The sequence below is a fragment of the Pteropus medius genome, unplaced genomic scaffold (genome assembly GCF_902729225.1).
Source record: "Pteropus medius unplaced genomic scaffold, Ma_sr-lr_union100, whole genome shotgun sequence".
NCBI classification, from domain to species: domain Eukaryota; kingdom Metazoa; phylum Chordata; class Mammalia; order Chiroptera; family Pteropodidae; genus Pteropus; species Pteropus medius.
The window spans coordinates 11210429-11314008 of NW_024354500.1; the positions used below are offsets into that span (position 1 = coordinate 11210429).

At 38.9% G+C, this 103580-nt stretch overlaps 2 protein-coding genes across 6 annotated transcripts in view; one reads left to right on the forward strand and one right to left on the reverse strand.

The window, feature by feature from the left end:
- CEP162 (centrosomal protein 162) overlaps nucleotides 1–4310 on the forward strand; it is an 87701-nt gene extending 83391 nt beyond the window's left edge. The window contains exon 28 of the mRNA XM_039853305.1: nucleotides 2951–4310. The gene's annotated coding sequence lies outside the window, so the exon portion shown is untranslated. The remainder of the gene's footprint in view (nucleotides 1–2950) is intronic.
- A 10144-nt stretch (nucleotides 4311–14454) lies between these two features.
- MRAP2 (melanocortin 2 receptor accessory protein 2) lies at nucleotides 14455–54103 on the reverse strand. Of its 5 annotated transcripts, none has more exons than XM_039853309.1 (4): nucleotides 53854–54101; nucleotides 37041–37174; nucleotides 26925–27024; nucleotides 14455–16022 (listed from the first exon to the last, which is right to left on the reverse strand). In XM_039853309.1, exons 2-4 carry the CDS (start codon nucleotides 37165–37167, stop codon nucleotides 15629–15631), a joined length of 621 nt encoding a protein of 206 aa, XP_039709243.1. In that variant the 5' UTR covers nucleotides 37168–37174; nucleotides 53854–54101; the 3' UTR covers nucleotides 14455–15628. The 5 variants fall into 5 exon arrangements, with proteins under 5 accessions (XP_039709243.1, XP_039709245.1, XP_039709244.1 ...); XM_039853311.1 differs by lacking the exon at nucleotides 53854–54101 and adding an exon at nucleotides 53802–53834; XM_039853310.1 differs by lacking the exon at nucleotides 53854–54101 and adding an exon at nucleotides 53763–53828.
- Nucleotides 54104–103580: the final 49477 nt, after the last annotated feature.

The window sequence follows — 103580 nt, forward strand, 5'->3', positions numbered from 1 at the left end:
AAAAAAGAACAAAGTTGGAAGCATCACACTTATTAAATTTGAAACTATATTACAGAGCTGTAGTAATCAAAACGGTATGGTCCTGGCATTAAAAACAGACTGTAAACCAGTGGAACAGAATCAAGAGCCCAGAAATAAATTCATGCATATACAACCAACTAGTATTTGATAAGGGAGTCAAGAATACTCAATGGAGAAATGACATTCTCAATAAATAATTCTGGGTAAATTGGATATTCACATGCAAAAGAATGAAACTAGACCCCTATCTTACACCACTCATAATGGATTTAAAGAGTTAAAATAAGACCTGAAACCATAAAACTCCTAGAAGAAAACATAGGGAAAACGCTCCTTTACCTGGGTCTTGATAATTATTTTTTGATTATGACATTTAAAGCATAAGCAACAAAATTTTAAAAAAAGTTGGACTACATCAAACTATAAAAACTACATAACTAAAGAAACAAAAAAATTAAAAGGCAGCCCTATGAAGTGGGAGAAAATATTTGGAAACCACACATCTGATAAGGGGTTAAAATCCAAAATGTACAAGAAACTCATAACTCAATGAAAAAAAAAAAAAAAAAAAAGCAAAAGGACCTGAATAGACATTTTTCCAAATAAGATATTTATAGCAATAACAGTTATGAAAATGCTCAAGATCGTTCATTATTAGAGAACCGAATCAAAAAAGCACAATGAATGTCACCTCACATCTGTTGAATGGCTGTCATCCAAAAAGACAAAAATAACAAGTGTTGGTAAGGATGCGGAGAAAAAGGAACTTGTTGGCGGAATATAAATTGGTGCAGCCACTATGGAAAACAGTATGGCAGTTCCTCAAAATATTAAAAATAGAATTACTGTGTGATCCAACAGTTCCACTTTATATATCTGAAGGAAACAAGTCACTATACCAAAGAGAGATCTACGCCCCATGTTCATTGCAACATTATTTATGATAGCCAATACATGGAAACAACATAAATGTCTATCCGTGGATGAAGGATAAGGAAAATGTGGTGTATATACATACAGTGGAATAGCATTCAGCCACAGAAAAGGAAATCCTACTGCTTGCAACAACATGGGTGGACCTTGAAGACATTTTGCTAAGTGAAGTAAATCAGACAGAGACAAATAATGTATGATCTCAGTTATATATGGATTCTAAAAAAACTCATAGAAACAGAGATCAGACTGGTAATTGCCAGAGGAGGGGTGGTATGGGGGAAATTGGTGAAGATGGTCAAAAGGTACAAACATTCAGTGTAAGTTCTGGGGATGTAATGTATAGCATGCTGGCTATAGTAACAATACTGTATTGTATATTTGAAAACTGCTAGGAAAGTAAACCTTAAATTTTCATCACAAGGAAAAAATTTTGAAGCTATGTGAGGCAGTAGATGTTAACTTATTGTAATTTTACCATAAACATATAGTAAAATGATATGTGTGTGTGTGTGTGTGTGTGTGTGTGTATTAAGTCAACTACCTTGTATACCTTAAACATACAATGTTATATGTCAGTAATATCTCAATATAACTGGAAAAAAATGTTAAATGCCAAATTAATTTCACCATATAATAGCCATCTAAAATTTAAGTATAATGTTTTACTTAAAATTAAAAATTCATATAGCATTTGATGTTCCCCTGAACTCAAGCACCTATTTACACAATATTTCTGAAATGCTTTTATGTTAGAATTAAGAAGTTAACTCTATAGTAAGGCAGGGTCATTGATAAAAATTACATTAGAGATGTTCATTCAGCATATTCAATATTTAGGAACGTTATTGGTTTTGTTGCCCTCAGTAGTCGTTTTTGTATGTCTCGCTTTCTCTGGTTTGTAATGCTTGTGACTAATGATTCCCCTGTGGTACTGGAATGGGTACCCTCACTTCATAGCTGAAAAAATTGACCCACATAAGCAAGGCAGTTTAATGTGGTGGTTAACAGCAGGGACTCTGGGGCCAGGCTGCCTGGGTGGAAATCCTGACTGCTTCAATGGATTGTGTGTGAGCCTTGACCAAAATTTTTTTTAACTTATCTGTGCCTCCATTTCCCTACCTGTTAAGTGGAGATAAATATGTAGAATTCACCTCCTAGTGTGGTGGCAGAATTAAATGAGTTAACATGGATAAAATTCTCAAAACCAAGCCTGGCACATGATAGATGCTACATGTGTGTACTTTTCTTATCATTTCTAGTGCTATAACATAATGACATGTGTTGTATATTAAAACTATCTTGATTGCATCTCAGGTGCTATTCTTAAGAGGAAGAGCTTTTTGGAGATGTTTGGAGTCATACCAAGTTATTAGAAATTTCTGATGCAATATAGTACTCATTATTCACAGCTTAAAAAAACAAACAAACTAACTAACTAAAAATCCCTATCAGAACTAGATTCTAAATGTCCCACTTTTCACCCTCTTCACCTGCAAGCCTGTTCATTGACACAGTGGAGCCGGTTGGGTAGGGCTCCCTCTCCGCCCACTCCCCTCTGATACATAGGTCACCGGTTTACTATAGCCAGCATTGTCCCCTTTAGCTCCTTGAGATTGTTTAAATGTTCTTCACCCCCACTATGAACTGTAACAGTAATATGGATTTTTATTTACAGATAATACAGCAAACACACCAAGTAGTAGAAACGGAGCAAAACAAAGAAATTGAGAAATGGAAAAGACTCGCACAGTTGAAGAATCGTGAGCTGGACAAGTTCCGCACAGAATTAGACTCAATATTAGATGTTCTCAGAGAGCTGCACCGGCAGGGGGTGGTTGTGCCAGTTTCTTTTGCAGATGAAGTGAACGCACCAGAGTATTATTAGACACTTCAGGCGTTCCCAGGAAGTGTCTAATAATACTCTGGTGCGTTCACTTGCAGATGAAGTGAACGCACCAGAGTATTATTAGACACTTCCTGGGAACGCCTGAAGATGGATGATGGCTGGGATTGTGCCACTGTCGGAAGGAAGCTTTTGATAACAAGTGTTCCAGTATTTTGCCAGAAAGCAAACAACACAAAAGCAACATTTCAGAATAAATTGCCCTTAACCAATAAGAAACAAAAAAACTTTATGGTATATTTTACTGAAAATCAGTAACCAGTCATATTTTAAATAATTCATGAACAAGTCCCTTTATGTCAGGTGATTAGTGTTAGATTTATTGTAAAAGTTCTCACATGCTAGATATGGAAGGAAAAGAAAATTGCACATATTCTGTCATTGTTGACTTAAGTGTGTATTCTCAATTCTTGGTGCAAAAAAACAGGTCCTCTTATGGAAACACAGGAAGGAATATGAGAGCACAGTGGCTTGGACAGTCACATTGACAGTCACCTTAATAGGAGAGCTTCCGCCATCATTTTGATGAGAATTGTAACTTCTGTACAAGTAGACAGTGAACTCTTGTGTTCTCCCAGATTTCTATTCCTAACTCTAGGTGCCTTATTTTTGCACTTGATACAGGTACAAAATATATTTCACAAGTGAAATAGGTGAATTTGATTTATTCACTGTTTTAATCTTTCATGCTACATGTCTTAAATGCCAGTTCTTTTTTGTAACTAAGATTTTAAAACAATATTAACATTTTTACTTTATTTAAAAAATAATTTATGTCCATTAGAAAAAACTAAAAGCATGCATAAAAGTAGCCAGATTCTTATTTTATTTTATAATTCCCATTTCCAAAAGCAGATAGTGAGTATATAAAATACTGGTAAGTTAAAGGTATAGCCAGTTTCTTTCAAATGTCCTAGCCCCGTTCTGTCCAGTACATGTACAATGTGAGCCACATGTAATTTCTGATTTTTATTGTTGCCACATTTTAAAAGATTTTTTAAAAGATGAAACTAATTTTAGTAATTTATGTAATCTAATGTAGCCAGAATGTGAAAGTTGAGTTTTACGTTTTGGTTTGGTTTTTGTTTTTTTCGTACTAAGTTTCTAAATTCTGATATATTTTACATTTATAGCACATTTCAGTTTGGACTAGACACATTCTATGTGCTCAATAACCACATGCCAATAAATGCAATTATAGAATAATAATGACAAAGTGAATACTTTATAAAGGACAGGTGAAATAGATCTTGGTGAATAGATTATGGGTAGCATAAAATAGATTATGGGTAGCAAACGTGAAATGTGGAAATTAAATTACAAGAAATACAATTAATGTCTTAATGTCCAACATTTTTAATGTCCTTTTCTTGAGAGTAGGTAAAAGCATTAATTATACTTTGCTATTTTTTTATGTAAAATTTTAAGTTATAAACTATTTTGGTTATTATTTGAGTGTACTTTGTGTATTTTTTATCTGCAAGCCTATTAATTTATAGCTACACCATCCCTTTCCTTGTCCTTTTGACTGATTCTATTAATGAACCATTCATTCAGGCACAAACACGGTTGATTCTAAAACACAAGGAAGTACAATTATAGATGGTTACTTACAGCAAAAGTACATTCTATTTGATGAGGATTCTATATTCTTTTTTGGAATAACCTGTGCACATGGCGGGTCTTCAATTCTATTTACAGTTTAAAGATCCATAAGTACTATCAGAATTATTACAACTAAAAACCTCAGGGACCATACATATTCTATTCCTTAGTCATTGCACTGAGGGTCCAGGGTAAGAACACAGAAAATAGACTATCTTGAGTAGGACGTCTTTTATGAAGATCTAAGCCCCAGAAAATATCAATCCTCTGCTACCAGTTCCATCCCCTCAGTTTCATAAGGCACCTGCATCCACAGGCCTTCTCTTCAGAACCTTATCAGAATATATGGCTTGTGGCAGACACCACTGCTTTTGTGCGGAGTGCTTTCTGATCAGATCTACTACTACTTATGAGCCCACAGCATTCTATAACTAGTATCTGCCTACCCGTCAACCCTCGGAAATCTGGGCTTTAGCATTAGGGTCCATTCCATATTGCAAAAACTCTAAATTTCTGTTAAATGCCTCTTTCCCACCCATACATAGTAAGGACTCTAGGTAGGTCCAAGACCTAAAGGCACATTAAATAACAGGTAATCTTACTCAGAATAAGATGGACACTTGGTAGTTATGTGGCCATTCAACGGCCATCATGCTTTGAAGAGCCTCTTAGCAGTGAATGGTAGGAAAAGTGAAGTTTGAATATTTTTCTAATCCTTCCAAGGTACTAATCATTCTGTTTTAGTATTTGAATCATTAACAGCCTTTCTTTTCAGTTTCTATAGAAGAGTCTTTAATGAAAAGCACATATACTCCTCAGCACCATCTGCAGCTTGATAAAGTTAGATCCTAGCCCTAATCAACCTATTTCCTCCCTTCTAGTTTAAACCGTAGCGGGTTTATTTCTCTCCAGGTTTGCTGAAAGTTTTAATCACAACCACCCAAATAGTACAAATAAGAGGAAACATATTATTCCCTACCTACACCTTCTTTATGGATTGTTGTAAAAAATAAATTTGAAAGTAGCCAGTAGAGAAGTCTGTAGGAGGTAGAGAGGTATCAAGCTTCATTACTAGAATAAAATGAGTTGTTAGTAAATTCAAGAACAAGAGGAATAGACTAGACTTTGTAGAGAAGCAGATCAAAAAAGAAAGAGGTCAAATGTACCAGGTATGCATCCTTGGAGCACAAAAGTGAAGAGGCAAGAACACAACAGGAGTCTGGCCCAGTGGAGCTAGTGTCAGAGCCTGCCCTGCACTTGAACCTCTCCAGGTCACCTGCCAGTTGGTCTCACCTTAGGGTATTTATAATACAGTGAAAAAGTTCTGATGCAGAGGACAGATATGCAGAATTGTACATGGCCTGGTTAACTTTGGAGAAAAGTTTGGAAGTGATTTGGGGGACGGGTTTGTGAAGAAGGCCAAAAGGGAAGAATATTTATAAAATGGTTAAATTGAGCCTGCTTATTAGAGAAGGCTGAGTGGAATGAAGCATTTTTGTTTGTTTTTTAACTCTCACCAGCTCCAGGCAGTGTAAATAACCATACACGTGCATGCCCTCGTCTTCTAATAGCTAGCTGTTTTGCTCATTATCATAGCCACATGCAAGGAGCCTTAATGAAAACAGCCAGGTGCTCACTCCCCTGGCTTGGGGCAGGAGCATTCACTGCAGCCCAGTCCTTCACACACACTAGGGGCTTAGTAACAAATCACCTCCTTTTGTCCCATGACCTCTATCTACAAATACAATCCTCTACTTCCTCCAATCCTGAGATTGTATCTACTCTCATACTTACGGCACAACTACCACTACCAGCAGGATAACAGGATAACGTTGGATTTGCATCTCTACCTCTCCTCTCTCCTGAGTGCCAGCCCCTATTCCCAATTCCTCATCATTCTCAAAAAAGTCAGCATGTTTGAAACCAGCTCATTTTTTCTCCCTGAAACCAGCTGCCCACTCCTCTGGGTTTCAACACTCTTTAGTCAATCAGTTCTAAACTTTGAGGCGTTCTTGCTGCTGTAACAAAATGCCATGGATTAGGTGCCTTAAAAAACATTTATTTCTCACAGTTCTGGAGGCTGGGAAGTCCAAGATCAAGATGTCTGGGTGATGGTTTGCTTCCTGGCTTGAAGATGGCTCTCCCTGTGTCCTCACATGGTGGAAAACAAAGAGACACAAACTTTCTCTTATAAAGCCATTAATCCCATTCATAAGAGCTCTGCCCCCATGACATCAGCTAATCTTAATTACTTCCCAAAGACCCCACCTCCAAATACCATCACGCTGGGGGATAAAATTTTGACACGAGTCTAACCAATGTATTGTATTCTTGAAACTAATAATAAAGTGCTTGTAAAAAAGATTTTGACATGAATTTTGAGGAGACATATTCTGTGCAAACATTAACTCTTTGTCACATGGAATCATCAAACCTATAGCCAGTTTCTTCAAAATAATGTTTATATCTGTTTCTTCCCTTTCCAATATCCACCACCAGTGAAGCCCAGTCAGCATTTTACTACTTACTTTTCTGGTAGAGGTTTAGTTGATTTTTTTCTACCCCAATGCTCTCCTCCCTTCAAATGGTCTGCAAAACAGCACTGCCACGTAGTTCTTCCTGAAACTGCTTGAAGTATATCCCTGACCCACCTCACCTGTGGTTTTTTTAGGTATAAATGTCACGATCTTTACCCTAGCCTTCAAGGCACTGCTTAGTCTAATCCCAGCCTTCCTCTCCATACTCCATTCCAGACCTCTAATCACTTAGACAAACTTCGCTGTTAATTTTCTATTACTGCTATAACAAATTGCCACAAATTTAATGGCTTAAAATGGCACAGATTGATCATCTCACGGTGCTTTAAATCAGAGATCCAACACGGTTGTCATTGGACTAAACTTGGGGTTTCGGCAGGAGACTAGGAGAGAAAGTTTCCTTGCTTTTTGCAGCTTCCAGAGGACAACGGCATTCCTGGGCGGATGCCCCACTTCCTCCATCTTCATAGCCAGCAACGCTTGTATCTTTCTGAACAGTCTTCTGTGGTCACATCTCCTTCTGACTCAATACTAAACTAGGAAAGCTGCTCTGCTTTTAAGGACCCATGTGATTAGATTGGGTGCATCTGGGTAACCCAGGACACTCTTCCCATCTTCCCATCTCAAGAACCTTAACATCTGCTAAGCCCATTTTGCCATTACAGTAATACTTTCACAGGTGGCTACCTCAGGGGGAGTGGTGGGAGCATTATTCTGCCTATCGCACTCCCCTCATTCAACCCAAATACTAATCCTCTAGCCATACCATCTATACTACCACCTTTGCTTATGCTCTCATCCTTTTCATTTGGCCATCTCACTCCCACCACTTCCTTTGTTCAGCACACCAGGTTTTCATGATCACATTCCTCTCTGGAATATATATTCTGCATCTAATATCTGATTGTTTTTCCTGTACACACAGACACACACACACACTCCATCTCTTTTCCTAAATCTAGAAGAATCAGTCCTATGATGATGACAATGATGACAATACTGACAAAGATGACAGGCCCACAGGCCTCTCAAGCACGCTAATAAAGAGGAATCACTGCAGAGCTGCCAGAGAAATAGGCTTAACGGTAAATAACTGCTATAATGTTTATGGAACCAATTAATAGTTAATTGTTTTTTAATTTTATATTACTGTATTTAAGATTGGGATGTAAATTTTCTTTAACTACTAATCAATTTTCTAAAATCTAAGAGGATTTCTATCTTCTAACAAACTGTCTATTTGCCTTTTAAACACACGATGCTTTAATAAAAATTAGTGCTGTGCTACACAAATAAATGGGAATCATACAATCTCAACAGATGTCATCAATGCATAGACTAAGGAAAATGAAAATCTTGAACCTCAAGTTGCTCACCGGAGAAACCATTACCAAGATGAATGTCACATGACTTAATGCCTAAGTGTGATAGGAGCTGATTTTCCTACTAATTTTTTGGGTGCTAAAACAATTTTCTCATTGATTTCGTTCCTAGTTAAGTATGGAACTGTTTAGACTTTACAAAAGCAGGCTAAACATATTCCCATGCTGCCAGACTACCGGGCTGAATTTCTCTCATAAGAAGGACATGATTATACTCCATACAAAAATTCTTCCTAAGAATAACAGGTTTTCAGAGGGCAAGAGCATAACTGCAGTGCTCCCCGACACAGTGGAGGGCTAGAGTAGAGCTGGAGGGCACCAGAGGAAAGGAAATCTAGTAGGTCTGAGTCAACGTACTACAGCCCTGATAGCCAAAGATATCACTGATATCTGTAAAGATATGACAGTCTCCCAAAAGTTCAATGATGAGAGAGTATGTGAACAATAAATAAGACATAGCTGCATATAATTATCATCACGAATCAATTAGAATATGTTTTGCTATTTGGAAAATAATTACCCCGTTATTCTTTAAAAGTGCAGTAACGGCAACAGAGGTAAGGCTGAGCGATCTTTGAGATTACAAAAAATATAATAAAACATTCTAAATCTGTTGAATTCCTTGACAATATGCAAGAAATAAACTAGGTGTCTTCTGCAGACCTCTCTTAATGCAGGGCTCACTCCCGCAGAATGCAAAACAAGTTTTTTCATCACACAGAGAACAAGTGAAGGTACCTGATCTCGAGAGGTTTACTGGATGGCAGGAAAGATCAAACGAGTAGATATAACCAACTATGAATAATGCAACGAGTGATAGGAAGTGCAAATGGAGCACAGAAGCAAGATTCCTTTCACCTGGGATCTGGAGAGCCTGTTTTAGAAAATGTGGCTTTGGAGATGAATCTTAAGAAATGGGTGGAATTTGGGCAAAACAAGATCTAAGGAAGGGAATTTAAAAACTGATTCTAAAATCCCTATAGAAATGCAAAGGACCCCAAACAGCCAAAACAACTTCAAACAAGAACAAAATTGGAAGACTTACACTTTCCGATTTCAAGACTTACTATAAAGCTACAGTAATCAAGAAGTATAATATTGGCATAAAATAGACAAATACAACAATGGAACAGAACATCTAGAAATAAACCAACACATATATGGACAACTGATTTTCAATAAAGGCACAAATCAGTGGAAAATTCATCTCAATAAGTAGTGCTAGAACAATTAGGTATCCATATACAAAGGTGATTCATACCTCACAAGGTACATAAAAATTAACTTGAAATGGATCATAGGAAACTTATACTATAAAACTGCTAGAAAAAAAAGAAGAAACCTTATTAATCTTGAGTTTGGCAAAGATTTCTTTGATATAGCACCAAAAGTATAATCTATTTTTTAAATGGTAAATTGAACTTTTTCACAATGAACAACTTCCATTCTTCAAAGACACTGTTAAGCAAATGAAAAGACAAGCCCTAGACTGAAAAAAAACTATTTGCAGATCATATAACTGATGTATATATCCAGAATAAAGAACTCTCAAAACTCAATAATAATAATAATAATACCCCCCAATAAAACAATGAACCAAAGCCTTGAAAACACTCTCCACCAAAGATATCCAGATGGAAGTAAAGATATAAGTAGAAGCTGAATACCATTAGTAATAAAAAGCAACTGAAAACCACAATGAGATACAACTGCATACACATAATAGAATGGATAAAATTAAAAAGGCTGACCTTTTAAAGTAGTGTTGGAAAGAAAAAAGAGCAACCAGAATTTATATACACTGTGAGAAATTTAAATGATATAACAATCGATTCTGGAAAACTGTTTAGCAGTTTTTTAAAAAGGTAAGCACTTATCTACCATGTTACTCAGACATTCCTCTTCTAGGCACTTAAGAAAATTAAAAGCATATGACCATATAAAGACTTATAAATAAATACTCATGGCAGTTTTATTATTAATAGCCAAAATTACAAATAACTCAAATGTCCATCAACAAATAAATGGATAAAGAAATAATATATCTATAAAATGAAACATTACTCAGCAAAAAGTGGAATAAACTATTGATACGATAATCTGGATGAATCTCAAAATAATTATGCTGAATGAAAGAAACCAGACAAAACACAGTAGGCACTGCATGACTGCATTCATGCAAATATCTTGTAAATACAGACCAATAAACAGTGACAGAAAATAGATCAATGGTTTTCGAGGGAAGGGATGGGGAGGGAGAGATTATAAGAAGGCATGAGAAAACTTTTGTGGGTGATGGATATGTTCATTATCTTGGGTGTGGTAATGATTCCTTGGGTGTATACATATGTCAAAATGTATTAAATTATACATTTTATGTATATGAAATTATTTTTTCAAGTATACTTCAAAGTTTTTTTTTTTTTAAATGCAATTTAGTTCTGACCCACCTCAATGTCGGACTGCAGAGAGATCAATCCCTCACCTACCTAACAGGAAGGAGAGAAGTTTGTATCATGGAAGATGACATCTTATATAATGTCGATGAATTTTTCATTCACGATGTCTGCCAAATAATAAAAAAATTTCTAGACATACAAAGTGCTCAAGACTGTATGATTGATCATGAGAATAAGAAACATTAGACAAATGCAAACTCACAGATGATCCAAGTAGTAGGATAAGCAAATAAAAATTATAATACCTTTAATATGTTCAATAAAATAGAGAAAACGATGGACAAAATAGATGAAGGGATAAAGATTTTCCCCAGAGAAATAAACTAAAATGTATTTTTAAGAAGAATTGAAAAGATACTCTAGAATTGAAGCTTTCAGTTCTGGAAACATGGTGAACTGAGCTAAGTTGGGTTCCTTTCAAAACTTTTAGTAATGCTGGATAAAACACAACAACAAAAACGATTTAGAGCTAATTATGAAGGAAAGAGAAGTTCCCAGGTGACAAAAAAGAAAACTTAGAGCCATAATGGGAAACTCATGGGCTGATGAGGGAAGAGGTTTTCACCTGCATAGTGAATGGGGTCATAATATCCATTCAGAAAAAAAAGTTCATACCAGAAGAAGAAATTCTCTTACCTTGCTGAGATCCCCCTGCATGAAAGGTATTGGAAGGGCCATATCTCTTCACAGAAAGAAAGACTCAAAGAACTCTATACACTGACACAGGAAAGGGGTAAGGAAACTGGTCCTATCAGGGCCTCTGGGAGAAAAATAGCCTCCCTTCAAAAATCTAAACTACAAGCTCATGCTTCATGTTGGACATGGGATCCAAATTTATATTCCACTTATGATGTAGGAATCCCCAAGCCAAAACAAACAAACAAAAAGAACATAATTCGCAATTGATCAGATCACTTGGTTGCTAAGAACACAAATTTGTTCTCTAGGGAAACTTTATACAAACCAGGTGCATGGGACAATCCAGGGAAAAAAATAATAGTTGCTGAAAAGAAGCTCACACTACTACTACTACTACTACTACTACTACTACAATACCACACACACACACACACACACACAAACACTTCTTCTTCTGTCTCTCTCTCTCTCTCTCTCAAGACTAAGAACAACTAAGTTGGTAATAACCATGAGTAGAAATAGCAAATACCAAAACCCCAGGATGATTAGTATTAAAGAGCCTAAAATTATGAAAGAATTTTTTTTAAAAGTATAAAATAAGTACAGGTGACTCATTTAAAAAAGTAATAGATCACAGAAAATATAATGAAATAATCAGGACATCATAAAACAGAACAGTTCAATTTTTTTAAAGAACCAAATAAACTTATGGAAACAAATATATAACTATTGATATACAAAATTCAATGGGTGGGTTAAGCAATAGACTTTAACTTTCAGTATCTATTATGTTCATTAAAATTCAAGAGCAATCTCTAAAACACTTGTTTAAAAAGAGAATAAAAACAAAGGCACTAAAATGGAGCATGTAGAATAAGCCAGTCACTATTTTAAGTGCTTTATGTATTTTATCACTTTGAGGTGGATATTATTCCTTTTTGTATATAAGGAAACTGAGACTCAAAGAGATTAGGTATCCTGGTTAAGATTGCACAAATAGAAAGTGATAGATCCAAGCCCAGACAGACTATCTCTAGACCCCACATTCTTGACCACAACTGCATAGTATAAAGCAGGGGGTGGAAAAGAGCAAAGTAAATAGAAAATCAAAGAAAAGTAAATACAAATCACAAGATTAGATGCTAGAAATGAAGCAGCATCAGGGATTACAATACATTAAGATGGAATAAATTCTCAATTTAAAAGATAGATTTATAGATTTTATATATTTACCAGAAACAAAGCAAAATTAAAACTTAAAACAGATTAAAATTTTAAAAGAACATACAGAGGTCAAAGGTTAGAGAGAGAAAAAAGATATACCAGATAAATACTAACCAATGGAAGGAATCATTCAAGCCTGCCACAGGTTCCCTTGAAAGCCAGCTTGGTCTGCCACTTACTAGCTCTGCACTTGAGCAAAATATTTAATGTCCCAGAGCCTTAGTTCTCTCACCTGTGAAACAGACACAGACACAAGGTCCTCTCATAACATCATTTTGTTCAATGTCATTTAGTCTTAACACTGATGAAAAAAAATAAATCAATTCCTGGGTAGGGCCACTGTCTCTATGGAGTTTGCATGTTCCCCCCATATCTGCATGGATTTTCTCTGGGTACTCCAGATATTTGGGAACAAATATGTTTCCTAGTTTTATAGGTCCACAGATGGAAAATTTTCCCCAAGGCAATCATACCCAGGGTCTCACTCATACCTGCCTTAGATGATTAAGATGATGAGATATGGGACTTTTGAGCTGATAAGATTTAGACTATATATTGGACTTTGAGTTGATACTGTAATAATTGAAACTTTAGAAGATATTGGGACAAGATAAGTGAATTTTACATGTGAGATAGATATAAATCTTTGGGAAACAGATTGGCCAGAAGTTAATGCACTGCCCCAATTTCCGGGAAATATGTCCATGTCCTTCTCCCCAGAACCTCTGAATGTTACTTATGTGGCAAAGGCACTTTGCCAATGTGATTAAGGATCTTGGGATGGGAGATTATACTGGGTAGTCCAACATAATCACAGTGGTCCTCCTAACAGGCAGGATGGTCAGAAACAGAGACGTAAAGTAGAAGCAGAGGTTGCTGGATACAGGGCCATGAGCAGCCTCTGGAAGCTAGAAAAGGTAAGGAAATGGATTCTTCCCTAGATCCTCCCGATGAAACACAGCCCTGATGATACCTTGATTTTAGCCCACTAAAACTGATTTTGGACTTCCGCACTCTAGAGTTCTGAGAGAACAAATCTGTTTTGCTTTAAGGTGCAAAGTTTGTGGCACTTTGTTACAGCAGCAAAAGGAAATGAATTCAGGAATCGACATGAACATAAAGCACACACTACCTGCTGTGCTGTAACGAACTTCTTTTCTCTGCCCCAAGGGTCTTCTGCCAGCACCCAGAAAGTTGTGCCAGGCTAACTTGTTAGCTTCAAGAGGGGTAAAATCCTAGATCCTTCACAGTTCTTGACATTTAGTTCATAAAAATGATATAGTCATGGGTGTTTTTCCAACTTTTAAATGTTCTTCAGTCTTGTAATAAATCTATTTCTAAATAAGATACCATTTAAATAGCTTTGAATCTTAATAAGAAATAGCTCATGGTTTATATTTGGTTAGATAAATTATGAATAATATTCATATTCGTAGAAGTTAATAAAATCAGCATTCTTCACTACTCTTGCTCTCTTTTCTGAAAATAGTCATAAAAACAGCAAGTTTTTTTTTTTTGCAAAAATGTGTTAAAGCAGCTTTAATTACAAAAAATATTTCACTCCTTGCTTTGTTTAGTGTTAGAGTCTTAAAGGATGATATTTCCCTCCAAAGACATTATAGGAAAGGGATTTCTTTTGGTGGGATAATTACTAATTATAGAAGTTAGGAGGCATTATAAACAAGGAATAATTTTAAGAAGGAAATAAAAAACGTGGATGTATAAAAACAAAGAACCAGAGGAAATTCTTGTGCAATCAAATACATTTATTTTTTAGCAAGACAAGTGGTGAACAAATTCATAATGAAATGCCACCCAGAGATTAGCAGCTGGCCGGCCATGCATGCAACTGACAGAGTGAGAAACCAACCAATTGTTTCTGATACCAGTGTGCAGGTTTAACTCTGTGTTGCACCAGGCCACCCTGAATATCTGTTGGCGGGGTATTTAGCACCCATTCACCATCTCAGCTCAAAGCCACATACTAGCCAGATGACCATCACCTACACATCTAACCAAATAAATAGGCAGCATGCAAATGCACTTTTCTTGTTCAGTAGCCAATGGCACAGCAGTGTGACCAGATGCAGATACATCAACACAGAGATACACAAAAGTCACCCCCTTCACTCAGCTGATAATCTTTCCTACATTCCTTGGGGACAGAAGTGCCATGCGATGTAACATGAATTAGGACTCCTTGAGGGCAGGGGGTAGGGCCGTCCCCAGATTTGAGCCTGGGTGGCAGAGATTCTCAGAAAAGCTGTTTCAGCACAACCAACAGAAATGTTGCCCACAGTGACTGTGTGAGACGAGTCTCCTGACGTCCTAGTAGAAACTCAGGTTCCTAATGAAAGCTGCAATCAGTTAAGAGTGGAAGGTGCAGACATTTGGGGGATCCTACAGTAAGAGGTGGCAGCACCCTCATTTCTAATGCTTTATGTATATATCCCAGCCTTGTCTGGATACAAACTCATAAGTTCATAAAATATTAGAGGTGGGATAGATTACCTACTCCAGACTCCTCACCTTACAGTTAGAAATGTGGCAGCCCAGAGGTGTAAGGCAACTTGCTAAAGGTAGAGCATGGTAGCGGCAGGGCCAGAGTGGAATGCAGTATGATAACTGCCACCCCGAGGAATGCTGACACTGAGCATGTGGCCAAATTTTTCAACAAGATGAGACAGTGTACATTATTCCCCAAAAAAGTCCCAAATATGTAAAGGCATAAAACATGGCTTAATCGGCTCTCTTCTGAGGGGCTCTCTGTCTTTATCTCTCTCTGTCTCTGTCTCTTTGTCTCTCTCTTTCTCTCACACACACAAGCATGCGCACAGTTTATTACCCTTGCTGAGTGGAGTTTTCTTGGTAGACACACACAGATCCAACATCTTCAGGAAGATACTTTACAGAGCATGTTTCTCAATCCAGGTCTTTGTGTGAGCTCTGGGAAACTGGCTTATTTTCTAGAACAATAGGCTGTTCTGAAATCAGAAGATCATCATCTCCAAAGGAGGAGTTCTGGTCCGTGTTTACAAAGTTGGGGATGTCAAATTTCATGAGCCTATTTAGCTCCTCCTCTGGCCGCTCGCTGCTTCTGATGACTTCCTGGAGTTGAACGTCATTGTCAAGGGCTGTGGTCTGCTGACAAATTTTGGCCTTATCCAAGTGTTCTACTTCATTAATGTAGCAATGAAAGAGAGACCTGGATTCCTCATTGCCCTGTCGAAAAAACACCTTATCCGGCTCCAGTGGTCTTCCAAAGTCTGACACAAAGCTGTTCATTCTGAATCTCTTCTCTGAAGACTCTGCATTGCTGTGAAGAAAAGTGAAATAAAAGATGGCTTACACTCCAGCCCATTCTCCTACAGAATCCTGGTTTTCGGCATGTAGGGCAGGCTGGCATATTTCCACTGAGCATGTATTGAGTGCAAGTCCCTGTACAGAGCATGCAGACAAACATCAGAACTGAGAGACAGTATTTCTGAACATGTACAAATAAACCCAAGGCAAAAGCCTCAAGATGAGGGCCCATGGACCTTCCTGCAAAGAGACATCTTGCTGAGGGATCTCCTGATATTCTCCATCATACACCAGCATTTCTCAGCGGGACTCTTCAATCATCTGTATTGTCATTACTTGAAGTCCTTCTTAAAAGGTAGAATCCTGAGTTTCAGACCCTCAGAATTTCTGGAAGTAGAATCCAGTAATCTATATTTTTATAGAATCTCCAGGATCACTACTCATGCTCAAGTTTAGAGCAACTGACCTACATCAGGCCAGTCTAAACAATGACAATATTATCTCGCAGAGATGATTTCACGTTTCTCAAAGTACTGTCATATACATTTATCTCACTCGATTTTCAAAACTGACCAGTGCAGTCACTTAGGGCAAAAATTACTATACCAAATTTACAAATGCACAAGCTAAGGTAAGGAGCAATCAGATTGCCCACTTCAGTCTCACAACCAGTTAGTGACAGGAGTGGGAAGAGCATAGATTCAATCTACAGGTCTGGAAAATCCGATCATATTTACGAAACAATAAGTTATCAACTGTCACCTGCATTTCAGAGATCAATAACCCTAGAAATTCTGCAGTCCATCAGATCGATCTCCTACCGTGATTACCAGGGTGATATCACACAAGAAATTTCTCTCAGAAGCCTGAGATTTTCCTTTTAGTAATAAGTCTAGTGAACAAATCTCACTGCCCACTGAGCAGAAGTAATGTGAAGATCATTTATTTACACAAGAGTATGACATGCAGTAGGTCACGTGTTCAGAATTTAAAGAACAATCACTTTAGGAAGACTCTGAATGACTTCTGCTCTCATGCAAATTTAAGTGGTCTTACATTTTAGTGGGTGATTTTCTTTGTCACTTCACTCTTGTTTAAAAGATGTTTGAGAACAGAGATGAGGGTGCCAGCAACCCGTGACCTAATAAGCTAAAATGTTAGCTGGCAAAAAGAAGGGCTTAAAACATTTGGGGAAAAAAAAGCATGAATAAGATTGCTGGGGCCCGCACCATTCCCCAATGGCAGGGCTAAGAAGCTCTGAGTAACAGCTTTTCTGCCTGTCTGGAGCATCAGCTGAGTGTGAAAGCAGACCCAAAAAGCCATCTGTGTGCAGCAGCCCTTCCATCATACAGGCCACATTTTCTCAGGATTAAGAATTGGGTCCATTAATTACCCTTGCTGAAGAACAAAGGCACACAGAGCTTTATGCCTCCTTAGGACAGAGCCAAGACAGCACCCACCATGATCTCTTGGTGTGATGGCAGTGCAATTGGTCTGATTCTCCCTCTCTGAGAACAAGAGAAAAGTTCATCTTTGTAGTCTTAGACTCTGGTAAGCATTAAATACTCAATAGATAGTCCTTTTATTCCTCTTTCCTTGCCTAATAAACTAGAAGACCTGTATGTGAAAACCCGTGATCACGGACACAGCCTGCTTCAATGCAGTTTCTAGTCATCCTACCACTGGGTAATATTTACATACTGAAACTCATAGATCACAAGTATAAAATTCAATATGTTTTTATTAATTTATATACCCATGTAACCACTACCCTCAATCAAGATATACTGAATATTTCTTTTATCCTTCCATTCCATGTCCACCCCCTTTAGGATACACTGCTCTGATCTCTTTTCCATTAATCAGCTTTGCCTGTTCTTGACCTTCCAGTCCATTTCCACTTCCAACAGGCAGTCTGTTTGGATTTTTATCACCACAGATCAGTGTAGCCTGTTCTTGAAATTCATACAAGTGGAATCAATATATAGCTTTTTGTGCCTGTATTCTTTTCCTCAGTGTTTCTGAGGTTCATCTATGTTGTTGCACTTAACAAGTTTATCCTTTTCCTTGCTCAGTATAATTCCATTGTATAAATACACTACAATTTCTTTATTCATTTTCCTGTTAAAGGCCATTTGAATTGTTTCCCATTTAAAGTTGTAAGTAAAACTGCTATGAACATTCTTGAAAATTCTCTCTGTAAATATATGTTTTTATCGCTCTTGAGTACATGCCTAAGAGTAGAATTACTGGGTCATTAGTACATGTGGGCTTAACTTTATAAGAAACCATGGAGAATTTTTCAAAGTGGTTGTGCTGTTTTATACTCTCACCACAGTATATAAGAATTAGAGTTGTTCTACATCCTTGTCAACATTTGGTGTTGTCAGTCTTTTTAATGTTAGCCATTCTCATGGGAGTGAAATGTCACCTCACTGTGATTTTAATGTGTACTTCTCTGATGTATAATAATATCAAGTATCTTTTCATGTCCTTATTGGCTATTGGTTTATCTTCTTTTATGAAGTGACTGTATGAGTCTTTCGCCCATTTTTTAAATTGGGTTGTTTTTAGTTATTGATTTGTAGAAGTCTGGTAATATATTCTGAATATAGGTCCTTTGTCAGAAATTTATATATATATATATATATATATATATATATATATATATATATATATATATATATATATTCCAAACATTTTCTCTTGTAATATATCCAGAATAAAAGTCTTCTGTTAGATATATTTTTTGCAAAGATTTTCTCTTGATCTGTGATTTGTATTTTCTTTTCTTAAAAATGTCTTCTGATGAGCAGAAGCTCTAAGTTTCGGTTAAGTTCAATTTGTTAACTTTTATGTTTATTGCCTTTATATCCTCTCTAATAAATAATTGCCAACCCTAAAATCACGAAGATATTCTCTATGCTTTCTTCTAGAATAATAGTGTCCAATACAGTAAGTACCCACTTGCCACAGGTGCCTATTTAAATTTAAATTAAGTAAAATTAAGTAAACTTTAAAACTTGATTTCCTGGTATTCACATTTCAAGTGCTCAATAAGCACTTGTGACTAGTGGCTACCTGATTGGACAGCACAGAGAATGTTTCCATCGTCACAGAAAGTTCTATTGGACAGAGCTGTTCTAAGGAGCTTTCTGGGTATATGATCTATACTGAGATAGGGGACAAAGTTCATTTTTTCCTTATGTTTATCCCAGCACTATGGTTACAAATTGATCTTATATAAAATTCATCGTAGTATTTCTACATACTAACAAACAATAAGAAAACTAAAAAAATAATTCCATTGACAATAGCATAAAAAAAAATAGAATACTTAGGAATAAATCTAATGAAGAATGTGCTTTGGTTATGCCTGTGAAAATTAGAAATTACAAAAGCCAAACATCATAAATTTCAGCTTGATTAAAATTATGGTTGAAACCAGAAGCCACAAGCTTCAATAACTGCAACATTGAAATAATGAGAAACTTTGATATGTTGACTGAGCTAGCAATTAACACCTTGTTATAAGTATCATAAAAAAAAAAAAGAATGAAGAATATTTGTTCTAGAGATGAATGTATGTGTCCCTCCAAAATTCATAGGTCAGAATTTAATACCCTATGTGATGGTATTGGAAGATAGGACCTTTGAGAGGTGATTAAGTCATGATGGTGGAGCTCTGATAATGAGATTAATGCCCTTATAAAAGAAGCACCAGAGAGCTCCCTCACTCCTTCCTCCATATGAAGACACAGTGAGAAGATCGCCATCTATGAACCAGGAAACAGGTTCTCGACAGACACTGAACCTGCCAGCACTCTGATCTTGGACTTCTCAGCTCCAAATTGTGAGAAATAATTTGTTACTTATAAACCACCTTGTCTATGGCATTCTGTGATGGCAGACTAAACAGACGAAGACAATTTTTAGACAATTTAGAATCACCAAGAATTTTAGTGCCTTTATTTTTGTCTCAGTCCTACCTATTCTATATCCTGTTATCATGAAATTGAATCCTAGCTGATGTATTCAGGAGTACTCCTGTGCCAACCTAACCTTTAAAAAGTTACAATTGTTTATTTTGATAGAAACTTGAACCTTAAAATTATTTGTTTCACTTATTTGTTTTAAGAATTTATACCCCTCGTTTTCAGCTTGTTATAAGAAATGCAATTTGAACTTAACCAATGATTGCAACATCACTGAACTGCAGCAGCCAGAACAAAAAGACTCTTCAGACTGTTCTGATTCTTAGTCTTTTCTTTTTCTCACCACGGGTTGTGTCATGTATTCTCTCTCCCTGTGGAATAATCTGAACCTGAGCAGAGAGCCTTTAATGTGAGGATCCATCCTGTTCTCTGACAGTGACTTTCATTCACTTCCATGGAATTCTCCTTCTCACAAACTCTGACTCCCCAAACTCTTCTGCCTTATATTTCAGACCCTCCACCCTCATATCCGCTGGCCTTTCCAGTGTTCTCTTTCACCAGTCCTCTCCTAAAGTCCAGCCACATGGGACCTGACTGTCCCCTGAGGCACTCAGGACTGTCCCTCTGTGTGCCTTTACTTGTGCTGTTCATTCTACTCCTCTTTGTCTGCCAAAATCAAATACCTTCTTCACTGTCCAATTCAAACATCACTGCCTCATGGAGACTCTCTGATTTCCATGGAGGCAGGAATCTGTCTCTCCCCTGTGCCGCTTCTGTATTTTTACTGACCTTCTCTTAGAGATTGTATCCCTTCCTGGCTCCTGTCAGAGCTATTTGTATGCAGTCTTTTCTCTCCTATCTGCTAGTCTGTATTTTATTTATCTTTGCATCTCTCAAAGGGCCTTGCAGCCATTAGATCCCCAATCGGTGTTCTGAATGGCTTATCTGCAGGGTGGTCTGAAGCCCTGATTCCCATGAGAGACACAGCCACCTCCAGTGTTTAGTGAAGTGTTACCTTCCTCTGTGACCCAAAGACGAATCAGATCAGGAGGACAGACTCCTCCCACTTCTATTGGCAGAGGAAAAAAAATCCCATAATGTTCTGGGTTATTCCCCTTAGGATTTTCTAGATTTATGACTAGTTTTTAAAAATGAAGTATCTGCTGCTATACAAAGAGTCTTAGCAAGCCCACAACTCTCCTTAGGTTTGCCCTGCTCGTGAAAAGCGGTGGGCAGACCAGCTGCGGGCGTCTGGTATTTCCCGTGGACTTTTAAAAATGTGTAAGATAAACGAAGACCTAATAAGAGTGAAAGTTTCTGTACTTAACAACCTGAGAAAATAGTAATAACCACTAACATTTATGGAGCCATAGCCTATGCTAAGAGCTTTATCTCATGTAATTAGACCAGGTAGAGATTCCAACCAAACACTTCTCTGTGTGTAGAAGCACCATTTGGTTGCATTAGCAGTCGGTGGAACTTAGCAGGAAGATGTCAGTCTCTCTGGGGCATGGAAGATTGTGCTTCCTTAGGATGACCTTTGGCATAGCCCTGTGCAAGCCCGCAGCTGTGCACTCAGTAAACACCTCTTAAGTGATGGGTAACTAAAAGTAACTCCTGAACGAAGGTGGATAAATGAAATCAGATACATAAAATAGTCGAATTTTCTGCCTGTTGGTAGTGATAGACATCTAGACACCTCCAAATGACAGGACCTCCTCGGGAACTACTCACTGCATCTGCATTCTGCCAACTAGTTCCTATGACCTGGGTCACTATCAAACACCTTGAAAGCTGACACTTTCCTGCTATTAGCTTTTAGTTGTACTATATTCATCTTTTAGTGAATGCCATATTCAGGTAAATTGCAACTCAAGGTAAAATGTAATTTCCATTTTTACAAAGTCATGAGCCCCTAATGAAGAACACCTTCCTCCCATCCCCACACACACAACACCTGACAAAGTGCACTTAGCAAAGGCTACGAAGGAGGGTATATGAGATATATGACGTCTGGGCTTGATATATATTTTTTAAGAATTCCAAAATATTCAACATAAAAATGCGATCTAAGCCTTTCCTGTAACTCTCTCTCTCTGGCAGATTTATGATAATGGGGCTATAATGCTTTAACAAGACAGCAAAGAGAATAAATGGCTCTTTAGCTGAGAAAGTAGGGGAAAATGGTTCTTTAATCATCACTATCCATAAAGAATCCAGATAAGAGGTCCCCCCCACCCACCCCCATCACAGAATAGCAAATATTCCATGAGGAAAATAATCCCCATTAAAGCTACATCTTGGGCCTAAAAGCTTTTAAGAAAGGTGATGGATGTCGCTTTGTGATAGCATTTCTCCCTCTGCGGTGTACTTCACTAGTGAGCACCAATATCTGGTTGGCTTCTCCTTCTGGATTCAGTTTCCCCTTCCGAGCCTGGGCTCAGGTGGGCGTGGCTAGTTCTGACCAATGAGCTATGAGAGGAACGGATGAAGAACAGGGAGCAGGGGTGAGATCACCAGGCTTTTCTTGCCCCTCACAGTAATCAAGAAAGCTGGGAAGTGGGGACAATGTATCTACAAGTGGAGAAGCTCGTGCCAACCCCTGGAAGATATGTAACTTGAGCAAGAAATGAGTCTGGGTTGTGTTATACTGAGATTTGGGAGTTGGTACTGTCTCATAACCTAGTCTGATTGCTGCACATTTCCTCCCTTAACAGAAGTCACTCCGTAGTCATTGATCCCAGAACTGAAATTATTAATCTAATATGATCCCAAGATGAAAACTTCAAGGGGAAAACTTGCCCATTTTATTGTAGTGTCATTGGCTCTGCGTAGTTGAATTGATCTCAGCCCTGCAATCCAAAGCTAATAAATGAAGGTCCATCCACGGATGTCAAATATATGTTCTTTCTCGGGAAAACAGTGATTTTTCCTGATGGCTGCCTGGAGTGGTGGTTTGAAAATGATTCTGAAGCAAAGTATTAGCTACGCAGGGAAGATAACACAATTGATCAGTGATGTCTGTTGAAGGAATGGGCACACGAAGCTGGGGCAGGGGTTGTGGTCTCTGCCATCCTTGGGCCTCACCCCTGTCAAAGGGATGCACATACTCTTCCCAGATGTCAGTAGTGATGAGATCTTCGTGAGCCACTCAGCCCTGCCCTGAGTTGCCTCCATGGGGAAAAAGATAGAGTTAAGTTGTAGATTCAGCACTAGTTCATTTTGAGCTTGCAGACTTGATCAGGTATCTTAAACAGAACAGCGGAGTCACATTCTAAAAGTGTGCTACCTGATATCCTACTTGAGGAAGTTACCAAAGATATCCTTGGTAACAAACTACCAAGAGAGCTTGATATATAAAACAGTCAGAATTCCGACATGTCGGTCCCTTCTGACCCATCACCATGGTCCTCCACTGAGTCTCCTTTCCAAATTCATCTTACTGTTTTACTGAGAGACACACTCAAGCTGAAGCTGGGGTTGAATGAGGCAACGTTTTGACAAGTGTAGCTGCTGCATGAATGCTTAGGACCTGGCTGTCGCAGGGGAAGATGAGCTTCTTCTCTCTCCTGCTCTTTGCATAGACATTTCAGCTCTCACCAGGACTTCCACTAACACTGAAGGAGTGAACTAATCTTTACTGAGTGCCACTGTGAGCCCAGGGTACGCCAGCAGCTCTACAGGCGTTAGCTCGCTTAATCTTTCCCAAATCCTAGGAGGCAGATACTATTTATTTTTACAGATGACGAATCTCAAACATAAAGAGGTTAAAAATCCAGCCCAAAGTTTCAGTAAGTAAATCCGGAAATGTATGACTCTGGGGCCCATGCTTGGTCCAGTATGTGATAAAAGAACAAATCTAATTGCTTACTAATATCTTTCATTCGATAGAAAGGGGAGGTTAAAAATTACTGATATGAAATAATTTAATGTAGTGGTTCATAACAAGAATTTCAGAGTCAAAGAGTCTTTAGTTTGAGGACTCGCTCCACAGTTTTGTTTTGTTTTGTTTTTGTTTGTTTGTTTTTACCTGTGAGACCTCAGACAAGTGGTTCAGCCTCATTTTTCTCATCTGTAAAGTGAGAATACTTAAAAGGTTTACTACTTCATCTTCCCATGAGTACTTAATGAGATTATACATATAAAGTGAATAGCAGACCTTGGCATATGGTAATTTTTTTTTTTAAAAAGCTCTCATTATTCTCAATGATTTTTAATTCTTTCCTCAATGCCTAATTATCACAGGCAAATTTAAAATTGGTTGTTTTACATTAAAGTTGGCTGAATGAAAAAATAATATTCATTTTAGAGAAAATTTCTGCCAAATAAATGTCAAGTTTACTAAGATCTAAAAGCTTGTTTAACTGATCCATATAGGGATTTTTCCACATGTCTGTTTCTTTCAGTTTTCTATTATGATAGACTGCAACCAAATGCCATGTCTTACACTGCACCAGACTCATAAAAATTATTTAAGGTGCAGCCCGAGGGCTGATCCATTATTTTACTAAAAGTAAAAAAAGTTTAGATTTTCTCCTAAACCTCATTAATAGCATGTAGAGTTACAATGACCCCTGTTCTTTGATTGGGATTTTTCAAAACCACTGTCAAAAGAGAAACCATTTGCAGTAGGCCTGAACTGCCAATTGGAAGAATGGAAATGCAAGTCACTGAGATCACCAAGGTCATCAAGACATATTAAGGAAACGTAGTAGTCAGGATTCTCCAGAAAACAGAAGCAATAGGTGAATGAGTGAGTGAGTGAGAGGAGGTGAGTGTGTGTGTGTGTGTGTGTGTGTGTGTTTGTGTGTATGTATCTTTCTATCTACCTATCATCTTTCATCTATCTATCTATCTATCATCTATCTGTCTTTCTATCTGTCTACAGAGAGAAGGAGAGACAGATTTATTTTAAGGAATTGGTCTATGTGGTTGTGGAGATTGGCAAGTCCAAAATCTGCAGGAAGGCCAAGAGGCTGTACACCTAGGGCAGAGTTGCAGTTCAAGTCTGAAAACAGTCTTTTGCCAGATTCCTTTTTGCTAGAGGCAGGTCAGTCTGTCTCTAGAAAAGCCTTCCGTTGATTGGAGAAGGACTACCCAATTACAGAAGATGATCTGCTTTACTCAAAGAATATTGATTTAAATAATCTAATTTAAAAAAATAACCGCAAAACATCTAGAAAAATGTTTGACCAAATACCTGGGTACCATGGCCTAGCCAAGTTGACATATAAAATTAACCATTGCAGGAGGTCATGTTCTATTTTGGGCTAGTGTTTTCATCTATAAAATTGCCTGCATCCTACATCAAATAAATCCGTCTCAATAGCCCTGCAAAAATCCATCTGTCCCTTGGAGGAAAAGGAAGATAATAGGGTATTATTATTCCCTGACCACTCTATGAGATGTGCCCTAATCTGAGTTTGTTCTTGGCTTCTCTTACTACTGTTGCAATTGACACCACATTTTCAAATCCCGTGGACCAATATAAGAGAAGCAAAGGCATGCGCAGATGTCTATGAGGACATGGAAAGAGAAAGGGAGAGTTCATATGTCTTTAGCAGCTTTTCAGTGGCTGTTAAAGAGTTTCTCAACCATATGTCTTCATATGCTTCAATAAAATGGTATTTTCCTTTCATTTAAAATGTGTTTAATCTTTTTCCAGACCCTGATGTCTGGAAATAGCTGAGTTGTAGGCAGAACTGTTCCCTTTACCCAGGCATTTGCTATAGTTCAAGTGCAGGCTGGAGACTAAACAACAGACACTGGAGACTGAGTAATGAAATACAATAATAAGAATACTGCTGCCAGGCTGTAGAGATTATGTGAGATAGTGGATGTAAAAGTTAGGATTTGTGCTAACTTTCTTCAGTTTATTCCCCAGCTCCCTTTCTACCCTTCCCCATCTTTGATGGCAGGTCTGGCTGCTGGTTGTGCTGTGTTCAGCCAATGGGAGCAATGGTGTGAGAGGAGGAAGGGGGAGGAAAGTAAGATCTCTGAGAGGTCTCATTGGGTTAGCTGTGTTCTTAGACTCAAAGTCACAGCTCCTCTCAGTTGCCCTTTCTGCAGAACTCCTGGGTTCCAGTCAGTCCCCCTTCAGACTGGGGTGGTATCTACTCAGTGTTGCGAGCCCTGGGGTGCCACCTATCCTGTAGGGTTGTCCTCCTCCCTGGCCACAACTTGTGAATAGTCTCTCCAACAAAAGCTATTCTAATTACCTAATTTGAGTATGCTACCTGTGCCTGCTGGGGTCAAGTATAAAGGGATTCAACATGTTATTTTTCTCTTTTTAAAAAGAGTTCGAATAAAAAAAATTCTCTAAAACATTTCTGAGATTTTTGCAAACCATAACTAAATGAATACCTTCTGATGTTACTCAGTGTTCTTTAAGCACCCATGTAATAAGTTCCTTCTTAAATCTAAAGCCCAAAACAAATAGTCTTTATCCTGCTATGAGAAATCACATAATCCTTAGCATTTGCCTTTTTATCCTAATTTCAAGGAAACTCAAGTGTTCAACTCAGTGTTTATCATCAATGATTCAGTCTAATACTCTGTAACAACTATTTCTCTGCTCCTTAAAATGTTTTTAAAAACTAGTTTTCATCTTGCTTTGCTGTTGTCTTTTTTCACTGTTTTCAGTCTGGTGAGTCACCTAAATTCTTTGGGGACAAAGGAGAAATACATCTTAACAAATGAATATTTCAATATAAAAATCATGCCTGTATCCGTATTAAGACTATGCAAAAGAACAAAGAAACCCAGGTTAATAAGGGTCCACTTGAAAACAAGCTCCAGAGGCAAGCAGCAAAATGCCAGGAGAAGGCAGATCCCACCCATAAGTACCTGAGTCCAGGCAGCCAATCCATAACCAGGCCCGTCTCTCCATCAACTGGAAGTAACCCCAGCCCTGGATACTATTTCGGTTTCTTCAGTTTCCTGTGGGTCTTAACAGTCATTTAGGAACGGCCCGAACTTACTCTTGGTGTGGAGCTCCTGTCTTGGTCAGCAAGGTCAGCACAAAAAACATGAAAATTACGAAGACTGCAAGACCAACCCAAAATCCAATCACAATGGAATCTGCAAGACAGTTAATATTGGGATTAGTATTTCACAGCAGCTGAAAACTTGAACATTCAAGGGATCTGAGCTTTCTGGTACATAAAATGAGAGAAGACATCAATAATCTTATGATGCGATCTTTTCCCTTTTTTTTTTTTTTGGTAGAAGCTTTATTCATAATAGCCACTCCCTCCCCCATCCCTACCCCCACAAAAAACAACCTGTAAACAATGTAAATCAATATGCGAAGGGATGAACAAATGCGGTCTGCTCATACAGTGAAATACTACATTGTAGTATAAATGGAAGAACTGCTATACATGACTTTATGAGACAATCTTAACCCATCCCTCATCTGAGGACATATGAGATATACGGAATGAGAGAGAGTGAAGTATCTGTCACCGCTGGGTTTCTGTCTCAGATAACACTAAGAGACTTTGGCCTTACTGACTCTTGGTTTCCACATCCTGGTGAAGGAACCTAGGCTGTGTAGGTCTTTAAGATTTCACTGAAGTGCCTTGAGTTAGCGAATACAGTTTTTAGTAGAGATTGCATTTCCATTTAATTTGAAAATGCAAAATTAAATACAACATGAAGTTTTAAAAGAATTCTTATTCAAAACAACCCAATTTTGTATTTTCACTTCTGTTCACACTGGAATAGCTCAGGTCTTCATTATCTTTTGCTAACATGTGAATGGCGTCCTACGGGCTCTGTCTTCTATCTTTCTGTGTGTTTCATCTCTGTATGAACCTCCTTTATCACAGCTCTGATATCTCTTTTATGAAAAATTCTTCAACAAAGATAAAATTGACCTTTTCCAGATTAAAAAGGATTCCATACATAAAGCACTTTATACAATGTTTGTCATCTGAGAAGATGGTATCCCACATTTTCCAGCTATTATTATTAAAATTATCATTTTCTCCCAGCTCACCCCTATTTTAAATCCTATGTTTCCCATCAGACTTAGGGACATTGTGTCCCTGTATTTACCTTAACTCTTAGCCACAGCTTCCTAAGACCCAAGCCTTTTCAGGGGCTCTTACCTTTACCTGGCTGGAAAACCCTGCCCCAACCTAGAGCTGATAAAAGTCCATCCATCCTTCCAAGCCCATTCCTTACGCCACCTCCTTCACCAAGGACTAATTTCCCCACCTGAGGACTCTCTCCTTCCTCTGAGTCTCATGACATTTTGGTCATGTGCTTCTCTACATAGCCCTTCCTTGGCTAATAGTCACAAGTGTATGTCTCTGGGATAGGAATGAGACTGGACTATCTACAGAACCTGGCATATACATAATAGGGTCACAAATCTGGGGGAGACAACAGAATTGAATCATTTTATATTTTCTGATCTATTCTAATAAGTTTATCTACATAGAAATACAGCGAGGATGCTTACCGGTTGAAAAAAATGGAGCTTATATACTAAATGTGATTAAATGCAAAACATTCTCTGTATACATAACATTTTTTCTAAAGTGAAGAAATCAGATTAGAAATTTACTCTGCATATTCATATTTTTATTCTCCACATACTATTGCTTGGAGGTTAACAACTTTTATTTAACAACATTTATTCATTACTCTGGATGCGAAATTAATATATCTTTCCTGGAGTTAAGTGTGCCAAAAAATAGAAACTGTAGACTTTGTCTTATAATGGAAACGAGGCCTAAAAAGTTCATAAGGTCAAATATCAAGAACACATGTATACAAGTGCAACTAACATATAACAGTAACATCTCAATTATGGGGGTACTGCTCATTTATTGTACAGATAAATGAGAGCACACTGTATTTCAACTGCTTGCATAGCAAAAACAAATTCTAAAGTAATACACCAGCATTAAATTCTCAATTGAGGATTTAATCTAGTCGTTTTGATTCATTTTTCAAATCTGTTTACTAGGAAGGACATCTTTCACACTGCAAATGATGCCTGCATCCCCTCCACTTCCTAAATCCAGGGTGGGCAGAGGTGGAGAAAAGGTGCCTTTAACCCAGCCCAGTTCCCTCCCCTTGCCCTGCTAGTGCCCCAAAGCAACAATAATGTGGGACATGGAAGGTTCGCAGCCCTCAGGGAGTTGGGGGAGCAGAGTGCAGATGAGGAGGACTGTGGCTAGAATTTGAGAATCCCCATGATCCAACATTTCCAAATGTTTTCTTGATAATGCGGCATCTGTTTCTCATCACATGTTTCATTTAACTTCGCTTATTTGTGTTGCTTTGCTTATTCACATTCCCCCTCAAATGAAATTCTGCTTCTTTAAATTATTTCCATTACTTCTCTTCTGCTCATCCTCTGCCAAGTGGCCCAACCCCAGGGTACTTTCTCACCCTGAGCCCCTTTCCAATATCATGGGAGATTCCCCATCTCATCCCAGGAACATCCAAACTCTCTTGAAATTTTATTGATATGCCAAGTTTCATGAGCATGGGCACTGTAGTAAAATAGGAACATGCAGCCCCTGGTCTTCCTCAAAACACCCTTTCTTGGAAGGAAGTCAGAATAGCAGTTTACATAGAGAGAAGCTCCAATGAGGCCAGTGGTTAAGGATGCCAAGAGAAGCCTTCCATAGAGGGTTCTAATGGAGCCAAGCAGCCACCCTGTCCTGTCTAGAAACTGAGCTACTCTGAGAGCATTATAGTAAGGGAGTAGAGTACATTGCTCAGGGAATTCCAAATGGGATGAAGTTAATAAGATAACTTCCCCTTAACCTGACCTCTAATGAATGGAACGAAATGAGAGCTGAAAGCTCACAGCTGCACGTCTTTGACTGGTACGGTCTTTTCTCCATGTAGTATCTTTTCTACTCCATGGTAGGACCACAGTAACTACCTCATCTTTCACCACTTCCTCTCCACTTCCTAAGAATAAATTGTGATCTTTCCTTCTCATGGTTGTGTGTAAAACAAAGGTTAATATTTAATTTGAAAGACAGGGTTCAGGATACCAGAGCCAGCAATGTCCTCACACCACTTCTGGTTCCTAAGGTGTCAGGGTCAGTTCTGTGGTACGAATTCCTGGCAAGGGGCCAACAATGATGCTCCAGGATTTCTCTCTACTATGCCTGCAATGTCCTGTCTTATTCCCAGCCTTCACAAGCTCTAACTCTGCTTCTCAGCTTGCTAACCTAGCTTCTTACTGACACATCCATGCATGTATCTGGCATTATCTGTAAGCTGACATATGATAAAAGCATGGAATGTCACCACCACTGATGGCTCAAAATAAGAGGATGCTCCTTCAGTCTTTCCTCAATGCAGAAGCTAGAGTGGTCCTGCTAAGATGTAACCATGTCCACTCATTGGCTTATAGGCTTTTGCTTCTGCTTCTCAAAGAACACCCCGTCTCACCCAGCTAAGCCCTGCATAAATGTCCCATTTCTCTTCTTTATAGCAAAATTCTTGAGAGATCTCTCTGTACATACCATCTCCAATTCCTCTCCTCCTGTTTTTCTTGAACCAAGTCCATCAGCCTTCCCCTCCCAACACTTTACTAAAATGCTTTTAAAATCATTGCCACAAACTTCTACATTGTAAATCCAACAGTTAAGTCTTAGTCCTCACCTAACTTGACACAGACCATCGTTTCATCCTTGAAATCCTTTCTTCACTTGACTCCCAGGAAACCACAATTGCCCAGTTTTCTTCCTCTCTTTCTGGAAATTCCACTCAGGTTCCTTTGCTGCTGTCTTCTCAACACACCTCAATTTCTAAATACGAGCATGTCCCAGGGCTCAATGCTTGGACCTTTTTTGTTTACCTACACTCATTCATCCAGTCTCTTGAGTTTGAATATCACTTATATGCTGATGACTCTCAAATTTCACTGCACACCTCCCCACTCTGTGTCTTCTTGGATGTCTGATAAGTCTCAATTTAACACATCCAAAACTGAGCTCATGAAATTCTTGCTTCTTCCATAGTCTTAGTTAATGGCAAATCATCCTGCCAATTAGTGAGATATAAATCTTCAAATCATCCTTGGCCCTTCACTTTCTCTTCCACCCCTTTGCCAATCTATTGACAAATTCTACTTCATCTATCTTCAAAAAGTATCCAAAATTTATATACTTCTCACCACTCCACTGCCCCCACCATAGTCTAAGCCACTATCGCCAGCTGCCTGGAGCACCGCAATAGCTCCCTGACCGGCTCTGCTTCCAATCTTATTCCCCTCCTTCTCCTGCTGCAGAGAGGTTTTATTGAAGCCAGGTACCATACCATTCCTTTTCTCCAAACCCTGAAATGACTTCTCAAAAAAAAAAAAAAATAGAATAGAATCAAAGTCATTAGCGTGACTTCTAGGGCCCCCGTGCCCTCTTCCCCATTCCCTGACTTCGTCTCCTGCTGTTCTGCCTCTTACTCACTCCCTTGTGCCATGCTGGCCTCACTGTTGATCCTTAAAGGTTCCAGTTCATTCCTGCCATGGAACATTTTCTGGAATGTTCTTCCCCAGATGTCTTATAGCTCAATCTCTCACTTCCTTGAGGCCTTTTCTCAAATTTTTCCTTCTCAGTAAAGCCTTCCATAGCCACTCTGTCTATACTTTCACCTCCATACTTCACATCATCTTCTTCTCTTTTATTTATTCTTTTTTATTTATTTTTTTAAATCACCATCTGGCATGGTTTAATTATTTAACTTATTTATTGTCTTTCTCTTCCACTGGAATTCAAGACCTACATGAGGAGGTATTTTTGTCTTTTATGTTCACTGTTTTATCTCCAGTGCTTAAAATAGTACTGCACATACAGGCACAATAAATATGTGCTGAATGAATGAAAGTTCATTCCACTGGTACCAAATATATGTCACATATATATCTACTTCTGATACATTATAAGGTTTAATACCAGATTAAAAGCTGAGAGCAAAAGGAAAATTCAAATGGCCATCAGAGGTTGTTTCTCAGATGAAAGACCCTTTGAAGGTAGGAATCTTAATTTCAGCAGACAGAAGAACCTAGTCTAACTAAAGATGTAGCTATTGTTGCCGAGTATGACTCATTACAGGTAAAACAAACGAAGATAACTGTTATGGTCATTCCTATCCTGACCTTGAAATGTATTGCTGCTATTCTTTTGTACCTGTACCCAAATGGCTTTGAATTTTGCTCAGCAAAACAAAGGGCTACACTTGAAGGTCAGAATCACAGCATTTTAAAATGAAAGAGCCTACCTCAATGTACATAGCACAATAGTGACCATCTTTTTTATTTTCCTGTATATATGAGAGATTTAAAAAAATTTTTAATTCTTTTCTGTCTCATATATTGTCAAGCTAAGGGCCTCTTCTTTAATCAGATCTCTTACATCAGAACAGTAAAGACTCACCTAGAGATTTTTGGTTTTTTCCTGATGTGAATGTTAAAACTCACAAAAGCATTCTTTATTAGTGGTACAGTAGGTAAAGTAAGACTGTAAGGTGTCACACTTCTCCCTGTCTTTTGCAGAAATTTTTTCAAGTTATAATCATTTCTAGAATATAATGTGCTTCTAAAAGATTTTTCAAGAAAACAAAAACTCATAGACACAGACAACAGTTTAGTGGTTACCAGAGGGAAAGGGGGTTGGGGGAGGAGGTAGATAAGGGTAAAGGGGGCAAATATATGGTGTCAGAAAATGTGATGTTAGGTGGTGAACACACAATGCAATATATAGAAGATATATTATTGAATTGTGCACTTTAAAACTATATGATTTTACCAACCAATGTCACTCCAATAAATTTAATTTTTAAAGTTTTAATATAAATAAGTAAATAAAATGCTTTTTTAAAAAAAGATTTTAAATTGTCTCTGGAAATGTACCAACCAAAATTACAATAGCATGTATGTCTTCTTTGCCACTTAAACTAAGGAAAAGGGGCAAAAGCAAACTGACACAAAAAATAAAATGTGTTACCAAGGTGTAAAAGCCTATATTAAAGGGAAATACATGGCAATTTGCCCAGCCATTTTGATTTCCACTAAAATTATTAATAAGCAGTGTCTTTACTTAAATTGTCCCAGAAAAAGAGCAGATCAAAGAATTAAATTAAAGAGAGTAATTTCACATTCTGTCCGTAACAGTCTTCCATCAGATAATCAATGATAGCATATTCTTATGGATCCCGTGTGCCTTTTTTTTTTTTTCACAAAGAAGTACTGAGCAGACATGAATAAAGGAATAAGTGAAAGCATTTAATTATTACTATTCACTTCAGAGGTAAAGGATATGCAGCTTAATTAATGGTTTTTTAAGGCACAAAAATAGAAAGTCCTCTACAGAGGAAGTAATTCCAAAGCCCTTTACAGACCCATTGGTAGAGACCAGAAGGTAGTAACCAGCAGGAGTATCCCTGCCTCCATCCCTCTAATTTCCTAGTCAAATGTTCTAATACAGCCACCAGCAAAAAGTGGCATCTGAGCCCTTAGGACTCACACATGACGCCTGGGCTGTTATGACCTTTCCTACAACAGGGAAGTGAGACAAAGGCTAAAGCACTTAAGTAACTGAAATGGGGAGTTGACCAAGATAGAAATTTAGGAGTCTCCTGAGTTCCATTTCTCCTATGGACACAACAAATATACGGCTGTATGTGGAACAATTCCCTCTGAAAGAGATCCAGGCACAAGCTGAGTGACTCCTATGTATCTGGCAAATGAGAAAATATCCACATCTAAATGAGTGGGAAAGGCTGAGACATACTCTTGCCATAAACCTGCTCCCAGCACAGCAATATACAATTGGGAGGGAACCCCCAACTTCCATCTTCTCCCTGAGGAGGAAAGGGTTTGGATTGTACATCTAGAGCCCCAATTTTTAAGACTCCCACTTGAGAGGTGGGGCCCCAAAACATCTAGCTCTGAAAATCAACAGGGCTTGCATCCATGAGAACCCCAAGATTATATAGCAAACAAAGAAGTAGTTCTTAATGGGGTTACAAGTCCTTACCATGGCTAGCCCCTCAGGGCTCAGTGCAGAGGGAACAGGCAAAAACACCATTCTCCCAGTCTTTCTTTACAAGGATTTATCTGCTTACCTTAAAAGATGCTGCCTGAAGGCCAGGCTTCTAATTTAGCAGGCATTTAGGGGCTGGTGATTCTTTCCAGAGATCAGTGAAGCTATTGGACATCTCCCCAGCCTTCTCCCTTCACCTCACTCCAATAATAAAACCAAGTCACCAGTATCTCCCTGAAAGGAGGTTGTACACAAGTCAGGTGGCCTAGATTTTGCAGCGGCTACCCAAGGGACAGGCCTCCCAGCTCCTGCCTCTGATATGCGATGGGGCTTATATTCATGAGTCCCACAGGACTGTAATAAACAAAGAAGCAGTTCTTAACAAGCACAGGAACACCCCTTCATGGCTACTCAGCAGGCACAGCACAGAGGGAGCAGACAAAAAGCCCATCTCCCAGTTTCTCCCTGGAAGGGGTTTAACTACATACTTTTCAGCTGCTCTCTGAGGATCTGGCTTCTAATAAGACTGTATCTAGGTGCTGATCATGAACCTCCTCTTTGGGACATGGACACTCTTGACATATCATCATCTACTGAGAACCACTAAGAACAAAGATGGTTGCTTGGAAAATCATAACAATATGAGAGACAACAAGGAGCTCAGGCCTGGCTGAGTGTCAAGGTCCATCTCCTACACAAGCCCACTCTGTCAAGACTAGGAACAGTGGCTGTTTTATCTAATGCACAGAAACCAACACAGAGAGTCAAGGAAAACAAAGAAAAGGAGGGATGTGTTTCAAACAAAGGAACAAGATAAATCTCCAGAAACAGATCTTACTGAAATAAAAATAAGTTGTCTGATAGAATTCAAAATGGTGGTCATAAACATAGGGGTAAGCTCATTGACATAAGTCTTAGAGGTTATTTTTTGGATTTGACACCAAAAGCAAAGGCAACAAAAGCAAAAACAAACAAATGGGACTACATCAAATTAAAAGACTTCTGCACAGCAAAGTAAACCATCGACAAAATGAAAGGCAACCTGTGGAATGGAAGAAAATATTGGCAAACCACATATCTGATAAAGGGTTAATATCCAAAATATTCAAGGAACTCATACAATTCAATAGGAAAAAAATACAATTAAAAAATGGACAAAAGACCTGAATAGACATTTTCCCAAAGGCATCCAAATGGCCAACAGGCACATGGAAAGGTGCTCAACACCACTAATTATCAGGGAAACACAAATGAAAACCACAATAAGATTATCACTTCATACCTATTAGAATATCTATTATCAAAAACACGAGCAATAACAAATGTTGGTGAGGATAGAGAGAAAAGGGAACCCTCGTCCACTGTTGGTGTTCCTAGAAATGTAAACTGGTACAGGCACTGGGAAAACCAGTATGGAGTTTCCTCGAGAAATTACAAACAGAACTACTATGTGGTCAGAATTCTACTTCTGGGCATATATCCAAAGGAAACCACTATCTTGAAGAGGATATTCATATTTTCATGTTCATTGCAGCATTATTCACAATAGCCGAAGTAGGAAAACAATCTGAAGTGTCCATCAATGGGTGAATGAATCAAGAAAACGTGATACACATACAATATGAAATATTATTCAGAAGAAGGAAATTATGTCCTTTATAACAACATGGATGAGCCTGTGTTGGGCATTATACCAAGTGAAATAAGCCAGACAGAAAAAGACAAATATAGCATGGTATCACTTATACGTGAAATCTAAAAAAAAAAATTGAACTTGTAGTAACAGACAAGAAAATTGTTTACCAGGGGCTGAGGGGTGGGGGAAATAGGAAGATGTTGGTAAAAGGGTACAAACTTTCAGTTATAAAAATGAATAAAGTCTAAGGACCTAGTGTATAACATGGTGAGTATAGTACAATACTATACTGTATAATTGAAATTTGCAAGAGAGTAGAACTTAAATGTTCTCACCAATAAATAAGTAAAGGAACAGAAATACCTGAAGTGATCAATATGTTAATTAATCCTTTCATAATGTATACATACATCAAATCCTCACTTTGTATACTTTAAATATATTCCAATTTTGTCAACTATACCTCAATAAACTTGAAAGAAATAAAAGAAAGTCCTCTTTGCAAGGAAGCAGCAAGTGGATGTGAAGGACTGTGAAATCCAAGACAAGTCAGAGTGGTAGTGGCCAGGGGATACTAAAAGAGCAAAAGCATTTCCTTTGCCGCATCTGCATCTCCAGTTCTAATCTCTCCTATATTTCCTAATGTGTCCCCTTAACCTGAACCAGTTACGAACCTAAAGTCTTGGTAGTGCTGAGGATATTCACTTTGAAACAACCAAGCCTCTCTGAAATATTTATGGGGTAGCCATGACAGGACCTGGGAGCGGCCAGCAGTCCCTGCTTATTATGTCAATTCTACTTAAGAAAACAAAGATGCTTCATGCTAGCCAGTCACTATTCAGTTATGACTAGAGTTGAACACTGACCTTTCACAGAATTATATTTCCTTGCTCTGTGCCAGATCATTAATCCCTCCAATAACATGAAACACAATTCATGCCTCTGCCACACCGTTAGGAATAATCATGGGCTCTTCTTGTCAATCATTATGAACACACACAGACAGACCGCTCTCCGCAGTTCCAGAAAACCAATGGAGCTGAAAGGATGCTGCTGAGTGTGTGCTACAAAAGAAGGTTCTTCAGTTAATAGTTCCAGATTATACTTCTGTCACATTTTTGATAGTCCAAATGTTCACACAATTTGGGAGAGCTGGAGTTGTCAATGCTTTAACAAAATATCTCAATTTGAGAATGACATTGATTCGTGTTCCCCTACTAAGGAAAGCTTTCAAACCCTTTGTCACCCAGAATCACCAAGGCCCTCATGTAACACCATCCCTGAACAATCAGCCTATGTTTGGAGTGGGCGTTTTCTGGGGTTTGCAGGGGTCAAGGACAGAGTTCTGTAAAAAGAACATTCAGGAAAAGTAATTCCTGGGGATTTCACAGGTCAAGACAAATACATATTATGCTTACAATGAAGAATTGTATAAGACTTACATTTATGAGCCTTCAGTCCTTCAAAGGAAACTGGTCCAATCTCATAATACTCATATTCCCAGGTGTAATCGGAATTAGGTACAGATTGATGAAATGTTCTGTTAGAAATTAACCTCTCGGCAGACATCTCCACCCTGCACAAATGGAGAAAGGCAAGTGCAGAACTTGTTAACTCATCCACGACTGCACAGATGCTCTAGTTGCTCGTGACCATATTCAGGAGTTCAGCAGGCAATGGCCTCGGAAAGGTCCTATATCTACTAAGTCAGGGAGAGATCCTCACTGGCTGCCCACACCTCATACCAAGTGTCCACTATTTCCTTTTATTTCTCCACTAGACTGAAATGTATTTGAAACCAGATACCATATTTTCCTTTGTCGTTGTCCTCTAGAACTTAACCCAGTGCCTGACACATAATCAATATTTAATAACTATTGAATAAAGGAAGAGGAGGGAGAGAGTGCATCAAAATCTGTGAGCTTTCAACTTCAGCCTCACCCCTAATACCTGCATGAGTATGTAAAGGGCCTATGGAGAATAAATAAAATCAGTATCAGAATTAGCTCAGTATATATCTATTGACATATGCAACAATAAAGACATGTAACTAATCTAATGAAATGGGGTGAAGAAAAGAAGTGGACAACAAAAGTTGCATAATGGGAGAAGATCCTCAGTGGAAGTCCAGTTCTCACCCACTGCTTACTCCTAAAATTTGTCTTATTTTCAGGAGGTCTCAAGTGTCTTCTTTATGATGATGTTAGATTAGCAAATTCTGATGAGAGAAGAGGTCGCACTGTGCAGTATGGATGCGTAAGGTGACAAGTCAACAGAGCCAATATTCAATACCGAAGACCTACTATGTGCAATACACTGTATATTGTGGGATAGGAGGAGATGCTTGAGACACAGACCCAGACCCCACAGACCTTCCTTTATAATGAGAAAGGAATATAAAGTGACAAATAACAGTAATATTAGAGAATATCTGAATGATACACCAGAAGATTCGCTGAGCAGTTACCATCATTGGATCCCACAAACCAAAATCTTTCTGCAGTTCTCCTCCTCCTATTCCAACCAAGGGTCAGTATACCCACCACTGCCTCTGGGGCTCAGGCAAAATCATCATCGCCCCTCTGCCCCAAGGCATGAGTCTTGCCTTCCCCTCCTCCTCACTTCCCCATCCCCAGTCCTGGACCCCAAAGAAATAGACTCCAATCCTTCATCATCATATTGTTCAAAAGATGGCGTGCTTTGGTCCAGAGATGCATGCCAGTGTCAGAATCGGAGCTTGACTCTGAGTACCCAGGCAGATAAATCATTCCTCCAAAGGTTGAAGAGAAGGTACCGATTCTTATTTGGGAAAGAGGGCTACACAAATTTTAAGAAATGCTGCGTATTAAGTATTCAGCAACCGTTTTAATGCCAGCACAAAAATAGCATAAAACCATTACTACAGTATCATCTTTGGCCTTTTTATTATTTGAACAAGGGGTTATTTCCCTAAACAACAAAATTAATTTCCTCAGGAAATGAAAATTAACAGTTCAAATCCAAGGAGCACTATCCTCATATACAAGCATTTTATGAGAGAGAGAGGGGAGTAGCTCTTCAGTTGTTGGATTCAGAGATAAATGGTAAATTAGGATAAACATAATTTTCATTTGAGAATGTTAAGAATGCCACCAGGGTCTTCATCTTTGCTCTACCCTCATTTGCTATGTAGCCAGACAAGACATTCATCTCTCGCAGCCACATTTTCCTCATATGCAAAAGTAATCATCCTGGCTGCTAGAAAATGTCAGGAAATGGTCTGGCTATAGTCACCAATAGCCATCATCAACACCAGCCTGGCCCACATCTCAAAACTATTTTTTCTACTTCTACTCTCAATAACCCATTGAGATCCTTTCTCCATACATCAGCCAATGATCTTTTAAAAGGACAAACTAACCTTGTCATTCTTTAATACTTTTAATGCCTTCCCATTAATACTAAAATCCTTAAAATGTCCTATAAGCTCATGACCTGGGCTATGCTGTCTCCTCTTATCTTGCTACGTAATGTATCAAACTACTTGCATTGATTGCATTTATTCTTATACTTCATGCTCTCTGCTACTTGCACACATGCTGTTCTCTCTGGCAGAAGTGTCCTTTCTACCACCCCATCCTAACCCATTCCTCCTCCCCGGCATATTCTATTGTCCACATCGGGAGATTGGCAAATCTGGCCCACCACCTGTTTTTGTACAGACTGAAAGCAAAGAATTATTTTAACACTTTTTAATGGTTGAAAAATATCAAAAGAATAATTTATGACATTCAAGTATCAGTGTCTATAAATAAAGTTTTATTGGTACACAGCCACCCTCATTTGTTTTTATACTTTCGATTGTTTCTCTAACTTTACAACAGAGCTGAGTATTTGTGAAAGAGATAGTGTGGCCTGAAGATTATTATATTTACTTTCTTGTCTTCTATGGAAAGAGTTTGCCACGCCCTCCTCTAGAGCCATGAAAGAAAGAAAAGATCTGAGCTTCAGTTTTCACATCAGAAAAATGAAGACGATATCGGTACCTGCTACATAGAATTGCTTTGATGTTGCATGAACTGTAAGTAGATTAAATGTGATGTTGCATAAAATGAAGTAGCCAGAACCCAGGCTAAGATCGATAAATAATAGTGCTATTATTACTAGCTAAGAAACGCTAGTCTGGAATAGAAAAGCCTAGGTTTGTTCTTCAGATATCACCAACACTCCTGTCAGCCAATAACTATCAAATTTACCATGTAATTAATTGATCTATGTGCTCCAGACAAGTGAATAAAATTATAATAAAAGTAACTCAAAGGCATTCATTTAGGTGGTTTAAAAGTTATAATGAGAAACATGTACACTGTATAATTCATGCTGCTCTATCAAGACAAAAATATGGTAATAATACCTCTCCTTTCTCTTCTCTCTCTCTCTAAGGGAAATAAGATGAAATCTGGTTTGATCATATCATTTTTATTACAATTCAGCATTGCAGACAATGTAATAAGCAGAACAGAGAGAACCACGAGGCTTCATTCAATGTCAAAATGGTTAACAGAAAAATAGCAAAAAGTACATAAAACAATGAAGAAAATACAGCTGGGAGAGTGTCTTTCATGGTCTGTCCAAGCAGCTCCCCCCACAGCTGTGCTCTTCTCCACACCTGTGCACCATGGTGGCCCCCACCTGTGGCTGCCCAAGCCCACCAGACCCGCAGGTTTTCCTGCTATTCCCTCAGGTCAAAAAGAAGCATCAATGCCACTTCAGAGAGTTGGCCAGGAACTAGCAAATAAAATACATCTCTAAAAGAGTCAGATATCAAGGAATATCAACCACTTTCCTACCATAGAGAAAGTGCTTTTTCATTCCTTCTTTTACTCCCTGTTATGTCATTCTTATTCATCACAACAAACAATTTAGGGATAGATAGAAACCAAAAGATAATGAAAGTCACATGGACAAAGGCTCTGAAAGTGAAAAGGCTATCCTTTAAGAGAGGAAGAAAGCCTTGACAAATACCTGGAGACAAGAGTAAGTGAATCAGAGAGCCAGCCTATCAGAGGTTCTCCAGGGAAGCAGAATGAAATGCTGTACAGTCTCTCCCAGAGCAGCCACCATTTTGATAGCCTCCAGAGAAAAGGGAGGCTTTTGTTTCCACTGCTTTTCCTCTCAGTTCTTAACTCCCAAAGATAGGTTTGGAGGATAGACTCTCTGGACTCTCCTTTAAAGTAGTCACCTAGCACCCTTGAAAAAGTCCAATAGGCAATACTTTTTCATCCAAGTCTCAAATTAATCGGCTTGGGCCATCAAATGCCCAATGACAAACAATAAGCAGAAGGCTGTAGTAAGGCGGTATTTTATATAACATCCATTATCGAAGACCTAGGTTGCCTTTCTGAGCTTTGCAGTAACATAAGCTGTCACTGTTTCACCTTTTGGCAAATGCCAGCATGTCTGGATAGCAGCCCCCAGAGTCTGATATTCTCATCACAGTGAGGAACATCTGGGTCATAACTGGCAGGGAGGGAGTGGCTGTCTGGCACTGGCTTACTCACAGGTGGGGGTGGCGGGGCAGAGTGCTAAAAAGCAAGCAGCTGCTCTCTTCTGAACACAGCGAACAGGAAACACAGTGCTTGGAGGAACAGCTGCCTTCTGTGCCTCTGCTGCTCCTGAGCATCTCCCCCCACCCACCCCCAGACTTTCTTAATGTTGGATTTCTTCATGATATCAACATCATCAAAAATAACTTCTTCCAGAGGAAACATCCTAACCAAGCTTCCTAAGGCAGCATTGAGACTAATTGCTCTTTTTGAGCAGCTGAAAGCACTCTTGCCAACAATGAAAATTTATGACCACGCCTCAAAGCCATACCTGAAAAGTTTACCTTTACATTAGTAGTTTAGGCCAGCTTACAGGGGGAGAGGGGGCAAAGATATCTCAAACCCAAAAAGAAAAAGCATCATTAGCAAGCCCCAGACACCTTTCACAGCTGTCTAAACATCACTCCTTCTCCCATCCACATTCCCAACACTTTCATCCCTTCTTCCTACTAGCCAAGCTTTCCTCCTCTGACCCAGGTTCCCACATCACTCCTGGGCACTCTCTTTCCTTCTTAAAAACAGGTCAGGCATTCTCTTCGCCTCCAGAGTTAGGGAGATGGCCTGGGACATAGAACATTCTGCAGAGTGAATAAAGACTCTTCATCGACATCTTCGGGGGGTTATGATGGGTATACACACCAAAGGGACTGTTTCCTTGGAACTGGACAACTTTTATTTTCATGTTAAGGGGTAAAAATCAGCAGATAAATTTTCCACGTGACTGCCAACTTGGGCACAGGACTAGCACATTAAGGAAAGAACCAAAAAATGCCTATAAACCCTTAAAAATGAGTATGTACACACACACACACACACACACACACACACACACACACACACACACACAAATAGCACAGCCTAAAAGGCACTCCAGAAGCTGCCAGTCTATACCACAGATGCAAAGACTCTCAGTGACCAGCTTGTACAGAGGAACATCTAATGATTGACTCAGATTTGAGATCAAAATTCCCAATTGCAGTGATTCCTTTCTCCACAATCTGCAAACTCTGAAAGTGAGCATGCCACCCAGCATACCAACCTCCGCTCAGACTTGGGGCATAAAGGTCTCATTACATGTTCTTATATTACATGTCTTTCTTCCTCCTCTTCTTAGGAACAACTATACCTAGCACAACACAGAAAAGTCATTCTCATGACCCATCACTCAATCTCTCTCCAGCAAAGACATCTGAGAAACCAAAGGTGAAGTCTCGCCAGGACACACTCTGGTGGCAGAAAAGCCCGAGGTTGGAACTTCAGAATCACAGCTTTAGAAGTTAAATTCCCTCATTGCACAGAGATATGACCAGGCACCCAAATCAGAACTGACGGTGCACCCAGCTTACCCGCATCTAGGTGGGTAGGACAACACAGAGCTCAAATGAGAAACTGCGAGGTAATGAGTTGGGTTTATGATTTGACCACAGCCAAGTGGATATTCCAAAAACATTTCTTTAGGGCAACACATCTCAGCAAAAAACCATGAACCAAAGAAACAAAGAACTCTAAAATCAGAGCTTCTGCAGTCTCCTCCCAAGGCAGTGCTTAAAAAATGTTGACATAATCTTCTTCTCTAGCTTACTTCTCCTTTTTATAGGTTCCATGTGAATCACCACCTTCTACTTGCACTTGTCACTTTAATTCTCAGGTTTGCAGATTCCCCTTCTGTGAATCCATTTTAAGTCAGCAACTCCTTTCACGGGGTGTGGAGTTTATTTCCTCCAATTAAAGAGGTCATGCTTCCGGGACCCCAGCATCTTCTCCTGCTCCTGGCTTCTCTCTTTTGACCTGAGTATGCACCTTACTTTTGAAGTTTGACACCCTGGCCACACACACACTAGGTTCCTCCTCCCTTCTGAAATGGTCATATTTTCCAAATATCTCTACACTACCAAGTGTCATGCTATTCTCTGCTATTTCCTAGAAAGTACTCAGTAATCCAGCAAGTCTCAAAAACGTGGTGACTGACAGCTGGCTGAGCACTTCTGGGTATAGTTTCCTGTCTGTTCCCACTTCACTGCACAACAGCAATTTGCTTCTAGGTGCAAAACATGCAATAAGATGTGTTTCTAAGCCTGAAGATTTTCTGTCTTAAAATCAGAATCAACGTCAATAGAAAGACAACTTCCAAAACCAGAAAAGGGATTTAATACTTTGCAGAGCTAGATGTTCATCCGACACCTGAAATGGAGAGATAATTAATTAAGGAGTGGGCATCCTTCTTCATTTTGAGCTGGTGCCACAAAGACAATAAGGGGTTTAGACTCTCAAATCCACTTTCTCCACTTATGCCCCGGGCACCTACACAGTAGTAAATAGGCTAGAAATTTTTAAAGTTAGCATTTCCTGGCTCTGCCATACACCCTGGTTCAATGCAGCAAATGCTTCCTGCATGAACTACTAGGTGCTGGGACACAATGACTGTCTTTGAGCCCTTTGGAAATGTTTCCAGACAGTAATAGATCTTTGCAATACACCATAGTACAGACTATGATAGGACTGCACAGACCAATCCTCTATAGTCTTCTCTGTCTTCCTGCCCCCCTTTTGCATCAGGGCAGGGCCTCCCCTGCTTGCTCACTGCTGTATCTCCAGCAACCCTCACAAGGCCTGGCTCATAGCAGACATGCAATAAATACGTGTGGAGTCAATTTCTCATGATGTGAAAAAGCCACAGAATTATCTTCTATCATTCGTTATCCACCCTGAACCTAAGAGCAGAGCTCTTCCATTCTAACAGAGACTTCGGTTGGACATTGAGAAGAACGCCATGCCCACACAGGGCAAAAACACCCAGAAAGAAGCTGTAAAGCCTCTGTCTGGAAAGGATTTCCTGAGAAGAGACAGGACATGGCTCTGAGATATGTGTGGGGATGGCAGGTATACTGCCCTCAGTGACCGCACCTCGTCCCTAGCTCTGCAGATTTAAGAAACTGGGTTTTCACAGTCCTCCATGAGTGAGAAAGCCTTTGTGAACTGAGTCACACTGACCAAGCCTGGGAGAATGATTTACAACCAGAGCATCAATTTATTAAATTACAATAAGGAATAAAATGGCCAAGCATACCAGAGCACATATTTTACACAGTCTGGAAAACAAAATTTAAGATCAGAAGAATAGCTAGTGAATGTGGAATTAAGACAAAGTAATTACACAATGAAACAGGACCTTTGTCCTCTACCCTACTACATGCGTCAGGATGCTACAATGTTTGTCTTGTATCCCAACGCAGATGTTCCATCATAGCCACAAATCGAAGTCATTCCCATGGTGGGGTTGGGATCCCCACCACATAAGTGTCATAGGGTTAACACTTGCCTTCTTCTGGACCTTGCTTTTCTTGGTCTGGACTTCAAATAACTCTAGGCATGTTGAAGACACCAGTGGAATCCCAAGCAGAGCACTCTATTATAGTTAAGTTTTCTGTGTTCTCAATACAGTCTGTTTATTTTTGTTCCATTCCTGAGCCTTCAGTAAAAGTATATTTAAAAGTACTAGGGTCAAGTCAAGAACCAACTATCAAAAAGCAGTGCTTCATGAGGAGAGACCACTTCACACCCATTAGGATGCTATTATTTAAAAAAAAAAAAGACAGAAAATAATAAGTGTTAGCAAAAATGTAGACAAATTAGAACCCTCGTGTGTTGCTGGAGGGAATGTAAAATGGTGCGGCTGCTATGAAAGACAGTATAGCGGTTCCTCAAAAATTTAAACATGGAATATCTTAGGATCCAGCAATTCCACCTCTGGGTATATGCCCCAAAGAATTGAAAGCAAGACTCCAACAATATTTGCACAAAAGTATCTACAGCAGCAATATTCTAAAAGGTGGAAAACAATAGCCAAAAGATGGAAACAATCCAAAGGCACATTGGCAAATGAATGGATAAACAAAATGTAGTATGTACGTGCAATGGAATACTATGCAGTCTTTAAAAGGAAGGAAATTCTAACATATGCTACAACATGGATGAACCTTCAAAACATTATGCTAATAAGTGAAATGAGTCAGACACGCAAGGACAAATATTACAAGAATCCACTTATACGAGGTACCTAGACGATTCGAATTCATAGAAACAGAAAGTAAAATGGTGGTCACCAAGGGCCGGGGGAGAGGGGTAATGGGGAGTCATTGTTTAATGCATACAGAGTTTCAGTGCGGTATGTTAAAAGGTTCTGGAGATGGATAGCAGTGATGGTTGCACGACGACGTGAATGGATTTAACGCCACTGAGTTGTACACTTAAAAATGGTAAACTTTATGTTATGTATATTTTCCAAAATAAAAATTTTTTTCTAACATTGTTTTCAATGAGAAAATAATAAAAATCAGTGCTCTCCAACCAATGTGCTTGGGGGAAAGGGTAATCGAGGTCCCCTAAGCAAAAGACCACCCAGGGGACAAAAGATGGTGCTGAGACACCCAGGCACCCCTCCTCCTCGTGTGGGTCCTTCCTCCACAGCCAACCTTCAAGAATCCAGCTTTGCTCTTTTCAAGAGCTCTTCTGGTGATTCCTTTCCATGTAAACAGAATACTCTGTCTAGGCTGTGAGGAATCACCGTTCTATCAGGAGAGCCCCAAACAGCTGGGAGAATATCTGTGCTGTGCCAGCCATGGTCTTCTCGCCCTGACTAGTCCCAGAAATACACTGACTGCTTCCCGAACTCTCCTTTCGAAAAGCTTCACCTTCTGTTGTCCCTGTCACTAGCCTACTTCATTTCAGCAGAAGTCCATTGCAAGTTATCATTGCAAGAACATCCAGGGACTTCTCAAAGATTACATTTAGTTAGTTGCTTCCTGATGACAGAGAGGAAGCATCATAATCTCATAAAACTGGCTCCAGCCTCTGAGGAATGTCTTCTGGAGATCAGCTAGAATTCACAGACCTAAAACATAAATAGAGTTGCTGGCATTTTTATTTTGCCAAATAAGGAATTTAAAAAAAAAAAACGATCATTAATAATTACCATTTTGCAGACAAAAATTCATTTAAAATACCCTCCAAGTTGGGGAAATATAATCTCACAATAATGGCAGCCTTCCGCAAAAAAGGAGAGCTGGCAGTCTGACGTCAATATTTTCACAGCAAGCAGGTGCTTCCATATGGGTCTGCATTACAGGGCCTCTGTCCACTGCATTTACACAAGAGCTACCTGAAAGCAAAGAAAGCAAAGGAAAAGAACTGAAAGGGACGCAGTGAAATTCCCTTCCAGATCTTTGATTCTATAACTTAAAAAAATACCAGGTTGCTTTCCACTTGCATCACAAACTCAATGGTATGTGTCTATTTGTAAAAATTATGTTCGTGTGCATATATGTATATGTCTGTGTGTGCGTTTATACATAGTGCAATATGGATACTGTGTCTCCCAAAATTCATATCGTGAAGTGCTAATCCCCAGTACCTTAGAATATGACTATATTTGGAGACAGAGTCTTCAAAGAGGTGATAAAGTTAAAATGGGGCCTTTAGGGTGGGACCTAATCCATCCAGACTGGTGTCCTTATTAGAAGAAATGATAAGGTTACAGAGAGAGACTTTGGGGTACTTCTGCACAACAGGACAATCATGTGAAGAGACAGCCAGAGGACAGCCATCTGCAAGCCAAGGAGAGAGACCTGGAACAGATCCTTCCCGTGGCCCTCAGAGAAAATCAACTCTGCTGACACCTTGATCTTGGACTTCCAGTCTCCAGAATAATGAGAAAATAATTTTCTGTTGCTTAAGCCACTCAATCTTTGGTATTTTATTATGGAAGTATTGCAAAACTAATATAGTTGCTGAGATTAATTTTTAAAAAATGATGTTCTGTTTGATTAATGATATAAATTGTCTTAGAAAGTCCATTAAAAATGATTTACTTTATACCAATCATTATTACTGTAACTAAACAACAATTATATTTTTGTAACAAAAACCATTTTCAAAATGCCATTAATCTATCCCAGTATATGCCACCTTCAACAAATACATTTATTACATTCTCATCAACATGTCCTTCAAGGAGAAAGAGCACTAATTTTGAACATGCTAAAATTGGTATGCGTCTATTCAGCCCAACAAAAATATTCTAAACACTATGAGCTTGACTATGAAAGATTTAGTAGAGGTTGAAATGTCAAGGCCTATAACCTTGAAGAATTCAGGCTCATATTTAGAACCATCCTGTCTTTCCCCCCTTGAAATTCATCCTCTCAAATACATACATGCACAAGTTAAGGAGCCGCACAAAAACCTGACCACACAAACGGACAACGGGTACAAAGGCTCATTGAGAAAAGGAGGGCTCGTTATGGCACAGGAAACTGGGAGGGACCCTCAAAGATGGTCCCCTGAGTCCTTATGCACTCTAGTAGCACCTGCCAGCCTGGACTGCCATTGCCCGCCTCTCCAGGGTCCCATCTCTCTGAAGGTAGGGCTCAGTTCCCACTTCCTCCCACAGAGACCTGTCCAATTACTGGGCCCACAGGACTCTCTCCTTCCCTCAAATTCCATCGCATGGATGACTTGAATCTCTCACTGTAATAAGAAGCGAGTATAAATCAGACTCCCTGAGGATCAGAATTGGCCTCTCACTCAAACTTCCCACGAATTTACATAGCTGCTTTATAAAACATCAAGGCCAGGTGAATTAGCATTTTAATGGTACGAGGGAAACCACCACCCTTTCCATTTTAATTAGTGGAATTTTTTGAAGCACGTGGGACAGTAAGACTCAGGAGAGTGAGATCCGAGGTCTCCTGATTTGAGGATGATTTGGCAAACAAGCCTACTTTGTAGTTTTGCTCATGGTATCTGTCTCCAAGCAGCACACACTGTTCTTTATAGCCCTGAGTGAAATCATTCTTTTGACAACCAAAAAAAAAAAGAAAGAAAGAAAGAAAGAAAAGGAGAGAAACTGGGTATTTCCATCTCTACTCCACAGAAAAAGAAATTTAAACCAATGCGGTGGTTTATTTAAGAGGTAGAAACAGAGCAGCAAGAAAGAGACATTTTCTAATGATCATTTTATCCTCCTGGGTCTGGGATTCTTCAACTAGGAGGTGTGCCTTTTCCGGTTTCTCCACCTACCTCACCCACTGCCACCTTAGTACAAGCCCCGATTACAAGAAAACCAGAGCAAATGCTGTCAGGCTCCAGGCACCCTGGAGCCCCCTCAACTTGCACAGAAGGGTCCAGCCAGAAGAGAACCAAAGAGGGCCTGGTAAAGTAAGGGGGAGAAAGCAGATTCCCCATCTGCTTGCCTGAGTCACAGAATGCCAAATAAACCTCAGAGCCTCAGGTATACCTGGTACTCTTGGAGCATCAATTTTAAGAGAAGACTTGGAGAGTTACTTTTGTATTAAACAAGTACAGATAATGTTACAGAGCGAACTGCAAATATCAAATGAATGTTCAAGATAAACACACACTTGCTTCTGGAAGCTTTGGCCACTGCTTTCGACTCCCAGAAATATGGGTTAACTCTCTTCTCCTGTTGAGGTAATTTAGTGGAAACTTTAAAAAAAAAAAACTTTGGTAGGAATATATATAGGCTTACATGATATAGTTTCCAGATCTTTATCTTAAATGTTTCTTTTTATTCTTTTTTTACACAAGACAGAATTATACTTTCTGGGAAAATCTATACAAAGATGTACAGAAAGACAGGTGATGTTTACAACCACGTATCTTCCCTCATCTCCTAATTTTTCTTCCCTCATCAACCAGGCAACTTCAGAGCTAACCTGTCAGAAACTGCTCCCTCGGCCTGCTCCGCCTTTGCTTTTGATTGTTGCTTTTTCTGTTACCAAGGACATGCACAGGAAAAACAAATGCACCTTTGAGGAGAATAATTATTTGAAGCTGGTAAGTTATTTTTACTTTTAGCATTATGAAACTTAGCAATGTTCTCCAGTCAGGCAAATATTGCATAAATCTTAGTAACACAAACACAAGCAACAATTAAACTCAGACTTTAACATTCCTAATTTTAGCATCATAGATTCTCAGTTTCTGCTTTTTTACTTCACATCTCAGCAGCATCATAATGAAGAATCACGTTCGCAAAAAAGGAAAAGCAAAAATGCATACTTCCCTCTTTCCAACAGGATTAAGCACTTCTCGTACTCCAGTCATGAAAAAAAATCGCTTTGCACCCCGAAATAAACCAGAAATAACATGATCATCCTGTCTTAAAGCTGGTCTCCAAAATAATAAAACCTTGAACATGTCCCATAAGCTTGATTCCCTACCAAAAAAATAATTTTTTCCCTGATGGTTTGCTATGGGAATGTCTGAAGATATGTCGTGACTTTGGGGAAATATGATAATCATGTAAAAAAGTTTTCAACCATGAACAACAGGTTAATGTACACTTGAGAACCCTGGTAATTTTATGGGTTATTTTCTTTCCAGCGTTTATTGTGTTTTCATATGATGAGCCAGTTTTCTGAAGCCTGACTCTCTGCACTCCCAGCAAGTAAATATTTCCTTCCCTTTTCTCAATACTCCTACCTCTAATTCTTCCATTGTCTGAAGTTTATGTAATATCAAGCAAACAGACTGCTACTCTTTACTATTTCAACCAAATCATATATAAGCCATATGCTGAACTGGCAGAACTTATGGGACCTGATCAAACAATTTTAATTTTCTCTTCCACTGCCTCTTAAAAGGCATTCAGCAGATTCATCCTCTCTGCCTCAGATAAACATGTGAGCGGTCCCAGACTTTTCTGCTTAGACAACCACTTCTAAGTCTCAGAAGAATGAACACGTGCAGTCTTGAAACAAAAGAAACTCCAGCCTGGTTATAACACTAAATCTCCTGCCCTAAGCTGTCTAGGTCCTGCTGCATGCTGGTCTCCTACAGGGACTGGGGGGCGATTGACCTCTTTTCTCTTTCTCCAGCTTATGCTCAACTGTTGAACAGTTTCTCCCTCCTCCAAGATCAAAGCAAGAAGACAGGACTGTCTTGATTATCTTTAAAAACTCTGTATGGGTGCTTCACTGATATTCCTTTTCCTTCAACTGACTGTTCACTCCTACATTAGCTTCTGGATTTCTGGAAACTCTAGCTGCTGCTGTGCTCTCACTATTGGGCTAAATTTAGAGTGGCCTGGGTCAGCCCTGTTGCTCACAAGGGCCCCATCTAGTCCTCAGGACATCTTCAGCCATCTTTTACCCTGACAAACTCTGGGAAAGTGGGTGATCCTGTAGTCCCAATGCAGGAAATACATGTATAGCTCAACTAGTAGTCCCACAAAAGGCCCCCCAAACTAGGTTTGGGACAAAGGAAATGAAAATAGATCCCTTCAAAGAAATCTCTTTAACAAAGTCTCCACTCTCAATCTTTACATTCTTAAAGTGACCAGTGTTTCGTGAGTTATGGAAAAGTCCTCAAACATCTACATCGAATTTTCTTCTTCATGGTCAGTCTGGCACTTTTCTATGGAATTTCACATAAGAATGTTTGTCTCAGTCAAAACTTTGATTTAATACCCTGTTTTATACACACACATAAGTGTTTAGGATACACTTTTAATTTCCAGTTATTTTTTAAAGTTCATTTTACTCTTAAATATCTAATAAAATTAAGGAATTTGAACACTGAAAGGGGGCATTCAGACACACAAAATTCAACACCCCTCTCACCCAGCATAGAATCTCCTCATTCCTGACAGAAGACCACCCAGCTTTGGTCCTGCTGTATGCTGGTCTCCTACAGGGAGACCAAGCCTACTTCCCTTCTTCAGATATCTGAGGACTGACATCATAGCTGGCCAAGGCTCCTTTTTACCAAGTTAAATGCTTCCCGTTCCTTATTCAGACCCTTGTCATCCAGGTCGCCTTCCTCAGGATATCTTGAAGTTGGTCTCTGTCTTCTACAAAGGGGCAACCCAAAATGAGACACTGAGTGGACATGGGCTCCTTTGACCCAAATGCCAAAGTAGTGAAGGGCTCAAGTTGTATTCGTAGCACTACTGCTTATTGGTTATGTAATCTTAGGAAAATTACTTAATCCCTCTGTGCCTCAGCCTTTTCATCTGAGAAATGGGAATGGTGCTAATTACATTCACTACTCATGGGGTTATTACAGGGACTGAGATCAAATTGTGAAACAAGCATAACCGTGCCTGGCACATAATAAGCTCCATACAAATATCTATTTAAAAATGCCTGTCCTAATCAATATAACCCAAGTTTGCTATGGAACAGCAACTTCGCACTATGGTTCTGTGAAAACTTGGTGTGCCATTGAAACTCCCATGTTTTTTTCTCTCACATAAAGTGCTGCTCAGAGGGGCCACTCCATCCTTTACTTTTTAAATTTACTCTTTGAACCTAAATGCAGATCTAGACCTTCAACCCCACTATGAGCTCAACATTCTAATATTAGTATCTCTTATCCATATAAAAATGGGTCTCATAGAGTATCCTCCCAGAATTGTAGTTGCTACCTCTCTGAAGAGCTTTGGTTTATGTCTACTTTTCAATCCCATCTTATCCTTGGGAACAGTATAAGACTTTGTCAAATGCCTCTGCAAAGGTAGGACAAGCTTTAGATTATCCATGATGAAGAAGGGTGTCAGTGACTGAATTCTTTGTAGGTCCCTAACTTTGGGAACCGCCATTTGTGAAATGTAAATAACAGCTATCTAGCTGTGAGGACCAATGGGGACTATACATTAGAAAAAACTAACCAAGATGCTGTCAAACCAAGACATTAAAAGGTCAACGATAAAGGATTTGGAGATGAATTCTGATAGCAAAATACCTCAACATCTGGGGGCCTAGGAAAACGGGGAGGAGGAGGCTATATTTTCCAGAAGGTGCTGATGAAATAATCTGCAAGGAAAAAGTGATCCCTACTCTGAGCAGAGTGGGGTTAGCCTGAAAGAACAAATGAAGGCAGCCAGGGATAGGTATGCATGCCCAAGCAGAAGCAGCAGGATAAACAATGCAAAACAACACACACACACACACACACACACACACACACACACACACACACACACACACTCAGTTCACAAAACAATACTTAGCCTGGCACAGACAATGAACTCAGATGTCTTCTCTTCCCTTCTACTGATTCTATGTTTTAAAAGTGCTGATGTAATTCACTACACTGATATCATCACCTTCCTGAATCATAACACACATTGGAAAAATAATAGATTTGGCATGCCCCAATCTACAGACCAGTAGTTTGCTAGAAAAGAGAAATAAGTTAGTTTGGCATAAATTGTCTTCAGAAATTCCTTCTAAGGTGATCTCTAGCTATCTTTAATAATTTATTTTGGAATGCTGCCAGGATTTAATGTTTCCCTCTTTTGAAAAGTCTCCTGGTTCTACTCTCATCTCTCAAGCCTGCTCAAAGGTTACTGCGAACACTTTCATGCTCTAGATGTCTATTATTTGGGCCTTGAACAACTCAGACCAGTTCTAGTCTTCAAGACCCTTTTAAAGAGGTTTGGCTGGCCTTCCCATTTTGAAAAGAAAGAAGTAGACTTGGGAGCGACTCTGTCTTCTGTCACCTGTTAGTATCACCTCATCTTCTGTAAACCTTGAATTATCTTGCTGACCAGAACAAAACTCCCCTGTTGTGGGCACTCCAGCTCATGGTGGCCTCTTGCCTTCTGGACCTTACCTTGCAGGCCCAGACCACCTTCCTGCTTTCCCGGTGATGTGCCCTGTGTGACCTAAGGGACACTAGACTCACTGTTCTGGTTTCCAGACCCCTGCTCGCCACTATTAACTGGGGGATTCAGCTGGAAATTTTATTTAATATCTCGACCTAATTTTCTTCACGTATAAATTGGAAATACTGCTGCTTGCCTTTGCGATTTTCTAAAGAATTTATTTATGGGTGTTCCCTTCTATTCCCTGGAATAGCACAGACACTTCCTCCAAGCTCCCTTTGCTTTCAGAAGACCACGGAGTGTTATATTGTCGTCAGATTAAATCCAGGGTAATAACAGATTCCTCGATTCATCTAAACTGCTGCGGAAACCACAAAACCTCAAAACAAGTCTCTAATGAGGCGATTCTTTGTCTTCCTTAACTAATTACAAGGAAAGGATGCAAAAGGGAGAAAAACAAACCCAATATTTCCCTCTCATCAGTAAAATGAACGGGACGCAGGCTCCCCAGTACAAACAAAATGAATACACTGTCAAGCAGGGTTCATCCTGAGAACCCTGCCCACTGCAGGGACACGCACCCCGGGTCAGAGAACAGAGCGTTCATTTCGCCTTGACCCGCAAGGACCCCGCACTGAAAGGGTTTCTCAGTTGCTGGACACAAAGGGGCAAGCGGGCAGGGCATGGAAAGTTTTCTTACCTTCAGGTGTGACCCGACCCTCCTCAGCAGAGAGAAGGAAACCCACCCAAGCCCCTAGCGCCCCTGTCTCCAGTCTTTTGCAACGCCCGCCGACGGGAAACACATCGCCTGGCTCAGAGAAAGGTTTTAAACTTGGCTGCTCTCCACGGGGACCCCACTCTTCCCCTGGGCACCCTCAAACCCTCTCTTCATCCCACTCCCATCCTCCCCACCCCGCCCCCCCAAAAATCCCAACCAAACCACCCCGAACCTGATCGAGCCCGACTGCCTTCGGCGAGACCTCACGCACCCTGCGCCCTAGCTTTGCGCGTCCCTGGGCGCCCCCTCCCGCTCGCGGTTACCGGCTGGTCCGCCCCGGCCCACGGGCGCCGCTGCTCTGAGCACCGTCCGGCGCTGCCTCCTCTGGTAGCCCAGGTCTGGGCTAGTCGTTCCCGGCGCTGCGGTGCTCGGGGCGGGGACGCGCGCTCCCGACCGGGGGCGGTGCGGGGTGCAGGGGCCGCCTCCCCGGCTCGAGGACGCCAAGACCAAGAGGAAACGAGCTTTGCAGGACTGTCTTCTGATAACGCTGCCCTCCACTCACAGTGTGGGTAAGACCCTGCCAGGAGGAAAGAGAACAGGAATATGAGAATATTCTTTATACTCCACCTTCCCCAAGCTCTGCAGTGGGTCCCTCGAGCCAAGTTTGAATTACACAGGAGTGGGACAGCATGAGTGAGATTTATGAAAAAAAATTAGCATTGGGTTCAAGTTCAGTCGGGCTGGAGCCTCCATCACTATTTAAATTACTACCTCAATTTTAGTACCTCCTCCTGCTGCCTGGTACATACAGATGCCAACGGTCAGTCAAATGTCTCCCCAAACAGGGGCCCCAAAGAATAGGATTGGGCTGGGAGTAGTTTCAAGTTACCAGATGTGGCTCATTCCTTACACCCGGTAAATATTTATCGAGTCCATATTCTATACCGGACACTGATCTGGGCACTAGGGGTATGGCCTCCTGTAGCTTATATTCTAGTGAAGAGACAGGCAATAAATATAGGTAAAATATATAGTATGTAAAATAGCGATACGTGCTGTAGAGAAAACTGATACCTTTTGAGTACAGAACTTAAGATGAGCCAACAAGTTACGCAGGTATCTAGAGAGAAAGTATTCCACGCCCTGATGTTCTTTATCGTATGGGTCACTTCTTTTACAACTCACAGTTACTTTATCAGGTAGTGTTATTACCATTCCCAATCACAGATGAGGAAACTGTAGTTTAAAGAGATTAAATGAACTGCCCAGTCACATAACAGCAAACAGAGGAACTTGCCTTCAATCTCAGGAAGCCTGGTACCCAGCTTAAGCAGACCATACTGCAGTAGGGGAAATGCAGCAGAAGCAGCACCCATACAGGCTTCCAGTTATATGATTAACTCAGTCTCCTGGTGCCAGAAAAGGATTCCTGGAAATGACATCAGATTCATTGATTTTTTTTTTAAAGCTAGTTTCATTATGACATGTAAAATAAAATATTTTGCAAACCATCTTTACAGCTGTATGCATACTCCTCAGCCGCATCCACAGGCAGTTTAATTCTAGGTGACATAATTTAACCATCTTTGATGAAACTCATTAGTCCTTTCCTAATTCTCCACATTGATTTCATTGCATATTCCTGTTCATGGGAATGTAATTCATCACCAAGGCAGTAGAACCTATACTGCATGTCAGCAGAGTGTGGTAAAGCTGGTCAGAGAGCAGAGCAATAGAAGGAAGAAAGGAAGGAAGGAAGGAACAGAATGAAAGCTTGCCATTTGCGACAATATGGAGGAGCCTAGAGGGTATTATGCTAAGTGAAATAAGTGAGACGGAAAAAGACAAGTACTGCATGATTTCACTTACATGTAGAATCTAAAATAAATAAATAAATAAAAATGATCGAACGACATAAAACAGAAACAGAGCCATAGATAGAGGTAACAAGTTGATGGCCGCCAAAGGGGAAAGGGGTGGGGGCATGAGAATTTAAGGAGAGAAGAAGAGAGAGGAAGAGAGGTGGGGGGCGGGGAGAGAACATGCAGAGCGACAGAACTGCTGCTGCTAAAAGGCAGCAGTGCAGACAGGCCAGTCTTTGCCTTAGCAGTCAGAATCAGATGGCCTTTTGGGGGCAGAGTGCCAACGGCCCTTGAGGCAGAGAACAAGGGCACATTGTACTATGTAGCAAGGCCACTAACCATCAGTTGCAGAGGCTGAAACTGCAGCACTCGGTGGGAGAAACATCAACAGGGTGGCAGAGCTCCCATTTCTCTCCTAAGTATCTGTGCCTCTCCATGGCTGCATTCATTCCCTCACCCCACCCCCAGTGCCAGCAATAGCTTCCGGCCTTACCTTCAAGGGCCATCTCAAATGTCGCTTCTTCCAGGAAGCCTTCCTCATTGCCTCAGTTACAAATAAACTCTTACTCTAAAATCTGATACCTTACTTATAGCCTCTGTCATTTTAGAGTTAACTCTAAAATAGCCTCCTTTTATTCCTCCCTAGGTCAGCTTTATATTTAATTTCTCCATACCAGTGGATATTTCATGAGTAGTTTCTGGTTAATAAATGAAACTACAAGAACACAGCTTCATTGTTCCTTAATTTCATCTTTTCATTGAAAAATAACTTTCAAGCTCACAGAATTTTACTGATAGGACTGAGTTATATGTAGTCATAGTTGTTGCTTGTCAATATAAATTGACAACTGTTTACTGTGAGGTAAGTTCTACTTGTCCCATTCTGAAATTGGAAAAGTGAGGGTTAAGAGCAATTTCCCCAAGGTCACAATACTAGTCAAGGATAGAGCCAAGATTTAAACCCAGGACTGTTTGATTCACCACAACCTCATGCTGCTCCTCATTCAATCATTCATTGATGCATGCATTCATTTGAGCTTTCAACAAATATTTATATTTACTGTGTTCAGCTCTGCCCCAACCACTGTGAAAATAGCAATGATAAAACACAGTTCTTGGGGGGATTGGATGAAAGTGGTCAAAAGGTACAAACTTCAAGTTGTAAGATAAATAAGTTTAAGTGTTGTAACATACGGCATGGTAACGATAGTTAATGCTACTGTATGATATATAGGAAAGTTGTTAGGAGAACAAGTCTTGAGTTCTTTTTACAATGAAAAACTTTTTTTTTCTTTTTTAATTGTATCCATGTGAAATAATGGACGCCAACTAAACTTACTGTGGTCATCATTTTATGATATATGTAAGTAAAACCATTATACTGTACAACTTAAACTTTTACAGTGGTCTATGTCAATTGTATGTCAATAAAATTGGAAAAAATCCCACAGTTCTTGCCCTCAAAGCTGCTTTCACTATAGTAAAAGGGACAGATAAGTTAGGAATAGTCAGACTTTAGTGTTATGCACCTTACGAAAGAGATGCATAGAAACCCTAAGGAATACTTTGTTTTACATTAGGTGACGGGAAAGTAGAAATGACACTAAGGATTCACTGAGAAGATGGAATGTAATTCTAATTCTGAAGGAGATATAGTAGTTTGTTATAATGGTAATGAAGACAAGTGAATGGTAGACAGAATAAAGATCATATGCAAAGATATAGAAGAAAGAAAGAAAAGAAATGCATTCAGAGAAGATTACAATAACTCAAAAAGGCTGCAGGATAGTAAGAGCGGTATTGAGATGAGGCTGGAAAGGTAAGAAGAGCCAAACCTCGAGGGGTCCATAAATTAACTTCCCGGAGTCCATTACACCCTGAAAATGTATAAAATCATGGATGTCTATGAACGTGAACTTTTTACAGGAGAGGTTTGAAAGCTTTAGTCAAATTCTCAAAAGTGCTAACTGACCCAGGACTGGGGCGTGGGGAGTATGTTTCCCTTGCCACGGCCACTGCCCAAGCCATGGGCCACAGGTAACCTCCAAGGGATTGCAATATCAGCCAGGATACACTGGATACCTGGCAGTGGGTACGAGGCTTGTCTCTGCTAACTCACCTCCAAACGTGCAGTCACGCTGCCAGGTCTGGACAACGATGGCTAGATCCCGACCTTCCAAACATCTATACTCAGGTTCCCTCTGAGGATAGAAGGAGTGGGTAACTGGGCAGCTGGCAGGCCAGGAGGCAGGGAGCTGGCAACTGAGACCATGTCCCAGAGAGGCAGCGGAAAGCAGAACCACAATGAGCCAAGACTCTTAGTGCTTAGTGCATGCTCCATGGCCCCGCCAGACTTCATTTACTGTTATAGGCTGAATTGTGTTCCCCAAATTCCTATGTTGAACTCCTAACTCCAAGTACCTCATAATGTGACTATATTTAGAGACAGGACCTCTAGAGGTAATTAAGATTAAATGAGGTCATATAGGTGACCCCTAATCTAATCCAACTGATGTTTTTATAAAAAGAAGAGATTAGGACACAGACACCAAGGGCACTCATGCACAGAGGACACCCATGTGAAGCAGCAAGAGGACAGCCATCTGCAAGTTCAGGAGAGAGACCTGAAACAGATCCTTCCCTATGGCCCTCAGAGCAAATCAACTCAGCTGGAACCTTGATCTTGGACTTCCAGTCTCCAAAACTGTAATAAAGTAAACTTCTGTAGTTTAAGCTACCCAGTCTATGGTATTTTGTTATGCCAGCACTAGCAAAGCAATAGGTTTACAAAACAGAAATTTAGAATTCAAAAAATAACATATTTAAGAAGTTCAATATGGTGACCACAGAGCATTAGATCTCAAATGAGGGCCCTTCTAAGCATGGAGTCTTGTGCCACTGCACTGGTCACATGCCCATGAGGTAGATCTCAGGAATGTGAGAATGGCCATCTGAAAACAACTTAGGATCCATCAGTGGAGAGATGTGGTTAAAGACGAGGCAACGGGTAAGATTGACCTGGGAACATGAAGTGAAGACAAGAGAAGAGGGCTGATATTAGAAGCTCGGAACACGAAACTGGCAGGAAGACAACTAGAGAAATAGGAGGTGAAGAAGAGAAGGTGGAACCTCATGGAGAAATGGGCAAGAGTGTCCAAGGCCCAAGGTCATGATTAAGAACCAAAGCCCATTGGCCTCTGCATGGAGGTCATGTGGTGGGAACGGATGCCAGATTGCTGCTGGTTAAGGAGTAAGGCTGTTATTTCAGGCTACTCCTTTAAGGAGGCTGGGGAGGGGGAATATAGAGGGACTTCTGAGGACATTTGTGCAAGTCTGTGAAGGCCCAGGGGACCAGGAGACTGAAATCCGCCCACACTCTGTCACTAAGGCCACATCAGCCCACAGGTAGGGCTGATGGAAGATGTTCTAATGAAGGCACCAAATGTCCTAACCTTGAGTAACAGAGCTGCAGTAGCTTTTGTTGTTTGTATATTTATTATCTGAGTCCCCTCGCTAGCTCCTGCAGGGAAGCAACTGTTCTGTCTCCATCACCGGCAGCAATAACTGGCACATAGGAGGTACAGTAACATATGTTGAATAAGTGAATGGGATGCACAGTTAAGGAAAAGGCTGCATTGGTTTTGTTTTGTTTTGTTTTTATTCATTTGTTTGTTTCAGATAAGAGAGATTTAAATGTTTTTACAGATTGAGAGAAAGGACCCAGAAGCAAGAGAGAAGTTGAAGACAGAGTTGAGAGAGGAAATAACTGATAAAATAAGATATCAGCAAATAGAATAAGAAAATAAATCAAAGTAAATGCTGGAGGCAAAAATAAATTATCTGAATCATCCTTTGGGAAATTTAGGCATTTATTCATTCAACGGTGAATACCTTGCTTTATCCTGGACTCTACCCAGAATGGGAAACTTTGGGGAAGGGGAGGATAGATACATGAAAAAACACAAGAGATACGCGCTTCCAGCTGTACAAGGTGAGGTCATCTAGTTAAAAAATTTCTCATGGAAAAGATAAACAATGAAACACAGCAAAGGTGTTACCAAGTAGATGAGTAATAAAGGTTTGGAAACAGAATGAACTGGGAAAAAACCTGGAGACATTAGGAAAATCTACTGCAGAGGTGGAGAGAAGATAGGTTAAAGGAGGTAGAGAGTGAATAAGGGACCGTGGGCTCGGGTATGGCTTGCTAGCAAGGGGCTGGCTGGCAGCTTTCAGGATCCAGAAGGCAGGGGCTCTATGTTGGCCCAAGACTTGGGACAGCTTAATTTATTTTCCAGTTGACTGGGACCCATGCCAGTGCACCCAGCAGAAAGCAGTAAAATCTAGACCTGTCTCAGAGAAAGACACATCTCTAATAATTAATGTGTCTGGATGAGGAAAACTTGGCAGTGTTTCAGTGAGTCCAAAAATGAGGCAAGGATCAGCTGAAGAAAATGAGAAAGGAAAATGGACATCGTTTTCACATATAATTTGACACAGTTACCTGTCCAACTTGATAGTTTTTTTCAAAGAATAGGATAATCTATTATCCATCCAAATCTAAGGCAAAATTACACACAACAAACACATATATACTTTACTATGCAAAGTTGTCCAAAGGAGCAGCACAACTCGATTCAATGAAACAGTTGCTCCATTAAGTTTCAGAAAATAAATAGGAGGTGAGTGTTCAGAAATCTGAACCTCTGAGATGTGAGATGCAGAGGCTGCAGATCCCTAATCAGGAATCTCTCCCAAGTCATTAATGGTAGAAGCTCTCCACCAATTTTCCTAGGGGATTTAAGGATTGTCACATCTTCCTTGCTCTTTGCATAAAGTGAGTTTCATTGCCTTGCCTTAGCTGTATACTGCTGCTCCTTTCAAATTAACAAATTATTCCTCAATATATGTAAACTGCTTTCCCTTGCCAACTATTCCCCCTTGTTTCATGGAGCAAGCATACACAAGGGAACACCATATGCATGCACATGCACACCCAGGGCCCCTCCTCGTGGTATCCATTCCATTCTCTCCCTTCCAGTGCTCGAGTATTTGCTGAGAACTTCCCTCTTATACCAATCCTATTGTTCCTCTGGCAGAACTGCACAGACTACCACCCACAGAGCGTGGCATCAGGCAGACAAAACATCAAATGTATTTTAGTTCATGTTTGGCATTCAGTCAAGAAGATGGAGCTGCCAGCCACTCTGAAATGTCAACTAGAATACATATTACACTACCAGAGAGAGACACAGTGCGCCAGGGAGAAACCGCAGTTTCAAGGCGATAACTTGTAGCCTGAAGCTCTAATACAAGAATATTTCTTTTCCTCAAAATCAAATTGTGCATTTGGGAGTGAATTTCTGGTGGCTTCTTATTTGTTTACTATCACGCAATAATGAGGAAGCTTCAGTGTATTGGTTCTGGGCTCATCGACTTTCCAACAGCAAATGGAAAAGAGAGAATAGCTTGTCCTGGCTCCTTGCTTCCTATTATTCCTTAAATCCTTAAATCGTTAAGTCCTTAAATCGTATCACAGCCAATATAAAGCATGCAGCAATAATTCCAAAATGGAAAAACACATTGACTCCAGCTCTGACATTGGAGGTTACAGCCGCATGAGTGTCCTGTACACATTCATGCCTCTCTCAGTCTTCAGGTCGATCTATCGGTGAGCAAGATGAAGTCCTGCAGCACTGCATGGCATCATCTTCCCATGGAGTCTACTTTCCTTCTACCTTTCTCTTCCCAGTCTCTTTGCCTCAGGGAAATTTTCTTTTCACCGTCTTTACATGAAGGACTTAATTCTCTGGTTTCAGTTCGTATCCAAGCCAATGTATCCCGGCCATCGTAGAACACAAGCTGCCCCAAACACACTCCCCAAAATGCCACTGCTTAAGTGGGAGTCCACTGCTACCTGAATTCTTGCAGATTCCTCAGCACTGCCGGTCTAAAACCTGTCCAGTATATTCCACACGCTCCTTGTTTCTGCCTCATCTCCCAGGAGCATCAGGCAGTCAGGCCCCTGCTGAACTTACCTGGGGGAGACTGACTCTACCTCTCAGCCACAGCCCTGTCACCACTGGTCCCTTCCCCTCCAGCCTTCCTGGACAACTCACATTTCTATACATATACACACACATGCACAATTTCAATGCATTGGAATTTTGCAATTATCTCAGAGTAGAAGTCAATAATCCTCAGAGCACATACTTCATGCCATGCCAAGTGCCTTGTAGACATCACATCTGATCCTCACAGCAATCCTATGAAATAGACATTATTATCCTCATTTTACAGATGAGGAAACTAATGCTTAACAAGAATGGAATGTGCCCCATGTGCTAAAAGCATTCAGCATACTTCTGCCTCTCCTCAAATTCTAAAATATGCTTAATATTTCCAATTCCACCAAAATACGTGTCTCTTTTTTGTAGAAAATGACTCAATGTGAAGAAGATGAAGAATGAGAGGAAGAAGAGAAAAAGAAGAGGAAAAAAGAAGTGTGTGCATGTGTATCTGGGTATGTGTGTTTGTGTATAAAAAAGCTCAGAAAGAAATAAATTTTTATTATTTTAATGTTTAAATTTTCATTATTTTAAAAGTAGCATCAGCACTTTATAAAAAGCTGAAAAGAAGAAAATGATCTATAACCTTACTGGCATAAAACTATCAATGATAGCATTTTGATTTTAGACTGTTGTAAAATATGGCTGTTTATGACTGTTCACCTAGTAATCATATGGTACTGATAAATTCATGTTTTTTTTTCACTTAATCCCATTATAAGCATTTTCTACTTCATTATATAATCTTTATAAGCATCAACTATTAATAGCTATAATATTTCATTGAGAGGTTCCACAATTTATCTATCTCATTATTGATAGACAAGTAGATTCCAGATTTTTTTCTATATTTTTTTTGCTGAAATTATATTTGCATTTATCTTATATAATGGCAGATGTGACAAAATTCACAGCAGTTGTTCTCTCTGTACTTTAATATTCGTTTTACATTTGCAGACATTTTTCAGATGTTTAGCAATTGGTGGTGCCAGAAAAGCCCACCTTCATAAGAGCCTGCATGGGTAACAGCAGTCATATAGTAGTAAAAGTTTTTGTTTTAAAATTCTCAATTTCTACTTATCTTTCTAACAAGAAATATAGTTATTAAGTGCCCTAAGTATATAAATTATTTGATTGAGCCTAGACACAAGAAATCTGAAGGCAGGGAGATGGGATAACTGTCTTTAAATATTTGAGGGTGGAGGAGCTGAGGCAGAATTGTTCTGTAGCCTCACGTGGAGGCAAGTTTCAGCTGAGTGAGGTGAACTTCTGCCAAGGGAGAGCTCCCTCTGTGGCTGTGATGTGGAACAGGCTGGACAAGCCCCCAGCAAAGACCAAGTCGGGAAATTCAAGTCAGCCAGCAAGGCTGGACTAGGTGCTCTGTAAGCTCTCTCCCAGTCCTGATATGTGGTGACTCTAGAAGTTATACAAAATGAGGTTTGTTTCCTTTTGTAAAAAATATTCAATTATGAAAACTTTGAACTGTTTAAAGTGAAAAGGCAAGATTTTTTTGCTATTGTGTGTATTCATTTAATAAATGTATATTGTGCATGTATTATGACTCAGTCATTGTTTTAGATGGTAAGAATGTAAAAGGAGCAAAACAAACAAAAACCTATGCCTTCAAGTACTTGACACAGTCTTCAAAATGTTTATGTATTTTCTTATTTGCCCTCATGATGATGGCATAAGATGAGCGGGGGAGGGGATTCTCTGTTATGCATGAGGAAGCTAAGGCTTACAGTGGTTCAATGGCTTACCTAGGAGCACTCACTGAGCTGTACTCCTACGGTCTCACATCAGATTCGGGGAGTGAGCAACGTGTCCTTAGTTCCCTAAAACTTACTGCATTTTTAATGCAGCAAAGATATTAAACCTCTGAAGCAGTGCTTCTTGCAAGCCTAATATATTCTAATTGCTAAGCTATGAGGTTCTCTAAGGCTAATGTTGCATTTGTTCATTTTTTAAAACTTTATGCCCGGCACATAGCATATGTTTTATCAGTATGTGTTAATGGAGAACCACAACTCATAAGAATTAAATGCTTTCCTTACATTGTGTTTTTAAAGTATGCTATTCTTGTGAAATTATAGTACCTAGGAAATTGAAAGCTACACCATTTCATATGACTTCGAAGAAACTTGGAAGAGTAAAATAAGGATCTGTGTATCAACAACAGAAATGGTTGGTGAAACATCTACAGGACCAATGCCTTAGCAAAACAGGGGTCTGGCTTAATCTTCATTTTAAGGCAGTGATAATTTTGAGAGTTTCCTGGTTATCTTTCAGGGCATCTCAGTACGTTCTGTTTAATCAAAGTCTAGCCTTTAATTTTCCAGTACTTTACCTAAATTCTTTGATATTATGCTATTTTATGTTTACCTAGAAGTAGAGTCATCTTGTGAAATCCATAGGCATTCTCTGCACTCAGAAATTAAGAAAAGTAAACACATCTTTTCATGGCAGGTTTCTAGCAGGTCTCTGTTTAGAGGGAGAAGTTAATGCTCCCTCTTCAAATTCTCATTAAGGACAAAGCCATATTAGACCTAGGTTCGAATCTTAGTTCTGCCGCTAACTTGTTCTGTGCCTCAAGTAGAGATGAATGCTGCCTTCAGGACTTTTCAACTAAAATGAAATCACTTATGCGAAGAGCTTTGGATGGAGTCTGTCATGGAGTAAATACTCATCACAGGGCAGCAGCTGTCATTCTTGGTTATGCATGATGTTGACAACAATCACATGGCCACAGTCTCCACCTTGGATTAAAAATGAGATTTTGAGCCTGGACTTTTAAATTTGAGCCCCAAAGTAAATACTGTTGTACTCTGGGTATATCATTGAATCTGTTTTATGCTCCTTTTGGTGATAAAGCATCAGTCATCCAGTCCTCACCAGTAACAACTAATTTTGCTTCCATTCCAGAGTCACATAAAGAGTGTAATCAAAGATGGGCTACTTCAAATGAGCATCACTGCAAGATCTGAATGGATTTTGCCTCAAATAGACTGTCCATAAAACTGGAACATCTCCCAGGGAGACGATGCACCTGCTCTCTGTGGTTCACATTGCGGTTTTGCTCTGTGCCCAAGAGCATTTTCTAGAGCTGGATTCCTTCCTTCTCACAAGAAATGGTGATAGCTTGGTGAAATTAAGCAAAACATAATGAGGGAGGAAAAAATCACTGGGCTGAAGTATTCTCAACTCAAATAGAGAAAAAGTTTCTCGCTACCTGCTGTTTTGGGAGGTCTCAGAACATGGATCTTTCCTATGACAAGTAGACTCTGTAATGTTTGCTTTCAACGTGGATTCCCTAGACAGTGCTTCCCCAGCCTTTCTCAGTAAGCAGCCACTTTATTACTGGAGGACAAGATTAGTAGCAGATCTGTAGTTCATTCTCCCTGTTGTTCAGTGGGCAGGGAGAATGGGTTGCAGGAAATAAAGGTGACCTGGATTAATCTCCTTGTGAAGATACTAATGACAGGTCTCCTGCCAAGCAAAATAATGGAATTGCTAGGAGGAGAGTTCTTCTCTAAGGAAAGGTTTAGTCATGTATACAAGATTGCCTACTATTGCTTCTGATAAGCAAAACTGGAATTTATGAATTTATGGGATCGAGCTCTCTGAAAAGTCATGTAAGCCATAGAACCAGCTGAGTATAAAGCGGAGAAATTTCAAAACCAAAATGGCCCTCTTCTGTGTAAGTTATCTGACCCACACACATCACTTAGAGACCTCACATTTCACTTGAGCCAGAAACAATCTCGTATTTTGAGAAAGGGCCTAGGGACCCGAGTTGACAGTCCTAGACAAGTTTCTGCTTACCTTATGCCCATTGATTACTTGTTTCCTTGAAATCATTAGTAAAGTTTGAGCCTGGGTAAGATCTCTGTGTAAGTTTGATTTGACAGTTCCATCCTTGGGACCTGTCAGGAATCTGGTAAAGGAAGAGGGAAGGGTGTGTTCAAATTTTCAGTAGCAGGCATCAGGCGGTGGTGGGAACTTCGTGCTTTTTTAGGAGGGTCCATAAACTGAAGACAGGTACCCATTATGAATTGCCTTTGAGATCTGCCATATGTAAGGATTTGGGACTTGGTCCTCGAAGAAGAGATAGTCTATATGAGTATTAAGAGGAATAAAGAATGGAATTTGGAAACACAAGTATATGTCATTCCAAGCCCATAGATTTCTCTCAAATTCAAAATAAAGGTTTGTAACTGTTATAAACAGTTTCTTTGACTCTGAATTCAGCTCAGCCCATAATGTCAGAGCAGGGATGGTGATATGAACATTGTTAAATCTTGCCAGATGGATGGAATGTTTGAATTAAAGTAGTCATTCAAACAAGACAACCATGTCAGGCAGGAATGCAGATATTCAGGTAGCATGCAGATCAGTGTTCCTAGGCACGCATCCCTTTGTGCTGCCTCTAGTTCTGCCTCTTACCAAACCCATCCCTCGAGTCTCTATATTCTACCTTTGTCCCTGGACTTTCCAAGTATTTTAATTCTCTACCCATTTTCTCTGACTTTTATTTTCATCCCTCTGGCCTCAGCCTTGGTAGATACCTGCCTTATAAGAAAAAAGCCAGAGTCCACAAACATTTCTTTTCATGATGGCAGGAGCTCTGGTTTCCTTTAGTCCTTCTGAGAGCATTTTGCTGTACACTCAAATGAATCAGTAAGCAGCATGTCACCTGATTAAATTTAGAACATAAATGTGCATGTGGTTGCTTTAGTCACCGGAAACAGTCACTGATAGAGTGAGGATGAGAAACTGAGTGGCGAGGCCCCTCCTGGATCAGGAGAAATCATTTAACTCAAAAATCAGATGAACTAAGCAAGGTATGTCTTTAAAGGGCAATTAAATGGTTTGAAAACCAGTTCTTCCCTCCAGCTTCTGATGAAAACTCATGGTTTGCAGTGTGGATTAGAGAGCAGAGTTTCTGCCAAACTCTAATGGAAATTCCCCTAGATTTTGAAAGCAGAAAGAAAACCAAGTCATCAAAGAGTAATTAACTGTGGCTCCATTTCAGACATCTCATTGGGCAGGAGAGGCTTAACTCTACACCAGATGCAACATTTCAATCAATAAATCGTGCTCCTTAAATCTCATGCAGACGTCATTGACTTCTACATCCTCTAAAGAAGACAAGAATTATAGACTATATGCAACAGAATCAGAGACCAGAGGCTAACATACATGGCAATGTCCTTATCTTCCTTTCTTCAAAGATCATTGTTTATATTTAACACACATTTATATATTTTTACTATAGGTCATTCATTGATATAAGTATTTTACAAAGATTAACTCATTTCATCCCCATAACGACCATATAAATTAGGTAGGTATTATTGTCTTTATTCCCATTTTGCGGTTGAGGAAACTGAGGCACAGAGTATTTAAATAACTTGCTCCAGGTCACACAGCCTGCCTGATTCAAATCTAGAGTCTGCTTGAGAATCTGTGCTCTTACTCACTCTACTATGCTGTCTTATTAAATATTTTAATAAAAATATTTAAAAGCATTTAATTTATTCTCTAACTTAAAACCTTTCTTCTCTGTCTACAAAGATACTTGCATGAAAAGCTCAGCATGTGTGGTGAGAAGCCTCCAACGGCAAATGGGAAGAGATTACTCACAAAACAGTGGACAAAATGGACAACTGCTGCTTTAATTCAACTACCTTACTAAAGCCTGGAAAGCTCCCTCTTGTACCAGTTCTGTCTCCAACAACTGGATCTGAGTGGAGAGTCTCACCTGTTTCCTGTCCCCTGTTTTATACCCAGCCTCCCAAATTATTGTTGCCCATTAGGATACTAAACCCTCCAAAGGTCACTTATTCATTCATTCTATAAACTCCTTCCATGTGCCAAGTCTGTGCTTGACATGAAAGATAATTGAGAACATCTTCTAGGTGAGTGAAAATATGAGAATGCTACTACAATATAATAGAAGTGGGGCCGGAAACCCCTGAAGTTGATGTAAGTTAATTCAGCATATACCAGACAGACCAAAGGGCATCGATTCATCCCCCTTTAATGGCATGCCAGTGCTAGACACTATGATAGTGCAAATCAAAACAAACATTAACTGCCTTTATGTTCTTGGCTCTGAACTAGGTTCTGGGAATATATTAATGAACAAGATAAACTCTGCCCTGCTTCACAAAATATATAGGCTTTGGACAACATTACTATTAAAAAAAGGCAATTATAAGTTCATTACACGAATTAAAATTATAAGTTTAATTATAAGAATTAAAAATTCTACATTATGTTTCTAGGTTTGACTTTGTTAAATGCTGGGATTTCCTGACCTGACAGAAACATTCTCAGGAGCACTGTACCCATCAGATAACTTCATTTTAGAACTTCTGGAATGTACATGATATTGCACACGAAGTAATTGAATTGTAGTTTCTGAAGCTGGTATTGCTGGGTGGAAGGAGAGATGCTTAGTTACACAGGCAGGGCCATGGTGGGGTGCACAAGGGATGCTCCCTGGGGAGGGATTCTGCCTACATAGAGAGAAAGTCAGCCAGAGCACATTGGAGTGGGCAAACCCTCCCTTAGAAGTCAACTGACAAAAATGCAGTGCATAAACTCTGTCTATAATGGAAACATATTTAAAAAAAAAATTAAGACAAAGACTTAGTAACATAGGTCCTTGAGCAAAAGACAGAAATTAATCCTGTACAGATGGGGAGGACAAGAGCCACGAGGTCACACACATGAATCCAGACTGTTCTGCTACGGAGAGCACTTCTTTTGTTATTATTCTCTTAACAATGAAAAGTGGCAATTGGTACTAAGACCAACTTTGCAGTCTCTGAAGACTGTTGCTTAAGTATAATGAACCTAAATATTCTTCTTAGTTGGAACGGGCTATCATTTCATTATGTAATCTTCACAAATTTCTCTATACTTCCCTGGAAAAGATGGGTCCTTCCTAACCAGAATGAGCCAACCTAGTTAAGCAGAGACCCCAAAAGATATTTACAACTTCTTTACCAGAGCTGTGTTCTCTGTTCTTAGCTTCATTCAGCTGCAATTGGAAGTGTTTTGGAGAGGGACAATCTCATCAAGAAAATATCTTTCGGTTTACTTTAAGCTCCATTATTTCCTCTCGCAAGAGGACTCCAAACAAAATGTTCAGTGCTGTACCCTTAAGCATTGTGTATGGTTAGCATTTCATTTCCATACTCTCTAGGGAAAGCCCCAATACCTTTCAAAAGAATTCATTCATTTAATAGATATTTACTGAAACGTATCTAAGTATGACAATACGTGATAAATGTGCCAACCCATGTAATAGGGCACATTTAACTAAAGGCTCTCTCCTATGGAGAATCTCAATGTCCTAAATAGTGTGGGCAGAAGCTCTTGGCACAGCTATAGACTGATGACTACATAAGCGTGTTTAAGAAAAAGCTTTAGGGGCCTCTGTGCTCAGTGACCCTGGCAGGCTTTCAGAATTTGCTTAAACACATTCCAGGGCAGTGTGAGCCATTAGATACTCTTCTCTGGGACAATGGCAGGAGTTTGGAAAGGGATTGGGGAAGAAAGATCTGAGCAGTGCCCTGTAGTAACCACAGAGCACTTGCCAGAGCTGTGTGCCAAGAACAAGGTTCTGAGATGCTGCTTCAGGCAAGTAAAATAAGGCTGGTTGAATCCAGCACTAAAGGGCAATGAAGCATATAAAAAAAACCTAAAAACCAAACCCCCCAGGCTTCCGCTGATGGAGTTGGCAGATTTACTTTCTAAACTGGCCAACTTTCCCCCAACCCCAGCAAAAATCATTTGTCTCTAATGCTATCTGGTTAAATTATTGGTGTTGTATGACTAGTCTGGGGATCCAGACTTGCATACAGGCAATGTATTGGTAAATGGGATGCGTTAAGTGACCACAGAACCTTGAAATAAAAAGCAATTATGGGCTCGGAAATTGTTTTTATGTTATTTCCATTTGAGAAGCGAGACCTGAAAAAGAGATGTTAAAAAAAAACAAAAACAAAAAAACATTCCATTCTAATGGACATATGAGAGCTTTAATTCATAGAGTATAAGAAAGGATTTAAGTAAGGAAATATGCTCAATCAATACTTGCTTTCCAACCCCAGAGGACATACAGACAAGGATTTGGGAGGCAAGACATAAAACCATGCAATTAATTACATAGCCTTTGACTAGTTTAGGGTTTGGGATTCAGAAGACCACATGGTTTACAGACCTCTAAAGAGCATCTCCCAATATTATCCAATATAACAATTCCATTGGTACCTTTACAGGTAACACTGGTACCTTTATATTCTATCAGAAAAGTATATTTATGAGCTCACACTTGTTTTACAAGCCTGACTAGTCTTAACTAGCCAGCACATTGCCATAAGACCTCCTGTGTCTCTTTAGACTAAATCTGAGGCCCCCTAGTACGAAGAGAAAGGGAAAAAATTCAATCGTGATTTTTGATGCTGTGATTCAAAGTGCTAGTAACTTCTTTGAGAGAGCTACAAAGACAGGAGGAAGTAGAAATTCACAAGGTTATGTTGTGTGGCAATAGAGGAAAGCTTGAGAAAAGTGTTATTATAAAGCTCTTCATCAGGCAATGTCTGGCTCCTATCATTGCTCAAGGATGACCTTGTTTGTCCTAACACACACCTTGCAATGCATAGGTAATACAAATATTTCCTTCTAGCCAATTAGGTATTGTGTATAACCCAATTAACAGCAAGTGACCCTAAATTCTGGGACCATTCAAAGTCTACCGCCTCATTTGTTGATGCCGAGAAATACAGGTCCCCAGCAATGTGACTTTCTGAGTAAAGGAAAAGGAAAATTGCAATGGAAGTTCAACTCTTTTACTTTCATTCTTTTGCCACAGTTTAAGGACTTTGCCATGAAAATCACAACACATGAAGAAATTCTACCCATAGTTCTAAATGTTAAAAAATAAACAATTTCATTTTTTGTTTCTAAGGAGAAAAATGATATCAAAGTTTTATGTGCATTTGTGTTCCCTTTCTAAGTCCAGAACCAGGAAAATAGAAATTTAGGAAAATTTAGGAAAATGAGGACAAAAGTAGAAAAATAGTATTTAAAATAACCCAGAAGGTGACAATTTTTTGGGGGGGAGGGGCTTTTCAGACAAATATTTTCCCCAGTACTTCTTTCATTTGAAGAAAGAATGCCTGTTAGCAGGGAGAGCACGAATTTTACCAAGGGAGTTATAAGCCTCTTTCTCCGAGCAAAACCGAAATCTGACCCAGAACGTCTTGCCAGAGTCACCACCTAAATGTGACTCATGCTTTATAAGTTTCTGCTTCTGCTGGTGAATATTCACCTGTATTTTTATTTTATAGTCTTTTCCAACTGAAGTTGAAGGCTTTATTGATGGCATGGTGTAGCTTTAAGAAATGAAGAAATGAATGGGAGACTGTAGAAAACAGGAAGAGATTATTTATGATCATATTGATCCTTGAAGTTATGTCTACAGGACTATAATTTTGGTTAGTGTATTAGTTTCCCAGAACTGCCATAAATAAGTTTCACAAACTTGATGACTAAAAACAACAGAAATTTATTTCTCACAATTCTGGAAGCTAGAAGTTCATGATCAAGGTATTGGCAAGTTTCGTCTATTGTAGAGGGCACTGAGGGAGAGTCTGTTCTATGCCTCACTCCTGGCCTCTGGTGTTGCCAGAATTTCTTGCATTCCTTGGCTTGTAGATCCATCATTCTAATGTCTGCCTTTATCTGCATATCTGTGTCTGTGTTTTCTCATAGCAATGCTAGTCATGTTGAATAAGGGGCCCACCCTACTCCAAATAAGGTCGTGTTCACATGTACCAGGAGTTAGAACTTCAACATATCTTTTTGTGGGATGCAATGAAACTCACAACAGAGTTTTTTTTTTTTCTTTCTGATTTTAACAAAAATGACTAAAGAGCAAAAAACCATTTTGTATAAACCGTTTCGTGAATCCATTCACCCCTAAAACTGTAAACCTTTGGCTTAACCTATGAAATTTGGATGTCAGAAAGACAAACTGACAAGTGACTTTTAAAATAGACCCATCAGGTCAGTGCCCTTTGGCTTTATTAAAATAATCCACGTGAGTTGCTATCCTTTGGCATTCTCTAGAAAAAGCCTATTTGAAGTTGACTTCTAGCATCCAGATTTATCATGTATGATGAGAGACCAAAATTTTAAGTGTTGGAGTTTATGCGACTCACATATTGGATGCCTAGGTAGGGGACATAAAGCTAGAAACCTGCTTTGGATTTTTCTGCATGACCCACCAATCTTAGACTGCTTGCAATGGAATTCCAGGACAAGACCGCTTGGGAAGTAGTTTCTGATTTCAAAATAGTAATAGGAGAATGGTCTTCTTACCATTTCCACTGAAATTAGCTCCATTTGATGTTAGTCTCATCATCTTTTGAGAGGTCCCAGCCAAGAGCACTTTATCTTAGACATTCAAGTTAGGGCAACCCAACCTCTTAACTTAACAAGCCAATCAGACACCTTTGAGAAAAAGGCATAATAGAGAAAAATCATTATGCTGCTATGACTGACTCCCCAATTTTTACTAGTTGAAATTAAAAGTACGAAGCCCTTGATTTGGGAGCAATTGTAAATGCCATGAAATCAACAACTGCATAGTAATTGCTTTCACTTCTACAATCTTCCTCAACATTCTACAATGAAAAATCTGAAGCGTACAGCAGAGTTGAAAGAATTTGACAGCGAGCATCACCTAGAATCTATCATTAGCATTTCACTACACTTACTTTCTCATACATCTGTCCATTGGTTCAATCCTCTAGCCACCTATCAATCTAGCTTATTTTTATGCATTTCAAAGTAAATTACAGACTTCAGTACATGTGCTCTTAAATACTTCAGCATGCATATAATTAACTAGATTTCTTTTTAGCTGTGGAATAGGCCATATTAATGATGTTTATAGAGGAATGCACCTCAATGAGGATATATCATTTCACGGTAAGTGTCCAGATAGCATATTTCTTTTCCTGAGCATTTCAGTGACTATCTAAAGTGCAAGACAAGCATAGTTATAAAGTTTATACTAGGATATTTTACTAACAAAATATAAAAAAATTATTAAGCCATTTTATTCACAAATATTGATACTATATCCCTCTCTGGGAATATGTACAAGAACTTGGGTTGGTATTACTTCAGAATTTAGGCCTCACAGGTTCCCAGCTACCTTATAATGACATTAATTGCTGGTGAGTTCTCTCCAAAGACCACAATCATTACATCTCTATTAGGGCATCTCTCTATACAATAATCCTCTTTCAGATACAAGTTTAAACTCTCAATTTCATCAATAAAATTTCACAAAGAATAATCTTATACTTTATTAATATCTGTCAAACACTATCTTTCCATTAAAAAGAAAGCACTCTTGCCCTGTCTATTTTCATGGGTGGATAATATAGCCCTATTCTGACAGAAAGAGGTTCAAGTAAAACAGAATTTCACTAAGTGGAGATAAATAACAAGAACAGGAAGGCATTTGTAAACTTAAAAAATGAACGAAGCAATTGATTCTCTATAAGAAAACCAGAAAACAGAAATGCAAGAACTCAGGGAGATGATAAAGCATTGGAAAGAGACAGACTAGAAATTAGCAAAGAATTGGAAAGGAAAAATCAGAAATAAGTCAAAATTGGAGAAAGCAGAAAACAAAAAAAATTTAAACTGTAAAGTAATCAAAACAAAAAAAATTATTTCTTTAAAAGTTGAAAAGAGTTAAGGAGAAAATGATAACAAAACAGGCAAAGAAAGTCAACGTATATTTATAATTACCAAGTAAGGAAAGAAAAAAAGACTTAAATAATATGAGGATTAGAGGAATAGAAACAAACTGGTAAATATTATACATCCATATAATAGAGAAATTGTAAATGCTATGTATCTGGCAATATAAAAGTTATTTAACTACCAGAAATTGAAATAAGAGGATGGAAAAAAGGCGGGAGGAAGAGTAAGTACAATGATCTATAATATATATGAGTGAAGGGTATTATTTAAATTGAAAAATGAATATAAATATGAACTTATATAAATGGTACAAAGATAAATTTAAAAAATATATTGTTGACCAAAATTGGGAGGTGAAGGAAAAGATGTTGGGGGAAGGATGTGATTGAAAATAGCTTGTTTCATCATTTGCACATGGTAGGGAAAAATAAACACTGTTTCTAAAGAATAAAGGGCTAAAGATATTATACATCTATTATCATACAAGTAACCACAAAACACAACGCTGAGCTTCCTAAATACCAGATGAATCATCCATAAGTAAAATGAAGAAAATAGATCACAGAGTGAAATACTTTTTTTAAACTATAAAAACAGCAAATATAAACAATGTAATAGAATTAAGACCATATATTTTTAAATTAATAAGTATATAAAAACCTAACTCATCTATTAAAAGAATTATAGACTTGATCATAAAGAAAGAAAAATTTCAAGCTGTGTGTAAAACTCATGTAAAACAAAGTGATTTAGGGGAAACATGGCAGAGTGAGAAACGTCCTCCTTGAAACAACAATAAGTTGAACATGTAAAACTCAACAAAACACACCCACACTGCACAATAGCATGTCTGAGTGTGAGATCTGCACATAAGAGCTACCACAGGTCTGAACCCCGGGTGTCAGGCGGTGGACTGGGAGAAATAAAGAAGCTGTCTCTGGCAGCCACCAGAGCTCCCTACAGGAGGAGGGGGAGGGGAGAAGAGCAGCGAGTTCCCTGAACAGCCATGCCTGGGCAAGCTGTTAGCTCCCCATGGCCCGCTGGCAGCAGGGATCAGTCATCAGAGCAGAAGGCAGAGAAGCGGAACAGCAGAAAAACAACAATTGATTTTTATCGGCCTCAATTGCAAAGCCAGGCTGAGATACAGCCCCCAACTTCCAACCCAGAGAGTCTCTACCCCCATACCCTCCGAGACCGATCACCGTGGAGCCCCAGGGGAATCTGAGCAAACACTGCCGAGACTGTCACTGACATTGACAGGGACTGAAACTGAGAGTAGTGAGAGTGATTAAATATCTCCAAGAAAATTTAAAAGGCTTTATTTAGGCTCATAAAGCAGGAATCTAAGAGGCTTAGATGCCACCTACTGGAAGCCAAAAGAAAAATGCCTTTTTAGTGGCAGGCTAAAGAGAGATCTTTATATAATAAATCTTTCTGGAAAAACAGTAGAATACACTTCTATTAATGCCCAGGTGCAGAAATAGTCCATTAAACACCATGAACAACCAAGGTGACAAGGCAGATTAGAAAGAAAGAGAAAAATCTCCAGAAAATAAGCTTACAGACATAGAAATATGCGACTTAAATGACAGAAAATTCAGGATGGTACTTCTGAAAAAACTCAGTGAGTTCCAAAATGAGTCATATCAACAATTTTGGGAACTGAAAAAACAACTAGATGAGCAGAGCAAGGAGATTGAAACCCTCAGAAAGAACTGAATAGATCTTCTGGAAATAAAAAATAAAAAAAAAAAAAAAAAAAGCTCACTCACACATCGCAAAAGTTGAAAAATGAAATAGCAAGTTTAGGAAATAGAGTTGACCAAATGGAGGAAAAGAGCAGTGATATCGAAGACAGAAATCTAGAAAATGCATCAGAAGGAAGAAGAAAGAAACCAAAGAATGAAAAATAATGAAAGAGAAATACAAGAACTAGCTGGTACCATCAGGAGAAGAAACATAAGAATAATGGGCATTATCAAAGGCGGGGAAAAGGAGCAGGGACTAGAAAGCATTTGCAGACAAATAGTGGATGAGAATTTCCCAAATCTAATAAATGAGCTGGAGCTTGGAATTTAAGAATTCAAAAGAACACCAAATTATCTCAACCCAAAAAGGCCTTCACCAAGACACATCGTATTAAACTTATCAAAAATCAATGACAAAGACAGAATTCTCAAGGCAGCCAGGGAGAAGAAAACGGTAACTTATAAAGGAAAACCCATTAGATTATCATCGGACTTCTCAGCACAGACCTTACGAGCCAGAAAAGAATGGAATCAAATATTTAAACTATTAAGTGAAAGGAACTACCAGCCTAGAATAATGTATCCAGCTAAGCTCTCCTTTAGATATAAATGAGAAATTAAGACCTTTCCAGACATACAAAAATTGAGGGAATTCTCCACCATGAGGCCTGCACTACAGGAAATACTAAAAGGGGTCAGCTCACCTAAAACAAAATGACAAAAAATAAAAAGCATAATTAGGAGTAAAGTGATTATCGGGCAAATGGAAGCAGAGGATTGCAACTCTTACTAAGAACAGGGCATTATCAGCATAAATAATAAGAAGTGAATTGTTATAACAAGATAGTAATGAACATTCAGCATACATAGGGACAAATTGAGAAAACGATGACTGAAAAGGGGAAGATTCAAAGATCCAAATTCACAAAGGGGAATGGAGATAAGACACACGCAGAACAAAATAGATGACTGCATTATATATATATATCACTATCCTTTACATATTTGTAATGGTAAATGGTAACCACGCACAGAAGATTCAGATCTGAATATAACATAAAACAAGAAGAACCAGAAACAAAACCCACAAAAGCCAATCAAAATAAAGAAAATAGAAACACAAGGACAAGGGAGCAATGGAAACGCCGAGCTAAAATGGTTATAAGACAAATATAGACCCAAAGTGAAAGGGTGGAAAATAATATTTCAAGCAAATGGCATTCTGAGAAAAGCAGGAGTAGAGGTACTAATATCAGACAAAATAGACTTCAAAATCAAAAAGCTAAAGAAAGATAATGAGAGACACTTCATAATGATAAAGGAAATCATGCACCAAGAAGACATAACGCTATTAATATCTGTGCTCCAAATCAGGGAGCCCGAAAATATGTGAAGCAATTACTCACAGAACTAAAGGGAGAAACAGACCAAAACACTACCATAGTGGGAGACCTAAATACTCCACTGTCAGATATGGACAGATCATCTAAACAGAAAATCAATAAGGAAATAACATCATTAAGTGATACGTTGGACCAACTGGACATAATTGACATTTACAGAGCTTTCCATCCCAAAACAGCTGCTCATACATTCTTCTCTAGTGCACATGGAACATTCTCAAGATTCAACCACATAGTGGGACACAGAAATAGCCTCAACAAATATAAGAGGGTTGAAATCATACCAACCATATTCTCTGATCATAATGCTCTGAAACTAGAGATCAACTGCAGAAAGAAATCAGGAAGAACCGCAATACATGGAGATTAAACAACATGCTACTCGTTTGATCTTAGAAGCTAAAGCAGGGGCAGGCCTGGTTAGTACTTGGATGGGAGACCACCCAGGAAGACCAGGTGCTGTAGCTGTAAAAAATAAAAAAATAAAGGATTGCAAGCTGACAAGGTTCTTGCAATCTGTGAGGTCAACCAAGGGTTGCCTCGCCTAAAAAACAAACAAACAAACAAACAAACAAACAAATAAATAAATAAATCAACAACATGCTACTGAAGAATAACTGGGTCAGGGAAGATATAAAAAGAGAGATCAAGAGATACATAGAAACGAATGCTAATGATAGTACAACATATCAAAACACTTGGGACATGGCAAAAGCGGTCATAAAGGGAAAGTTTGTACCATTACAGGCCTATCTCCAAAAACAAAAACACGCTCAAACAAACAACCTAATGCTTCATCTTAGAAAACTAGAAAAAGAAGAACAAATAAAGCCTAAAGTCAGCAGATGGAAAGAAATCATCAAAATTAGAGTGGAAATAAATAAAATTGAAAACAAAACAAAACAAAACAAATAGGTTCTTTGAGAAGGTTAATAAAATTGACGAACCCCTGGCTAGACTTACTAAAGAAAAAAGAGAAAAGACATAAACAAGCAAAATCAGGAATGAAAGAGGGGTAATTATGACTGACATCGCAGAAATACAGAGGATTGTGCAAGAATACTATGAAAAAGTATATAACATCAAATTCAATAACCTAGAAGAAATGGACCAGTACTTAGAAAAATACAATCTTCCTTGACTGAATCAAGATCTGGAAAATCTCAATAGAACAATCAGCATTATGGAAATTGAAAAAATCATCAAAAACCTACGAAAAAGTCCAGGACCAGATGGCTTCACCAGTGAATTCTACCAAACATTCAAAGAAGATTTAATACCTATTCTCTTCAAACACTTCCCAAAAATCAAATAAGAGGCAATATTTCCCAACTCATTTTACAAGGCCAATATTACCTTGATACCAAAACCTGGTAAAGATAACACACAAAAAAGAAAACTACAGACCGATATCTCTCATGAACACAGATGCAAAAATCCTAAATAAGATACTAGCGAACCGAATACAGCAACATATTAAAAAGATTATACGCCACGATCAAGTGGGCCTCAACCCAGAGGCACAGGGATGGTTCGACATTCGCAAATCGATTAATGTGATACACCACATAAACAAATTAAAAAATAAGAATCATATGATCATATCAATAGATTCAGAAAAAGCCTTCGACAAGATATAGCATCCATTTATGATCAAAACACTTAACAAAATTGGTATAGAAGGAAAGTACCTTAACATAATAAAAGTCATATATGACAAGCCATCAGCCAACATTATACTTAATGGTGAATGACTAAAAACCTTCTCTCTAAGATAAGTAACAAGGCAAGTCTGTCCACTATCACCACTCTTATTCAATATAACACTGGAGTTCCTAGCAAGTGCAATCAGGCAAGAGAAAGATATAAAATGCATCCAAATAGGAAACGAAGAAGTCAAACTGTCACTCTTTGTGGATGACACAATTCTCTATATAGAAAATGCTACGAACACTACTACAAACAATAAGCAAATACAGTAAAGTTTCTGGATACAAATCAATGTTCAAAAATCCATAGTGTTCCTATACTCTAATAATGAAGTGTCAGAAAAAGAAGTGGAAAAAATAATTCCTTTGCAAATGCAACCAAAAAAATAAAATACCTAGGAAAAAATCTAATGAAACATGTGAAGGACCTATACTATAATGAAAACTACAAGACCCTGTTAAAAGAAACTGAGGAAGATACAAAGAAATGGAAAGATATTCTGTGTTCTTGGGTTGGAAGAATCAACATAGTTAAAATGACTTTATTACCTAAAGCATTATACAGACTTAATGCAATCCCCATCTAAATTCCATCGGCATTTTTTGAAGAAATAAACAAAAAATCATCAGATTTGTATGGAAGCACAAAAGACCCCAAATTGCCAAAGCCATCCTGAGAAAAAAGAATGAGGCTGGAGGCATCACTCTGCCTGACTTCAAATTATACTATAAAGCGACAGTAATCAAAATGGCATGGAATTGGCAGAAAAATAGACATACAGACCAATTGAACAGAATCGAGAGTCCAGAAATAAACCCATATTTATATGGGCAAATAATTTTTGACAAAAATGTCAAAAATGTACAGTGGAGAAAGGAAAGCCTCTTCAATAAGTGATGCTGGGAAAACTGGAAAGCCACCTGTAAAAGAATGAAGCTAGACTTTTGTCTATCACCGCACACCAAAATTAACTCAAAATGGATTAAGGACCCGAATATAAGACCTGAAACAATAAAATGCATAGAAGAAACATAGGAACTAAACTCAAGGACCTTGGACTTAAAGAGGATTTTATGAATTTGACCGCAAAAACAAGGGAAATAAAAGCAAAAATAAATGAATGGGACTGCATTAAACTAAAATGCTTCTGCTCAGCAAAAGAAATTGTCAACAAGGTAAAGAGACAACCATCTGAATGGGAAAATATATTTGCAAGCAACGGCTCTGATAAGGGCCTAATATCCAAAATATACAAAGAACTCATACGACTCAATAGCAACAAAAAAACAAACCACCCAATCGAAAAATGGGCAGAGAACCTGAACAGACATTTCTCCCTAGAGGACATACAAATGGCCAACAAATATATGAAAAGATGCTCAACATTGCTAGCTATTAGGGAAATGCAAATCAAAACCACAATGAGATACCATCTCACACCTGTTAGAATAGCTATAATCAACAGAACAAGTAATAACAAATGTTGGAAAGATGCGGAGAAAAAGGAACACTCATATACTGCTGGTGGGACTGCAAATTGGTATAGCCACTATGGAAAATAGTATGGAGGTTCCTCAAAAAACTAAGAATTGATCTACCATATGATCCAGCAATCCCTCTATTGAGTATTTACCCCAAAGACTTGAAAACCCATATCCAAAAATATATTTGCACACCGATGTTCATAGCAGCACTATTACAGTGGCCAGGACATGGAAGCAACCAAAGTGTCCTATGATAGATGATTGGCTAAAGAAGTTGTGGCACATATATACAATGGAATATTACTCAGCCATAGGAAGAGATGAAATACTGCCATTTGTGACAACATGGATGGACCTTGAGATAATCATGCTAAGCAAAATAAGCCAGACTGAAAAAGTTGAAAATCACATGATATTACTTATATTTGGGATATAAACCTAAAAGCAACAAACAAACAGGACAAACAAACAGAGACTCATGGACATGGACAAAGGACTAGTGGTTACCAGAGGGTAGGGGAGGGGAAGGAGGGGCAAGTTACACACGGTAAATGGGGTCAAATATAGGGGGATAGGGGGAAGGCGAAGTGGTTAAAGGGATTCAAATATATGATAGCTAAAGGAAACTGGACTTTGGGTGATAGACACACAATAGACTATATAGATTGAAAATTATAATGTACACCTGAAAATTATACAATTGTATTAACCAATGTTACCCCAATAAACTTAATTTTAAAAAAAGCAATTCAGAACAATTGAAAATAAAAGTGCGGGGAAAGTTATACTAAGTAAATATAAACTGAAAGAAAGCAGGGATCCCAATTTTAATATTGGAATGGATGGAGTACCAGAAAAAACATTAAATGAGACAGTAAAAAGGGATTTTATAACTCCCAAACTTGCAATTGATGATGAATATGACAGCTATAAATATTTACTAAAGCACAAAGTAACAGCATAAATTTTTATAATTCTGCAGGAAGTACCAGAAAGGTTGACAAAACTATGTTTTCAGTAGGAGACATAACTCCAACTTTCAGTCCATGGGTGATAAATTGGAAAAATAAATAAATAAATAAATATATACAAGACCTAAATAAAAGTAATAAGGGAGATAAATTAATAAATACGCAATACCTATAGAATAAAGAATACTTCTTCTTTTCAAGCATTCATAGTACAGTCACCAAAATGAACTAGATGAGGCCACAAAAAAAAAAAAAATTCCTTATGAGTTAATGAGTTTTGCCATCCAAGAAAATGAATGCCTTTTCATTTGTCCAAGTCTTTTTTTTCCCTTCAGGAGTGTTTTATCATTTACTTTACATAGGTTTTTGCCTAAGTATTGCTACATTTATTTCTTGATATTTTATCTTGTCATTATTTTAATAGGCTCTTTCATTCCATGATATTGTTATACTGACTGTATATGTATATAGAGAGAATTATATATATATGCTTATTATATATGTGTATATATTATATGTGTATATATATAATATGTATATATATATATAAAATTTCTGACTTAGTTTTATACTATGCTCCTTTACTGAACTGTAGAAGATTTTTCAGCTGTTTTTTGTTATACAAAATGAAACTGCCGTGACGGTCACAACATCCCTATAGTCCTGAGAAAGGTTGCCAGCAGGGGGACCTGGAGGTCCCTGCAGAGACTCACAGCACTGAAGCCCACTTATCTGCCTTCGCTCCTGGAAGAGAACATGGTTTCTGCCTTCTTTACACCTTCTAAATTTGTACTGGCACGCATTTTATTCATAAAATACAAATTGCATCCAGAGGGAGAAGGGAAGCAAGTAAATGTACTTTCTAGCTTCCAACCCCCATGATATAGACGAGTGCATAACAGGGGGTGGAAAAAGAATATCCGACATGAATATAAAATATATAAAATGTTCATATTAGATACAGAAAAAATGGCGAAAGGATATAAACAGTTTGCAGAAAAATAGGCAAAGGTATGAATAAACAGTTCATACAAAAGAATGCTTATTTAATGCCTCTTAAAAACACACCAGGATGTTTGTGCCACTTATAATAAGAGCAATGCAAATTGAAAGTAACCCTAAATATGTTTTCATTGTTTTACTGGAAACATTGTAAAGTTGACACCACACTCTATTTGTGAGTGTGTGAGGAAACATAGCTCTTGTATTGTAGTGGGAGAGTGCAATTTGGCATTATCTATCAAAATTACAATTGCATATATATATTTCATTTTACATAGAAATTACACTTCTAAGAACTTGTCATCCAGATACACTCCCATGAAATTGTAATAGCAACCATCTGCCCACAATCTAAGTGTCCATCGGTAGGGTGTTGGTTAAACAAATTATAATATAGTCACACAATGGATTATTATGCATCTTAAAAGAGAAGGAAGAAATACTTTGTGAACTGCTTTGGAAATATCTTTAAGACATTAAGCAAAAAAAAAAGTGCAGAATTTTATGAAGAAAAATCTAATATTTGTTTTAAAAAAGAGCTAAAATCATACATATTGCATCAGCTTTTATATGCTAAATATTCTGGAAAGGCAAATAGGAAACTAACAATAGTGGTTATTTTGAGAGGACAGTAAAAAAAAGGCAGGCAAGGGACAGGTTGGGATTTTATGATGGAATTGTATAAATGTATTGCCTAGTTAAAAATAAATAAATGACTTTTTAAATGAAGAAGATGAGTGGAGGAAAAGAACTTGGCAGAAGTTGAAGGGAATGCTACAAAGACAATATCAAAAGACTTGAGAATAAGCCCCACAGGGAGCAAGTCTATGTTATTCAGCTTAGAAAAACAAAAGCTGAATGAGGATAGAACAGGACTCTCATAGAAAATATATCTGCCGGCCACTTGCCATCTTCCCACAATTAGACCATACATACAAGACTAAGTTATCAAAAGAATATATAAATTTATTTTCTCTGATGCCAACCACTCTTTGAAATACAGAATTCTCAGTTCACTGGCTTAAATACCCTGCACTCGCATTTGGTCTAATTGCTTTAGAATGGAGTACAAAGCCCTCCCTAAACTGCAGCAGCCTATCAATCTTCTAACCTAGGGCTATTGCAGGGTGCTTTGTGCTTTTCTTCTCCTGTACAATATATCCTCACCTGCTTATAACTTACTGTTTCTAAAATCTATTGTGCATTTTCATGCCTCCATGCCTTTGCTGACGCTGGTCTCACATTCTGAAATATCCTTCTAGGTATCATCTTTAGAGCTTCTACTCACTCCTGAGACCCAGCAAGCAACACCTTTGTGAAAAAATTTTTGGAGCCCTCCCTAATTATGGTGTAACTTGTTGTGCCCTCTTATGTCTTCCCATGTCAAATGCCTATGTCTCTGTTTCATTGTTTGCTAGACTATATGATGATTATATATGAACAAAGGTTTGGTGCCCCATTAACACTGGCAAATGTCATCTTTTTATTCTTAGAAACCAATATGGTGTCCCACAGCTAGCATAGTACCTGGCCTCCATTAATGATGACCACCCAAAGAGTGAGGTATAAATAACATAATTAGAAATGAGAAACTCCAGGAATTCATTCTATGTTTACATATTTCAAACACTTTGAGGAAATGGAATAATTATTAGTCTTCTCTACTCTGTTTACGATGCTGGAGACAGAATTAAAGGCAATCATTGGGGGATACTAAAAAGATCCTGAATACAATGGAATATATTACATTTCAAAAGATGCATAGTGGGCTTGCCATCTACGAAACTGTACAATAGGGAATATAAATGTGCAAAAGCATGCTCTGAAAGTGAAGCTTTTTTGTATATTTGTTGTATACCTTACTTGAAGAAGATGATAATTTGAGTGTGTATTTTCTGATAGCTCTTGTATTTAAAACTTCAAACTACTAATTTATTTTAGCATTTTTTTTCCTAAGGAGAAAAAGAAGAAAAAGTCCACAGACGGTTCTGCCTTGACCTCATCAACTTCCGCATCTCCAATCGTGAAATAAACAGAAATAGGATCTCTATGGAAAATTGGTTTTGGAAATGGGTTTCTTACATGTCAGAAAAATACATTTTAATTTATGTTTCATCAAAAGGTTCTAATCATCAAATTCAATCTCGGGTTCATATTTTACATCCAAAGGCTTGTTCAAATACCTGAGTCCCTATGCAATCATTTCATTTATCATAATTGAATAAATTATCTAAAATTATCCTAAATGATCATTATATCACTTATCAGGAAACTAAATCCTGATAATATGTATGCCTTCTTTTGGTCCAATTTCATATTGAATCTACACAAGACAGGTGGAATCAAACCCCCCTGAAGTTTGAGCCCGGCTGACTGCTAAGCCTCTGTTTCCTCACCTATAAAAGAGGAATAATAATAACAAATGCCCAGAGAGCTTCGAATTATGAATAACAAAGAATTTGGTAGCACATAGTGCCTGGAACACAACAGGTTCTCAAAAAAGTGTGTTTGTTTTTTGTGTTTATTCTTTATTTTTTATTATTGTTCCATCTGCCAATCAATATTTCCTCTGCTTTACTACATTTTCCTCATTCTGGAGCACCCTTACCCACTCCTACCTTACCCTAATTGGACAAACTCATCCTCAAACACCAGTGTGAACTCCCCTGAGAAAACATCTTGACTCCCTCCCATGTCTCCAGGCCAGGTTAGTCACCCTTGAATGTTCTGCTTACCTCTATTATTGCCCTTATCATACTGCAATATAATATTTATTTACTCATTCATCTTCCCTACTACAGTTTAAGTTCCTTGAGAAGAGATCGTCTTGATCTGTGTTATCTTAGTTTCTTTATTTCTAGCACCATGTCTGCATTGAGAAGGGAAATAAAAATAAGGGCTCTTAAAATGTTTTAATTCAGTCAGCTAAAATTAAAAGAAACTATAGGTGTTAATGGTATTTCAATTAAGAATTCAGAGAGAAATTTCCTCTATGCGAAGTATTTAAAATTTTTGAAGTCTTAAGTTAGTTATTACTCTTCTCAAAAAATAAAATGGTGGTAATTTCTATTAATCTAAAGAACCTCAGCTCCTGTATTTCCTTTGACTGCAATATAAGTAAAATAAAATGGCAACTCTGCCTGAGGCAAATCAGACAAAACAGGAACAATGTCCAGAACACATGTCCATAATGTCCAAATTCCATAACGGTGTCTCAACAAATCTATAAATGAATAATGAGTGAATGAGAAACTCTCTGTTTCAGGTAAAGTTAAAGAAAGTTTGGGAGAAAGGTTAAGAAGTTTCAATGATTAATGTTTCTATGTATTTGATTCTCTGATAAACTATGCTTGAGGATGGAGTAAGGCTTGTTCCAGAATGGGAATGAAAATATGCAAGAATCTTCAGTAGTTACCTCTTCAAATCCCTCTTCACACACAAATGTTTCATCAATTAAGGTTGATTTAATTAAGATCAGCTTACGAAATGAAAAACATCACCGCAGGATAGGAAGAGTAAGTGCGGCAATCATTTGATCACTATCATCAAGTACTCAATTAGAATTACAACCACACCTCAATAAGGGTGGAGGCAATCTTACACTAGAAAAAAAAATCCACGTGTGACAGGCTCAGACTCTTACTCTCACTCTTTATACTTTTGATGCAATATCCAGATTTTGTCATTATAGGAATCCGAAGAGGCCCTCTACTTCAAAACACAAGAAACGTGGTTTTCAAACTAAACACATTCAAAAACCTAAAATAACTCATATAGTTTTTAACACACACAAGTAAAGAGGAAAAAAATTTTTTTTTTATTTACAAGTACCCACCTATTATCTAAGAAAGAAAGATTCTGCCAAGTGAAGGATTTTGCTTGTGGAACACAAACAAAGCCACCAATATGATGACATCTGGCTTCCTTGAAAGATGGTTTTAAAGGTATGAGGAGGTCCAGCTGGAGGAGTTTGTACCAGCTGGGAGAGGAAAAGAGGAGAGACTTTGTGGTAGGCTACGACAAATGCCAAGAGGAAAAACTGTCCACAATGGAGAGTAGGTGAAAGGCTCTGAGTTCTGTGATACAAACCAGCTTCCCCATCTGTTTTTCATGGATGCTTGAGGGGGAGGCTTTTTACTTGGAGAGTCTGTTTTTCATGGATGCTTGAGGGGGAGGCTTTTTACTTGGAGCATGAGGAGATCCTCCATATTCTGCTCCCAGCCAGTCACAGGGTGAAGATCCTCCATATTCTGCTCCCAGCCAGTCACGGGGTGAAGACCAAAGCTGCCCAGCCACATCTGTCTCACATAATTATTTTACTAATTTGGTTTGATTTAAACTCCAAAGGGGATCAACAAATTTCATCATTGACAGAGCTGAGAGAAAAAGATAAACTAACCCCAACTAACAGAGGCTATGCATCCTGTAGGGTTTGCTCCTGGTAACTGGTCAAAAACAGTGATGTTAAAAAAAAGTGATGCTAGTTGGTGTCCATAGTGGGTAAACTGGTATTATGCTAAGTGCAATAAGTCAGGCAGAGAAAGATGAATACTATATGGTTGCACTTATATATGGAATCTAAAATAAAAACCAAACAAAATAAAAACAAGCTCATAGAAGTAGGGACAAAAGGAATGGTTACCAGAAGTAGAGACATAAGATGTGGGGAGTGAGTGAAAGGGGGAAGGGAAATACAGCCAATAATATTGCGATAAGTTTGCATGGTGACAGATAATTACTAGAATTAGTGGGGCGATCACATTGTAAGGTATAAAAATGTTGAATCACTATATTGTGCACTTGAAACTGATGTAACTAATATAAAATTTATACCAACTATGCTTACATAAAAAATAAAAATTAAAAATAAAAACCATTGAAATTGAGTTAACAGGCCATGCTGTCACAATCTCAACTGGAACAGCTAGACCGACAAAGCTGTAAATATTTCCCTTTAAAATCACAACAGTCCAATACAGGATGTCTCTGCAGTAAATTCCTCCCTCCTGGCTAATAAAATCAGTTTCCATGGTAACAGGTAAAGTAGCAAGTGGCAATAAATCATTTTTCATCCCCAGCATGATGCCTTCCCCTTTCACAAAATAACACCAATACTCAGACAGGCAAAATAACAAAAATGAAAAGCCCTAATTGTGGACACTCTAGGATACAATCTTTTACTTGCTACACTAATCCATCTCCCCACACCACTTCATCACCTGATCCCTACCAAAAATACTGATTCATCCCACCCCTTACTAGAAATCTTCCTTCTCTTTGGACTGATTTGCTAGTGACAGTGTCATCCATAGTTCTTTACAGGCATCCAGAAGCCAGGACAGCCCCAGGAACACTTCCAGAGCCCCATTCAAGCACATTCCAAGGCCATTTACAAACAAATCCAGCTGGATCCTTACCTGTGAAGGTGAACGCATCACCTTCCCTTCCATACTGACTCTCTTTTCCAAGTTTCTCATTTCATCTGTTCTCGTTGAGAGAATCATCTGAATTAGAATCAGCTGCTTTGGGGTAGAAGCTCAGCCTGGTGGGCCTGAGAGTGGTGAAACTGTCCTACGTGAGGCGAGAGGATTTGTCGCTTCAGCGGAAAAGGACGCAGGAGCCAGCAAGATGGCAGAAAGGTTTGCACCCTGGAGTCTCCAAAACTTTGGTGAAGTGGGCAAAGTAATGAAATATTTGGTGAAAGGAGATTTTAGTTTTCTTTATTTTGTGGGGTTTTGTGTGTCTCTAGCAACTGATAAAGTGCTATGCTCATCATCTAGATTGACATGGCAGGACCTAGACAGCCAGTTGTCTTAGGCAGACAGAGAGCTGGGGGAAATTATGAATAAGTGAGTAGTCAGAAATTCTTAAAACCTTAGAAGAGCTCTGGATTCTCATTTGCCACGTGTTCCAGTGTTAGATGTATGTTTACATAAATATCTGAAAAAATGGGAGGTCCTAGCTGATGTATAGCTTATATTTTACTAAATTTATGCGATTTTGTGTGTTCTTCTGTCTTAGTGCCTAGAGCACGGTAGACCCCCAGTAAGTATTAATGAATAAATGAAAAAGAATTAGAATAAAAGTAGTACTTTGGTATGTCTGCAATAATGGAGAAAAAAATGATACTAATGAGATTTTTCATTTATTGGTGTATTCCAGTGCGACCACAAAATTACAAACAAATGAACAAATAAAACCCTTCATTCAGTACACTGAGATTCCTAGAAATTTTGTAAGAAGATTTGCATCCTCACAATTTCCAACATTACCTATAATTCTAAATGTAAACTATTTATCTTCTTAATTATTCAGCAGGTATAATCCCTATGGAGATGTGGACAGACACTTTAATCTTTATTCTTAGGGGAGCTATGTGAACATGGCTTGCCCTAGTGACTGGCTGTGGACCATGAGGGAAGAATTTCAGGAACTAGGAGTTAAAATCACTTGCCAGTATTCTCTCAGCAAATGAGGAATGGAGATAGGAACAGACTCTAGTCCTTCCCAAATTTTTATTCTTCATCCTCTATAAATGACACTGCTTATCAGAGGTAAATTTCAAGCTTTTATATTGTCATATATAAGAAGAGAAAGCTACAGAAATAAAAGCTCCCTGGTTATTATTTTAGATGAGTTTCAAGAACTGTAGAGTTTCGAATTGGAACATTATGAAAAATAAGACTGAGTGCCTGGGTTGGCTCTTAAGAATAGAGTGAAATTTCAAGGGTGGATGAAACAATGCAGCATGCTAATACACATTTGGACATTTCTTATTTAGCAAGATGCTCCTCCAATTGGTGACATGTTTTTGGTTATAGATATACCCTAAATTCTACTTTTGCTGGCTCTTAACTTTCTGTGGATGACTGCACACTCGTCCCAATGAAATGATTTCTTGGTTCATGGTTGAGGTCCACAGGGTTAGCAGAAAAACTCCCTGCTGTTCTCTGCTGGAGTTGTGCTTCTCTTCCAGGTGTCGACACTTCCCGGCTCAAACATCCTGGCACATCCTTCCAGTCATTTTGGCTGCTTACATGAGAGTGCATTTATCTTTGAGGTCTCAGGTGTCGTGCAATGAAGTCTACCCATGTCACGTCCATGAGACTGACTCTGCTCTAAAGATCTGTCTGCTGCTTTATCTCAGCATATTTGATGAACCCAGAACCACAAGATGGGGCACTGAGGCATCTGATAAATCCAGCGCTACAAAGCCTCAGTATGAACTGAGTGCTTCTCGTGTTGGTCAGCTCTCACCTCTTTTATTCATGCTTCCCTCAAGCCCTCTACTCATCAGAGATGCCTCACAAGTGCCTAGCATCACACACAAGTTAAACAACTTAAGCCTAGCTCCACACTCCTACCTTTAGAGTACCTACAGGTACTAAGATTAGGTGATCAGAGTAGAAAAACAGGCCTACGAGAGCACAACCATGCAAAGCCTGAGCAGGCGTATTAAATGCATAACAGAGTGTGAGTTTTTAACCCCAAGCCAAAGAATTTGGCATAGAAGGGACCAATTTTAATCTAGTATGAGAAAGAACAATAGTTGGCAGAGAGATAAATTGTCTCTAAATCATTGATTCTGTTACTTGGTAGCAGAAGCAAAGCTATAGGACACTTCCCCCCAGATTACAGACTGTTCTTCGAGTTCTGTTTTTAGTCTAAATAGGGGTATAACAACACTGGGCAGTGTTTCCCAAAGCATGAGTCAGTGCCCCAGTGTGGTGCAGGGTCAACAAGTGGAGTGGGACAGGGGCAGGCTGTGGGTAGCAGAGACAGAAAGGGCATCTGCTAGAAACAGGCACTGAGCTAGAGGCCCTTTCATATTCTCTTATTTTCATTCTCCTTGTCCTATCTGTTAGTCACGGTTACCTTGCACACCCATGGGCATGGGATGAGTGGATAAGATGGTCAGCTTAATCTATCACAGTGTCAGTCCAATAAGTGTTCACTGAACCCCATTTATGTGCTTAGAACTCAGATTTTCTGAACAATAATAACAACAAATGTAAGCACACCCCCAAATGAACCAGTGATTAGGGTTCATCTACATGGTGACACCAGAGTAGGGGGAGGCCAGTTATAAGTTTTCAGCCACATAGGCACAGATACAGAGCCCAGCTCACTGAGTTCCAGAATGCCAGAGCAAGGCAGGAATGCTTAAAGTTTGCACACAGGAGGAAGGAATTACGGAACAAATGAAAGGAAACCCAGCTCAAGTCACTGGGCAGGAAATGAGCGGAAGACTACGAGACTCACAATGGATTTAGATAAACTGACAGTGAGGTAGAGCCGTAATGACTGAATAGAAGGACTTGGGGATGTTGGAGGATATAATGTCTCCAGCCTTCTGTGGAGGCTGTCAGAGAAGTGACGACCATGGTGTCCTCACTCAAAATCACATCAAATGCCAGGCAAGAGAGACTGCTGGTGAGATGCAGCATTTCCTTAGGTTGTTGGTGCCCTTTACCCTGAGGGACCAAATGTATAGGGGACCCTAATGCCCTTGGAGGTCGGCACAGATCATACACCCTGTCAGCAATATCTAGCGTCTCTGGAATTGCATAGGGGAAGGCAAAGAAGGGCACTAAACTGTATTAAGCACCCGACCTACTAAGTCATTCTTCACAAGCATCCTAGAGGCCATATTATAACCTCCTGTCTCCCTTTGAGAAGGATACCCTGCTTCACACTAGATTGCTAATAATGTCTCTGCTATTACTACATACCAGTGAGTTACAGTCAGTTTTTGTGGGTTGGTAGACTGGTACTTGTTATCTATGGGCAAAGGCAGCAGTTCAAGGGTCTTCTCAGATGTTTGTTAAAAACCACCTACTTTTAAAAGGCTAATTTAGTTACTGGCATTTTCCTACGAACAAAAAATATATTGGATAAAGAGTGTGAAAGATAATCTATTTTAAGATATTCTACAATGACTGAGTTCTCTCTCTAGGATATAATAGTTTCACAAGATTTCTTAAGCCTTCAGAGGCTTATTTAAGACCATTTTTCCTTTATTCCAATTCTGAAGAATATTATCCTCATTAACAGCTCATAGGAAATTAAACACATCTAAACTCCAGGTATTATAGTCTGAACAGGAAAAAAAAAGTGTTGCAATTGATCCAATTTCAAGTGATTTGAAGTCACAGACAACATGATGTGACTAAATCAAATGTATAATAATTACCTACTTTGTTGAACAAACTACAGCCAAAATTACGTTCTTCCAGGAGATAAGCTCTCTCAGTTGCCTTCATGGTGTCTGAAAGGAACATACACAAGATAGAAAAGATTTATCATTCTTTTTAAGCAGGTTGGCACTTTGTAACATAATTCAGAAATGTTTATTCTCAGTCTGAGTTTTTCTTCTCTTCTGTTTTGTTCCTAAGTAATTTCTGTTCAGAGAGGATGTTCTTCTCAGCCTTCTTCTGATCACCTTTGATATTTATAGACAGGTGAAAGGGCATCTCATGAAACAGTCATGTCTGAGAGGAGGTCATTTCACTTGTCCAAGATGTGGAAAGTTTTCTTCTCTAAGTAGGGTGGTTCCTCTAAAGATGCAGCCAGATGTGACCCAGTAGGGGATGCTAAGGAAGGACTTGGTTTCAGAGAGCTGCCCACTAGGGCAGGAAGGTGCTAAGGGAAGAGGCTGTAGGACTTAGAGACCCCCTAACCCCTTTATCCTCACCTGTGCTGCTTCCAAAACAAGCCCAACATGGGGCAATGAGCTATGGCAGCAGTCATAGTGGAGTCAGGCAGAAGCAGAAGGCACTCAGAAGTCTAGGTTAAAGGAGGGTATAAAGGATGTCTGTGGAAAGATAGGGACAGTACTCAGGCTATGATGCCACTTTTCTACTCTATGAGTTCAACTTTTTATTTGGATTCCACACATAGGTAATACCATGCAGTATTTGTCCTTGACTTATTTCACTGTAATGCCCTCAAGGTCCATCTACCTTGTTGCAAAAGGCAGGCTTTGTTTCTTTCTCATGGCTAAATAACAGACATGTGTGTGTGTGTGTGTGTGTGTGTGTGTGTGTGTGTGTGTGTGTGACACATCCTCTTTATTTATCTGTGGGTGGACCTTAATTTGTTTCCATATCTTGGCTATTGTGAATACCACAGGAATGAACATGGGAGTACAGGTATCTCTTTGATATCCAATTTTTATTTCCTTTGGATATATACTCAAAAGTGGGTTTGTTGGTCATATGGTAGTTCTATTTTTAATTTCTTGAAGAACTTCCATACTGTTTTCCACAGTGTCTGTATCAATTACATGCCTACCAACAGTACACAAGGGTTCCCTTTCTCCACATGAGAGAAGCATTTAAATAGTCTTTACATAAGTGTGGAGAGCCTTCTTTGTTTCAATACCAAAACTCTACAGTGATAGTTTCTTAAAGGTAAGTTGCACTGTGAAATCTGAAATGATATCAATGAACTTTTTGCTCTTCGTAATATTAAAATCCACTGGTCTGTCTTGCACTTTGAATCTTTCACTCATGCATGTTTTTACCAGGTCACATAATGGTAAATATCAGTTCACTAAGTTGTAGAGATCTTCCAAATGTTGATATCAAAAAAAAAATTATACAATATCAAAAAATTGCACTTATTAATATCTCCATCAATTTCATCAAAAATGTCTTTGAGTATTGAGAAGCAGTCAAACTCACAAGTTTTCCAAGATTCTAATCTCTTGAAAATGGAAACTTAATTATTAGCACAAAGTACAAAATTAGCAAAAATGTCAGTCTTGGCAGTAACAGGTTACTTTGTTAATTTTCCAGAAAATGTCTACCAAATAAATCTGTCTGAATAATCATAGTTTGTATGTCTCTCGTTCTTTCAAGAATAAATTTGTCATCTATGAATAAAGCAGCTAGCTCAGCTTGCAATTCAAAGTATTTTTCTTCGAAACAGTCTTTCTTCAGTATACGGTGGAAATGTTTTACATATATTTACATGTATTTACCATGTACCAGTAACACAATATGTTACTGCTTCATCAAGGACATTCTTAAGTGAAGTTGGCATTTGTTGTTTTCTAGGCATACGTATTGAAGAATACGCGATGGTTGATTCAGTGCTGTTGCCTTAATTTGTACTCAAACATCAGTGGCTTTACCCCTCCATCGCTTTTGTGTCTTCAGTAAAACGTCAACATGGATAAACTGTAAGATTTAACATCCCATGGATAAACTGTAAGATTAAAAAAACTTATCCAACACTTTGAATATTTCAATGACACTGTGGCTAGTTGCTGGGCAGTCATGTAAAGAACCTCTTCTTTGTGCTTATTTGTGCTGAAAACCAGATGAATGCAAGCAAAGTAGCAAATTCAGCCATGTCTGTAGATTAATCCATTTGGGAGGCAAAAGTACAGTTCTGCAAAGCAGATGTTAACTTAGTCTTCGTGTCTGTAGCTAAATTTTTAATTCACCGAGTTGTCATAACATTGGAAAGCGACCCTACTGTGGTTTCCTTTCATCCCACTGGCATTCAGCAATATCCGATTATAAAATTGTTAAAGGCTGTATTTGTCTGTCAGTTATTGTTTGTGTTCCTTCAGCCACATACTTTATCCTAGAAGATGCTTCATAGTTTTTACTTGTAGTTCAAAAAACTGTAACAAATAATTTTTGGTATTTAAAGAGCTCATCGAGTCTATGTTTAAAATACTCAATTATTTCTTCTTTAAACTCTGAGTTAAAATTGGCAATTCTAAATTGACAATAGAGTGACAACTGAATTGATACATTATATAATCTGAAAAGTTCTTGTTGCATAAGACCCAACTGGCAAATTATTAACATAACTTTTGTCATTTGTTTCATTTATAGTTTTGCATAGTCTCTTTGGAGAGTTAGAGAATTCTCCGTCATGTCAGTTTTTATGTTTTTCAGCATCGTTAGACATAGATGGTACAACTGTGGGTTGAGAAAGCAATCTAATTTTTTTATGCCAATAACTCCTCTTTAAATATAAGATAAATATAATTTATTATTTTATAATTAAATATTAAACTCTAAAATAATGTATTAAATAACATTTTAAATGCAAGTTTTTACAGTATTGCAAAATTGCATATGTAACATAATCTCACTTATACAAATTATATATATGTATATAGCTAAACATAGAAAATACATGTTAGAATGGTCACTGACGTGTTAATGGTGCTCTTCTCTGAGTAGTGGGATTTTAGTTATTTTTCTTTTTCCTTTATACTATTGGGTATTGCCTAAATATTTTACTATACATTATTTGCAGCATTTGAAAGCTATTTTCCTTATTTGTTGTGAGGAGAGGACCTTGTTCCCTATGGTCACTGTGCAAACACCTTGGATACTGCTTTGAGATGTGCCATGGAAAGGATGAGTGGGACTAGTCAGATGATTTGATAAGTGCACCTAGAAGTAATTTGAGGAGGAGAGCTTGTCCTCACTAATCAGAGCCCACAAAGGTGGATTTGAATACCCACACAAACTATTTTAATTTAACACTAAATAATTGTCCATGTCCAATGGAATATCATCTCATTCTCTTCCAAATCACAGAGCCTATTTGAGAAAAGAAATTATAGAGTCATAGACAGCCAGAACTGGAAAGGAATTTAGAGATCCTCTGGGCCAACTCTATCATGTTATAGACAAGAAAATTAGGCTCCTAGAGGAGGAATTATATGTCCTAGGTCATGGAGAAATCTCGAAAAGAGAGAGAGAGAGAGAATGGGTGTGTGTGTGTGTGTGTGTGTGTGTGTGTGTGTGTGTGTGTGTGTGAAGACCAGTGCCATTTAGAAGGCCTGGCATTAAGCCCTCATTAGAGCCCTGTTTTGCCAGTCCTGGAGAAACTGTGTCCCATCTCTTATTCTCCATCTCTTCCTTATCAGCATCACCAAAACTTTCTCTAAGCTTCTTGTCGCAGCTTCCGAGATCTCTGCTTATCCTGGTTTAATTACATTTTACTCTACAAACTTCCTGTTTCTTTCAGAGATGCTGCCTCATTTTTATACATATATGTATCTAAGTCTTAAGGCAGAATGAGCAGTAATATAGGCAGTGTCGATGCTATTAGTATCAACTGCGGACCAAATCTTATTTCCAGCTTTCAGAAATCAGTCTCTGCTGAACCCATCATTTCTATTCTTTTAATGTATTTACTGTAAGAATCATCAGACAGTGGGCAGTGAGAGAGTGACCTGAGACAGTAAGCAATAGATCGGGAGGAAAAAAGGGAGATACTCAAAAATCTACTGAAGGTACATTCATTGCCCTAAAAAAGTTGCTTAAATCTACAAAATGTAAAGTCAGTTTGTACTGAGTGTGGCTGATTAGCCATCTCAAAATACTTTTAGAAACAGTTGGGGTATATATTAGTGTTCTTCAGAGAAATAGAACTGAAAGGAGGTATATAGATAGGTAGATAGATCTGTATAATGACATGTAGATAATTATGAATATATATATATATGTAGACTATATATTTATTGTCAAGGTGAATACTGTATATCAGTTACCAGTCCTAGGGGAGGGCCCCGAACTCTTCTGAACACTGCAAATTGGTATTAGAGTGGCTAGGAAAACACAGTGCAGTCAAGCATTTGGTGGACCAAGTCTTTCCTCAAATAGAGAAGAGACAAAGCAAGATCACCTCTCATGCACTGGTCCCTCATGGCTGGTGGATCCTCCCCCACCACAACCAATGTGGGGCAACTGACCTACATGAACCTTTCTCCTCGCTCAGTAGAAAGACCTGGACTCCTCTCTTGTGAAGTCTGAAATACTGGAAGTGGGGTGAGTGCCTGAGGGCTACTGCCATACATTCTTAATCAGAGCAAAGGAACACTCGTTGAGCCGGAAACAGGGAAAGATTCTCACAAAAGGTGGCAAACCAAGCACGGGCTGTGTAGGTTCTTTATCTCTTGGTAAAGAAGGCAAAGGCCCAAGTCTCGTCCTTACATAGACAAATTGGGATAGAAAGACTGTGCACATGAAACTGCCTTTGTCAACTTTTATTTTAAGCAACTGGCTCACACGGTGTGGGGGCTGGTAAATCCATACTTTTGAGTGGCAGGTCAGCAGGATGGAAATTCAGGCAAGGTTTCTATGTTGCATTCTTGAGGCCAAATCCCTTCTTCTTCAGGAAACCTCGGTCTTTACTCATAAGGCCTTCAGCTAATTGAATGAGACCCACCCACATCACAGAGGGCATCGGCATTACTTGAGGTCTACTGGTTGGAAATGTTAATCACATCTTAAAAATACCTTCACAGCAACATCTACTCTAATGTTTGACCAGTTGACTGGGCACCATAGCCTAGCAAAGTTGATATATAAAATTAACCATCACCAATTACAAATGAATCGAATACAGATTATCTGCCTTATGTCCTAACTCACTGGATCTTCTCTGAAAGATTATCGCTGACCATAAATTACCCTGTCCTCATGCCATTTCCTTAAATCTACAAAATGTAAAACATTCAGAGGGTTTCCACCATCCTTATAGTTACATACAAACTCCTTATCTGACACATAAGATCCTCCATGACCTGGCCACAGACCTCACCTACTGTCACCCTCACACAGGCAGCCAAACTGTCCGTCCGGCCCTTCCAGGCTCTCGTGTTTGTTCTTAGCCTGCCCTGAGCCCTGTCCATCGAATCCTACTGCCTGACGAAGGTCAGCAGAAATACCAAATCCATTCAAAAATCTTCTTCAATGTTCATAATCTAAAATATTTTCCTCTTCTGTGTTTTCAAAAAAAATGAGTATCTTAAAACTTTCTTTTTAAACATACTGCCTTATAAATACACTAATTCTCTTCTAAACATAAGTGCTTGAGGACAAGGACCATCTCTACATCCTCCCAAAACAGGCGCTCATATATCCAATTAAATTCAGAGCTAGAGAAATAAAGTAGAACAATTTTCTCGAGGTCACTGAGCAGCATGAGAATAAACTTTACTTTGAAGCACAAAAAGCAAAGTCTTGCTGCAACTATCTGCCCCATCCTACTCTTGTACTCTGCCATCTGAGGCCACTTCACCCCCACCTATGCATCCCAGCTACCCCGACTCTGACATCAGGTAAAGGAACATAAGGGCTACGAGTTCATTTTATTGGCTCAGCCTGAGCTCCTGTAATCACTGATCCTGCCCTCTCTCTGGACTCACATTGTGCTTCCCCTGACTGAAGCCCCACTTGGCGCAACAGGTTTTAAAGGACTTGATTTCCTGCCCGACCTCCACCCCTCAGCTGCAGTGGAGAGAGGCTGATGAGAATTACCTGAGGCTACAGTCCAGAGTAAGAAAGGAAGCCAAGGCTCAGGAGTCAAAAGAGCTGGGTGTGAGTTCTAAGTGTTGCACTCACTGGCCGAGGAACTTGGGTAGGTATGTAACTTCCTCTGCCATCTTTTCCTCACCTGCAAAGTAAGAATGATTAACATAATGTAGCTCATAGGATTTAGTGAGGAATAAGTGAGATGCAGCTTGTGAAAGTGCTTTGCGACATTTGTTAAAGCTCCCCATTATTCTTGTGGTTGGGCTGCCACAGGCTGCTCATGCAGCCCCTCTGTCCCAGAAACACTTTGGATGAGAGACTTGGTCCCAATTTAACAACCTTTCATGTAGGGCCACATTAAGATCTTTATATAAACTTATGGAAGTGTAAGAAATTGTAATACAACGTTCTGATCATTCTTATGGCAATAGCTTTGAAGTTATTTTTGAAATAGAACCTTCTCTCAATAGAATGTTTTGGTCCCCTGCTTTACTGACCCTAAGCACATAGTGGGATCAGCCTGCTGGTAAACCAGTGTGGCCTTCATCCTGCTCTCATGTCCTAAAGCCTGGCTTTTACAGACCAGAGCAGCCTAGGCCCCAATCCCCAACCACCTTGGTCTGGCTCTTCTAGAAATGATAAGGTAGGAAAAAAGGTCAGCAAATGACATAGTCCAGATAGTGAGATCTTATATCCAAATCGGTCATTTGAGAGCATGTGCAGGTCACAAACCAGTGAGGTGAGATGGGAGCAAATGGCTCATTCTCGGAGTGGCTCTGGTTGAGTCAATAACACTATTCTCCCTTTGAGTAATATCTGGGAATTGGTACATATTTTCTGTGCTGGAAGCTAACCGCCGGCCATTCCAGTCAAGAAAGGTATGCTTTACCACTTACCCCTCCTCCCAACTCCTGCCTCCTTTCTCATTACTAGAGTGTTTTAGCAGATGAGAACAGTGGCTTCTCTGTGGGTCTGGCCTCACTGTGTTTATACAGCCCACCAATCCCTTTACTCCTCTGGCCTTAACTCCTCTTACCTTTCCTTGTCCCTTTTGAAAGACATTCCATCAGCTTGATAACCTGAACTTCACTTCTTCCTCCAGGAATCCTGTTATGATTCTTTAAGGCTGAGTGAGGGATCCAGTCTCTACCTCTCATCTCGTAATAACCTTTGCATTATTTCCAATGTATCATTTATTGTAATGTGCCATAATTGTTGGCCTACTAATCTGTACACATTAAACTAGGAGCTTCTTGATTTAAAAGTAAACACCACTATATTGAGGGATGGAAGAATTAGCCCAAAGTGGGCTCAAAGGACATCAGAAATTCTGAGTTGCCAAATTAGTAAATGGTAATAAAGACGTATTTGAACAAACTCTTCCTAATATTTCTATAGCACTTGGGTGCTCGCAGATGCTGGAGGTGGGGCAAATCCCGCCATTTGTGTGGGTCGGGGCTGCATGTGGGTAAGGGCTCATCAGCTAGGCAAAATGCCACATACTAAAAGAGCTCAGCCTATGGACAGTGACTTAGAGATAAATCATCCAGTCATTGCTTTATTATTTTTTTTCCCTTGATTGCCAAGCCGTAATGTGATGTTTATGAGCAATACAATGAATCACAGGATATAAATAAAATAAAAGATCTTTTTTATTTTGCCTCTAGGATTGTGTAGAAATTCGTCATGCAATAAAAACATTAACCTTCTCTAAAATGTTCCTCTAGAACATACCTTCTAGGGCTTTCCAAATAGCTCAGAAGAAAGATTTCAAAACTTTTCCTTTAAAGAACTTGAGCCCAGCACTTCTCAGAGGAAATTCCTGTCTCAATTTTTCTTGGCTTAATTTCCTTTCAAGAATAGTACATTTTCTTCTTCCTACCCTCAAGCTCCACTCCCTAGTCCCAGGAAGAAAAGGAGGCATAGTAAGGCATCCACAGTGAATGGATAATAAAGGTAAGAGCAAAAGTAATGAGATTGAAAACAAAAATACATTAGAAAGGATGGATGAACCAGAAACTCATTCTTTAAAAACTTAATAAAATCGCTAACGCTTTGATAACATTAATGAGAACTAGCAAAAAGTAGGAATGGAAAAAAATGACCTTAACTACAGCTATAGAAGCAATACCAAAAATAAGAAAATACTTTGAACAAAACTTTTCCAGTAAATTAGAAAAGTTAGACGAAACCCTTTTCTAGGTAATTGTGTTAGTAAAACTGACTCAAAGGCAAAAAAAAAAAAAAAAAAAAAAAAATGCAAATCTTGTTATGGATAAATGTTTGTGTGACTCTCCTAACCTCAATTAAGTGACCATCATTAATCTAACTAACTGAAGGTGGTACTAGCAGGTAGGACTTTTGAGAGATGCTTAAGCCCTGAGAGTGGAGTCCTCATGAATGGGGTTAGTGTTCTTCTAAAAAAAGCCCCAGAGAGATCCCTAGCCCTTTTGACCATGTGACCACGTGAGGATGCAGCAAGACAGGTCAGTCTATGAACCATGAAGAGGCCTTCATCAGAATGTGACCATGCTGGTGCCTTGATCTGGGACTTCCAGCTTCCAGAACTGTGGGAAATACGTTTCTGTTGTTTATGAACTATCCACTCTGATTTAAGGAAAATAGTTACAATTACTATGTATGATGCACTCTGATATTTTCTACTCAGCTCCATTTCACAGTAAACTAAAACCAGCATAATTGCAACCCACAAGGTTGATTTCATAATCACAGCAGAGTTGTGATTTTCAGTTTGAAAAACTGCAGTGTACAATAAGGTTCTTGATAAGGAGTTCTGTGAGAGGTGTGCTAGTACGTTAAACAACTGGTTTCATGGCTTGGAGAGGGAGTTCATTTGCAGCATTTGCCTGTTTCTGTGGTATAAACATTCCCACCACGGCTGATACGAGCTAGCAACAGGTTTAACAACCAGTAAATGAAATTTCTGAGAATGTAACAGTGGATTTCCATGAGCTGGTATGAGGCAGCTCCAGAACACCCTGGTTCTAGATAGCTGGGTTACCCACGTGAAAGAAAGAAATGACCAGACCTCGACATCATACCGTGTGTGAATATGAACTTCAGGTTAAGTAAATACCTGACATATGAAAAACAAAGCTAGATGTGAATGTGAAATGTGAAAAACGGAAGTTAGGAAAGTTAAAAAACAAAACAGTAATATATCTTTTTGACTCCTGGGTAGGAAAGGATTCTTAAGGGATATGAAAAATACAAGCCACAAAGGGAAAGCTTGACACATTTGATTACATTTAAAATAAACATTGCTGAGCATTAAAATACATCACTTTAAAAATGAAAATCTAAGCCATCAGCCAGGATAAAACATTTGCAACTCATATATATAGTCAGAATTTTTAAAGAATTCCTACAAATTAATAAGATAACCCAATAAAAAAAAATAGACACACATGCAGTTAATTTACAGCAGATGCAATCAAAATGGCAAAAGAAGGAAGGAAAGAAAAAGGAAGGAAAGAGAGAGGAAGGAAAAAAAAGCTTAATCATACTTGATTTAGATCACCTAGGGTTCAGACTAGAAAGCAATATTCACACCCAGCCATTCAATACAAGTAATTTAATACAGAGGCTTTGTAAACCCCAAAGGTAAGGCAACCAAGACAACTGCAGGAACCCCTAGGCTGGAAAGGAAAGAGAAGACACAGTGTTTTCAGCATCCAAGGCTTGGGACTGCCCAGGGGGCACCAAATGGAGAAGCTGCCTTCAGCAGAGTTGCAGCCATGACAGGGGCTGGACGATGGGAGCAGGGACTGTGGAGGAGATAAAGCACTGCTGGAGACCCCACCAGAAACAGAATGGATGGGGAGAAAGACCCTGGCTCCCCTGCTTCCATCTCCTACCAGCGCTTCCCTTAGCTAACCATATGCGGACACCAGTGGGTGAAGGACCCTGGGAACTGTTCTTTTAGAGATGGACTCCCTCTGGGAGAGAAGAGGGGAAAGATCTGAGAGAGCAAACAGGTAGATGCCCAACTCATCAGGGAAATGCAAATTAGAGTTACACTGAGACCATTTCATATCCATTAGATATGGAATATTTCTAAATTCAAATAATAAAAAGCATTTTAAGGATACAGATTGATGAGAACTCTAATATACTAGTATTAAGCAGGTAAATTGACACAACTAATTTTGTAAATAGGTTTTTGTTTTTTTTTAATCTCTAGTAAGAGTGAAAGACCTAGAAATTCTACTCCTAGGTATAATTCTAGAGAAAATTCTCACATATATGCCCAAGGAGACATGTACAAAAATATTAACCATTTTGGGATGTTAAAAAAAATGGAAAAAAATTCAATGTTTATCAATAGAATTTTTTAAATGTTATATATTTATACAGTAATGGAATATGACAATCACAGTTAACAATGAACTAGTGTTGCACATATCAACATGGATTTATCCCCCAAACCCTGCTATTATAAGAAAGAGCAGAAGGCCACAAACAATGTCATTCATATAAAGTTTAAAAACACAAAAAACAATTCTGTACAATTGCATGGGGATACTGTTTGGGACTATGTATATAAATAAAGTATAAAGACAAATATGGGAAAAATAAACAGAAAAATCAGAGTAATGGTAACCTTGGGAATGGTATAGAGGAAAATGGGATCATGGAAAGGTCCCCGGGAGTCTTCGGCAATATTTAAATGTTTTGTTTCTCAAGCTAGGTCGGCAATACCTGGTTCATTGTTTTCTATTTGTTCGTGTGTCTGAAATATTTGATTTTTATTAAAAGAATAAGGGAGCCCTGGCATCAAATTACTTTATCACTCAACTAAAAATATTAATCCGAATGTTTAACAAAACTCTAAAAGATGTTTATAAGAACCTGTAATAACAGCTGGTTTGAGAGAACAATGGTTCATAAATTGTCCATTAATTAATAATTCCCCAGGTTTCTGGACTTAACAAAGAATGCATAAGCTTTCCGTGCAAAGCTCAGCTTGTTTCATCAAATATATAAAAACCCAGAACATTTTGAGATAGTATGCATAGCTAACATTCATTAAGCACCTATTCTGTGCCAGGCACCAATCATCTTCACTGTACATATGAGAAAACCAGAGCACTAAGAAGGTAAGTCATTTCCCAAAGCCACCCAGCTAATCAGGGACAGAGCAGGGCCTAGAGCCTTCTCTACATTCTCTCTTCCGCCCCTCCCAGAGCAGCCATTATATTTCTGTCTCGCTTCTGAGTAATTTTTTAATGAGCATAGATAGAGGAAGAATGCTTCTGACAGTTTATAGACCTGACCATAATGTGGAGCTTTCTAATTTCATAGCCTAGAAAACAAAACTTAGAGGGGTCCCTCAGAAGTGAGGCCTCCTGACCAGAACACCTGCCTCAGAGCTCCTGCAACAGCTCTGACCAGTTGTGTGACCTTGGGCAAGTTAATCTGACCAACTCAATTCTAGTCCTGGCTCTACCACTTTCTGACTCATTACTGAGCTTCTTTAAGCCTTCGTCACAAAATAGAGTATTTAATACCTATCTCATTGAGTTAGACAGAGGGAGTTAAATGAAAGCATGCACAGTGGCTGGTTCACACACTCTCTGAGACCGTTACCCACTGGGCAGAGCTAATGGTGCCATCTCTTCCTCAACTCCACATTCAGCCACCTCACGTTGAAACTGGCCACGTGGAAGCCGGTTGTTAAACATTTAGCAGTAACCACTTTGTCAGTTGGAAAACACTATATAAAGGTTGCTTTGTCAATTGAAAAGCACTATACAAATATTAGCTGTTATTTCTTAGGGACTTCATGGCCAAGAGATCAAAAAGGAGAAACATGAGAGATGAAAACACCTCCCACAAAAATATTGTTTTCCATCTCACAGAACACTTCATGCGGGACACAAGTTTAAGGCCTTCCTCTTTAGCCCAAGTTACTATGACGTGTCTCCAGGCAACTAGTTTTTCCAGAGTCAGTCAGCACAGTGGGGCAGAATTCCAGGGCTTTGTTACTGAGTGAGCAGGTGGGCTCCGTACAGGTTAGTTTTGACTATTTGTTGTGCTCCTCTTAAAACCACACTGAGTACAGGGTACCCTGCCCTTGATTTCCTTTGCCACATCCTAACTGGGTGAGGGAGCATGTCCTTTCTTCTAACGGTTTCTGTGTGTGTGTGTGTGCAGAATTCCCACCTCACTGAAGCTTTAGAATAATAAAATCAGGATTTAAAAATATAAGTATCTATATTTAAAAACAACACACAATATATGAAAGGTAACAATGAAAATCTACATGCTGTATAATTTGTTTTTTTCCTAAACAGTGCAAGAATGTGGCTATTCTGAGAACTGCCTTGTGACAATTCTTAAATAAAACATTAACTTCCTCAGAAAGTGAGAAACCCTTAGCATAACAAACACCTGAATGTATTTTACTGAAAATGTCAGCAGCCTTTTCCCTCAGACACGCTCAAAGAGCAATTGCAGAGCACAAATAACTGCTTTTCTCAGTATGTTCTAAATGAGAGGAAATAGAATTGTAATGAAGTCTACACAGGCTGCCTCGGCAAACACTACAATGAAAACACTCCCCTCGCTCTTCTAATCACCACAGGCTGAAATGGCTAATTAGAAAATCCTAAGTCAGAACATAAGCTCTTCGAATCTGAGAAAGAAAGTTGCCAGTTCATTTTCAGATTTTCCTTTAAGTCTCCAGTTGCTAC

Bases quoted from the DNA above. Each gene is read 5' to 3' on its own strand.
- MRAP2 (XM_039853309.1), bottom strand. From the start codon at position 37,167: ATGTCTGCCGAGAGGTTAATTTCTAACAGAACATTTCATCAATCTGTA. The intron at 27,025-37,040 runs GTAAGTCTTATA...ACTGTCTTGCAG, and splicing joins AGGACTGAAGGCTCATAAAT to ATTCCATTGTGATTGGATTT. The intron at 16,023-26,924 runs GTAAGTTCGGGC...TTTTCTTCACAG, and splicing joins ACAGGAGCTCCACACCAAGA to CAATGCAGAGTCTTCAGAGA.